Consider the following 101,013-nt stretch of genomic DNA (forward strand, 5'->3'; position numbering starts at 1 on the left):
TGACCAGGACTTAAAGATTAGTTGAGGAACCTGTATGCAGGTCAGGAGGCAACAGTTAGAACTGGACATGGAACAACAGACTGGTTCCAAATAGGAAAAGGAGTACGTCAAGGCTGTATATTGTCACCCTGCTTATTTAACTTATATGCAGAGTACATCATGAGAAACGCTGGGCTGGAAGAAGCACAAGCTGGAGTCAAGATTGCTGGGAGAAATATCAATAACCTCAGATATGCAGATGACACCACCCTTATGGCAGAGAATGAAGAGGAACTAAAAAGCTTCTTGATGAAAGTGAAAGAGGAGAGTGAAAAAGTTGGCTTAAAGCTTAACATTCAGAAAACTAAGATCATGGCATCTGGTCCCATCACTTCATGGGAAATAGATGGGGAAACAGTGGAAGCAGTGTCAGACTTTATTTTTTTGGGCTCCATAATCACTGCAGATGGTGATTGCAGCCATGAAATTAAAAGACGCTTACTCCTTGGAAGGAAAGTTATGACCAAACTAGACAACATATTAAAAAGCAGAGACATTACTTTGCCAACAAAGGTCTGTCTAGTCAAAGCTATGGTTTTTCCAGTGGTCATGTATGGATGTGAGAGTTGGACTGTGAAGAAAGCTGAGTGCCGAAAAATTGATGCTTTTGAACTGTGGTGTTGGAGAAGACTCTTGAGAGTCCCTTGGACTGCAAGGAGATCCAACCAGTCCATCCTAAAGGAGATGAGTCCTGGGTGTTCATTGGAAGGACTGATGCTGAAGCTGAAACTCCAGTACTTTGGCCCCCTCATGTGAAGAGTTGGCTCATTGGAAAAGACCCTGATGCTGGGAGGGATTGGGGGCAGGAGGAGAAGGGGACGACAGAGGATGAGATGGCTGGATGGCATCACTGACTCAATGGGCATGAGTTTGAGTCAACTCCGGGAGTTGGTGATGGACAGGGAGGCCTGGCGTGCTGCAATTCATGGGGTCGCAAAGAGTTGGACACGACTGAGCAACTGAACTGAACTGAAAGATTAGTTGGGAAAGGGAAAAGGTGACGTCCCAAATACAAATGATAACTCAGGATCTGGTTTAGGAAGCTGATGGTGAGTGGGTCCTTCACGGAGATAAGGAATACAACTGGAGAGGACATTTGGGAGACTGGGTGTGTGGGAGATCAGTTCAGTTGAGGGCAGCTGATAAAAAGAACAACTTCACAGTGATTTCTTTGTGGAATTTGGAATATAAGGTAGGGAGCATCAGAAACAATAATTTGAAACTCTTCTCAAAAGTTTTTGGAGTCCATTAATTCTTTATTCTGGTTGTGAACGTGAGAGATAGACTTGAGGCTTCCCTAAGTGTTACTGAAAAGTGTTCAGAATTAAGGTAGGGAAAACAACCCAAATAAGGCCCAACTATCTCTACTCAAAAAACCTGTCCTAAGAGAAGTCCCCTAGACTTCTCTCCCCCAGCGTACCCTTGGAACTGAGCCCGTGGCCAAGGTGACCCAAATGACCAGTTTACCTCCCTTGTTACTACCTACCTCAAAGGCTGGCGCCCTTCTCTGAGGACTGTCTTTAAATCTGTGAATAAAAGAAAGCTATAATATAGTCAGTGACCCTTGACTGCAATTAAGAAAGATGGGTTCTTTATTTGAGTGAAATCTATTGATTTTTCAGCAAGGGGTCTTCTAAAGCATGTGGACTGGACTTAGTCCATGTTGAGACCAAACTGTATCTGAAATGAATGACGGAACATTCTGTACTCTGAATTTCCTCTTAAGTTGGCTTCCCAGGGAACCCAACCTGTGAAAATTTCCCCTATGTGAAATGAAGATAACATCTGCCTCTTCGGGTTTTGATAAGGTATAAATTGGGCTTTTCAGGTGGCTTAGTAGGTAAAGAATCCACCCGCAATGCAGAAGACCCAGGAAACCACAGGTTCAGTCCCTGGATCAGGAAGATATCCTGGAGGCGGGTGTGGCAACTCAGTCCAGTATTCTTGTCTGGAGAATCCCATGAATGGAGGAGCCTGGTGGGCTACAGTTCATGGGGTCGCAAAGAGTCAGACATGACTGAAGATACTGAGCACATTGCACACACAAGGTATGAATTACTTAACATATAAAAAAGTGCTTAAAATACTTCCTGGTAAAGAGTAAGTACTCGTAAATCTATGGCTGATTCATATCAATGTATGACAAAACCCACTGAAATGTTGTGAAGTAATTAGCCTCCAACTAATAAAAAAATTAAAAAAAAAAAAAGAGTAAGTACTCAATAAATGTCTATAATTGTATAATTGGGGAGGTGAATTACAGTAGAGTGAGTAGGGGCTGGAGGAATAGTGTTGGAAATGGGAAATTTTTGCTTTTTGTATACTGTGGTATTTGTGAACTTATTACACTGAATATGAATTTTTCATCATTATCTTATTTATTTTTAATTTAGATTTTTTATTTTTGACTATGCTGGGTCTTCATTGCTGCACACAGGGTTTTTCGAGTTGCCGTAGCAGGGGCTACTCTAGTTGTGGTGGGCAGGCTTTTCATTGCAGTAGCTTCTCTTGTTGCAGAGCACGGGCTCTAGGGTGCGCAGGCTTCAGTAGTTGTGGCACATGGGCTTAGTTGCCTCTTGGCATGTGGAATCTTCCCGGACCAGGGGTCAAACCCTTATTCCCTGCATTGGCAGGCAGATTCTTAATCACTGGACCACCAGGGAAGTCCTTATAATTTTAAAATGTTTTTGGGGAAATAGAATATTTTTTAAATTATAAAAAAGTAAATTTAAGGGCAGTGCATAAAGGAAAAAAAACCTATGTAAAATTATACTATCCCAAGATATTCATCCTCTCTATCAAAACAAACAAGATTGTTTGCATGTGTATATATTTGTTCAAACTGTATTTATCAAGCACCTACTATACGCCTTAGTTCAGACACTGAGCTAGACACTGAATAAGATGAATAAGTCACCAAGACAAGATCCCTGCTCTCAAGAGCTTATGTTTATTCACACATACACATTGCAAAACACATGCACATTTAAAGTGCTATGAGGATTCCATTTCAAGTAGACCACCCCAAAGGCCAAAAGAGGTATTTTTAACATCTATTGTTTTTGAGAAAATGCAAAATGACAAAAATTACTATGGATTCCTAATCCCCAAAGGGTGGTATTAGTAAGTGGGGCCTTTGGGAGGTGATTAGGTTATAAGGGTGGAACCCTCATGAATAAGATTAAGTGCCCTATCAAAGAGACACCAGAGAGCTTTCTCACCACTTCTGCCAGGTGAGGACACTACAGAAAGACAGCAGTCTGCACCTGAAGAGGGTCCTCACCAGAACCCAACCATGCTGGCAGCCTTATCTTAGACTCCCAGCTTCCAGAACTGTGGGAAATAGAGTCCTGCTGTTTAAAAAAAAAAAAATACTATGAATTCATTAAACATTTTAAACGAACCTGTATCCTGTTCCTTACAACTGTATCTAAAAATATATTAAGAGTCATATAAGTAGGTATGTGAACTTTGAGAGGACTGGGAAATCATTACTGTGTAATTTGCCATGCTGTTGTAGAGTCTTTTTGGTGACCTGACTATCTCTTAATGAGTTCAGGGTCTTAAAACTGACCCAGATCTAAAAGTGGGCAAATGATGGTCACTGTCCATTGGGGCAACTGCCCTCAGCCCCTGGTCACCCAAACTTAATTTCTTCTGATTAAAAATTGAGGAGTACACTTGTTGTTTGACTATCTAGTTTGTCTTTGGGGATGCTATATTCCATTAACCATTTCCATGATTCTCTGAGGGTCAGGATTCTGAAGCTGTCATTCTGACCTTTCCACTCTTCATAATAATTGCATCTGCCTGGCTTCTCACAATTAAGTGATATTACCTGACCTCTTGTTTCAAGACCCTATCGTTCCCCTTACGGAACCCAGTTTTCCAACAGCTGCTCCTACTGTCAGTCCTAGCCTATAAAGGAAAACCACAACTGAACTTTTAGTGATGCTGGTGCACCCCTTACCATCACATTCCTTATAGTTTTGATGAATTCACAGGTCTCCTCTTGGTCTTCCCACAGAACATGATCATTCTGTGGAATTTCTGACCTTAAGTACATCCACCTCATGCTGACTTCTCTAAATTTTTAAATTTCTTCCTACACTATATGTCTTGGCAACTCTGGCATTTTTTACCTCATGTGGGCTATAAAGTTTTCCATGCTTCTAAGAGCCATCCTTATAACAAATTTTTAACATTTCCTGGGGTCCTTGGCAGAGTGATAAATTCTGTGACTTACAGTGCTCCCAAATCAATAACCTCCCCCTAATCCAACTGTGCACTCAGGAGTTCATGATCTGAGCCACAGTCAGTTCCTAGTCTTGTTTTGGCTGACTGTATAGAGATTTTCCATTTTCTGCTGCAAAGAATATAATCAGTCTGATTTCAGTATTGACCATCTGGTGATGTCCATGTGTAGAGTCGTTTGCTGTGTTGTTGGAAGAGGGTGTTTGCTATGACCAGTGTGTTCTCTTGGCAAAAATCTGTTAGCTTTTTCCCTGCTTCATTTTGTGCTCCCAAGGCCAAACTTCCTGTTATTCCGGGTATCTTTTGACTTCCTACTTTTGCATTCCAGTCCCCTATGATGAAAAGGACATCTTTTTTTGGTTTTAGTTCTAGAAGGTCTTGTATGTCATCATGCTGCTGCTGCTGCTGCTGCTAAGTCGCTTCAGTTGTGTCCAACTCTGTGTGACCCCATAGATGGTAGCCCACCAGGCTCCGCTGTCCCTGGGTTTCTCCAGGCAAGAATACTGGAGTGTGGTGCCATTGCCTTCTCCAGTGTATGTCATCATAGAACCCTTCAATTTCAGTTTCTTCAGCATTACTGATTGGGACATAGACTTGGATTACTGTGATATTGATTGGTTTGCCTTGGAAATGAACAGATCATTCTGTCATTTTTGAGATTGCACCTAAGTACTGCATTTCTGACTCTTTTATTATAGTTTGCTGATTCCCAAAATGTTGATGTTCACTCTTGCCATCTCCTGTTTGACCACTTCCAATTTTCCTTGGTTCATAGACCTAACATTCCAGGTTCCTATGCAATATTGTTCTTTACATCATCAGACTTTACTTCCATCACCAGTCACATCCACAACTGGGTGTTGTTTTCACTTTGGCTCCGTCTCTTCATTCTTTCTGGTGTTATTTCTCCACTGATTTCCAGTAGCATATTGGGCACCTACCGATCTGGGGAGTTCATCTTTCAGTGTCGTATATTTTTGCCTTTTCATACTGTTCATGGGGTTCTCAAGACAAGAATACCAAAGTGGTTTGCCTTTCCCTTCTCCAGTGGACCGCATTTTGCCAGAACTCTTCACCATGACCCATCCATCTTGGGTGGCCCTACATGGCCTGGCTCATAGTTTCATTGAGTTAGACAAGGCTGTGATCTGTGTGATCAGATTGATTAGTTTTCTGTGGTTGTGGTTTTCATTCTATCTGCCCTTTGATGGATAATAAGAACTGGTGGAAGCTTCCTGATGGGAGGGACTGGCTGTGGGGGAATCTGAGTTTTACTCTGTTGGGCGGGGCCATGCTCAGTAAATCTTTAATCCAATTTTCTTTTGATAGGTGGGACTGTGTTCCCTCCCTGTACTTTGGCCTGAGGCCAAACTATGGTAGGTAATGGCTGTAATGACCTCTTTCTTTTTTTCTTTTTTTATTTGTAATGACCTCCTTCAAAAGGACTTATGCCAGGACTGTTGAATTCAGTGCCCCTGACCCCACGGCAGGCCACTGTTGACACATGCCTCCACTGGAAACCCCGGGACACTCACAGGCAAGTCTGACTCAGTTTCTTGTGTGGTCACTGCTCCTTCTCCTGGGTCCTAGTGTGCACAAGGTTTTATTTGTGCCCTCCAAGAGTCTGTTTCCCCAGTCCTGTGGAAGTTTTATAATGAAATCCCACTGGTCTTCAAAGTCAAATTCCTGGGGCGGGGGGTTCTCAGTCCCTTTGCTAGATTCTTAGGAAATCTGTTTTGGGCCCTAGAACTCTCTTAAAAGTGTGAGAATTTCTGTGGTATAATTGTTCTGCAGTTTGTGGGTCCTCTGCTCTGCACCTTTATGGTGGAGCTAATGGTGACCTCCTCCAAGAGGGCTTATGCCACATGCTGGGTGTCCCAGGTCTGCTTTGTTGAAAAATTCAGACTTAAATTGAAGAAAGTAGGGAAAACCACTAGACTATTTAGGTATGACCTAAATCAAATCCCTTGGGATTATATACTGGAAGTGACAAATAGATTCAAGGGATTGGTTCTAAGAGAGTGCCTGAAGCACTATGGAAGGAAGTTCATAACATTGTACAGGAGGTGGTGATCAAGACCATCCCTAAGAAAAAGAAATGCAAAAAGGCAAAATGGTTGTTTGAGGATGACTTACAAATACCTGAGAAAAGAAGAGAAGCAGAAATCAAAAGAAAAAGGGAAAGATATACCCATCTTAATTCAGAGTTCCGAAGAATAGCACTGAGAGATAAGAAAGGCTTCCTCACTGATCAGTACAAAGAAATAGAGGAAAACAATAGAATGGGAAAGACTAGAGAGCTCTTCAAGAAAGTTAGAAAAAAAAAAAAAAAAAAAGAAAGTTAGAGATACTAAGGGAACATTTCATGCAAAGATGGGCACAATAAAGGACAGAAATGGCATGGACCTAACAGAAGCAGAAGATATTAAGAAGAGGTGGCAAGAATACACAGAAGAACTATACAAAAAAGATCTTCATGACCCAGATAAGCACAATGATGTGATCACTCACCTAGTCAGACATTCTGGAGTGTGAAGTCAAGTGGGCCTTAGGAAGTATCACTGCAAGCACAGATAGTGGAGGTGATGGAATTCCAGTTGAGCTATTTCAAATCCTAAAAGATAATGTTGTGAAAGTGCTGCACTCAATATGCCAGCTAATTTGGAAAACTTGGCAGTGGCCACAGGACTGGAAAGGGTCAGTTTTCATTCCAATCCCAAAGAAAGGCAATGCCAAAGAATGTTCAAATTACTGCACAATTGCACTCATCTCACACGCTAGTAAAGTAATGCTCAAAAATTTTCCAAGCCGGACTTCAACAATATGTGAACCGTGAACTTCCATGTTCAAGCTGGATCTATAAAAGGCAGAGGAACCAGAGATGAAGTCGCCAATGTCCATTGGATCATAGAAAAAGCAAGAGAGTTCCAGAAAAACACCTACTTCTGCTTTATTGACTATGCCAAAGCCTTTGACTGTTTGGATCACAAAAACTGTGGAAAATTCTTAAAGAGACAGGAATACCAGACCACCTTACTTGCCACCTGAGAAATCTGTATGTAGGTCAAGAAGCAACAGTTAGAACTGGACATGGAACAACAGACTGGTTCCAAATCGGGAAAGGAGTAGGTCAAGGCTGTATTTTGTCACCCTGCTTATTTAACTTATATGCAGAGTACATCATGAGAAATATCAGGCTGGATGAAGCACAAGCTGGAATCAAGATTGCTGGGAGAAATATCAATAATCTCAGATATGCAGATGATACCACCCTTATGGCAGAAAGTGTCTTCAACTAAGTGAGCAACTAAAGTGTCTCAATGAAAGTGAAAGAGGAGAGTGAAAAATCTGGCTTAAAACTCGACATTCAAAAAACCAAGATTGTGGCATCCAGTCCATCACTTCATGGCAGATAGATGAGGAATCAATGGAAACAGTGACAGACTTTATTTTTTTGGGCTCCAAAATCACTGAAGATGGTGACTGCAGCCATGAAATTAAAAGGACACTTGCTCCTTGAAAGAAAAGCTGTGACAAACCTAGACATTACTTTGTCGACAAAGGTCTGTCTCATCAAAACTATGGCTTTTCCAGTCATCATGTATGGATGTGAGAGTTAGACTATGAAGAATGCTTTGGGCCGAAGAGTTGATGCTTTTGAACTGTGGTGTTGGAGAAGACTCTTGAGAGTCCCTTGGACTGCAAGGATATCAAACCAGTCAATCCTAAAGGAAATCAGACCTGAATACTCATTGGAAGGACTGATGCTGAAATTGAAACTCCGATACTTTGGCCACCTGATGCAAAGAACTGACTCATTGGAAAAGACCCTGATGCTGGGAAGGATTGAAGGCAGGAGGAGAAGGGGATGACAGAGGATGAGATGGTTGGATGGCATCACCGACTCAATGGACATGAGTTTCAGCAAGCTCCAGGAGTTGGTGATGGACAGGGAAGCCTGGTGTGCTGCAGTCCATGGGGTCGCAAAGAGTCAGACACGACTGAGTGACTGAACTAAACTGGATCCAATATTACAATCTGGTGCCCTGATCAAGCATCCTTGGCTCCAGTCCCTTGCTTCTCTCCCAGTTCCTGCCATTACATGCTTGACTAGTTCTTGCAGCTCCTTTGGAGTATAGTCCCTTCTTTATCAGACCCAATATGTCCTGTACTGGATTATGTATGGTGTTTCAACCGTATTTATCAGCCTAGTATCCAGGAGGGAGATAGAGGCAGATTTTGAGGAGGGTACATGCAGTGTCGCATGATACTGGCTTCTGCACTGTCTATGAGCAAGAGGTGAGGGATAGTGGACCATTTCTGTAGGTTCAGGGGGGTCAGAAGAATCTGGCAATTCAAGATCTTCAGGAGCATCAATCAGATACCCTCATTCCATGTGTTGTGATCCCATTATTTCCTAACCAGGACCCTTAGCTCACCTGCATTGCTTGGAAGTTTAACCTTACTGAAGCTTAAACTAGTCTGATGATAATCCTGGGCCTCACCTTTCCCTGCTGACCCACTGCAGGTATTTAAGCCCTTGTTATGTGCTGTTAAGGAAGCCCTCTGGATTTCATAGACTTCCCTGGTGTCTCTGTGGTAAAGAATACACCTGCAATGAGGAGATGCAGGTTCAATCCCTGGGCTGGGAAGAGCCCCTGGAGAAGGAAATGGCAACCCACTCCAGTATTCTTGCCTGGGAAATTCGATGGACAGAGAAGCCTGGTGTGCTATAGTCCATGGGGTCACAAAAGAATCAGGCAGGATTTAGTGACTAAGCAACAACTGGATTTCACATTTTGCTTTCAGTATCAGAACCCAATTTCAATATCCTTGTAGTTATTATGCCTCCAGTATATATTTTTTGAAATATCATTGATTTACAATGTTGTGTTAGTGTTTGATATACAGTAAAGTTATTGAGGTTTTCTTTCCATTATGGTTTATTTATTACAAGATGTTGAATATAGTTCCCTGTGATATACATTTGTGTCTGCAGAATGTAAACTCCTAATTTATCCTTCCCCCATCCCCTTTCCTCTTTGATAACCATAAATTTGTTTCCTGTGTCTGTGAGTCTGTTTCTGTTTTGTAAATAAGCTCAATTGTATCATATTTTAGATTGCACATATAAGTGATATCATATGGTATTTGTCTTTCTCTTTCTGACTTACTCCACTTAGTGTGATAATCTCTAGGTCCATCCATGTTGCTGTGGCATTATGTCATTCTTTTTCATGGCCGAGTAGTATTCCATTCTGTGTATGTGTGTGTGTATATATATGTATACATATATATGTGTATATATATACATATATATGTGTATATACACATACATCTTCTTTATCCATTTATCTGTCAATGGATGTTGCTTCTGTGTCTTGGCTATTGTAAATAGTGCTGCTATGAACACTGGGAGTGCATGTATCTTTTTTCTTTTTTCAAATGTTTATTTTATTTTTGGTTGCACCGTGAGGCATGTAGGATCTTAGTTCCCAGATCTGGGAGCACAGAGTCTTAACCACTGGACCACCAGGGAAGTCTTATCTTTTTAAAAATTTTTACTGAAATATAGTTGGTTTATAATGTTGTATTACTTTCAGATGTATAGCAAAGTGATTCATTTATATGTATATATAAATATATATTCTTTTTTCACATTCTCTTCCATTATAGGTTATTACAAGATATTGAGTATAGTTTCCTATGCTATGCAGTAGGTCCTTGTTGATTATCTATTTTATATATAGTACTGTGTATGTTTTAATCCCAAATTCCTAATTTATTCCTCCTCTCCTTTCCCCTTTGGTAACCCTAAGTTTGTTTTCTATATCTCTGAGTCTATTTCTACTTTGTAAGTAAGTTCCTTTATGTCATTTTTTTTATTCCACATATAAGCAATATCATATGGTATGTGTCTTTCTCTTTCTGACTTACCTTGCTGAGTATGATAATCTCTGGATCAATCCATGTTGCTGCAAATGGCATTCTTTCCTTCTTTTTTATGACTGAGTAATATTCCATTGTATACATAAACCACATTTTCATTATCTACTCATCTCTTGTTGGACATTTAGGTTGTTTCCATGTCTTGGATACTGTGAATAGTGCTGCTATGAACAGAAGGATGCATGTATCTTTTCAAATTAGAGTTTTGTCTGGAGGTATGCTTAGGAGTAGGATTGCTAGAGTACGTGGCAATATTTTTAGTTTGTTGAGAAACCTCCATGCTGTTCTCTATAGTGATTGCACCAACTTACATTCTCACTAACAGTGTAGAAGGGTACCCTTTTCTCCATACCCTCTCTAGCATTTGTTATTTGTTATTTTATTTCATTATTATTATTTTGGTTGCACCATGAGGCTTGTGGGATCTTAGTTCCCTGACCAGGGATCAAACCTGGGGCCTGGCAGTGAGAGCGCCAAGTCCCAACCACTGGATCGCCAGGGAATTCCCTGGTATTTGTAGACTTTTGAATGATGGCCATTTTGAATGGTGGGTCTTTCTGGGTGTCTCATTGATAAAGAATCTGCCTGCTAATACTGGAGACACAGGTTCAGTCTACATTGGGAAGATCCCCTGGAGGAGGAAATGACAACCCATTCTAATATTACTGCCTGGAGAATTCCATGGACAGAGAAACCTGGCAGAATACAGTCCATGGGGTCACGAAAGAGTCAGACACTACTGAGTGAGTGAGCATGTATGCACACAGGATTCTAACTGGTGTGAGGCGATAGCTTGATTTGCATTTCTGTAACGATTAGCAGTGGTGAGCATCTTTTCATGTGCCTATTGGCCATCTATATGTCTTCTTTGGAAAAATGTCTGTTGAGATCTTCTGCCCATTTTTTTATTGGGTCATTCGGTTTTTGTTATCAAGTTTATATGAGCTGTTTATATATTTTGGAAATTAAGCCCTTGTCAGTTGCATAATTTGCCAATATTTTCTCCCAGTCTGTGGGTTGTTTTTCACTTTGTCCGTGTTTCCTTTGCTCTGCAATAGATTGTAAATTTGGGTCCTGTTTGTTTATTTTTGTTTGTTTGTTTCTGTTGCCTTGGGAGGCTGATCTAAGAAGACTGGTTAGATTTATTTCAGAGAATGTTTTGCCTATGTTCTCTTCTGGGAGTCTTATGGTTTCATGTCTTATAGTTAAGTCTTTAAGCCGTTTTGAGTTAATTTTTGCATATGGTATGAGGGAGTGTTATAACTTCACTGATTTGCATGTGGCTGTCCAGCTTCCCCAACACTACTTGCTGAAGAAACTCTTTTCTCTATTGTTGATTCTTGCCTCCTTTGTCAGAGATTAAATGACTATAGGTGTAACTAAGCTTTACGTGCTATACATGTTGAATGCTTATTAATGGGAAGCCTGGGCTTCCTTGTATTTTAATTGTTCCTTTCTGGTGAGTGAGAAATGGTCTTAGGATGCTGAAAATCAGCAAGGCCTCTCTCTGGCCTTGCTCAGTATAGCTGCATGGTTCATAACTTTTTCCTACCTCAGCATACATAACAGATGCTGTCTATAGTTGATACATACATACCCTGAAGTGTCCTCTGTACTCAAAAAAGCACTCAAGAAAAGCATGTCAAGATGCCAGGCAGTGAAAAAGATGTGACCATTGGGGTAACTTTTGTCTTTAAAATTATTTTTAGAAGGGGCTTCCCTGGTGGTTCAGTGGTTGGGACCCCGAGCTTCCACTGCAGGGGGTGTGGGTTCAATGCCTTTCGGCACAGCCAGAAAAGAAAAGTTATTTTTAAAGTTGATTTATTTGTCAACTTTGACTTTTAGTATAATTAACTACTTGTTACTTGAGACCCCTATGACAATGGATATAACACACAATGGAACCACTAATATAAGTAAATCCTATAACTTAAAATATTTATCAAAAGTAAAACCTGTGGCTTATTTAGTAGCACAGGATTCCAAGATTTACACATTCACCCGACACACTTTCAATTGAGGGACTTCCTGGGCATTTCAGTAGTTAGGACTGTGGGATTTCACTGCCAAAAGCTGGGGTTCAATCCCTTGTCAGGGAACTAAGACCCACAAGCCACCAAAAACAACATCAACAATGAAAACATTCAATTGAGCACATGAATCAGGTACTGAGGAAACAAAGGTGAACAAGACTCCATCCCTGCTCCAATCTAGTATAGCAGTTCTTGAGTTAACTGAGAATCAGCTAGGAGCTTATTAAAATGCAGAGTCTGATTCAGTAGGCGAGACCAAGGAATTTGCATTTTTAACACATCCATGGGTGATTTCCTCAAGAGTATGGGATGGTCTCATTTTGAAAAACACTGGTCTCAACACAGAGAAGTCCTAAAATTACATCAGAGATTCAAGATCAGGGACTCTTTTCTATCCCTGATATTTCCTAAAATAAGTAGCACATGCATATTATCATGTACTAAAGTTAAGAGTGACCCTCAGACAGTGACTCAGAAAGACTGAAATGGAGAAGAATGAAGACTTCTTTAAACAATTTGTCTGTCAATATGTAGGAGTTTTCAGAAGATTTCAAATCATCACCCCCCTGACTTGATACATATTGAGTGCCTACTCTGTCCCAGGTACTGGTGGGCATTCCCTTCTGTCTAAATCTCCTCTTAAGGGGACTACCCTAGCGATCCAGTGGCTAAGACTCCACCTTCCACTGCAGGAGGCACAGGTTTGAACCCTGGTCAGGGAACCAAGACCCCACATGTCATGGGGTGTAGCCAAAAAGTAAAAAACAAAAAACATAAAAAACCAACCCCACCCCCCCACCACCAAAAAACAAACAAATGAAAAACCCTCCTCCGATGCTCTACATGCTGCTACTTCTATTTCTCTGAACCATTATTCTATTGATTATTGCCCTTTTCTGTGTCTTCAAGCTCTCTTTTTCTGCTGGGTCCTTCCTTTTGACACATCTTTTTGTCTGAAAAGTAAAAAGTCTTTGACCTTGTGTCTCCTCTCTAATTTCTTCCTCACAACCTCATCAGTTAGGATGCTTTGGCTGCAAGTGACAGAAAACTCAACACACATTGGCCCTAGGCTTGACTCTGAATTTAATCCATGGAAATCGTCACCATTCAGCCAAGCAGAACTCTTCAGATATGTGTGATCTCTTTCATAATTCTGTGCTTTGGGACATGCATACTGCATCACTGGATTGCCTTTTCCCCTTTCATGTGTTAAATGCTTTATCCTTTAGTCTCATCTCAGTTTCCTCTAGGAGCTACTCCCTGACCCAGGTGAGCAGATAAGATACAGAGTAGTAGATAATGAGCTTGTAGCCTGGAGAAAGGCAACAGACATAGTTTGAATCCCAGATCCACCTCTTTACCAGCTATGACAAGCCTGTGACTAGCGAGTTACTTAACATCTGTTAGATTCAGTTTCCTTACCTGTGAAATAGGCTTGATATTAGTACCTACTTCATAGGTACTTCATAGGTTGCGAAGATTAAAAGAAAATGCCGCACAAGTGTTATGTTCAATGCCTGGCCCATCACACCTTTGGGCCACCCTGCACCTTGTATCTCCCTCTGTTATAATTCATTCCTCTCACACTGTGCTGGCATTTTTTATTTGGTGCCATGTCCTGCACTGGACTGTGGACTTGTTGAGCACTGTCCCAGAGTTCAACAATAATAGCTAGCTACTTTTTTGTGAAGACAAAAATTCCAAAAATTATGCTAACACTTTGCATATATTATCCCACTTAATGTTAACTGAAAACTACAGAAAGGCCATGCTGCCTGCTAAGGTTGGCCAGGACTGGACAATGTTTCTGTCTCTCTTTTCTCTTCATCGCAGGGGACTGCAGGGATCGCCTGGTTCAGGTCCCTTGCTCAGTGGCTTTAATGTCCTCTGGTCTCAGGCTTCCAAATGATGCTTCTAGTATTCAATTCATTTTGAGCAACAGGGCATTTCTTTGTAGTGGCCTGCTCTTGATCTGTCTCATTTTGTTCCTTTCATTGTTTTATCATTTCAGGACATTTGGCTATCCAGTATCCACAGATGGACATACTGTCTCCATTTCTAATTTGGATGGGTTTCAGTTTTGTTATGAAGGATACAGTTAAGCTGTGGTGAAGCCTATTACCTGGGAACTCCTGGGAGGCCAAGGGAGAAGAAGATACAAAACTAACTGGATTAACCTAAATCCAGGGTCTTTTCCCCCACCCTTTGTCTTTATTTCCCCCACATACTGCTCCCACCCTCCTCTGCCTTCCTTTCCAAACCCTTCCTTCTTTTTTAAAAAATATTTTTTCGGCCATGCCACACAGCATATGAGATCTTAGTTCCCCGACCAGGGATGGAACCTTTGCTCCCTGCATTGAAGGCTCAGAGTCTTTAAATACTGGATGGCCAGGGAAGTCCCTCATGCCCTTCCTTCTTGATTTAAACAATTTCCCTCCTTTCAGCTTCCCTTTTTCCACTGCTAATAAATACACATAGGTTTTCCTTTTTTTTTTTTTTTTTAATTTTTGCTGCATCACACAGCCTGTAATATCTCAGTTCCCCAACCAGAGATCAAACCCAAGCCACAGCAGTGAGAGCACCAAATTCTAACCACTAGACCACCAGGAAACTCCTGGGATTTCTCATACTTAAGAAAAGTCAAACAACTAATATATGAGAAAACACAAATCAAAACCATAATGAGATCTGCAGTAACGTGGATGGATCTAGAGATTACCATACTAAGTGAACCAAGTCAGAAATAGAAAGACAAATACCATATGATATTATTTATATGTAGAATCTAAACTATTACACAGATTTCCCTGGTGGTGCAGTGGTGAATACTCTGTGCTTCCAATGCAGGGGGTGTGGGTTCAATCTCTGGACAGTGAACTAAGATCCTGCATGCTGTACAGGGTGGCCAAAACCCCCCCCACAATATGACAAAAATGAACTTATTTACAAATAGAAATAGATTCACAGACATAGAAAACAAATTTATGGTTACCAAAACGGAAAGGAGGTAAGGGAAGGATAAATATGAGTTTGGGATTAGCAGATACAAACTACTATGTATAAAGTATATAAACAATATTATCCTACTGCATAACACAGGAAACTATATTCAATACCCTATAATAAACCATAACAGAAAACAAATACAAGAAGAATATATATGTATTTTTGCTGTATGTCAGAAACTAACAACGTAAATCAACTATACCTCCATGAAAACAAAATATAACTCAATAAGATATCAGTTCACACACAAAAAAAGATATCAGTTCACATGCATTGGGATGGGTGTTTTTAAAAAATAACACAGAAAATAACAAATGTTGATAAAGATGTGGAGAAATTGGAACTCTTGTGAGTTGCTTGTGGGAATGTAAAATGGTGCAGCCACTATAGAAGATACAATGGTGATTCCTCAAACTGTTAACATAGAAGTACCATGTGACCTAGCCAGTCCACTTTTGGGTTTTAATCCAAATAAGTGAAAGCAGAGACTTGAACAGATATTTGAATATCCATGTTAATAGTAGCATTTATGAATCATAGTCAAAAGGTGAAAATAACCCTAAGTATCCATAAATAATGAGTGGATAAACAAAATGTGATACATACATACAATGGACTATTTTTTAAAAAATTTTTATTGAAGCATAGTTGATTTGTAATGATTCAGGTGTACAGTGAATTGATCTTTTACATAAACAATGGGCTAGTCAACCTTAAAAGGGAGGAAATTCTAACATGCTACAACATAGATAAATCTTGAAATTTTCATGAAAAGTGAAATCAGTAGTACACAGAAGGGCAAATATTGTATGAGTCTTCATAAATGAAGTATCTAGATTAGTCAAATTTATAAAGACAGAAAGTATTGAACAGAATGGTGGTTGCCTGGGGATTCGAGAGAGTGATGAATAGGAAGTTAGTGCTTAGTGGGTACAGAGTTTCAGTTTGGAAAGATGGAAAAGTTTTGGAAATGGATGGTGGTGAGGGTTATACAACAATGTGAATGCACTCAGTGCCACTGAACTGTATACTTTAAAAATGATTAAAATGATCCATTTTATGTTGTATGTGTTTTTATCACAATAAAAAAGCAAGCAAACAAACATTAGTGTAACCTGATTACTAATCTCCTTTTGACTAGTATGATTTTATGACTGATCACTCCTCCCAGTTCCAATCAGTTCTATCTCTGGAGCTTTTCTGGGCCTCAGTTCCCTCATCTGTTTAATGATCATGGCAGCTGCCTTGTGGCTTGTTTTGAATATTAGATGGGTTAGCACCTGAGCAACACTTAGAAAAGTGACCAGCACAAAGTACATGCTCAATAAATGTTAATTGATATCATCTCTCTTCTAATAAAATATTCAATGTTCTGTCTAAACTTGCAATTTAAAAAATCCCCCTATTTGCTCCTTACTGCTCTAAAATCAAGATTCTTACTATGAATACAATAGATAGGGCTTTTCTGGTGGTCCAGTAGTTAAGAATCCACTTTCCAATGCAGGGGACACTGTTCGATCCCTGCTTCAGGAAGATCCCACATGCCTGTGGCAACTAAGCCTGTGTGCCACAAGTACTTAGCTCACATGTACCAACTACTGAAGCTCCTGCTCCCTAGAGCCTATGCTCCATAAGAAGAGAAGCTACTGCAATGAAAAGCCTGCCCACCCCATCTAGAGAGGAACCCCTGTTTGGTGCAACTAGAGAAAGCCTAAGTGCAGCAATAAAGACCCAGGGAAGCCAATAAATAAATAAATAAATATTTTAAATAGATGATCAGCAAGACCTACTGCAGGGCAGAGGGAAACTCTACTCAATATTCTGTAATAGCCCATAAGGGAAAAGAATCTGAAAAAGAATGGATAAATGTATATATATAAATGAATCACTTTGCTGTACATGGGAAACTAGCACAACTTTGTAAATAAACTATAATATAAATTTTTTTAAAAATGAAAGAAAAAAGATTCTGTGCAACCTGCTTATACTGGTCTCATAGAAACTATGACCAACATCAATGTATGGCCACATTTAACCTTTTTTAAAAAATTCATTTTATGTTTATTTGTTTGGCTATGCTTGGTCTTAGTTGCAGCACATGGGATCTTTCGTTGTGGCCTACGGGAGCTAGATTCCGACCAGGGATTGAACCTGGATTCCCTGTACTGAGAGCACGGAATCCCAGCCACTGGATCACCAGGGAAGTCCCTAGCCTTTTTGATATTATGATCTTTGGACATTATTGCGCTGTCTTCTTATTCATTCATTAGTTGCATGAGGGGATATCTAAAAAGAATGCAGCAGGGTATACACTCTCATGACACAACCGAAGCAACTTAGCATGCATGCATGCATAGACTCCCATGGAGGCCTTTCTCAGGCCAGAGCCTTTGTTGTTTTTTTTTCAGAGCCCTTTTTAACAGACCTTTAGAAATTTTTCTTCTTGCCCTGGGAACTGGTGTTCTACCCCCAAAGCCCTCCTCACTCAGCCTTTTCAAGACTCAGGGTTCTGCTCCTTGGATGGAATACATTCTCATGTTCCAGTAGGTAACTGAATTCTAATGAGGGAAATTGGCTATTCTAATTTCTTTTTTTTTTTCTTTTTTTTTTTTTTATGGAACGCTTCACGAATTTGCGTGTCATCCTTGCGCAGGGGCCATGCTAATCTTCTCTGTATCGTTCCAATTTTTTTTAGTATATGTGCTGCCGAAGCGAGCACGGCTATTCTAATTTCAAGTCCTGCACACTGGGTGACCCTTATCATAACAGGTGATCCTCAGCGTACTTGTGCTGCTTGGAAACAGTTCCCTCCAGGTCTCTTACACAGGCCTGTGCACCCAGAAAGTCACCTCTCACATCGTTAGGAGGCAGGTGACACTTAAACAGGTGGCTTTATTTAAAAATGAAAGAAATAATCCTGTGTGGGAATATATAGCAGATTGTTTCATGAGGTTACAGTAAAGTAGTAGAAGTGGATGAGACCTCAAAGGGGGATAAAAGCTTTAAAACCTAAATCTTGAGGAAGCCCACATTTAGGGGATGAGGGAGAAAAAGTGCAGAATAATGCTGTATTGGTTGAAACCATCTGAGTCAGTATTACCTGACTCTTCCGATGATTTTAATCTGTGGCAAAATCTATACTTAGTTATTTTCCATTTCATGCTTGTTAACCTCTGGCTTTCACATGCTGACAGATTCAGGAATGATTCAGAGTTCTTACACCATTATCTAGGACTACACGGTCCACTATGGTAGCCACTAGCCACGTGCGACTATCTAAACTTAATTCAAAGAAATAAAACTAAAAATTAAATCCCTCATTTCAAGTATTTAATAGCCACATCTGGTTAGGCTCTACCATATTGGAGAGTGCTGATAGAGGACATTTCCAACATTGCAGAAAGTTCACTGAGTTTAGGAAGTCTCTGCCTATTTGTCTGTTTTTCCTGTTGGATATACCGGGATATGTATGTGTGTTTAAAAAAATTTTATTGGGGTTTAATTGATTTACATTTTTCATTAGTTTCAGGTATACAGCAAAGTGAATCTGTTATACAAAAACATATGTCTACTTTTTTTTTAGATTCTTTTCCCGTTATAGGCCATTATAGAGTATTGAGTAGAGTTCCCCATGCTATACAGTAGGTCCTTATTAGTTATCTGGATGTGTTATTTTTACTAAGAAGGAAATGTGACCCAAAGCTGGTCAAGCTATACACTTAGAGATAGTGGTAAAAAATGGAATAGATTATTTAGGATTAGAATCACCTTGGGTGATAAACTCTAAATAGCAGTTAAATAGGTGGGGGTAGGGGAAGCTTATTTTTCAGTTCAAGTACAGGCAGTCCGAGGCTGTTTTGGCTACTCTGATTCACAAAGTCCTCGAGGTCCCAGGCTGCTTCTGCTTCTGACTTCTGACTTCTGCCCTCACCCTCACGGTCCAGGGTGGGGTTCTGTCATGACAAGTTCTAAGCAGTAATATGAAAGCAAAGGGGAAGGAGGGAGAAGATACCTGTCTCACTTGTCAACTGTTTTTTAAGGAAAGCTCTCAGCTGCTGTAACAACATTTTTACTTCCACTGGTAGCAGCAGAGGAGACTGGGAAATGTAAACTTTAATGAAATAGAGGAAGAACAAATATCAGGAAACAATGAGTAGTTTCCCCCTTAGGGCTCACCGCCAGAAAAGAGGACTAGTTAGGAAATGCCAGTCAGAAACGAAAGCTATTAAGTCTGTCCAAGTCTTACACCCTGGCAAGTGAAAAAAATCTGTTTTCTCCTCAGGTTGAGAAGATATATAATATTATGGCCTGACAGAGCTGGTATTTCTCAAATCCAAATCAGGGAGAGACTGTGACAGAGCCACTTGAATTGTGAGTGCAATTGTAAAGGAGGATAAAATCACCTCAGTCTGAAGGGATTGTTGCTGCTTATATATTGGTGGAGGGTGGATTGGGGTTTACCTACCTGGAGTCAACTAAGACAAGAAACACAGTAAGAATTTGCCTTTCAACATAGGGGACAAAGGTTCTATCCCCACTTGGGGAACTAAGATCCCACTTGCCATGGGGCAACTAAGCCTGTGTGCTGCAACTAAAGAGCCTGTGCTCCACAACAAGAGAAGCTCAAGTGCCACAACTAGAGAAAGCCCGTGGGTTGCAGTGAAGACCCAGCACAGCCAAAAACAAAATTAAAAAATTTTGAAAAGACAAGAGCTACTGAAAAAGAACGTGTCTGTGTTCATATATTTATTAAAGTGGCATCATAAAAACATCTGGTCTTAGCACAGCAGATATAAATATCTCCAAAAGAAGATTAGACAATACATGTTTATTGAACAATCTGCTTGGACACTGCCTGTTCGTTCTAATTACGTGACCCTCCTCATGGCCTGGAAGTGGGCTTTTCCACTAGAAGGGAATCACTTGGATAGGTGATCTTGGGTTTCAAATCACGCCCATTTTCTGTTGTCAATTAACAGTCTGGTTTGTCATTTCTCCTTCCATGAAGTTGCTTGTCATGAAACAGATAAAATCAAGTTCCTGTATTAGTAAAGCCAAGAATGAACCCTGGATCTGTAGTAACACCATGACCTCAAACTCCCACAAGATAATCTTTTCTGAAATCATTATGTCCTGGATCCTCCTTAAACTCTGAAGGGACTGCTCAAGAGGTGAAATTGCTGAATCATATTTGCCATTTGCTCTATTACAATATCCTTCTGCCTGTGTCATTATAACCCTTCTTAAAGGTTTTCATGAAATTTGTCTTTTGTGGAGAAGGAAATGGCAACCCACTCCAGTATTCTTGCCTGGAGAATTCCACGGACAGAGGAGCCTGGTGGGTATAGTCCATAGGGTCACAAGAGTTGGACACAACTGAGCGACTATCACTCATCACTCATATGTATTACATTCATATAAAATTTCATATTGATAGTTCCCATCGCCTACGCTTGCTTTGCTCTATACTATGTTTGTGCCTTGGAAATAAATGCATTTTTCTTTTTAAAAAGTTAAAAAAAAAAAAAAAAGAAATTTGTCTTTTGGCCTCTTAAGGCAGTGCAACTTAATCTAAATTTGTGCAGGTTACTGTAAAATATATATATTTTAAAGTATGTGACAAAAGTCATTACCTTCCAGGGTTTTATCCTCTGTTGAAAAGTCTTGTATATATAAAACAATGAAAAAGCAGTTTAGTCATGTTTGTAATCTAGTTTTCACTTGAACACAAGTAAGTGCCAGTGTTACAGCAAAAAGAATAAATATTAAAGGGTGTCAGAAGGAAAACAGTCATTATGAGATGGAGGCATTAGGGCAAATTTTTAAGGAGAAAATGGAATTTAAGGTGTGTTTTTTTTTAAGGTGTGTTCTTAGTAGGTAGATTCTATGTATCAGTTAAGACCTATTGGTTGCAAGAAACCCAACTCAGATAAATTTAGGTAAAAGAGTTTATACTTGGAAGTCAAGGAAAATCCATGCAGCCCAGCCTCAGCAACTAGAACTATCAATATAAATGCTGACTGGATCTTCTTTTATCCTTCCATTTCTGTCTCTCTTAGCACCTTGATATTTTCTATTTCCATAAACCAGTTTTCTTCACAATACTAGAAGGTCACTCAGGAGCTCCTGCACCAACATCACCTGGGTTAGAAGGTCTCTTTTCCAACGTTAGTTCAGAAAGTCCCTAGGACTAACTGATTGACCCAGTACTGGCCAGCTTTCTACCACTAGACCAGTCAGCTGAACTCAGGGGGTTGGGGGGAGGTGGAATGGGGAAGTTGTGTGAATACTTGTGACCAAATGAATGGGATGTGGAAGAGAGGAATATCAAGCTGAGAAAGTATGAACTCTCTTATGAGGAGAAATGAGTGTGGTTTAGGTAGATACCACCTGGGATGGTGTTGGGCCACATCCCACAGGCCTAACCTCCAAACAGATGAAAGAGCCTGGAAATAGGGACAGAGACATCAAGGATTTATTGGATAGGAGATCTGAAGCAAAAGGTCCTGGAACAACACCCTGCCGAGGGCTGCAGACAGAACATAGCAATCTTCCATAGTTGGTGGCGGGGAGAAAAAGGCTACCATTTATAAAACGGGGAGTTGATGTCAGGTGCCCTCCTCAGTTCTGAGGGACTAATTAATCCTATACTTTAAAGACTGGATAGTCAAGTCAGTGAATCAAGGACTTGTGGCCCATAGGGCTGTACAGAAAGCAAAACAGCCATCTTGAATATCCTGACCATACAGATAAGAAATTGAGGATAAGTATAAGTATAGATGGAGTAGGAGATTATGGAGGGTTTAGGATTGATGAGTGGCGTGTTTGGAGGCCAAAGGAATTTTGTGTTTATCTCTGGGTGATTTTTAAATGAAATTAGACAAACCATTGTGTTCAGGGTAAGGCAATCAGCAGATTGAATGTAAATTTCATAGGGCAATAACTATTGGGGTTTCACTTTATTTGGAAAACAAGAGTGAAAGATCAAAAGAGAGCAACAAAATAAAGAGGTTTTAAGGTCAGTGAGAGGAGGTTTCAAGGAGAGAAGCCAAGGATAGCCAAGAATTTTCAGCTTAGAAGGATGTGGGCATTTACAGAAACAGGATGAGAGGAGGAGTTAAAATGGGTAAGTGTGATATTTTCTGTTTTAGACAAATCACATTTGAGATGCTGGTGGTATATCCTACAGCTGAAACTTGTCAAGAAATTGGAACTATATGTTGGCGTTCAGGGGAAGAAATTATCTGATTGTCTGTAGATAGCTCATATCTAAGCTAGAAAAGAGGAAGGAGAGAAAGAAAAAAAGAAGAAGAAAAAAGAGGAAGGCCGAAGGCTAGGTTTTGGAGACAACCTGCATTTAAGGTTGTGGGAGGAGAAAGAAGAGTCAGTAAAGTAGGCAGCTAGAAAAGGTTCAAGAAGGTTGGCGAACCAGAAGCAGGTAAGTGTAGAGGCTAGAGAAGTCAAAGCAGAATTTAAAGAAGGAAGAGGTGATTGTGTGAGAAAAGAGATGGAGGAAACTTCGAAAAGGCAGTTGTACTTGGCGAGGTCTTGGACCCCGGAGTTATGTGTTTAAGCGCCATACTTTTCATTCAAATTCAGGCAGGCTGAGTGCTTAATTCCTGCTAGCGTTTTGCTAGGTGCTGCGAACAGGAAAGACCATCTTCTGGACCCAGAGCTCACAGCGTGGCAGAGGAAGTGAGAACTGAATGAATAATTATAATTAAGATACAGTGTTGGAAGTGCACAGGATACAATCGGAAACTCTGCGGAGTGGGCGACCCCATGGGGCCAGATTGGGAAAGGGTGGGTAGGATGGTTTGCTGTCCAAGTTTGCGGTGGGTCTCCAAAGATTCCGCGGGGGCAATTCACAGAACCAATCCTCGGAGGCCGTGGATCTTTCTTCGGCGGCTGTGGGGATGGAGCGCGAGTGAACCCGGGATCCTTAGTGCGAAGGATGTTGGCAATACTTGGGTCCTATTTAAAAGATACGGGATGGAGTTTGCAGCCTGAAGGTGGGACGCCGGAAGGAGAGGTGAATAGCTTCCCTAAATTCTCCCCACTTTCTCACACAGGGCAGAAAAAATCTGGCGGTTGGGGATCGGGGTGGGGAAGCCTTTGGGAATCTAGCCGACCAAAACCCTCAGTTCATAGAGCTCTGAGATTCTTATTACTCTTCCCTCCCATCTGCACCCAACCGGAACTCTCGAGTCACAAGGCCTGGTTTTACTCCGGACTGGAAAAACAGATGGCCCCGCATAGGAAAAGTGGAGTACCCGGTCTGGAAAAGCGGGGAGTCGAGCGGAAGTCACTCTGAGGCGCCGTCAGTGGAGGCAAGTGAGCGCCTTCCTGGAGTTGGCGTGTCGGGACCTTGTGAGGGTGACACGGTCCTAGTAGGTGAAGGGTAAGGCTGTCGCACGGTCCCGATCGCTCCCCGACTTAAACACTGGGACTCTGGGGTTAGTTTTGCCACTTACTCGTTGTATGACCTCGGGTGATTTAATTTTGGAACCTCCATGTGTTTATCTCTGTAATTGGAATAATAATAGTACCTTTCTCATCGTTGTGAAAATATCAATGCACTCAGAACGGTTTCTGACACATCGTAAGCTCTGGATATACAAACTTCACTAATACTGCTCTCTTTTAGCCGCTTAGGTTACATTGCCAGGAAAACTCAGCAACTTCGGCTGGAGATCATCCAGTTAATGATTTTGACTTTATGTTTATCGGTAATAGAATGAAACAAAACACTTACGATTAAAGTTATATTATTAGAGAAGTAGTAACACTATTGATGAGTTGGAAAATAGTGAATAATATTACTTATAGTCCCACTGTCCTACATACTACTTTAAGTCTTTTTCTTCTTTTTTACCCCGAGATCTTTTTTGTCCATACATTTTTATGCTTGTAATGTTAATGTGTATGCATTTTTTGTATATACTCCTCATTTGCCACTCACTAGTGTTACCTAAGCATGGTATTCATGAGAATTCGTGTTTATGATTGTACAGATTCCATTTTAAAGGCTTATCATTTATTTCCCAAATTTCTGTATATGTAGAGGTAAAAAATCATTTAAAGTAGTCAGGGAAATTTAGATACTACCTATGATTCCAGGACGTGAGATCAACTGTTGTTATTTCTGCTGGTTCCCTTCTATTTTTTGTCCATGTGAAAACATACCATTTACAAGTTGTTCATTTATTTTAGCAGACATTTGAGCATCAGTTATGTTCAAGCCATAGTCCAAGATTAAAGTCTGGCTACTTAGGTAGACAGATAAAAGCAAGATTATAATAGTATGTAAGGGCTGTGAGATGTATGTACAGGTTTTCATGAGAATACGGAGGAAGAGCAATGTCAGTGCCCTCCATTCAGAAGCCACCGGGAACATGTTTATAGCTGAGCAAGTTGGGCTTACTGTAGTGGAAGAGAATATATGCCCTGGAAAGCCATGGGGCATCTCATTTAAAGGGTGTTAGAAGGGATTTCCTGTTGGACTTAGGTTTCTGTTACATGATTTGGGGGAAAATAGTTGATAGATGGAAGTAATTCTCTGATTAGGAAAGAAGCTTATGTATCTAGAGTGAGGCTAATGCTATGACTGGTCAGGTATGGCAGTCACTTGTATTAGCTAGGATAATAGAATATTTGGTCACTTTTGGCATTTTTTAGTGATGTGTTTTTTGTGTATCAGACATGATTGTAGTTAGGAGCTGAGGGTATTGCCCATGAAAGTGAGAAGTGAGACCAAGGAATTGGGTGCATTTTGAAGGGCCTTGTGTACCATTTTAGGAGTTTTAATTTCTGGACAGAATTGCTGAATAAGGGGAGTGCCGTCATATTTAGAAAAATCCCCTTCGTTGCCAGTCAAGGGTTGGATTGGGAGAGAAGGAGGAGGTCAGAGTCAGAGAGATGAGTTAGGACTTTACTAAATCCTAAAGGCCGTTCTCTGCACCAGCAATCACCTGGGGACTTGTTAGAAATACAGAATATCAGGCCCCATCCTGTGCCCACTAAATCAGGATCTGCATTTTAACAAAATTCCCATATGATTCAAGGCACTTTAAAGTTTGAGAAGCCTCTCCCCTCTTTTTTAAAAAAAGATTTATCTGTTTTTTGGCTGTGGTGGGTCTTCGTTGCTGTGTGTGGGCTTTCTCTAGTTGTGGCGAGCCAGGGCTACTCTTTGTTGTGGTGTGTGGGCTTCTCATTGTGGTGGCTTCTCTTGTTGCAGAGTATGAGCTCCAGGCAAGGGGGCTTCAGTAGTTGCAGTACGTGGGCTCAGTAGTTGTGGCGTAGGGGCTTAGCTGCCTTGCTGCATGTGGGATCTTCCCGGACCAGGTATAGAACTGGTGTCCTTTGCATTGCAAGGCAAATTCTTAACCACTGGAACACCAGGGAAGCCCAAGAAACCCTTTGTTAGGGGAATTAAAATAGTTCTGGGAAGAATCACTAAAACCGTGAACCAAGACACTAGTGGCGGTGTTGGTGGATAAATATGGAGATATCATTTGTTTGACAAATACTAGAACCCTCCCGAATGTCTGGCACCATCCTGGGAGTTGAAAGTACCATAGTGAAGATGGTCTGTCCCTTTAAGACACTTCCAGTCTGGCAGGGAGACTGACAAGGGAACAGGCAATAAATGGTAGCAGGGAAAGCTTAAGCCTAGTATGCAGTGAGACCACATCAAAAGGCCTTGGAGGAGTTGAGTAATTAAGGGTTCTTTGAGGAGGTAATGGGTGTCTGAGCTGAGTCTCAAAGGATAAATTAGTCAGCAGAAATCAGTAGAGGGCATTTCTGGCCTCGGAGCAGCAGTCTGCTAAGACGTGATGCCCGGACAGGGAGTTCTGGGGGGGGGGGGGGGGTTCTGGAGGGGGGCAGTTTCTGGAACACAGGTGTTCTCTGTGATTAGAGCAGAGCAGGGTGTGATTGGAGGGAAGATTGGAGAGATGAGCGGAGGCTAGATCTGGAGGAGTCTCACAGACCCTGTGGAGAAAGTTGAGTTTTATTCTGAAGACCATGAGAGCCTCTGAAGAGTTTTAATGCGAGAAGATAAAGAATCAGTTTTGTGTTTTAGGCCCTCTATAGATGCTGAGAGTAGTGGGGCAGATTGGAGGTAGGGGTGCCCGTCTGGAATGCAGTGACTTAGGAGAGATGAGGTCATGAGCCACCTGATGTGGGGAGTGAGGGAGGAGGGGCAGTCTAGAAAGATGACCAGTCCTGTGTAGTAGATAGAGTGGTCTGGGTGCCATTTTGATGTACTCTTAAGCAACTGAGGCAGGTGAACTGAATTGTTGGATCTGGGGCATTTTTGAAGCTTTTAAAGTTCTCAGCATTCCATATTGTTTCTTAGTACTGTATTCTTACTAGTGGGTGATTTTTTGTTTTTGTTTCTTCTCTCTTCTCTCTGGTGAGAGAAAGATGGCGAAATTAGCATTGCATATTTTATTTCATTTTCAGGGTAGCTGGAATAAGTAGGAGAGGGGATTGTTAGCCTTCCTGGTTCTTGCAGCACTCCTGCCAGCAACCGTTAAATGTTTTTGCAAGAGCAAAGTTGTTACTTCAGTAGAGACATAGAAGTTATATTACTAATGTTTTACATACAGAGAGCCAGCAGTGTCAAATGGGAACATTTAAGGCCGGGGTTCTTGTGCTTGCTTCCATACTGATTAGCATTGTAATCTTGGGCAGGTTACTTCCCCTTGTTGGTGTCTTATTTCCTTCTGAAAGGAAATATCTACCTGGCTGTTTTACAGGAGGCTTATGTGGATTAAATGAGATAATATTTGTCAGGGTGGTTTGAAAATATTAAGAATGGCATTTAAATGTAATGGTATTATTGCTACTATGGTTTAGGTTCTATCTTTGAGGACCTCAAATAGTGACTGATAGTTAAAAACTTGTTACTCAAAATATGGGCCTTGGACTAGTAGCTTACTAGACGTGAAGAATCTTGGGGATCTTGTCAGACTTAACTGGATCAGAGAACCCTTTTATAGCCATCAATCCATCTGATCCAACAGAGGAATCCCTTAAGGTAGGTAGGGGAGGTTTTATCCCAGCCTTTCCCCCAAGGAAATGAAGGTCTCAAGAGATCAACTGTTTTTGCTTTGAGGGTAAACAGTTCTAGCTGTACAGTCTTCTGATTCCACATACAGACTGTAATCTGTTCTTTTTATAGAAGAAGTGCTAAAATGTCAGTTAGCCTCAATCCTGGAGTGAATTAGATGAATATTTTATTTTAGGAACCAATTATTTCTTTTAAAATGTGAGGCTGCGCCATGACAGGCAGCCTAGATTAGGAGTAGGCCTGGTTTTCCACGGTAACATGATTATCAGGCCATCTGGAGCCAGCCAATCAACATGCGCCCAGCAAGAAAAAGGGAACCTATCAGGGAAAGCTGAAAAAGCCCGCGAAGGTTTGGGCCAATAAGATTACTTTGCAAACAGGTAACCAATCCGCTTAAGCCAGCCACCAACTGCTTATGTGCACCCTATAAATTTGGGTAACCGTTTGGGCCCAGGGCTCTTGGACCCTGCACCACTCACTGCGTTGGTTGCGGCAAGAGCCCTGACTCGAGTCAACAATAAACTTCCCTTTCTTTGCGTGTTGCATTGTCTTGGAAGCCTTCTCTCTTCCCGCTCGGGGATTCAGACATCGGGCATAACAAAATGTAGCATAAAAATTTGCTTTAAAGTTGATACTACCTTTTGAAGCACATTCTTGAATTATTTTGGGGCTGATCATCAACTCCATGAAGGAGGTTGTGTTTCTGTTCATCTTGGTGTATTTTCACAAAGCAGTGGGATGTATTATGTACAGTGTAAACTTTTTTCTCCTCATAGTAAATATTTATAGAATTAGAAAATAATGAATTTCACAGTACATGATCCATGTTGAATTTGAAATTATGATGTGTTTGTTGGTACGCTAGTAACTCTTCACTGTCTCTTTTATTATAGGTGGAATTGGGCTATTTGCTGAAGCTTCTTTACCTGGTAGCCCAGGGAAAAATTTACATTTTGATTTTTTTTTTGTCATGGCTTTGGTTCATAAATTGTTGAATGGCACTTATATTCTCAGAAAATGCCCAAAGCCAAGAGTTGTCTTCTGTCCATTTTGGGGTACTCACTTTGCAGACTATTGTTCCAGTAGTTTTCAGAAACCAGTGGCTGCTCCTGGCAAAGCCTCTTCTCAGAGGAAGACTAAAGGGAATTTGGAAGAACATCACCAGAGAGAAGTTGCTTTGGAAATAACTTCTCCTGAGGACAAGCCTGAAATTAGTTTTGATAAAGCAATTAAAGAAGAAATGAAGGGCCATTTTAGGCATTTGAAGGATGATATTGTGAATTATTGGATAGGGCCTGAAGGCCGCCCTCTGCATGAGGTCTTGATGGAACAAGCCAAGGTTGTCTGGCAATTCCGTAGCAAAGAAGATTTGGATAAGTGGACAGTAACTTCTGATAAAGCGATTGGTGGCAGAAGTGAAGTGTTCCTGAAAATGGGCAGGAATAACCAAAGTGCACTGCTGTATGGAACTCTGAGCTCTGAGGCGCCCCAGGATGGGGAAAGTGGCCGAAGTGGGTACTGTGCAATGGTATCCAAGATTCTAAGGGTATGTGAAATTCAGGAGCTGCAATTTTCTGGTGAACTGAGGTGGACTTCATTGTAGCATGAGCTGTAGCAGACAGCTTTTATTTCTATAAATGAAAACATCTGGCATCTCATCTTGTGTATGGTTAAATAACTACTGGGCACAAGTGTAAAGTTTCATAAACACAAGGGGAAAGTGGTTCCTGAAGAGAGGCTACATGTTTCTGGACATCATTATCGGCCAGGATGAGGCATACTTATGTTTGAGGAGCCCTGAGGAGGATAGACATTTAAATAATAATCTAGGGAGATTTGTATCTCCTCTGACATAGCCCACAGACCCTCTCATGGCTTGGTGTGCCTTAGAGTGGGAAGTAGGGCCAGCCTGTGGATTTTTTTTTCAAGTAAACTATTTCTGTGACAGTTTCTTAGTCTTTCCTTATTTTTCTTGAGGATTTGAGAAATACTGGTCAGGTATTTTGTAGAATGATCTTTAATTAGGGATATTCTGATTTTTTTTCCTCCTGGTTACACTGAGTTTCTAGGTTTTAGGAAGAATAGCATAAAGTTGAAGTACACTTCCCATCATATCAGGGGTATATGCTAGTAACCTGACTCATCACTGATGTGTTAATGTTGGTCACCTGGTCAGGGTAGTGTTTGCTAGATTACTCCATTGTCAAGTATTTACCACCCCGCCTCCTTTTCATATTCTGTTCTTTGGAAACAAGTCACTGAGTGTACCCTGCATTCAAGGCGTGGGGTAGGGTATGGGATTAAGTTCTATATCCTGGAAGGGGTTGTATTTTCATAAATTATTTGAGATTTCAATTCTTCACAAAGGGAGATTTTTTTTTCCTCCCACATTTACTTATTTATTCAGTCATTTAGAATGGACTTACACTTTGGGTTATGATCCAATACCATGTTATTTATTTTGTTGTTCAAATTGTTCCAGCTTTGGTTTCAGATTATACCTATCCCTTTGACTTGCCATCATCCTTTTGTTTTTTGAGCACTTTTTGGCACTACAAGATACCATAGCTCATTTTGTGTTTTTCTCTGTTCCAACCCTAGAATTAGCCGTTTCTCAAAGAAGCCCTCATTTTTGTTTTGTTTTTTTTTTAAATGGTATTAGAAACCAAGATCTGTATTGACACTATATTTAGGACCTCTCAGTGGACACAACTAGGAAATACATGTATGCATATCAACTTGTGGAAACATGTCTGTAATTATTTATATATAGTAAGCTAAGTATGAGTTCATACTGATGCTTTGACTCTAATCCAGTACCACATGATTTACTCTTGCCTCCTCCCTCTTTTGTGTTGATAACTTCAGTCTGTAATGGTGTGAAACCTGTCTCCCACCATTTACCATACATTTACTTATTAATTTAACCCTACATGAAAAGCCATTTCAAAATTTATAACCCAGATCCCTGTGAGAATCATCTTTACCAACTGGCATACAATGCTTATGTATAGTATTCTTTGTCTAGCCTTCTGGTTTCCAGTCAGAACTCCATTTTCCAAAGCTGCTTAGGTCAGCTCCTTTGTCTTGCCACCAGTCTGTTGCTTTTTGCAAATTTGCTGATCAGCTGTTTCAGGGCTGCTCTGGACAGACTCCCGTGCCTGGTAGTGGCCACAACCATTGTGTGTTTGCTTGGTTATGGTGCTTTAAGGGGAAAAGCAAATGGTGGGAATAGTATTAGGCCCCCTCTCTCAAGATAATCATGAAAAAGAAAGGAAAGTGTTCTTTCAGCAGTAACAAACTTGCACAGATTTTATTTCAGGCCTTGAAAATCCACAGAATGGATTTGGTCAGTCCACAGTAGAAAATAATTCTGTGATAACCTGTGGAATAATGAAAATAGTTGATAACATTGATAAGTGTACCCTGCCAGTTCTTGTGCTAATTACTTGGTATACATTATCCCTTTTATTCCCCACATCAATCTTGTAAGGTATAACCATCTCACTTTTACAGATGAGGAAACAGGCTTGGGGAGATTCTGTAGTTTGTCCAGAATTGTATGACTAGTAAGTAAGAGTTCATATCTGAGCACTTGTATTCTTGAAATCAGATGAGCTCTGAAGTAACAGACACCTTTGGAAACTAATACTACATTCTGCTTTCAAAGAGAGACCATTTAGGCAGTGTTTAAGAACATAGATTTTGGAATTAAACAGCACTGGACCTACCAGTTAGGAGTTAAGTGCTCAGTTTCTTCATATATAAGATGGAAAACAATGATATTACCTATCTCATAGGGCTATTGTGAAGATTAAATTATGCATGCCTAGTGGTTAATGTATATTTTCAATGGATGGTAGCTGTTAAAATAATATTGGTTTTAAAAATTGAGGTCTAGAATTCCCTGGTAGTCCAGTGATAAGGACTCTGTGCTTCTACTGCAGGGGGCACAGGTTTGATCCCTAGTCAGTGAACTAAGATCCCTTATGCTACGTGGCCAAAAACAAAAACACAACTTGAGGTGTTTCATAGTTTTCTGATTTAAGGGAAGGCAGTTTCAGTAAAATGGCCCACTCAGAAGCCATTGCTCTCTAGGCCCAGGGAAAGAAAATACATGGAGTAGTTCATTTCTGTTCAGTGACACAAGTGTCTATCTCATGTAAACATTGTCCTGTGCAAATCATGCCTTGAACATTAACTTAGAAACATTTAACTAGGTCAGTATTTTGTGCTAAAATAAGAATCACCAGATTTATCTGCCTTCTTAAAGTGTAGAAAGCAGAAAAAGGCAGAAAAATGGCTTATTGATCCCTTTGATGCTGTAAAAGGTGATGGTGACTCACATTTTGCTAATAGTGGGAAATGAGGTGAAATTACCGTTCTTTTCTGTACCTTAGGGCCCTTTTGAGATGAAGAGATCTTATGATTGGTCCCACTTCAACACTCTGTATCTCCGTGTCCGTGGAGATGGTCGACCTTGGATGGTGAATATCAGGGAGGACACGGATATAATCCAGAGGAAGGATCAGATGTACAGTTACTTCATGTTCACCCGTGGGGGGCCCTACTGGCAGGAGGTCAAGGTAACAACAGCACCAGTCTTTTCTTGTATGAAAATGAGGTCTTTTGGTCATGTTACATTGTAGTTTTCTTATTAATTCCTCTTGGACTGTGGGAAGGGAAAGAAGGAAGAGGACCTAAAGGCAATATTTATATAATTGATTTTTTCTTTCATTAATATAAATGTTAGCTTACTAATCAGTGAATACTTTTTTAAAAAACATTTATTTATTTTTGATTGCGCTGGGTCTTTGTTGCTGTGTGGGCTTTCCCTAGCTGCGGTGAGCAAGGACTACTTTTCATTGTAGTGCATGGGCTTCTCATTGCGGTGGCTTCTCTTGTTGTGGAACATATGCCTTAGAGTGTGCGGGTTCAGTACTTGCAGCTCTTGGGTTTAGTAGTTGTGATGCATGGGCTTAGTTGTTCCACAGCATGTGGAATCTTCCCAGACCAGGGATCGAACCCGCGTCTCCTGCATTGGCAGATGATTCCTATCTACCATACCACCAGGCAAGTCCTCCCTCCAGTAAATACTTTTGATAAGGGTATGGCCAGGTCCATGCAGAGTCATAAGTATATCTCTGCCCTGTGCACAAGTACTGTAGGTGATTCTTTTTAAGTTTCTGCCATATCATCTCTTCCAGGCAGCTGTACCTAGCTAGTGTCCCTAGTTGAGTAGAAAGCCTCCCTTAAGAGGAATAAATACTTCATACTTTATGTTACCAACATTTTTATTCGATTTGTTTCTTGGTACTATAATGCAGTCGTATTTTGTAGGGAGAAGAAACTTTTAGAAGGTAAAAAATGTTAACCCGAAGGAAAATAAATGGAGATTCAGGGAATGAGGGCAAAACCAAGTGTGCATTCCTTTCTTCTGTCTATTGAAGGTTTTTAATCTATAAATTTAAAAAAAAAGTCTCCATGTTGCTCATACTTAAGAGTCATCCTGGATTCCTTTCACCCCAACCCACATCTAGTCTATTAATGAATTCTTTCACGTCTCCTCCCAAAATACCTGTCTATCTATTTCTAGCTATCTCTTCGACTCTTACCCTAGCTCAGGCCTTGGGATTACTGCAAGAGCTTCTTTTGTCCTCTTACCTCCTAAAGTCCACTGTGCACACAACAGCCAGAGTGATCTTTCTAAAGCATAGTTCAGATTACATCACTCACATGCTTAAAACCCTCCAGCGATCTCTCCTTATTAGAATACAGTCCAAACTCTTTAACATGACCATGGGGCCTGTAGTAGCAGACCCCGTCTTCGTCTTCGTCTTCAGTCTCTCCTCCTTCTCCTGCTGTCTTCCATATGGCCTCTTTTGTGTGTGTCAAACTCAGATTTACTTCTGTCAAAACCTTTGTGTTTCATGCTGTATCCTATGGGCATGCTTTTCATGTGCTTTCTCTTTCTTATCATTCACTTCTCAGCTCAAAAGTCACCTCAGAGAGGCCCTTCCTGATCCCTCTAGCTCGAGTTGCATCCTCTCACACAATACTAATACCCTGTTTAATTTTTTCTTAGCGCTTACCATTAAGTACAAGTATGTGTTCATTCAGCTGTCTGTTTATTGTCACTGTCTGCTCTGCTCCTCTGGAACATAAATTCTGTAAATTCTGAGAGCAGGGACTTTGTATTGTTCTTAGCTGTTTCCCTTGTACCTAGAGCAGTGCAGTGCCTAGCATATAATAGGCATTAGATACATATCTGAGCTTCACAGGTGGCTCAGTGGTAAAGAATCCACCTGCCAATGCAGGAGACGCAGGAGACGGGTTTGATCCTGGGTTGCGAGGATCCCCTGGAGGAGGAAGTGGCAATCTACTCCAGTATTCCTGCCTGGGAAAACCCATGGACAGAGGAGCCTGGTGGGCTACAGTCCATGGGATCAAAAAGAGTTGGAGGCTGACTGAGCAACTGAGTACGCATACACATAGATATGTATAATATAGATATGTAACCAAAAATTACTACATATGTAACACTTGTATGCAAGTAATGCATATAACAAGTTATTAAATAAAACAAGTATTTCATTATAGAAATTCTAGAAAATGCAGAAAAGGAAAATAATCTTGTGTTACCATTACCCAGAAATAAAATACTATTTTTATTTTAGTATGTACCTTCAGACTTTTCTATTTACACTTTTTTTTACAAAAATAATATTGTGCCAATGCTATTTTATAACATACATTTTTCACTGAACTGAATTTTATGAACAACTTTCTGTTGAAATATATTTCTACATCAGTTTTAATATCTGCATAAATATAAATAGACACAATTTATTTAATCCATCCTCTATTGTTGTGCATTTAGATTGTGTTCAGCGTTTTTCACTGTTACATCAAACTCTGAGGTAACATCCTGAGTTATTTTCTTAGATGTTTTCCTGGAAATAAAATACCTAGAAAAAAATGATACATACATTTTTAAGAGCTTTGATGCACATTGTCAAATTATTCTCTAGTATCATTACCATTTAATCATTAGCAATTACTTATTACTTTCTTTCCTGAAGTTACATGTTCTGATCTTTGGCTGGAAATAATAGTTGTTTGTAACACCTTTCTTTAAATTATTAAGGGAAGTATTGGGGAAGAGATTTTTTAAAATTAAATGTCATTAATTGCTGTTTACTTCTTCATGTATAATTCTCCCTCAGTAAATAGAAGTGAGATGCTCAAATATTTACACTGATTATAGAAAGAAAACAGAGGAAAGTAATGGAAAAATTATGCATGCTAGTGTCATTTGTAGACAGAAAACAATTCTTTATCCTTTTCTTTTTTTTAAGCAAATCGTACAGATTTAATTCTTCTTGCCTTCATTTTTTTCCAGGCTAAAAAATTCCCTTGGTGTGGACAGTGATCTTATCAAATTATGTGACAAAAAGACAAAAGATTGGGGGAGGGGGGTGGGTGACACATACTCCTTGAATACATTTTGAATAATGAGGTAGTTGAAGTGCCAAACCAGGATGCAAAAATGAGAAACTGGGGTGGGGATGGGGGTGTCCCTTCCAGGTTTGTTTAACAGAAATGGAGGGAGCAGGTGAAATGAGATGTGACTGCACTTGAATTTGCTTTCTGAATAATATGATCTTAGGCAATGGTGGTTTATTAAATGAACTTTGAATTGTTTGTTTGCTTCCCTCATAGCTCAGTTGGTAAAGAATCCGCCTGCAATGCAGGAGACCCCGGTTTGATTCCTGGGTCAGGAAGATCTGCTGGAGAAGGTATAGGCTACCCACTCCAGTATTCTTGGGCTTCCCTTGTGGCTCAGCTGGTAAAGAATCCATCTGCAAAGTGGGAGACCTGGGTTCAATCCCTGGGTTGGGAAGATCTCCTGGAGAAGGGAAAAGCTACCCACTCCAGCATTTTGGCCTGGAGAATTCCATGGACTGTAATAGTCCATGGGGTCACAAAGAGTTGGACATGACTGAGCGACCTTCACTTTCACTTTATGTCAACAAGTGTTTCAGGTGATAAATAATCTGAACGTTTTGTTTTTTTAATTCACTTCTTTTGGTTGAAAAATCAAAATAATATAGATATATGTACAAAGAATTCTCACTCCCATTCAGTTTCCTTTTACCCTTCCCCCCCACCCTCTATAGGTAACCATGTTTATTAGTTTCTTGCATAGGTTTACAGTTTTTTTAAATAAGCAAATATATATGCACATATACTTCATTTTTTTTTTTTTTACTAAAAATAGTAGTATGCTTTATGCACCTTCTGTACACGTTTATATTTTTAAAATTTAGATCCTGGAAAGATTCCATATCACTATATATAATTATTCTTCATTTTTTGTTATTTTGTTTGGTATTTTCTGTTATGTGGGTACCCAATAGTTGATTGAAATAGTCCTTTATTGATAGACACTAGGGTTGTTCCCAGTTGCTACAGTAAATTTATTAGTTTTTTGGAGGCATTTCAAAAATTTCTTTTTAGGGAAACTCTCTGGCAGTGCAGTGGTTAGGACTTAGCTTTCACTACCAGGGTTCAGTCCCTGGTCAGAGAGCTAAGATCCGACAAGCTGCACGGCATGGCCAAAAAAAATTTTGTTTTTTATAATACAGATGATGTTTACACTGTAGATTTTGTCTATATCTTCCTTCTTACTAATAATATATTGCAGACGTCTTCCCACAGCATCAGGTATAGATCTGTTAATACTGCATTTTTGATATTAGCTGTATAGTATTTAGTTATATGATTGCACCATAATTTATTCAACTATTTCTCTCTTTTTCCTTTTTCTGCCGTCGTTATTAGAAAAAGCAGCATCTTTATGTGTTTGTCAGAGTTTATCTGTAATATAAATTTCTAAAAGTGAAATTGGCAGGTCAGATTATAGCATTTCAAATTTTGTGAGGTATTGCTGTTAGTTTCCTATTGCTGTATTAAAAATACCACAGACTTCGCAGCTTCAAACAACATATTTGTTAACTCACGTTGTGTAAGTCACAGATTAGACAGCCTATGGCTGGGTTCAGTGCTCAGGGTCTTCTAAGGATGATATCACAAGGTGTCAGCTGGGCTGTATTCTTTTTGGAGGCTCTGGGGAAGAATCCACTTCCAAGCTCATTCTGATTATTGGCCTGATTGAGTTCCTGTGGTTGTGATGATATCCTTGTTTCTCTACTGGTTGTCAGCCGGAAGCCACTCTCAGGTCCTGTAAGCAGCCCACACTCTTTGCCATTGAGCTCCTCCGTCTTCAAAGCCAGCAGTGGAGAATCCCCCTCACTTCCCCCTTTGAGTCCCTCTGATGCTTCTAACCTCCTTCACCAGGCATTTTTATGAGCTCAAGTGATTGTCACACCCACAGAGGATCATCTTCCCTATGTTAAGGTCAGCTGATTTGGGACCCGACTTCTGTGGAGTCCCTTCACAGCAGCACTGAGATTAGTGTCTGAATGTCTGGAAGAAGGTGTATGTGCACTGAAAGGTGGAAATCTTGGGGGTCATCTTAGAATCTTGCGTGCCACAACTCTCAGCTATTCTCTAAGAGTTGGACTAATTTGCCGTCCTCCTAACAGTATACAGATGTGTCTGTTTCTCCCATCTCCATTTTTCTTTTGGGTTGTGTGATCTTTTTCTTAGTTATCTGTAAAAGTTTTGTGTTTAGGATACCTTTTTTTTTTTTTTGCCATCAGAAAGTTGTAATTGTACTCCTTTATTTTTTCCTTTGGGACTTCTGGCTTGCAAAGGTTTACAGTTGTTCTCTTGCAATACTTAGATTATTTCATTAAAGTTTTTTTCCATCTGTGATCCAAACGACTAAGCCACTTGTTATATAATGTTAGATAATTTTAGGATTAAATTTAAACATTATTATTTTATCATTGCAGTTCTATACAGATGCTTCAGTTGCTTACATTTCAGCTTTGAAGTCAGTGGTTTTTTCTTTCAGATTCCTTTCTCCAAATTTTTCTTCTCTAATCAAGGAAGAATCCGGGATGCCCAGTACCAGCTTCCGCTCGACAAGGTAACATTTTCCTGTATTTTCACTCAGAACTGTATTGCACATGTGCTTAGTTGTGTCTGACTCTTTGGGACCCCATGGTCTGTAGCCCACCAGGCTCCTCTGTCCATGGGATTTCCCAGGCAAGAATGCTGGAGAGGGTTGCCATTCCCTTCTCCAGGGGATCTTCCCAATGCAGGGTTGAAACCTGAGTCTGTTGTGTCACCTGCATTGGCAGGTGAATTCCTCACCACTAGCGCCACCTGGGAAGACCATATATATTCAGTTCAGTTCAGTCGCTCAGTCCTGTCTGACTCTTTGCGACCCTATGAACTGCAGCATGCCAGGCTTCCCTGTCCATCACCAGTTCCTGGAGCTTGCTCAAATTCATGTCTGTTGAGTTGGTGATGCCATCCAACCATCTCATCCTCTGTCGTCCCCTTCTCCTCCTGCCTTCAATCTTTCTCAGCATCAGGGAAAGACTGTATATTACCTTTAGTGAAATAGAACTGTGAGGATTAGTTCAGTTCATCTTTGAAGGCTGGCATATGAAAGATGAAAATTCCTATTTAAGTATACTTCTGTTATACCTAGACAGATGCTGACTCAGAACTGTCCTGTGAACCAAACCCCTTGCTTGGAGGAATTTAAGTGTGGTCATCTTTTTAGCATGCCTACATTTTACTTTAGCTTTAAAATAGAGTTCAGGGGCGCTTCAAGGAACCTTCATTAGACATCCATTTTTACTTATTAGTTTTAAGCGGCACTGTTTTAAAGAGAGAAGTAGAATATGGAAAGAAAAGCAGTCATGTACTTCTTTTTATAATTTGCCACAGCACTTGAGTACTATGGTATAACATGTTAAGGGCTGATAGTATGTACACGAAGCTATAGTAATTATGGAATTTTAAAACTCCAGGGACAACATCAGCATATGAGATTTTGATCAATTTCTCTGTTTTAAATTTAGATCTCATCTATTGGATTCACCCTGGCTGATAAAGTGGATGGTCCATTCTTCTTGGAAATAGATTTTATTGGAGTATTTACAGATCCGGCCCACACAGAAGAATTTGCCTATGAAAATTCTCCAGAGCTTAATCCAAGACTTTTTTAAATAGTGATCATGTGGTATTTCTCTATTGCTGAGGGTAGAATCCACAGTGACACAAAAATAAAGTATTTTTTTAAATGGTATCCAAACAGTGGCTGGTATGTTTTCCCTAAGACATAGCTAAATGCTCCTGTTGAGAGGAACCAGGATTTAAGTGATACCTTAACTTAAAGAATGCAACTAATGATGCAGAGGTACTGTGTAAACAACTGTTTTGGGTTAGAATGACTCCTGTTAGGAAGTTCCTATACTAGTAGGTGGTTCCCAAAACAGGGAGGCTCTGAAATGACGGTTGATGGCCTTCTACCATTCTACTCCCTATGCGTTTCTTTTGTTTTCTAATCTAGTTATCCGGAGAGGAGACTGCTGAAGAAGACATTAAGATAAAGATGCTATAGAAGTCACTGGGAAAAAAATACCTGTTTTATTCTGCCTGGGCTGCTGTAATAAATTACCATAGACTAGGTGGCTTAAACGAAACACATGTGTATTTCTTCCAGTTCTGGAGGCAGGGAAGTCCAGTATCAAGGTACCTGCCTACCTGGTGTCTGGTGAGTGCTTCTTGGCTTGTAGACAGCTGCTTTCTTAACTATCCTTACATGGAGAGAGCAAGTCCTAGTCTTTTCTCTTCATATAATAGCATTAATCCTATCATGAGGGCTCCACCCATGTGACCTGATTACCTCCCAAAGGTCTCCAAGTGCACCTCCAAGTACCAAGTCACATTGGGAATTCGGACTTTCAACATATGAATTGGGAGGGAGTGGTGGACACAAACATGGAGTCCATAACATCTACATTGCTGGTGCTCCAAAGATGCATGATCCTTGGCTGCTTCCCCCGTCATTTTAAGTATTAGAGATTGCGTGTGCCAGAAACAAGACCCTGACTAAATTTAAACTGATCAGTTCTTGTCCTGTTAGAGGAGATAGGAAACTATATGATATAGCCAGAGTATCCTAAGAGAGCCAAGTTTCAGATAAGAATACACAAGGCTATCTATGGCTGATTCATATCAATGTATGACAAAACCCACTGAAATGTTGTGAAGTAATTAGCCTCCAACTAATAAAAAAAATTAAAAAAAATAAATAAATAAATAAATAATGAAATAACGGCCATTTGCAATAACCAAAAAAAAAAAAAAAAGAATACACAAGGCTGACAGCTTTTCCATCATGTTGGCCTAAAATATTTTCATGTAATTGTCTTTATCAGCTTTATTGAGATGTAATTTACATAACAAAGTTCATCTGTTTTAAGTATATAAATTCAATGATTTTGGGGGGGGTGGCATACTGTACAGCTTGCAGGATCTTAGTTCCCCAAACAGGGATTGAAGCTGGGGCCGCAGCAGTGAAAGCACGATGTCTTCACCACTGGACCTCCAGAATTGTGCAGTCTTTATGCAGCTAATTTTAGGAAATTTCTGTCAGCTTCCTTGGTGGGGGGCCGCAGCAGTGAAAGCACGATGTCTTCACCACTGGACCTCCAGAATTGTGCAGTCTTTATGCAGCTAATTTTAGGAAATTTCTGTCAGCTTCCTTGGTGGCTCAGATGGTAAAGAATCTGCCTGCAACGCAGGAGACCTGGGTTCAATCCCTGAGTCACGAAGATCCCCTGGAGATGGAAATGGCAACCCGCTCCAGTATTCTTGCTTGGGAAATCCCATGGACAGAGGAGCCTGGCAGGCTATACTTCATGGGGTCTCAAGAGTCAGACATGACTTAGTGACTAAAACACCTAAAACTAAAACTCTTTATTCCCATCTCAGCCCCATAATCACGGATCTACTTTCTGTGTAAGTTTGTGTCTGACTTCTTTTCACTTTGCATAATGTCTTTGATGTTCATCCACGTTGCAGTGTTTATCAGGATTTCATTTTTTAGTGCTTTTTTTTAATCCATCCATTGATAGACAGTTGGATTTTTCTCTACTTTTTGGCTACTGTGAATAAAAGTGCTATAAATATTTGCACGTTTTGGTGTTGACATATGTTTTCATTTCTTAGGAGAATTTCTGAGTCATCTGATAGATGTATATTTAAATTTTTAAAGAAACTACAAAGCTGTTTTCCAAAATAGTTGTATCATTTTCCCTTCACAGTAGCAGGGTAGTTGACAGACATTTCTTGACTGATCTGGTCTCTGCCTCTTGATAGCAAAATTTGAGTTTATCGAGCACCCAGGAGTATGCCATATTCTGTGCCATGTTCTCTGGGCTCATATGTGTATAAAAATAATAGAATCTGACAGGTGCTGTGAAAATACACAATAAAGACATAATTATTTCTTCTAGGAGTAGAAGGTCAAGAAAGGATGCACAAAGAGTACAAGTCAACTCTTATTAGTCTTGGCCGGTCAAGCGAATTTTGGAAACCAATTCATTTACAAAGAATGAATCTTATCACCATGGGAAAAAATTTTATTCATGAAAATCTCAAGCCGTACAAAACGCAGACACTCCACTCAGGTGCAACAAACATGAATATGATACTAAGCAACTCTAGTCTTTTCCATAAATCGAGTAAGATATCAGTTTGACAGAGCACAGTAATCCTTAAAGCCACAATCCTCAACTTTCAGTATGGTATTTCTAAATAAGCCAGGCTAGAATGAGCTATAGTTTTGTTTTTAAGAATACAGAGATATGTAATTGACAATTACATGAAGTACACAAAAGCTTAAATGAAACATTTCACATAGGTAAAATACTGATGTCTTACCAACCCAAATGGCCTACGGTTTCAGTAAGATTACTGGATTCTCTAGAGGATGAAGAGGTGGCCTTTCACAGCTTACCCTATCTATAACTTGTTATTGTTCAATTTCTACTAAAGTATGTGTTATAATTGGCTACCATCAGGAAAATGCTATTGCCTAGAAGAGGACTGAAGTTCTGTTACTAGAGCCAGCAGAGGGCACTTGACTTAAAAAATCTAGGTCAAGAATCTATGATGGGTCTTTTGTAGAAAACTGAGCTAGTTGTACAGGGGCTTAGGTAAAAGGTATTTCAGAAGAGTTTGTGAGTTTTAAAGGTAATGTCTTTTCAGGGATATAACATGTGAAGAAGCCACAGGCACTACATATATGTATATGAACAAAGTTAGTAGAAAAAGGTCTTTTGACTAAAGTAAGAGGACAGTATAAAAGTATTTACAAAAAAGGGTTCAGAGGAAAGAAATATTTACAGGATGTTAAATTATGAACGTTCAGCTATAATGAGGCCCCTTCGAACTCCCAGGACCTTTTCTTTCTTCTCCTTTCGCTCCTGCTCATGTTTCTTTCGTTGCTCCGCCCTACAAAAGGACAGGTTGTATGTTAGGCTCTGGTGAAGCTCCAAACAGACCACTTTTAAAGCACATGTGGTTAGCATAATGTCCAAACGTAAAATGACATCCAGTGTAAAATACACTTTTACAGGACACTGCGCTCTGACCAGTGGTCTGTGCGATGGAAACCATACCTGTAAGTCACTTATGTTAAAAGGCTAGAAATTTTTTCTTCCTTATGTTAAGGCAGCATTCTAAAACCAAGCATGAAAGAATCAGAAGACACCTTGGAGAGTGAACCCAACCCCTGTAGATTTTTTTAGTTTGTTCTAAGTGAGAAAGTTCTATCTGTGGAAGTCAGAATTCAAGCTCAAAATCACATTGTCTCACGAAAGTGAACCAGGATCTATTGACTTAAGTCAACTATGATTTTTGAGGGAAGGAATTAAGGGGAAAAAAAGGCCCAGAATCATGTTAATGATTTTAATAGCAAATAATAAGGTCTTGGTGGTAGCTGTCTAGTCAAATGATAGGTAAATATGTGTCCGGAGGGTATCTCATAGGGAATCGACCAAACCAGGACCAGCTGCAGCCCAAGACAGCCTCTGGCATTAACTTGGTTTTCATGAAGAAAGAAGCCTCTAAAGATCGTACTGGGGTTTCCCTCTGTGTAGGGCCTTGAAGCCTAGTAAGCCTGGTTTCCCTGGGTGTGAGAATTTACATCTGTGTGCATACTTTAGGTGCCCTGGGCACATGACTGATATTTGGAGGGACATCCAGATGCACTGTTTGGGTAGATAGGTCATGTAAGAGCAGTGCTTTGAATCAGGGTCTTCTGAATCACCTGCAGAGCTTCAGAAACAATGCAGATGTTTGGGTGCCATCTCACGCCTACTGAATTAGAACCCACTGTGGTATTGCCTAGGCACATGTACTTTAAGTGCTGTATATGATTCCACTTCTACCTTCTGTTTAAACCCCATTATTTCTGTGACTCTATCCCAAAGACTCCGCTTTTATATAGAGTTTTCCAAATTAAAAGAATTATAGAACTGAATAGTTATGTTCTTACCTGGTCTGGAGACGAGGCTGTTTATAAGTTTTCTTGTGGAAGCTAACTCTGCTGACATGCTCATGTAGAGAATTGTTTTCTTTAGACTGTCCCCATGGTTTCAGTTTTCCTAGTTTAGGACAGAGACAAACAAATGTAAGAAGATTCTTGTATTTATAATTTTAATTTTCTCTTATCCGTGGCTATCTGCTTGCTATCAACATTTATACTTTGCTTTTAGACATTTGCTAGTATAATTCTATTAATTTTAGTTTAATATTCCACAGATAACATTACTTTCTTTTCCTCTAAAAACAAGTGTCTTCTACTTTAAAAAGATTTTCTTTTGGCCACACTGCATGGCTTGTAGGATCCTAGGTTCCTCAACTGGGACTGAACTCAGGCCCCTGCAGTGGAAGCACAGGGTTCTAACCACTGGACCGCCAGGGAATTCCCTCTCTGACTTTTTAATCCTTGGAAAGTCACAAAAAAATCTTAATACAAAAAAAAAAAAAACAACCCTCGTAATACTGAATCCAATTATATGGCACATCAAAGAAGCCATAACAACTAGGTAGTTTAATCCCAAGATTGCATAGGTATGTTTAATACTAAAGTAGTATTTCATCTATGCAGTTTATTATTATTGATACCTATTGACATGTATTTGGAACAGAACAAGTAGGACTATTTTATTGGCTTTAGAATTGTGACCAAATTTCCAGATGTTTATGTATTACTTTTCATGCATAGTTTGACCTGTTTCTGAGTACTAGTGATTGTCATTTGCAGTGTTTCCCATTTTATAAAAAGGACTATCACACCTGCTGCATCATTTGACCCTCTTAGTAGCCACCGAAGTAGTACTTATTTATTTTCCCTTTCATAAAGGAATTAAGTGACTTGTCTAGGATATAAAATAGCAAGCACAAGTGAAGCTCTAAACCAGGTTTTCTACCATCAGTAGAAGTTAGGACGATCAGTCATTCCCATGACAAATACTTTTTGAGAACCTGGTATGTGCAAGGGACTTTTCTAGGTGCTAAGGACATCGCAGTGAACCAAGAAGTCAAAAATTCTTGCTGTCTTCCAATGGTAGAGGTACATAATTGTCAAGTAAGGTAACATCAGGCAGCGCTATGAAGAAATATAAGACAAAGTAAGGAATGGAACTATGAGCCATGCTGTGTAGGGCCACCTGAGACGGACAGGTCATGGTGGAGAGTTCTGACAAAACGTGGTCCACTGGAGAAGGGAACGGCAAACCACTTCAGTATTCTTGCCTTGAGAACCCCATGAACAGTATGAAAAGGCAAAAAGATAGGACACTGAAAGATGAACCCCCCAGGTAGGTAGGTGCCCAATGTGCTATTGGAGATCAGTGGAGAAATAACTCCAGAAAGAATGAAGAGACAGAGCCAAAGCAAAAACAACACTCAGTTGTGGATGTGACTGGTGATGGAAGTAAAGTCTGATACTGTAAAGAACAATATTGCATAGGAACCTGGAATGTTAGGTCCATGAATCAAGGCAAATTGAAAGTGATCAAACAAGAGATGGCAAGAGTGAATATCAACATTTTAGGAATCAGTGAACTATAGTGGACGGAAATGGGTGAATTTAATTCAGATGACCATTATATCTACTACTGTGGGCAAGAATCCCTTAGAAGAAATGGAGTAGCCCTCATAGTCAACAGAAGAGTCTGAAATGCAGTACTTGGATGCAATCTCAAAAACGACAGAATGATCTCTGTTCGTTTCCAAGGCAAGCCATTCAATATCACAGTAATCCAAGTCTATGCTCCAACCAGTTATGCTGAAGAAGCTGAAACTGAACAGTTCTATGAAGACCTACAAGACCTTCTAGAACTAACACCCAAAAAAGATGTCCTTTTCATTATAGGGGACTAGAATGCAAAAGTAGGAAGTCAAGAGATACCTGGAGTAACAGGCAAATTTGGTCTTGGAGCACAAAATGAAGCAGGGCAAAGGTTAACAGTTTTGCCAAGAGAACACACTGGTCATAGCAATCACCCTCTTCCAACAACACAAGAGAAGACTCTACACTTGGACATCACCAGATGGTCAGTACTGAAATCAGATTGATTATATTCTTTGCAGCAGAAGATGGAGAAGCTCTATAGAGTCAGCAAAAAAACAAGACCGGGAGCTGACGGTTGCTCTGATAATGAACTCCTTATTGCCAAATTCAGACTGAAATTGAAGAAAGTAGGGAAAACCACTAGACCATTCAGGTATGACCTAAATCAAATCTCTTATGATTGTACAAATGGACGTGACAAATACATTCAAGAGATTAGATCTGTAGAGTGCCTGAAGAACTATGGACAGAGGTTCGTGATATTGTACAGGAAGCAGTGATCAGGACCACCCCTAAGAAAACGAAATGCAAAAAGGCAAAATCGCTGTCTGAGGAGGCCTTACAAATAGCTGAGAAAAGAAGAGAAGTGAAAGGCAAAGGAGAAAAGGAAAGATATACCCATCTGAATGCAGAGTTCCAAAGAATAGCAAGGAGAGATAAGAGCCTTCCTCTCTGATCAATACAAAGAAATACAGGAAAACAATAGAATGCAAAAGACTAGAAATCTCTTCAAGGAAATTAGAGGTCCCAAGGGAACATTTCATGCAAAGATGGGCACAATAAAGGACAGAAATGGTATGGATCTAACAAAAGCAGAAATATTAAGAAGAGGTGGCAAGAATACACAGAAGAACTATACAAAAAAGATCTTCACAACCCAGATGATCACAATGTTGTGATCACTCACCTAGAGCCAGACATCCTGGAATGTGAAGTCAAGTGGGCCTTAGGAAGCATCACCATGAACAAAGCTAGTGGAGGTGATGGAATTCCAGTTGAGCTATTTCAAATCCTAAAAGATGATGTTGTGAAAGTGCTGCACTCAATATGCCAGCTAATTTGGATAACTCAGCAGTGGCCACAGGACTGGAAAGGGTCAGTTTTCATTCAAATCCCAAAGAATGGCAATGCCAAAGAATGTTCAAACTACCACACAATTGCACTTGTCTCACATGCTAGCAAAATAATGCTCAAAATTCTCCAAGCCAGGCTTTAACAGTACATGAACCATGAACTTCCAAATGTTCAAGCTAGATTTAGAAAAGGCAGAGGAACCAGAGATCAAATTGCCAACACCCATTGGAAAATTCCAGAAAACCATCTGCTTCTGCTTTATTGATTACGCCTTTGACCGTGTAGATCACAAAAAACTGGAAAATTCTTTAAGAGATGGGAATACTAGACCACCTTACCTGCCTCCCAAGAAATCTGTATGCAGGTCAAGAAGCAATAGTTAAAACCAGACATGGAAAAACAGAGTGGTTCCAAATTGGGAAAGGAGTATGTCAAGGCTGTATATTGTCACCCTGCTTATTTAACTTATATGCAGAGTACATCATGTGAAATGCTAGGCTGGATGAAGCACAAGCTGGAATCAAGATTACCAGGAGAAACATCAATAACCTCAGACATGTAGATGACACCACCCTCATGGCAGAAAGTGAAGAGGAACTAAAGAGTCTCTTGATGAAAGTGAAAGAGGAGAGTGAAGAAGCTGGCTTAAAACTCAACATTCAGAAAACTAAGATCATGGCATCCGGTCCCATCACTTCATGGCAAATAGATGAATTAACAATGGAAACAGTGACAGACTTCATTTTCTTGGGCTCCAAAATCACTGCAGATGGTGATTGCAGCCATGAAATTAAAAGATGTTTGCTCCTTGGAAATTAAAAGATGTTTGCTCCTTGGAAGAAAAGCTATGACCTATTTAGCAATATTAAAAAGCAGAGACATTACTTTGCTGACAAAGGTCCATCTAGTCAAAGCTATGATTTTTCCGATAGTCGTGTATGGGTGCTAGAGTTGGACTATAAAGAAAGCTGAGCAGTGAAGAATTGATGCTTTTGAACTGTTGTGTTGGAGAAGACTCTTGAGAGTCCCTTGGACTGCAAGGAGATCCAACCAGTCCATCCTAAAGGAAAACAGTCCTGAATATTCATTGGAAGAATTGAAGCTGAAGCTCCAATACTTTGGCCACCTGATGCGAAGAATTGACTCACTAGAAAAGACCCTGATGCTGGGAAAGATTGAAGGCAGGAGGAGAAGGGGATGACAGCGGATGAGATGGTTGGATGGCATCACCTACTTGATGGACATGAGTTTGAGCAAGCTCCGGGAGTTGTTGATGGACAGGGAAGCCTGGTGTGCTGCATCCATGGCGTCATAGAGTCAGACATGACTGAGTGATTGAACTGCATTGAAGGAGTAAAGAGTGTGAGTGTGTGTTTGTGTGTGTGGTGGCTGGCGGGGGGTGGACAGAGAAGACCTTCCTAGATTGGTGACAGTCAAGTGGATGCCCCATTAAAAAAAGGGAGCAACCTGTGCAAAAGATCAATGGGAATAGTGTTCTTGGTGGAGCAGAGGGATAACAAATTCAAAGACCTAAAGGAGGGAATGAGATGAGTGTGTCTGAGGAGCTAAAACACCAGTGTGATTGGCACAGAGTCAGAGAAGGGAGGAGACAACGAAATGAGGGTGGAAGAGAGATGGGAAACCTTAGGAGGTTCAGAGCAAGGCACCGATGTGCTCTGATTCATTTTTAAGGTTGTAGTGGGGCCAAGAGGCTATTCAAGAAATTCAATAGGATGATGTGACTAGGACCAAAGGCAGTAGCCATAAAGGTGTGAAAAGTGGTCAAATTACAGATCAGTTTCAAATATGGAGTTGAAAGGCCTGCATATGGCGTCAAGAAGAGTGGACAGCCAAAGATCACGCCCAGATGTCTGCCCTGACACTTAGTAGAGAAGTGCCATTGCCACAGATGGGAAAACTTGGGGAGGAAAAATACAGTGAGAGAAGTTTTTTTAAATCATGGTTCAGTTTGACTCTTACCTCTAAATGAGACTTAGTTTTTATTATATTTGTTGCATTAAGATTAGTAATTAAAAAAAAATTAGTAGTAATTTAAACACTTATATAAACATGATTTTATAGGAAGTTTGTTTTAAAATAATTCCAGAAGCACTGACATATAGATTACATTAATTGCTGATGTTTTAAGTGGATGTGAAGATACTTTAATATATGCCCAAGAGAGACATCTGGCCAATAAATGTCCCAGGTGGTTTGACCAGTGGTTCTCAGCCTGGGACCCTTTAAAAACTATAAAGAAAACATTCATGTACCCATAGAAATATTCAAGTTTCTTGATTTTGGCTGAAGTTTTATTAATGCTTTTTAGCAACACTGATTAGAAACTGTCTTTGGTTAACAAAAATATAAGTGAATTATTTAGTATTTGTTCAATGGACAGTTTTTAATTTATGGGTCACGTGGACACGGGGCAGAGGCAGGAATTCTAGGCCAAGTATAGCTTCCACTGAGTCACTAGGATTTTTCACATCTTCAGATGCATAACTGTTTAATCTTAACTCTTGTACCTGAAAACATTCCCACATACCTTTGTGTGGCTCATAGTTGAGAGGACGAGACAAACTTGCTTTGAGATCGAACACTGGTTTTTTATGGGAGAGTGGAGTCTGCGCTGCCTCAGTTGTCAACTTGAACGGGGTAATAACTAAAATAACAAAATCCAAGGGTTTAATTAGAATAAAAGACCTGCTAAAGTTTTTATTTTATTAAAGTATCACTGCTCAATCTTAAATAGAATTTAATATGAACAGACTGAAACAGAAGTTGGGTTAAAAAGGAGAAACGGGGAGAAAAGAGTTACTAAGAGAACTCTTTGTCTCCCTGTCAGCAGCTCCCCAGAGTCTAAATATTGTGACATTTCCTAGGATCAACAGGAGTTTAGAATTCTGTTTTAAGAATTAATTGGGTGGGAAGGATAAATCAGGACTTTGGGATTAACATAAACATGCTACTACATATAAAATAGATAACCTAAAAAAGGTCCTATTATATAGCACAGGGAACTATATTCAGTATTTTGTAATAACCTATAAGGGAAAGGAATCTGAAAAAGATTATATGTTTATATGTATAACTGATTCACTTTGCTGTATACCTGAAAATAACATAACACTGTGAATCAACTATTTTTCAAACAAAAAAAATTAACTGGGTAAATTTATAAGCTGTTTCCCTGATATTATTTACCCCCTTTTTTTGGCAGCACTGCATAGCATGCTGGATCTTAGTTCCCTAACCAAGGATAGAACCTGCATTCTCTGCAGTGGAAGTTTGGCGTCCCAACCATTGGACCACCAGGGAATTCCTTACCCTTTAAAAAGATTATATATTATTAATAGTGACATTTTCATTAACACAGACAGAGATAAAGCCTGCAAGGAACATAATCACATAGAGATGAAAAGATCCATGGCTCTGGTTTTCACTAATGAAGGCGGTTACAGAAAGTGAATGTGAAGAATGTGAATTTTTGTAATATAAAGTTAAAAATATATCAGAATGGTATAATTTGGTAAGCCACACTTTTGCTACAGTTGGGCAGCATATATCTGACACATTTTATAATCCTTTCCCCTCACAGGTTGCATTCAGGCCATTGTCAAATGTTGGTACTTGCCTGAATATGTGAGCAAGTAACCAGGATCTAGGAACATGCAGTGAAACAACACAGAAAAGCACAAAGCCCCTGTGCTGAAGCCATTCCATTGTGTTGCTATCAAGTGTTGGTGAGGAGGGGAACAGCGGGGCGGTCACACACTGCTGATGAGGGGACACATTGGTACAATTCAACCAGTAATGTAAGTGTCTGCATACCTTACCGACAGCAGCCCCCCAGTCCTAGTTTTGAGAAACTCTTATGCATGGATAGGAGATGTGTTCCACAATGGTCATAGTTACACTGTGTAAAATAATAAAAATTGCTCATGGGGGACACAGGCTTGATCCCTGGTCGGGGAACTGAGATGCCACATGCTGCAGGGCACCTAAGCCAGCTCACTGCATCTACTGTCCGCCATGGCTACGGACCATGTGCTCTGGAGCCCATGTGCCACAACTAGAGAGCCCACGTGCTACAATTAAGACCCAACACAGCCAAAAATAAATAAGTAAATATTAAAAAGATAAAAGTCAGAAATACCCATGGGTCCATGAGTAAAATGGATAAGTTGAAATATATCCATACCATTGAAAAACACAGTGAAAATGAATGAACTTTAGCTCATTTATCAATATGGCTCTTGAAACATACAGAGTGAATGAAGCAAATCATTAGAAACAAATCAGTTTGATTTCATCTACATAAAATTCATATTTGATAACTAGGGAAAGAAAACTATCCCATCCCAGCTGGACACACTCCTGAGTAACCTAGAGGAGAAAACTCAGGATATGGCATAGAGGTAGCTTCTTCCTCATGTCCTTATCTGTGCGTATTTGTGGGTCCTTGCTCAGTATTAGGCAGGTGGCTGCTGCTCAGTGGCTCATGTCCCATGTAAAATAACAAGAGTCCTATCTTAAGGAAGTTTATTCTTCATTTTTTTAGCCCTGCTTTCTGCCCAAACTTTCTTCCCCTTTTACAGGATGATTTAGAATGTTATATGGAATGTTTGCTTGCTGGTATAGAAAAGATTAAGGGTAAATGGGAATGAGAGAGGTCATATAGAGGAAGAATCATACATTTTCTGTTCCTACCTCTGCACTCTCTCTTGAAATATAGTTATCAGTTTCACTATTTGATCTTTAATTTAGGTGTGAAAGGCATGAAAAAATCCAGTCTCCACACTGATTATTACCAATGACAACAATATTCTCCTCTAGTCTGAACTCCTGCTGGATTACTCTGGTCTCAGGGAACCAAGGCTCCTCTTGCCTGACATTCAGCAGAACTCTCAAGGGAATTTTGATACACTCAGTTCTAATACAGGCCTTAACCTGTTGGTGACACTGTCTTAAACCCTCAACTGCTATTGCAGTGTTCTTTTGAAAACCACCTGGTCTTTGCAGGCGATGATTAAGTAGACAGGGTGTAGAAGATTGTCTATATGGCTCATTCTGGCTTATACACCCTGCTACCAGTCAATAGCATGGCATTTATTCCATAAACTCTGGGTCCTGTTAGTTTCAGGGTCTGGCAGAACCACTCAGAGGCTATAATGAGTGCTGTGATCCTCCTCCTAATCTCTGAGGAGGGGCCAAATGTTCTCCAGGGAGGATCACCATCTTGGGGCTTGTCTTGGACAGGATGGAGACCTTGGGCAAAGGTATCAGGTTTTTGTCTGTGTCTCTGGAATTTCCCTCACAAGTATAAATGCTTTAGAGAAATTTTTGCTTTTGATTCTATAGATATGGAAAGGCTTTAAGGAAATAATCCTATTAGGATGTTACATGGCTTAAAAATGCAGCAGAAGTGTGGGGAGGGGGGTTTGTCTCTTTACCAGCAACAGATTCACCCCTTGTGGTCTTTAACTTGTGTGTCCCAAGCAGAGCCTGGCCTTTTGGGGTATTCCCAGACGTGGTCACATGTGGAGACTTTCTGGCTGGAGTCTTGGTCAGTGAGCGCTTATGCTCATTATCTTTAGTAGCAGCTGAAAACCTAAAAAGGACCGTGGAGAATAAGACATGAGTACTTGGGCTGAGCTTATAAACACCACCACCTACCCATCACCAGGCACTGAAAGGGCCTCAATATAACTTGTTACACACATGAACGTCTTTCACAGAATGTGAATGTTTTTAAACAATGATGGTACAGCAAATCATTTATCAACTTCTGTTACTTGTAAAATATGGTCTTGTACTCTCTACTCTCCCTGCCTTGGCCAATGACAGCATAAAGCAGAATTCAAAGGAGACACCTAAGGGGCTCAAGTTTCAGATGTACTTGAAGAAGCTCCCTTTCTTCTCCTGATGAGGGCAAGTCAGAGGGATTGGGAGACCACTAAGACTCTATAACAGAATTAAGAAAATAGATGTGTAGGAATGGTTCTGCTACCATGTCCAGGCTGTTCTGTACCCTGCAGGAAGCAAGGACTAGCCCCTGACCATGGTGTTCTTAAATATTAATAAATACAATCAGAACTGCCAAGTATAAGTACCTCATATTCCAAGCCAACTCAATAAATAAAATTCCAAACTCAAGGGCATTTTTCAGCTTTTGAAAACTATGTCTGATATTGCACATGTTGCGGAAGTATTACCACGCACCATTTCTATTAAATGTAGCAATGCCCTTAATAAAGAAAAAAGGAGCCTGAAGATCTTCCTCTGTGGGGACGATCACAGTTAGGGGCTACCTTGACGCCAGGAAAGGCACAAGCAAAGAAAACAGGGATTAACAGGGCATGAGACGGCTATGCGACTGCACTACCTACTGGGCTACGTTCACACTGTAGGATGAGTCAGTTCTGAGACATTTTCAGCTTCAACTTTAAGTCAATGGAAAAATTTCTATAGACATCTTTGCAGACATACATTAAATTAATAAAGTAAAATATCCATATTATCTTTTCTATCTTATGAATGAAGTGTTAGGAAAGTTGGATAAAACAAGAAAACACAAATATAAAGGAAAAAAACATTAACTTAAATGTTTGCTGATCTTTCTATTCCAATCCTTTCTCCTTTTTCATCCACTCTAAAACATTTGATGTAGTCCAGCTGAAATGTATTAAAAGCAATAAAGCCTTAGAGACCTCACCCTGGATTCCAGTTTGGAGCTCTTCTTTACCTGACATTCATCTTAGCTGCCGAGGGAGCAGGGTGCTTGGCTGACCCCTTCACACACAAGGCGCTCCGGCCTTCGTGGGGCCGGCCTTGCAAGCGCTGCTGGCTGCTAGGGGTACAAGCCACGGAGAGTCTTCCTCGGGCAGGAACTGGAGTTGCCGGCACTCCCTTAGTGACAGGCTGCCTCTGGAGAACCCGAAATGCAGCACATTAAAGCCTGGCCTCTTAGACAGTATTGTCTCCTGGGCAAAGTGCAGGAGAGTGCCCCATTTATCCCATTTCATCCTCACTTTTAACCCTATCATCCTTCCTTGTCTACTACCTCACCCCATCCTATCTGCCTGGCAGGCTGGGCTGTGCTGCTAAGATAGCTCTGATTTAATAGAAACTTCTAGTTGTGCTGTATTACAGAAAGCCCTTCGCAGCTCCCATGTCCCAGGTATTTTCTCACTAGAGAGAGCAGGTGGCTAAACAGTCCCCCACATGGCCAGAGACGGGGGATAAATGGTTCTCTTGGAAAGATGGTTTCTTTGACAGCATGATATGCAGTTTATTAAATATAAACTCAAAGAAGAACCTACTGTGTAAAAAGCTAATGAAAGTTACAAATAATTACTCCCCAACCCAACCCTAGATCCCCAATAGCTTTTTAAAGTTCTTTTTAAAAACCTAAAGAAAAAGAAGAGAGGAAGGGGAATGCTCTCTATGAAACAGCAGGGAAGGGTTTCACTTATGTAATCTTTTTTAGATACAGTCAGAGCACAAAGAGTGATGGAATGTTTTACTATCATTAGTCTTAGTTCTGCTGCAGGCAGAAGAAATCTAACTTCACTAACTGACAACAGAAATAGGACTACTGGAATTGACAATGTAGAGCCAAAAGAAACATTCTGATTATAGCCTATGAAATAATACAAGGAAGCAGAGAATTACATTAAGTTCTCATTTCAACATACAAGCAGAAGAGATTCATGTTGTGAGACGAATTTAAAAATAAAATATTTAGTAAATATGTATCTTTACCATAAGCTAAGAACTCAGGTTAGTTGTATATTAAGTATACTGTTATATGTAATCACACCATTTATGTTTTCTTCTTTCTCCTAAAATTCCCACTTTCTATACTGTCTCCTCACAATTCACTTCGTGCCAGGACCATCAACTCTGCATCTTTGCCTGAGCAACTTAAAATGTTTAAGTGATTCTACTCACACTGAGTACCAATCTTTCTGGCTTTTCAGGTAGAATATTATGCTGACTCTAGTAGCTCTATTTTGTTTGCAATGTATCTAATAAATTTCTCCCTTTCTTTTAGCAAAAAAATCCTGTTCTAACGAAGCGAGGAGCTCAATCATAACATACATGAAAGTACAAATGTGGGTTAAAGATTAACATAGGGAAAATAATAAAAGCAGTAAAAATAAAAGCATATTTTTATGATCTTCGGACAGGAAGGGCAACACAAAACCCTCAGTTTTAAAAGGAAAAGTTGTAAAGTTTAGTAAAACAATAAAACCTTCCACAAGGTAAGATACCATTAATACAGTTAAAAAGATAAACTGTGGGAAAGTATTTAGAACACATAATATATAATATTCGTCATTCATATAGATAAGTGGCTCATAAATTGGCAAAAATTAAGAAAAAGCAAATTCACAGAAAACCCGCCAATTATATCATACAAAGATTTGTAACATGAACATGTAACATCTGATGATCAGAGAAATGCAAATTCAATTGGTTTTTTTTTTCATATATTCTCAAAGATTAAAAATTTGATCATTCTCACTGTTAGCAAAGTAAACAAGCATCTTGGGACACAAAGTTTGGGATCCCATTATAGAGGAGCCATCAGGCAACTAATCATGGAGACAGTCATTGGTCACAGCCAAGATGATTCTCTCTAGACCTCTGCTCACTTCTTACTGTCCATCACTCTCCAAAGGACCAACCCCCAAACATATCAACTGCTAAGAAAACCATATTAGCTATGGTGAAATAACTATCATTGTTTTTTATTTAGTCTCCAAATAGATCATACCAAATAGCCCATCTCATCAGCTAATTCCTGACTAAACAGTGACACTGGGGTGGGATTTGTAGAACTAAACTCATTCAGATGGGACTGTCAGCTAAGTAACAAGATAAGCTACTCGTTTATTCAATACATCTTCAAGGCTACACTCAAGTTTATTGTTAAAGCAGTTGTTCTGCCCTTAACTTTTACCTAGAAAATTAATTCATCCATATCATGTGTACAGAAAGCTTGACTTTTAATAAAGTTTTTAAGTAGACTCAGCTTCATGGTAAGGAAAATGAGTGGCTTTCTTTCCAGGCGTATTTGCAGCTAGCTCATGCCTGTGCAGAGAAAGAAGCTATCTACTTTCTGTAAAGCATCAGCAGGCCACTCCCCTTCTCCCTCTCTCCCAGGATGGGCCTCTTGCCCCAGTATTCAGTAATGAATGCTGTAATACTTGGTGATGAATGCTGTGAAACTTAGCCCTTGTTAAAATTTAAAAGTCTTCTTATGGACATACTGAGTATCTCTTCTCTGGATTGTCCACCCATGTTGTTACATCAGTATGAAGGGATAGAGATGTTTAATGTCTTGACTTGGGGATGCTGCTGCTTGCTAGAAGGTTGATAACACTGTCTTCAACTGTGGTAACAGTGGTTTTATAAACACTGTTCAAGTGAACATTTATTATCCAAGATTAAGTCTCTAAGAACCACATGTATTTTTTTGTTTGTTTTTTTTAATTATCTAGAGCTTATTATCCAGTGCATTTCCCCACTGCCATGGGTATCAGAAAGCTTGAAACTCAACTCAATAATTGATATAGCAGACACTATACATGCTAACAGTGCTCATTTTCTGCCCTTTTAAAAACAGCTTTATACTGGTTTTGTGCTGTAATACCACAAACTGGCTCAAATTCTTTGAGAAATAGGCAGGTTATTATGTATTATTAAATTAAAAAATGTTTCCCATCCAAATGTGAGGCACCCCTTTAACAACACATACCATGTAAGACAGTAACATCAACTTCCTATGATTTGATTAACTCACTACTCTTCTGCTAACTCAACCTCAGGGTTGACTTCACCTTCTCTTACTCAAAGGAGTTCAAGTCCAGCACTACCTGGTCTGAGGGCCCCCAGTCCAGGGAGCTCAGTTATGACAGTAAGCCTTCAAGCTAGCCACTGTTAGTCACCCCTTTTCCCTTTGAGTTACAGACAGGAAAAGAAGGTGGTTTCAGCCATAAATCAGTTTTTCCCCATCAAAAGTGATAGGCACAATGTCTGATTGTGGAAAACAGAGTAACTTATTGCTATTTTGGAATTCTTCCTTTCTTTAGTTTTGTTTTTTTTTTTTACTGTTTACTTGAAATATTTTTCTATTTTAAAAATTTTAAGAAGTTATATTTTCTTAATGTTTTTTCTTTCTTTTTAACTATTTTTTATAGTGAAGATTCACTGCTTTATCTGGAGGGTTTTGAAAATTCTCAAAAACAAATTTAAAATAATAAAGATACATTAAACTCAAATCTATTCCAGTAATAGAATAATAGAAAGCTAGTTGTATTAACCATGCTATGTAATACACAGTATCAACATTAAAATCAAACAGTACCACTAAGAACATAATTTTATCAGCATACCTTCAGTTCATTAAATGAATTGTGCTCTTCAAAATATTTCTTTTTTCTCTCAACATATTGATCAATGGACTCCATTTCCTTAAAACGAGCCTCGTGAAGCTTCTTAAAGTCTAGAGTATTTTCCCAAATACGAAAATTAATAACAAGACAAAATCCATTTATTCACCTTCCTTATGTTTTTCTGTTAACATTTATTCTCATCTCAGTATTCCTAATATTCAACTTCAAACATCATTTTTGCTAAAATTTTAATTTCAAAACATTTAGTTTTTGGAAACTCAGGAGAAAAGCATATTCATCTTATAAACTATCAAACACTGACAATCTCTCCATTTCACTGCCTACTGACATCTTGGTTTAGTCCAGAGGATAAGAAAAGATTAACAGATTTGTCCTCCACCTCACCAATTAATTAATGGCCTTTACTTAAATTTGACATTTTATAATGCTAAGAAGAGAGGGAATGGCAACCCACTCCAGTATTCTTGTCTGGAGAACCCCAGGGACAGAGGAGCCTGGTGGGCTACAGTCCATGGGGTCGAAAAGAGTTGGACATGACTGAGTGACTAAGCACAATGCTAAGAAAGTTCTATGCCAAGGGTTGGCAAATTTTGTCTGTAAAGGGGCAGACAATAAATATTTTATGCTTGACAGCCACACACAATGTGGTCTCTGAGTTATGTTCTTTCTTTTATACAATGCTTTACAACTGTAAAAGACATTCTTAGCTCAAGGGCTGTAAGACAGGCCAAGATGGGCAATAGTTTACCTCTGCTCTGTGCTATTCTAATTAATTATATTCTCACTAAGCATAATAAGTAACAGAATTTCTAATACATGCTGAGCAGCATTTTAAGTATTCTAAATATACCAACAATCAACATTCTATGTGCCAGGCAACAGGGTAACTTACTTGGAGTAGTGCTTGCAGTTTTTTTGTTTTTTCCAGGTTTGGGAAACCCATCTGTGTAGAGAGACTTCTTTCTTTTTGAAGGTACCCTTGGATCTTCATTATCTGAATCCAAAGATACAGAATAAATGAAAGATTTCTAAAAATTATTCCCATGAAGAAATGTAACAGAAACTAACACTGTAAAGCAATTATACTTCAATTTAAAAAAATGTAAGTTAACACGAAGCATTTTCATGTGCTAATCTCTGCCAAGGTTGTGGGAGAAATAGTATGTAAGGAGCACAAAGAGTTATAGCATCACCACAATTAGCAGACAGAAATTTTGTGCTTCCTGTATAGCTTTATAAGCCTATCAGAAATTTAAAAACACTTTTCCAGAACTTTTGCAATGAACATGTCTAGTTGTTTTAACGAGAACGATAAAAATCACACAATCCCACCAGCCTAAGAAATACTATTATCATTCTGGCATATTTTCTCAGGTCCTTTACTTCTATGCTTGTTTTGCTTTTGTTCTTTAAATCTAGTTAAGATCATGATGTGTATAACTGTTGCTATTTCCCTCTACTTATCTTCCACATTCTAACATCATTTTTAGCTTGAGGCAATCTACTAAATACTGTGTAAGTGATTTTTCAAGAAATGCTACTTATGAAGTCTTACATCCTTAACGTTTCCCAATGCATCAAAAAAACAAGACAAAAGAATGAATAGATAGAGCTGGAGGGGCTGCAGTGGCTTTTGCTTGGACTTTAGCCATGAAATAGGATATGTAAAGAATCAGAGCCACTCTTCACAGCATGATTATAAATGAAAATATAGTAACTACAACAAAGGAACAACCTAGCAGACACCTCCATAACCAAGTGATGCATGTTAACAAGACTAGTCATAGGACAAACCAATGCCTGAGCCCTCTGGGGTGCTGACTATGAAGGACACTATGTCCTAGTTGGTGGGATTCCTGCCAATAGGGCATGATCTGACTCTAATCATCAACAACATTAGACAAACTAAGTCAGAGGACCCAAGAAACTGTCTGTATTTTAAAAATGTCAACGCACTGGGAGACAAAGGAAGGCTGAGGAACTGTTCCAAATTAAAGTAGTTTAAAGAGGCATGAAAAAAAATAAATAAATAAAATAAAAAAAATAAAGAGGCATGGCAATGAAATGCCAAGGATGAGTCTGCCTTTGTTTTAAGGGACATTGCTGGGATGAAATCTAAATAAGGTCTGTCTAAATAAGGTTAGTTATCAAGTTTCATACTTTCTAGCCTCAGGATCCCTCTGTACTCTCAAAAATTAAGGACCCCAAAGAATTTTTGTTCATGTATCAATATGTACCATCCAAGACTTAAAACTAAGACATTTAAAGATATTTGATTCACTAAAAATAGACCCAAGTATACCTTAACATAATTAAAAATGACTAAAGTTTCTAAATAAAAAAAATGAGTTGAGTGGTTATTTTCTCTTTTCTTTTACAATTTCTTTAATAATAAAAGGCAGCTGGATTCTCTCATCTGCTTCTGCATACACTATGTTGTGATATATTGTTCTGGCTGAAGTAATATATGAAAACAAATTTTGCCATATACAGCTATGTGGTTGAAAGTGAAGACTATTTAATGGCCTTTTAAGATAACTGTGGATATTCTTCTTTGATACTATACCAAACCTTGACAAGTGGTTGTTAGAGGTTAACTATCATGTGGAATATGAACTGCACTCTGTACATTTGTGAGAAAGTCCTTATATTTTAAGAAACACACAGAAATATTTAGGGGTAAAAAGGCACATATCTGAAACTTACTCTCAAGCAGTTTATGAAAAAATGTATATAACACATATAAGTATGTATATATGTATATAAGTAGAAGAATAAAGCAAATGTGGCAAAATATTAATATTTGGGAAATCTAGGTGAAAGATATATAGGAACTCTTGTTACTGTTCTTACAACTTCATGTCTAGAATTATGTCTAAATAAAATTTAAAAAATTCCTCTCACCAGAAACTACATGATCCGACTTTTCTCCTTTAAACAGCCTGCACTTCAGTGGGCAAACCTGACTTACTGGATCTACCCTCATTTTTCCCATGCCTTCAAAACTGGGTCCTAGAGGTAAGTCTTCTTGACAACATGATTGGTGGAATACCAGACATTTGTAATTCTATACCCACCTCTGACTCTGTCATATTTCTTTACAGTCCCCTCATCTCAAGATTTCAAAGTGGGTTTATGAGGCATATGCATCAGAACTACCTGGGGATGCTTATTAAATCTGCAGAATTTCAAGCTCACCTCAGACCTACTGAATCAGAACCTCTACTCCTTTAATTTTCTAAATTTAGTAACACATTCAAAATGCTGGGGAAGATGGGAAGGCTCAGCATTAGAAATTCTGCATTAGACTGCCTGGTGGGCAGGAGTGGATCATTTCTCTCTCCATCCCCTCAGGCAAACATCAGGTCCCAGACAGACTGCTGGGATGAAGCTAACACTGAGACACTGCTGCAACTGGCAGGCTTCCTGAGGGATGAAATCAGAAAGCACCAAGTCCTAGTAGGTAAAAGGGAACTGAAGATTTCTGGCCGTTTTCTTTTTTTGGTGGCCACACCATGAACCATGCAGGATCTTAATTCCCTGACCAGGGACAGAACCCACGCCCCACTCAGTGGAATCAAGGAGTCCTAATCACTGAACTGCCAGGGGTGTCTTCTGGCTTTATTGAAACAAACATTTAGTTGAGAAAGTTTAGAGAAGTTTTTAGGTTACAGACTAAGTAAAATACACATTTATCATAATAAAACACTCACACTCCTGGGAAGGTAGACCATGAAGATCCCTTTTAATTGTCCTACTTGAGGGAGCTAACAGGCCTTTGAACCTGTCTCTGGAGCAGGCCAGAAGGAGCTAATCGGCAGAATGTGGGCTCCCCTCACCCCACCTAGAGATTAACTGCCTGAAACTTTCCAGCTATCACTCTTACTCTGGTTTCTACCAGTTGTTAAAGGTGACCTGATGGCCTGCTATACTTGGTTCTAACTTTTGCTCTCACTGCAAAACCCTCGGAAATTCTATATAATTGTATATTGGGTGGAAAGGTTTTCCCAAAAGAGATATGCTGAAGTCTTAATCTCTAGTAACTGTGAAATGACCTTATTTGCAAAGGGTCTTTGTAGATGTAATCAACTTAAGCTGAGGTCACTGGGATAGACCTGGGCTTCCCAGGTGGTGCAGTGGTAAAGAATCTGCCTGCCAATGCAGGAGATGCAAGAGACGCAGGGTTCGATCCCTGGGTCAGGAAGATCCCGTGGAGAAGGAAATGGTAACCTGCTCCAATATTCTTGCCTGGAGAATCCCATGGACAGAGGAGCCTGGTGGGCTACAGTCCATGGGATTGCAAAGAGTCGGACATGACTGAGCGCACAGACACACACAAGCCAATATAACTGGTGTCCTTTTAAGACAATATAAAGAAAACGACACACAGAGAGAATACCACATGACGAAGAGGCAGAGCTTTAGCTGCAAGCCAAGGTCTATAACCATCACCAGAGGTACAAAGCTGCCAGGAAGGATTCTCCCCAGTGTGGAAGAGAATGGCCCTACTGACACCTTAATTTTAGACTCTAGCCTCCAGAACTGTGAGAGGATAAATTTCTAAGTTGCCCGGTTTGTGGCACTTTGTTATGGCAGTCCTAGTGAACTAAAGCACAGTCACCCTAGCAATTTTGGATTTTTAAAAAATGACTTGCATACCATCCAGTCCACGTTTTCCCGAGGACACTGCATTCCCATCTCCTTGATTCTCTTTCGGTGGAGAAGTAATTTCTACAGCAGTTCTGAGAACCTGGCTTTCATGCTTTTCTTGATTCTGGGATTCAGTAGGGCCACATATTTTTATCTCTGAATGATTCTGCTACAAATTTTAGAAAGAAATAAATGATTTAAATGACAAGTAATCACATTTGAAAACTGCCATGAGTAAATCTGAAAAGGTCTCATCACAAGAAAAATCTAACCATGTGAGGAGATGGATGTTAACTAGACACTGTATATACTGTGAAATGATCACCCCAAATATTGAATCATTACATTGTACACCCAAAACTGACAGTGTGTTATGTGTCGATTATACCTCAATTAAAAAAAAATATCATTAGGGACTTCTCTGTTAGTCCAGTGGTTAAGAATCCGCCTTCCAGTCCAGGGGACATGGGTTCGATCCCTGGTGGGGGAACGAAGATCCCATATGCTGCAGGGAAACTAAGCCAGTGAACTGCAACTGAAGAGCCTGCAAGTCACAAAAAAGATCCAGCAGAGCCAAAAGAAAAAAATTATATCATTAAAAAAAATATCCAAAAAATAAAAAATAATTATATCATTAAAAACACCATTATAGTCAGACATTAAAAAAAGGAAAGAAAAAAGTAATCACTGTCTTCCAAAGATAGGTACCAAATTGAGGGGGAAAAGGAGTTAAAGGAAGAAAAGGAAGAGACTAAGCTTCTTTTGAATGGCAGATCAGGTTCTTTGCCTCACCATGTGTTGTGAGCATGTGCATTTGGGCACAGGAGAGACTAGGGACAACTGGAAGGCATATATGGCAGAGGAAGCTCTCCGAGGGAGGAGAAACAGTGAAAGACCTGGACAGGCCAACAAGTAAGGTCTTACACAAAGCTAGAACACAAAAGTTAGGACCATCTTATAAAAGTTACATTTGAATGAAAGGATAATAGAACCAGAATCCTATCAAAGCCGGTGGGGAAAGTGCCTGGAATCTCATGACGACACTGCTCAAAGACCAAGCTGATCACCAGGCCCAGGACAAGTTAGGAAGGAGGAAAAAAAAAATTGTATTTGATACCGGTATCTCTTTCCCTCTTATTTACTATACACCTTACTTAAGTAAACACTTAATGAATATTCCTATTTATTTAACAAACATTTAATTTGAACTTAATACTTCTATTTTGGCTGCACCCCACAGCTAGTGGGATCTTAGTTCCCCAACCAGGGATTGAACCTGGGCCCTCAGCAGTGAAAGCATGGAGTCCTAGCCATTGGACCACCAGAGAAGTCCCTGTGCTTAGTACTTAATAAGTACTTCCCGAGTGCCAGTCCCTGAGGTGTGATGATAAAGCCAGACTTGGGTCTGAGCTCAGAGCAGTGTTTACCATCACCTGACCTCATAAGCGAATAAGAGAAAGCTCCCTAATAATATACCAGATTGGGCACAGGTGGTAGCTTCTTTTCAGTTTGCACATTTCCATTTGCCTGCGAGTCAGGGCTCCTGTGGACAGTCTTACGCCTTCCTCTGGTTTTGGTGACATGGTCATCCGGCTCCCTCTCAGCATGTTCCTGGCTGCTGGTCTGTATCTCAGTCTCATCACAAGAGAAAGCAGAAGTCTGAATTTCATCCTGGAAAAAAGACATTAATCTGCCATGTCCCATGTATACAGTTACAATGCTCAGGAAGAATCAGAATTTAAACTGAATAAAAAACATATCACATATGCAAGAGATAATTTTAAAACTCTCCAGCATGAAATTATAGGCACAGTCAAGAATTACAAAGTATTCAAAAAGAAATAATCACACTTAACCCAAGCTAAAAAACTAGGCTAGCAAAGCATTCAAAGGTATATTAGTGTATGTAAACAAGCAAATTATTATTACTAGTTTTTTGGCCGCACTGCTCAGCTTGCAGGATCTCAGTTCCCCACCCAGGGATCGAACCCAGGCCCATGGCAGTGAAAGTGTCAAGTCCCAAACACTGGACCACCAGGGAATGCCCACAAATTATTAAAAGTGCACAAATTAATTTACGCTATAACTAATAAAAACAACGGCTAATATCATTGACCCCTTTAGGTATCAAGCCTTGTCAAAACTCTTTGGTGTGGGTCTGCAGCAGCCATGACAATCACTCTCAGGAGCAGTGGTTCATAGACTACCACAGGTCACTCTCATAGTCTCCACTGCATTTGATTCTCGTAACACTAAATTCAGCAGAGAAGATGTTATTTCCATTTCAAAGAACAGGAAACGAAGAATCAATAATATGAGTTTTCCAAGGTTACATACACACAAAAGACAGAGCTCCTACTTGGTTTTTCTGACTTCAAATCCAGTTCCCTCCCCATTCATACAATTTGGCATACATTTAGCAACTAGTAATTAACCTTTGCATTTATTTGAAAGATCTTGCTTAACAGACTACAGAGGCAGTTTTGCCATTTATAAGAATAATAAAAGGATTTACAACTACTTTGGTAACAAATACCATGTCTTAAGTCATCACCAACTGTGTTTCTCACTCATTAACTGATTGTTTTGCTATTTAATAGGTGATGAAAATGTTACTTACCTGATTTTCATTTTCTTTTCTTGCTTCATTTTTAAGGTGAGCTTTTAAGGCCCTTAAGAGCTTGTCTGCCTGCAGAAAAGTGAAAGACCTTATCAGTAGAGTCAAAAATCAAATAAGCAAGAAAGATTCATTGGACATCTCCTGTTCTTGTATTCATCAAAGTGTCCTCTAGACAGGCTGGAGTAGGATGACCAAGATAGACTTGGTTCCTGTCCCCACAGACTTCATAGCACAATGGGGAAGTCAGAGAGGAAAGTGGCAATTACAGTGCAGTGGGGTAAATGCCAGCATAAGGAAGCTTAGATGTCGTGTGAGAACACAGGTAGGTGCTGCACTAGGGTTGACTTCAGTAGGTAAACGTACATTCCAGTTCTCAGATAAAGGCATGAGGTCACTAGATGCTGAGGCAGAAGAACAAATAGGAGAGTGGGAAGTAGGGAATTGCATGGGAAGGCAAGAATGAGTGCAGTCTGAAGAACTAAAGTTCAGTGTGGGCTGAGCAGGGAGCTGTTTAGATGGGCTGTGAGAGAGACTATTGGGAAAGTGGGCCTGATCCTACCAGGCCTTGTAAGACTCTTTAAGAGGATGACCTTTAAAGGCAGTCTACAGAGTTTGTTGCAGGGCAGTTGGTTCTGTATTTTTTGGGATGATGACTCTGTCTGTACAATGCGCATGATACATTTGATGAGGGCAGGATGAAAGACAGGGAACCTGCAAGGAGGCTGTCGTAGGAAAACCAGAAGACAACTGTGGCCTGAGTTAGAACAGGGCTGAGGCTACATGGATGAATTAATAACCTTCCTAGTACGTAAAATCAATGTGAATGTGGGGGCTGAGGAAAAGGGCAATTTTATTACACCCAGGTTTCTGGCTTGGGTACCTGGTGAAGCACATGTGTGTGTGGTGGTAGTGGGGGGAGGTATGTGGGCAGTCCCTAAAATGTGTGCATGTGTTAGTCGCTCAGTCGTGTCTCTTTGTGACCCCATGGACTGCAGCCCGCCAGGGTTCCTCTGTTCATGGAATTCTGCAGGCAAGAATAGTGGAGTGGGTAACCATTCCCTTCTCCAGGGGACATTCCTGACGTCAGGGATCCAATCCAGGTCTTCTCCATTACAGGCAGCTTCTTTACAGTCTGAGCCACCAGCACCACCTGGCAAGCTCAGACCCAAAGATGGAGAACTCCAAATACAGAGTCTTAGGAGGATGGTTATAGGTCTCTGGGGAAAGGGAACTTCTAGTTCCTCCTTCCACCAAGGGAACCTTTCTTCCAGGTCTTTCCTGAAAGAGGAATACCAATCTGATGGGTTATGTTTTCCTGTGCTTTAGAAGCTCAAGCACATGGCTGGGCTCCCTCTTTCTACCAGCCATGCAGATTTCCTTCTCAAGGGGGGCCCAGCTACCAGTCTCTGTTCTCTGCTTGTACCGTTTACAACTGGCCACGTGTCCAGGCAAAAGAATGGGTTTCCCTGGTGGCTCAGTGGATGAGATGCAGGAGACATTCGATCCCGGGGCTGAGAAGATCCCCGGAGAAGGAAATGGCAGTCCACTCCAGTATTCTTGCCTGGGAAATCCCATGGACAGAGGATCTGGCAGGCTACAGTCCAGGGGTTCACAAAGAGTCGGACACGACTTAACAACTGAACAATAACAACAACCAGGCAAGAAAGGCAGATATCCCAGTTTAGTTTGAGCTTCTGGGCACAGGATAGGCTGTGCTTAGGCTGTGAGTTTTACCCGAAGGCTCTGCATCAAGGTATCAAGCACCATGTCAGCTAGTAGTAATAAAGGAACATACTCTTTTCTATTTGTTGTTGTTTCTTGAAACTCTCTTGGGAAGTGGGTAAATTGGTAGGAGAGAATTAGGCACTCTTGGTTCTTCTGACTTATTTTCCCCTCAATCACTTTACTGAGGTATGACTGATATTGTTGATATTTAATGTATACAAATTGATATGTTTGTGTGATAAGTTGCTCGGTCGTGTCCAACTCTTTGTGACCCATGGCCTATAGCCAGCCAGGTTCCTCTGTCCATGGGATTCTCCAGGCAAGAATATTAGAGTGGGCTGCCATGCCCTCCTCCAGATCTTCCCAAGCCAGGGTTCAAACCCGCATCTCTTACATCTGCATTGGCAGATGGGTTCTTTACCACTTGTGAACCTATCTTCACTACCATACCATTATCATCTCCAGGTTTCCTACTGTTCTGTTTGAATTCTGTGGGTTTTGGTTTTTTTGGAGGTAAGAGCATTTAACATAAGACCTATTCTCTTGGGACTTCCCTTGCAGTTCAGTGGTTAAGATTCCACGCTACACTGCAAGGGGCACAGGTTCAATTCCTGGTCAGGGAAGTAAGATCCTCATGTCATGTGGTTCTGCAGGAAAAAAAAAACAAAAAACTATCCTCTTAGCAAATTTTAAAGTATTGTTAAATCTGTCTGCTGCACAGATTTCTAGAACACCTTAAAATGCTGTGAAAGGGCTTCCCTGGTGGTCCAGTGGTTAAGAATCTGCCTTGCAATGCAGGGGACTCAGGTTCAATCCCTTGTCCAGGAACTGAGATCCCACATGCCACAGGGCAATTACTGAGCCTTCAGGCCACAACTAGAGAGTCCATGTGCAGTAACGGAAGATCCCACATGACACAATGAAGATTCTGATAGAGCTAATAAAGAAAGAAATTAAAAAAAAAAATGCTGAGAACACCTCAAACATGAAACAACGATGAAATGAGGTGCCTGCGGCAGAGGCAGGTGCTCTAGCAGCTGGAAGCCACAACTGCTGAGTCTCGGTGCTTCAACTACTGAAGCCTGTGTGCCCTAGAGCTCATGCTCCACAATGAGAAGCCACTGCAATGGGAAGTTCACGCATTGCCACTAGAGAGTAGCCCCTGCTCACCACAACTAGAGAAAGTTGCTGAGCAGCAATGAAGACCCCAGCACAGACACAAGTAAAAATAAATAAAAATTAACATAAAATGTGACTGTGCACATTATGGAAATGAGCCAGCAGACTAAGAGAAACTGATGTAGCAGAGAGGAATAATTGCAGGAGTTGTAGCCCCAGAGAGGGCAATGGGATCTCTAGCACAAACGGCCAGGCTTCCCTTAGGCACAGCCTTTTACTATAACATATAACAGGTGGGTCTGGGGATGGAAAGATGAGGTAATTCTCAGCTTGACTGCATCTGTTTTTCCATGACCTAAGAGGAGAAGTCATCAAGTGTTGGAAGGGAGCCAATTTGAGATAAGAAGATTGGAAATAATTACCCTTAATAATGGGAAAATTAATGACTACCAAAGACATGTAGGAGAATCAAATAAATCATAAGTTAAATTCATGGTCACATTTAAATTAAGCACAGTGAACAAAGTTAGATGATCTTCTCCAGCGAGGGTCAGCTGGTTAGTACAAGTAAGGATTAAGCGTATAGCTGGGTTTAACCAGTTGTGGAGTTTTGCCAGGAGAAGGAAGGAAGCTGCAATAAAGTGGAAAGAGCAGAAGTCTTTATAATCTAAGCTTGTAATAATAGTGAGAAAAGGACCAGTGGCTGTACAATAAATCTTAGTAACTGTCCCTTCCTTTTCCCTTACTATTAAAAGTAGTATCTCACTATTACACACAGAATGTATATACAACAGGGTGGTACTGTATAGCACAGGAAAGCATATTCAATATCCTGTGGTAAACTATAATGAAGAAAAAAAATATATATACGTACAACTGAGTCACTTTGCTGTAGAGCAGAAATTAACACAACATTGTAAATCAACTCTACTTGAATAAAATAAATTTATAAAAAGAAAAGAACACTGTTGACTGTGTGGAAGTTAGATTTTAAAAGGAGAAACTGGCTGCATTTGGTTATGAGAAAAACATAGGTGAGACTTTCAGAAAAAGTGAAAAATTGAACCTGAGTCCCCACTTTCGAACTTGCAATAGCTCTTCAGAGATCCAAAAAGTTATGGGGCCTTAATGTTAGCCAGAGCTCCAAACTCAAGTAGGAAACCTCCATAATAACTCTTGTCAAAAGAACTACTCTCTGGTGCATTACTCTAGCACTGCCAAGGAGTGATTGTAAATCGTAGTTCTGAATAACAATCCAACATATCCCAAATAAAACGTACTGCACTTAGTGCTATAAAGACTTCCAAGGTGGACAGATGAGATCTCTGTTCAAGGCACTTAACATTCAGTAGAGAAGAGAACGTAGAGATACAAATAACTAGAGTGCATGGTGGAAGCCTGCAAGAGTTCAGAAAAAGTACTTGAAATTACACTGCCTTAAAGGTGTGGAGGGTCCCTGGGATTACTGAGGCGGTGGACCTGTGGCCAAGGGAAGGAAGAGGAGGCGAAAAGAAAAGGTGCCAGGTCAGTGATGACATTTCAGTTGGACTGTGAAGAGTAATTGGAAATTATTCATGCAGATAAAGGAGAGAGAAAGGGATCTGAGGTCAAAGGATCAGAATTAGCAAAGGCAGAAAGATGGACAAAGGTGCCAAGTGTTCACGCAGCAGTCTGGATGCTGCCGCCTTGGATAAAAGATTCCAGCCAGACTGCAAAAAAAATTAAGGGACTTAAACTAAGGAATTAAGACTTTGTTCATGAAGTATTGGGAAGCCATTATTCATACTATAGCTCAAAAACATCTCCAGAGATAGTTCTTTATCCTTTAGCCCCAACTGGTACCTGGGTACTGATTATTTTAATTAATTTAACCACTTAAAATATCTGTGAGGACTGATCTAAACATTCACTCAGTTTAAATACTACAGCTTGCAGAATAAATCTCCAGAGTATACTTCAATATTATGTGGGAAAACTCCACTAAATATACAGAACAATATATACATCCAATCCCGAATTGAACATTTTGCCCCAAACGTTTGGCAGTATCAGAGTCAAAGACCTCATCGGTTTTGAATAGAAAACTACCACAACAATGACCAATAGACGAACGATCCTACTGAATCAGAGCTGAGTTATAAAAACTTATCCACGGGAGAGGTCCCTAAAAATCATCCTTTCTTCCAGGCCTTCCATTCAAGTAGCAGGAAATTTTGGGACCTCTTAATTTACAGAACTGTTAGCTGTTTGGAGTTTTTCGCGACTGCCTATTAATTGGCGTTTAGATGCAGCATTCCTTTAGTTTTCTAAAGGGCCTGCGTTTCCTAACCGATGGCCTGATAAATATCACAGTACTCCCAATAAAACCAAAGCAAACAATTTTGGAGGCGGGGATCTTTCTGAATCCCTCAACAAAGGTGAAAACTTTCAGACACCCTTTCGGCTTTGCACAGTTACTTGGACCCTTGGGTGAACCAAAATCTACAGCCCCAGGGCCGGGACAGCCGTCTCAGCCCTCGAAATTCCCGCTCGGTCCCCTCCCACAGCGTCTCAAAGAAGCCACATATCCTAACCCCCCGTCACCGGCCCCGTACCCTCAGGTTAGCCCGGAGGCCCAGACTCTTGGCCAAGTTCTGCAGGTCACTGTACTTGAAGGAGTTCAGCTCCTCCAGGGAGGGAACGATCATGGCGAACTGCAATCCAGGCAACCACGCAGAGGTCCCGTACTAAACCCGCTAAAGCGCCGCTCAACGCTCTGGCGCCACTCAAAGCGTTGACCAAACCGATATTTATAGCGAGTTTAAACTACGTAAGCTGCACTTCCATTGGTTAAAAATGCGTTAAAGGCGGGGTCTTCTGGTGCTGACCAATAGCATGGTTGACTTCCCTTCCACCTGACCCACGATCTCCTCCACACCTCCCCAACACCTAGGCGCCAAACGGCGTGTCCAGGCAACAAAGTGCGCGGCAGAGCCCCCGGTTCACGTTGTCCAATGAGGACGCAGGAACCGAACTTGGGGCGGGGCCTGAATAGTCTGAAACTGTGGCGCCGGCTGCGGGAAGATGGCTGCTCGGCCGCGGAGGCCTATCTATGGAATTGCAAAGCAGCCACGGGGTGACTTCTGTGATAGGGCTAAGAAGGCGATTGATGAACCTTCTTTTACGACTTCCATGGAGTGGGACACGCAGGTGGTGAAAGGGTCTTCGCCGGTCGGCCCCGCAGGGCTGGGGCTGGAGGAGCGGCCGTCCCGCCCGCGGCTGCCGCGATGGCTGCAGCCCGAGCGGTGCGCCGTGTTCCAGTGCGCGCAGTGCCACGCCGTGCTCGCTGACTCTGTGCACCTCGCCTGGGACCTGTCGCGGTCCCTCGGGGCCGTGGTCTTCTCCAGTGAGTGAGCGCGGCGCCTTCTCACTGGGTGACAGAGCCGGCTGGGAGGAAAGCGGGATGAAAATTTGGAAGGAAATTAACTCCTTTGCCAGGAGCGGGGGGCGAATAACTTTTTATGATATTCGTGGCCATGATGAGCCTTTCTGGCTGGCAGAGGCTTTCCCTTTCAGTGCTTCACAGATAGCCATTCTGACCTGTGTTTGCCTTCTAGGAGTCACAAATAATGTAGTTTTGGAGGCTCCGTTCCTAGTTGGCATTGAAGGCTCGCTCAAAGGCAGGTACGTACTGAAAATTCAAGAACTGTCTCTAGTTACTCCCTGACTTATTGAGGTTGAAGAGCGTGGAACCGACTTAGACGAGAAGTTTTTTCCTATCTTCCACTGGGAGAAAAGTCTGTACCGTTCATACAGTGTATTTGAAGGATGCTCCGTTTACCTGATTGTCTCGTACAAGCTTGATGTTTTAATTAAACGGAAAAGATATTTGTGTAAAGGTTTTAAGATCTTCTGAGGGCCACATTTCCCTCGTGGGTTGTGCAAGTGAAGTGAATTTAAGAAAATTATGTCTAGGAGGGGAAAAAAGGAGAAAATGATCTTTAAGTGTATAGTGAAAAGCATTTTTTATAAACTATAATCATTTGACATAACTAGGACTTATACACTTGCATTAAACCTGGAATTTGTAATAAACTACAGCAGGACTAATTCTGCTGTAACCTAGGAACCTGGAGAAAAACAGGTTGAAAGTTATGTCCCTACAAAGTAATAATAAAAAAAAAAAAAAAAAAGAAAGTTATGTCCTTGAATACTGCCTGGTGAACTTTGTATCATGTCTGTACTGTGATTTAGAAGTGACAACAAAGTACTCAGTGAATTCAGTACAGTTCAGTTCAGTTCAGTTGCTCAGTCGTGTCCGACCCTTTGCGACCCCATGAATCGCAGCACGCCAGGCCTCCCTGTCCATCACCAACTCCCGGAGTTTACTCAAACTCATGCCCATCGAGTCGGTCATGCCATCCAGTCATCTCATCCTCTGTCGTCCCCTTCTCCTCCTGCCCCCAGTCCCTCCTGGCATCAGGGCCTTCTCCAATGAGTCAACTCTTTGCGTGAGGTGGACAAAGTATTAGAGCTTCAGCATCAGTCGGTCCTTCCAATGAACACCCAGGACTGATCTCCTTTAGGATGGACTGGTTGGATCTCCTTGCAGTCCAAGGGACTCTCAAGAGGCTTCTCCAACACCACAGTTCAAAAGCATCAACTCTTTGGCGCTCAGCTTTCTTCATAGTCTAACTCTCACATCCATACCTGACCACTGGAAAAACCATAGCCTTGACTAGACGGACCTTTGTTGGCAAAGTAATGTCTCTGCTTTTTAATATGCTGTCTAGGTTGATCATAACTTTCCTTCCAAGGCGTAAGTGTCTTTTAATTTCATGGCTGCAATCACCATCTGCAGTGATTTTGGAGCCCAAAAAAATAAAGTCTGACACTGTTTCCACTGTCTCCCCATCTATTTCCCATGAAGTGATGGGACCAGATGCCATGATCTTAGTTTTCTGAATGTTGAGCTTTAAGCCAACTTTTTTTTTTTTTGCTTAGTAAGTAAATTATAAATATTTATTTTGTTGTAACTATAAGACAGTGAATGTGGTCAAATCATAGCAAAGAAAGTGTAAAACTTAAAATAGTTTTGTTGGAGTCATGGAATTTTAGTTGTATTTTTTTTTGCTTTTTAAATTTTCTTGAAAATTATTTACTGGGTTTCTATAAAATTCACTTTCCACCGTTTTGAAAAAACTTCTCCCAATCACGGAAAACTTTTAAAAAAAAAAGGGGGAGGAGAAAAAATATTTTCTCATGTTCCCAGCACATAGGAACTATTACTTTTGACTTTTCAGTGTACAGATGACTAATTTTTCTGTGTACAAGATTTGGTATGTATGTCTTCAATGCATATATAAAATCTATGAACATCATCACTATAAGTGTCTTTCTTAAGTATCTTGAGTCAGGGATCAGTCCAGATTCATTGGAGTCGAAGCTAACACAACTGAGGAGTGCCTCTTTTGGAGGAAAAATGAAAAATTGCCAAGATAAAATTAGGTGTTACCCCATGCACTGTAGCCTGCCAGGCTCCTCCCTTCATGGGATTTCTCAGGCAAGAATACTGGAGTGGGTTGCCATTTCCTTCTCCATAAGCCAACTTTTTTACTCTCCTCTTTCACTTTCATCAAGAGGTGTTTTGTCTTATATACTAGCAAATAAGGTAAATTAGTTACTCAAATGGTTTAAATAGAACTAAAACCACATTTCCTGATTCCTTATCTTTTAGAGGATAAAGGATGACTTGCTAGGATCATACAATTTCTTTTTCATTTTGTCTGGGTAATTTTTTTGTTGTTGTTACATCTGCAAAAAAATCCTGATTTGCATTCTATTAATAAATTGCTTAATAAGCCCTAGTCAACTTGACTGTTTTACTTCAACTGAAAATTGACTTGATGGTGGCTAATTTATATGGTTATGTATAGTTTTATATGTTTAAATGTTAATCTGATTAGTTAGCTCTTTTTCTGCTTTTCAGATATAAATTACTTTAGTGAAGTGACAGTTGTGTATCCATGATTGCTTTTGTAGCCAGAATTCACAAAGTTATCTGTCATCTAGGGTGTAATTAACCTTTCTTGAATGTGACATTTCTTCAGTTTCATTCCTATTATAGTCTAGCTTTTAGAAATGAGTCCAGAGACGTTATTTTGTATTTGTTCTCTGATTTTTTTTTTGTTACTCATATCCTGTTTTTTTTTCCTCCAGCACTTACAACCTTTTATTCTGTAGTTCCTGTGAGATTCCCATTGGTTTCCACCTATATTCTACCCATGCTGCCCTGGCTGCCTTGAGAGGCCACTTCTGCCTTTCCAGTGACAAAATGGTGTGGTAAGTAGACTTACATTTTCTTCAGCAAATAAATTTTGAAACGTTTTCCAGAAAAGGCAGAATGTTTGTATTAGAGAAGATGCTAAAGCCAGGTGCTATACTGCTCTTACAAAAAAAAGATGGCCATGGGACCAAAATATAGTCTCATAATATATGACTATTGTAAATGTCTCATAATACCACCACATGTTGATAATCATACTGTGAAGATACTCTTTCATTCCAGGACCTTTTGGAAGGAAGTTTTTGCAAAATAATGATGTGATAAACACTTTTCAAGTTCGTACCCAGCCTCTGTTTGCCTCCCACAGTGCATGACGTGGTGGGCATATCTGTATCCTGTGTGATACTACTCCCAGGTGATGGGATAAGGAACAGACCTGACCTAAGTAAAAAATAATTATCACGTGGCCTTATAAAGTCAGAAAAAGTTCCCTGTTGGTTGTTCCTTCTTATGAATTACTTTAGATATTTCTTATATTTCTAATTATAAATTCTACTTTTTGTTAAGCTTTTCTGTTATTTCTACAAATTGAAACATCCATCAAAGTTTTTTCATTATCATCAGAAACAAAAACAGCCATTGATGACCAGGTGCTATGCTTCCTTCAATGTGTTTTTAAGAAAATGGGATTGGAGATGTGGAGGAGCTGAGATTTGAGTCCATGTCTTAACTCCAAAGCCTGTTTTTCCATTCATAAAACAGAACTTTCCTTCTCTTTTTAATGCGCTTTGATAAACCCCTTTATCATGAGGTTCTTCAGTGCAGATTTTTAACAGGAAATATGTTCTTGAGATGGATTGGGATTTCTTTCATTATCTAGATCATTCTTAAATAATTTTATTTATTTAGAATTAGGTTTAAAGATATGAGGAAAAGTATCTCTAAATGTATGCTATTAATAACCTCAAATCTTTTTTAGAAACAGTTATAAGGAATTACTTTAGCACAGTTGTAATTGAGTTTTTGCTTAGGGAAGTAAGCTTTTAGTAACAAAAAATTTTAATATAAATTTGAAAAAACTATTGATTTTAAGTAATGTCTTAAGTCTTTAAAATGCGGAACTGGACTCAAAGGTCAATACATTCTTTTTGATTAAGTAGAAATCAGGAAGACTAGATAGATGTATAACTAAGTCACTTTGCTGCACCCCAATACAACATTGTTAATCAACTATAGTCCAATATAACATAAAAATAATAAAAAATTAAAAAAAAAGAAATTAGGAAAGTATAGTAGCCTGAGTCTGGGACTATGATACATCTATGTCTGTGGGTATTGGAATGAATTTGGTTGCTAGTAACAGAAAACCTAAGAGTGGCTTTAAGAACAGGGTGGGACAGTCGGCTACTCCAGGATTGTCCTAGCAGCTCAGCCGTGACAGAGCTGTGGGTTAGCATCGCTGGTTCTCATGGCCTTTTTCTCTTGTATGCTGCAGGTGTTAAGCGTCACATCCATAAATAGTAGCATCCAGAACTGGAAGGAAAAGGATATGGAAAGTGTGGGAATGCAGGGAATAGGTCCCTTAAGCTGGGAAAGCAGCTATGTGACAGTAGGGAATAAGATTTTCAGAGTTAGCCTCGAACAGGTATGATTCATCTCTTAGGACTGGGCACACTGCTGCCCTAAGCAAAATCTGGGTTCTGTTAGCAAGAGAGCGTTGAGGAATGGCTGTTGGGTAGGCAACCAAGTGTTTGTCACAATGTGATTACTTTCCTTCTAACTGTGCTACACAGTCTACTGGTGGTGTGTGAGGCCTACACTCATTACAGTTATTCATGTGACCCTGGTTTTCTGGCTTTAGTTTGTCCTGGGGTAATTTTGACTAGTGGATTCCGGGCTGGAAAGGGGTGAGATGAGGCATAGGGTCTCTCTGATGACTTGGTAATTGAGAATGCTTTTCCTGCAAAATACATTATGAATCTAGAAATGGGTATCAGGAAGAAGGCAATCTTTGCTTGACAGGTATTGCAAGTTTGTTTCTTTGATCACCATAACTGTGGTATGGTACTAATGTTTTCTCTTTATGCTTTCTATCTAGCTACCTCTTAAAAACAAAAGCCATCATAAATGCATCTGAGATGGATATCCACATCGTCCCTCTAGCAGAAAAGGTTGCAGAGGTAAATTTTCATCATGGTTGTGTGTTTTCTTTAATATAGACAGTTCCTGATAATCTGTACCCATGAACTTAGGGATAGTGAAATGGTGGATACTCTAATAATTCTTTATACTTGTTTGGCATTCCTTACTGAATCTGTGATAGAAAGCAAAATAGTGAAGCCGTATTGTCAGGTTTGGTTCAGGAGGAGGTGGAGAGCTGCTGAGCTCCACATTCCTATTCTTCCTTTCTGTGCTGGGTATGGACTGTCATCCTTCATAAATCCGACCTCCTTGCAAGCACCTTACACTTAGATATCTCAGAGGAAAGAGTGTTGAAAAGCATTATTATTAATAACAATAAGCTTTAAATAAGTGTTCTTATTTAAATGGGTTTTACTAGTGTTTGATGGCTTTGAGTTGAAGAAAGCAGGTTTGTTTTGGTAGCTTGCTGACTCATTCTAAATAGAAATTTGGCTATTACTTTACTACCCTCAGAACAACCTTAGAATTTACTATTGGTTTTGTTTTTAGCACTCTTAATAGTTTATTCCTTGGTAATTATACATTTAGTAACCAGGGCATTTATTTTTCAGAGTTTAAGTACTTTCTAGGATAGAACAGTGTTTTATTTTTCTTTTTTGTACAGTTAACTAAGCTTATGAAACCATGTTCTAAGCCAGGAATTGGCAAACTTTTTCTGTAAAGGATCAGATGACAAATATCTTAAGCTCAACCATGATGTCTCTGCTTTTCAGTTCTGCTATTATAGTACAAAAGCAGCCATAGACAATATATAAAATATGGATATAGTTTTCTTGGAATAAAACTTTATTAAAACAGATGGGCAGCAGGTCACCCCACAGTCCATAGTTTGACAAACCTTGTTCTGAGCAACTAAGTTGGTGAGCAAGATCAGTAAATACTGTGATTAGAAATAATTTGTATGGGAGATAACTTCTGAAATGTCCTGAGTAACTCCATGGACCCCCCTGCCCAACAAAACTGCCATAATTGAAGAAAATGACAAAGAAAATAGCTACCTTAAGTCTGTGGAAATTTTCTTCAAGGAATAAAGCAAATGAAGAGATATTCAAGCAAGTCTACGAAACCTTGGTAAGAGCAGTGAAAGCCTGTGGCATTAGAGCCACGCCACGACCTGCTCCCTCTCTCCCTCCCCTGCATCTCCAGCTCAGAGGGAGGGAGACTTCATCTGGGCAGATATAGCCAAGAACATGGGGGTCCTTTTCCCCTAGCTCTCAGCTTCGGGCTGTGGTGTCTTCCCAGGAGGGGCAGGCTAAATATCAGCCTTTCTCATTAGAAGCTCTATTCTAGGCAAGAACGGGCATTTGTAGTCTGCAAGTTTTGCCAAAGCCACAGTAGGGTAGAAGTGCTAACCTACTGAGTCCTTTGCCCCAGCATGCTTGTAAGGCAGACACTTCATGCTGACAGAGGCAAGCAGAAAAGACCAGAAGCTACCTCTGTCCAGGACCCTGCTGGTAAAGCAGAGGTATTATTCTGAGAGACACTATCTCCACCCCAGCTTGACAGCCCATAAAAAAGGCAGATTATTTAAAAAAAAAAAAGGTAGCTGTGAATCTCTTCCAGAGATTTAACTTTATTTGGAAGAGTATGGGCATATTCAAATCTAAGGATGCTGCCCAAAACAATGGAGATTTTGTTGGTGAGCAACTAAGAAGACTGGTAGTCTATGTGAACAAAAAGCTAAACCTTAGACAAGTTAGAAATTTATGAGAGACTCAGGGAAACAGACAGCTAAGAAGAGCCCTCTGGGGTTAGAACAAAAGAAGACTGGCCTTAAAGACTACCCATACAAATGAGTTTGATTTTAATTGGATTAGCTATGGAGCAATTTATGTCCCAGGGCACTGTCAAAATAGATGAGTCTTGTCCGGCTCCACTGTAGCCCGCCAGGCTCCACTGTCCATGAGATTCTCCAGGCAAGAATACTGGAGTGGGTTGCCATTCCCTTCTCCAGGGGATCTTCCCAACCAAGGGATCAAACCCACATCTGCATCGCAAGCGGATTCTTTACCCACTGAGCCATCTGGATGGAGGTAGGCAGGTGTTTAATAACCCAAGCTGCTACAATATATTATCTGAAATGTTTGTTTTTCGGGACTTCCCTGTGGTGTAATGGTTAAGAATCTGCCTGCCAATGCAGGGGTCATGGGTTAGATCCCTGGTTTGGGAAGATCCCACATGCTGCAAGGCAGCTAAGCCCATGTGCCACAGCTACTGAAGCCCAAGCACTCTAGAACCTCTGCACAACTACTGAAGTCTGCATGCCCTAGAGCTGGAGCTCTGCAACAAGAGACCAGCAGTGAGAAGCCCGTGCACCACAACTGGCACTGCAGCTAGAGAAAGCTTCCCTGCGGCAACAAAGACCCAACACAGCCAAAAATAAAAATGTCTGGTTGTCAATAAAAGATTAGGAGCTGTGCAAAAACAAGTTAAGACCCATACACAGGATAAAATACAGGCATCAAAAACTGTTTGAAAAGGCCCAGGTGTTGAGACTTCGCAAACGAAAGCTTGAAAGCAGCAGTTAAAAATATGTTGTTGTTTTTAGTTGCTAAGTTGTGTCCCACTCTTTTGTGACCCCATGGATTCTAGCCTACCAGGTTCCTCTGTCCATGAGATTTCCCCAGCAAGAATACTGGAGTGGCTCACCATTTCTTTCTCCAGGGGATCGTATTGGCAGGTGGATTCTTTGCCACTGAGCCAAGGAAGCCCTAAAAATATGTGCAAAAGGCTAAAGGAAACCATGCTTAAAGAAGTAAAGGAAGGTATGGGGCTTCCCTGGTGTCTCAGTGGTGAAGAATCTGCCTGCCAGTGCAGGAGACGCAGGTTCAGTCCCTGGCCTGGGAAGATTTCACATGCTGTGGAGCAACTTAGCCTGTGCGCCACAACTACTGAGCCTATGCGTGCCGCAACTGCTGAAGCCTGTGCACCCTAGAGCCCATGCTCTGCAATAAAAGAAGCCACCGCAGCGAGAAACATGTGTGCCACAACTAGAGAGTAGCCCCTGCTCTCGGCAACTAGAGGAAAGCCTGTGCAGCGAGAAGACCCTGCACAGCCAAAAATAAATAAATGATTTTTTTTTTTTTAAAGACTTAAAAAGAAAAAAAAAAAAAATAAAGACTTAAAAAGAAGTAAAGGAAGGTCTGATGAGTGTCTCATTAAATAGAGAATGTTCCTAAAGAGAAAGAAAAAAGAAAACCTAAACGGAAATCCTGGAATTGTAAAGTGCAATAAATAAATGAAAATTTCAGTAGAGTGGCTCAACAACACATTTGAGCTGATTGGAGAATCAGCAAACTTGTAGACAGATTGATGAGATCTGCAGTCTGAAGAGGAGAGAAAGAAAGAAGGAAGGAAAATAAAGTAGCTTAAGAGATTTGTTGGATACCATAAGCATGCCTAAATATGCTTCGGTAATGGGAGTACAAAAGGGAGAGGAAAAAGAAAAAATGTTCAAGGAAATAATGGTTAAAAACTACCTGAATTTGATGACAAACAATTTACATGTCTAAGACCTCGATAAACCTCATTTATCAGGTAAGATAGATGCAGAGAACTATACCCAATATGGCAATGGCAACCCACTCCAGCATTCTTGCCTGGAAAATCCCAGGGATGGGGGAGCTTGGTGGGCTGCCATCTATGAGGTCGCACAGAGTCGGACATGACTGAAGCGACTTAGTAGTAGTAGTATACCCAATACACAGCAAAAATGTTGAACATTAAAGACTGAAAAAAAAAATCTTGAAAGTAACAAAAATGATTCATTATGTCCAAGGGCACCCAAATAAGATTAATGGGCTCTACAGTGACCTGCTTAAGCAAAACTTCCCGATGTATTTTTAGTATTCTTTTATCTGAAATCATAAAAAGTAGATTTGTGCTATGTCAGAAATAAGTTGGGTGTTTTCTTTTTCTTTTAACTAAGACTTATCCATGGTAACTTCATGCAACTGGGTAACACCATTAAGTTTGGTTTTAGATATGGCTATTCTGAGCTGGGGGAAAAAAGAGGAAAAGACTTCTGTCTCCACAAGCTTTCTGATCATACTTTATTCTTGTCTTCCCAAGTTTCGGAGTTAACACTTACCTGGTGATAAGGGCTAGGAAGGAAGGATACTAGAAGTAGCAATGCTCAGCATCAGTGACTGGTCTTTTTTCACAGGAAAGTTTGTATCTGTCACCTTACTGTGCTCTAGGTTTGTTGTATAAAGTCCTTTCATAATAGAACAAATGTACTTATGAAATGTGTTGTAATATTACCAGCTCCCAATCACTAGTTTTAATCTAAAGTGGCTTCTAGAATCAGATTGAAAGTTAAATTTAAGATGCCCTGATATCTATATTTCTCTTCCCAGCTGAAAGAGAAGATAATGTTAACACATACCCGCTTAAATTCACTCATGAAAATTCTGAAGGAAGTGCGTCCTGACCAGTCCAAGCTAACAAACTAATTCAGAATCAGAGGTTGAGTATCAGAGGCAGGCCTTATTGCTGTCTTCAACAACAGGTGCTGTTTGATCACTTCTCAAGAAACATCAAGAATGGATAGGAAATGTGGTTATTATGTTTACCTCTAGACTGATTTTCCAAGTGATTTGTGAAGCTGTTTCTAGAAGATGAGAAACAGGAGACTTCTGTCCAGGTTTCATAGCTATTTGTCTTAATTTATTTTGGCTTCTTATCAATTTCATAATATTTATTTTTGAAAACATTCTGATTGCAAATTTAAGAATTAAGAGCCAATGTCCCATGAATGCTCTGATCTAAAGATGCATGACTGGCCTGAAAATAGAGTTGTAGTTATGTTAATTAACTATTATTCCTACATGGAGCAATTGTCATATGAATACTGAGAAATCATTTTTCTGTTACATGAAATACAAGTACATACATATTTCTGTAGGTAATGTTCAACAAGTTAACTCTGTAATATATATTTATCTTGACCTTTTCAGTTTACAACTGAAAAGGAATAGTAATAACAGGATAGTAATGAAAGGAATGATAAAAACACCAAATATTCACCAAATGCTATTTTCTCATTATTTTGCTTTATGTAGCACTTTGATTCAGTAGCTTATCATGTTATTCATTTAGTAGCTATAAAATATTACGCTAGCTGCTAGAAATAAGCAAAAACCACTATTCTGTATCTTCGGAGCTTATAATCTAGTTAGAGATGGACATTCAAATAACCACATGAAGGCATTTAAAATTACAACTGTAGTAAGGGTTTTGAGGAAAAGGAACTTAAGAGAAATAAACACATATAGCAGGTAACTGACCTGGTTTGGGGGTCAGGGAAGGTCTTTCTGTTGAAGTGTTTCAGCAGTGGTCTGAAAGATTAGTAGGAGTTAATAAGCTTATAGAGGGAACAGCTTATATGAAGGCCCTGTGAGGCCCTTAAAAAGACATGTAGGAGTTGTAATAGTGTCCAGAAACCAGAGGCTGCAAAGCCTTATTGGCCTCCTGAAGGATATTTGTTTTTATCCCAACAACAAGGAAAAGCTCTTGGAAGAATTTTAAAGGAGGAAGCCTGTGACAGGATCAAATTTTCTTTTTCAGAATCTCATTACGGTTGTCCTGTGAAGAACCTAGAGGGAGGCAAGCAGACCTAGAGGGGCTGGTGCTAGTACAGTCAAGAGATGATACAGCCAAGGGGTGGTGTGCAGACAGGGTAACATGGTTCAGACATGGCAAGTAGATTTAATAGCAAGTTCTTTCCCTTTTTGACTACATAAAGGGTATTTTCCTTTAAAAATATTTGAGAGGGAAAATTCCAACTTGCTTTATGCTTTATAGTTTGCAAAATTTGGTTAAGTAAGGAGGAAGCCTCTGGCAACAAACAGTACCAGAAAAGCTCTATTCCTGAAGAATGAGACCCAGTAATAGTCTCTATTGAATCATCCTGGGGTTTGTACTGTGTATGGGTATGTCTGCCTCAACATATTTAATCTAAATTAAGCTCGTCTTATGTAGCTGTTTTCCCTAACTTTGGATTTGCTGTTTTGGTAAACTTTCAATGGAAAATTAAATGCTTGAACTTGACATCTAATTAAGGTGGCTGACTTTAAATTTTTTTCCCAAATGCAAATCACATGTTTACTCTAGAATCAAAGTCAGATATAGTAGATGTGTGTCAAAGTAAAGTACACTCTCCCTTATATTTTTGAGAGGCACAGTAGAGCAATCTGGAAGCCAGATGATTTGGGTTCAAATTGTGGCTTGGGTACTTATTAGCCATGAACTTGAAGAATTAAACTCTTCTTTTAAAATAGGGGTTAAAAGCTAACTAGGGCTACAGTGAGGATTAAATGAGTTACTGAATACATCTAATGTAATTAAGAGTAGTGCTTAATAGTAAATGCTTAATAAATGCTAATTATTATAACTTTAATTCATGTGGACAGACATAATAGGCAGTAATATTTTTCACATTATTCTGCAACCTGCTTCTTGTATAGCACATGTCACAGTTTTCTATACCAGGCCTCACCAATTACTTAACACTTACATATGATTCAGTCATATTAATGCATCAGAATTTAACCATCCCTATACTGGACCCTTGTACATGTCTTTGCCTATCTGTCCAGGTTTTTCTGTAGGAACAATTCCTAAAGTGAACAGAGTCAAAGGGCATGTTCATTTACAATTTTGGTATATGCCTTTTATAAATGTTGTATTAATTGATAGTCACAAATGACTGACCTTTAAACAAGCCTTAGTGGTATAAGAGCTCCTATGGGAAGTCTAACATCAATGACTGGCTAATATTAATAGACTCTGTAAAGATATCATTTAGCATTGTATATATGTTGAATAAAGTATTTTCAAAATTCCATGTACTTAATACTTCCCTGGTGGTCCAGCGGTTATGACTCTTGCTTCCACTGTGGGGAACATGGGTTCAACCCCCGGTTGGGGAACTAAGATCCCACATGCCACATGGTGCACCCAAAAAGTAAAAAAAAAAAAAAAAAAAATCCATGTACTTATAAGAACTAAAAAATTGCATATTGAAAGTTCCCAAGTTGTACACTTTGAAGCTCAATTAATGGCAAAAACCATCTCAATTTTGTTAACTCCACCATCTAGCACAGTACCTGGGAATAGAATGTACCACTGTGTTAAATGAAGTCTCATAAATCAAAGGAAGGAACTACTACATTAGTTGTCACATCACAAAACCCACATAGCTTGTTCTTCATTTGTTAACAGCCAAGGAAGCTTGTAACATCTACTTTCTTAAATTTGAAATAACTTTCTTCTCCTGAACTTAGGAGCTATCTTAGTGTTAAAACCTCTATTTAACTTTTTAAAGTTAAATATAAAAGCATCTTAAATGTTTTATATATTTCAGATAGGATGGATTATCTGCAATAATTTTATCATTACTGGACTTTGCTCACTTTTTCCTTACCAGAAACTACACATTTGCTCCTAGACCTAGCATAAAGTTTGCCCTAAATTTAGGTTAAAAAGGGGGATGGCATAAGGGCATACTTTAAATGTGGTGCCTCTTTATTGATACGGTTACCTGTTTTTTCCTTGAACTACACCAGAAACTGCTACAAGTTGATGTTAAGAAACCCAGGTCCTCTGTTTTCTTTGCCATCTGGAGCCTGCCTCAGCACAGGTCTGTGAATAGACCCCTTCTTCAGTCTCCATAATGTACTGCGTCATTACAATTACCCATTCCAAATAATAACAGAGTGAAACTTGAGTGCATTCTCAGCTCATGCTGCTTTATTGCCAAAATATATATGTACACAGGTGCAGAGCTTCTAACTCACAGCAGTTCCTTCTTACAGCAAAGAATAAAATTTCATCTACAGTCCCAAAGATGCATAGATTAGAAAGCAAGCGGCCTTTTGTAAAACTCCAAACAGTCAATGAAAGTCTTGTAACATTATCTTATATACCATGGGAGGGAGAAGATGCTGAACAGTAAGTAAAAACAAGCTACTGAAGTAAGTCTATGTGAAGGTTATTCTAATATGAATCTTTTAAAATTACCAGTGATACATGGTCTTAAGGGTCAAAACATTACTGTTGCTTAAGGACTGATGATAATTTATTGCCAGAATACTTATCCCTGGGAGAGAAACATTTTAATCTTTGGTGTGGCATAGCATCACCAAAGGAGACAAAATCTTTTGAAAATTCTAACCTTAACATATCTATTCTGACTTGAAGGTTTAGAAGTATGAGTTCCTAAAGAAATCTGTGATGTTTGGATTTCTAATATTAACATTTTAATATGCCCTAGAGGAACAATGGAAACAGATTAGAGAAACTCTGTCCTTCAATCTTTACTAGTTTGTTTGGCAGACCTGTTACTGGTAAGTATCAAAGAGAAACTTTACATATGGGATATGACATTTCACTTCCTGAACTGAGTAAAATGACTATTAGTAATTCAATTTTTAACTACTGGAAAGTTATCCAAAGGTATTTGGAATCAAATCCCACAGCAAAGATTAAAATCAGGTTGAAATAATTTTGGAAAAAATATTTTTCAATCACAGAACATGAAACTGGATGGTGCCTAGTGAAAACCAGTCTAATCCTGAATTCTCTTCTACTTAGGCCTCTTTCAGATACAATGAATCCTATTTGTACATTTGTCATGATCACATGTTCTTACAGGGGTTATTTCAAAATCAGAAATCATCTCAAAAAATTGTAGGCTATCACAATAAACTGGTCTATTTTCTACATCAAGAAAATAAGTGACAAGATTTTTCTTCAGAATGGGAAAAATTGCTCCTTTTTACCTGGCATAAAAAAAACTTTAGGCAACCAATTATGAAGTCTAACCAAAATATTAAGGATAAAACTCTGGCTATAAAACTTTTCTTTGAAAATTTGAATTACAGGAACAACAGAGAAACCAAACCACAGATGTGTGTATATTTTAAGGACTATTTCCATAAAATGTAAAGGGCTCCTTTGCTGGAAGGAACTCTTATGGCTGGGTTAACAGCAGTACCATCCAAAGAGCTGCCCAGTTACCTGAAAATCCTGGAATGTCTGAAATATGTGCATTATTGTTTCTATTCACTTTCAAGATTCTAGTCTTAAAGAGATCCAAACTTAAGCCACATAAACTATTTTTTTTATAATGAAGAGTATTTTAATTCTTGTCCTTAGGAACTATAAACACTAGCATGATTTGGAAATGAGACTGGTTATCAGACAAATCCCATTCCTGATTACATCTTCCACACTGGCACTCCATACACTTTCTGAAACTCTGCACCTGAATAGAACCACAGCAGCTTGTTTGTTTATTCAACATGCTTAGTTTGTGCCTTTTGTTTTTAAACATGCTTGGGGACTAATGGAAGCAGGCGAGAGGTTAGAGGGTGAGCACTGTTATGCTCTATTCCTGACAGTCTGAATGTCTTGTGGTTGCCCCTGTTTATCTTCTAGCTCCCATTTTCAATGGAAGAAAGAGTCTTAGAAAATGAAAACTAATGATCCAAACAATAATTCAAGATAGTGGTTTAAGTCTATTGCTTCATTACTAATAAATGGATATATATAATTACTAGTAACCACATTAACACTATACATTTTCAACCATGCATTAGGATTATACTCTTAAGAGTTATGGGCCTGCCACTATTGCTCATACTTTCATCCAGACCCAGTTTTAATAAACATGCAGAGTAAACTCTTTGACTAAGAGGAATTAGGGAAAATTACAAGGATACATGCAGTTTCAACTGAAAATATAGGTTAATAAAGTGATTGCTTAGAAATGCAGGCAGCTGCTCCACATCTATCACAATGCTGCTTCAGAATAGAGTTACAAAAGTCACAGACAAAAAGGTTAAAATTAGGACCACTATTCAGTTATAAAAGGCTTAATTGCAAATTCTGGTCCTTTCGGGTAGAGAATAATGTAAAAATTTGGGAAAAGAGTACTGACAGATGTCCTCTGGAGCAGTTAAATTTTCTTGGCCATTTACTGACAGTGATGGCATAGAAGAGCATAGGTGGTACAGATGATGAAAATGCTCTTAGGCAGAATGGTTTCTGATTCACATTAATGAGCATACCTGCACAGCTCCCTGGGGAAAAGGAGTTTATGAACAGCAGAGCTAATACAATGTAAACTCAAAAATCAATGCCCTGAAGTTTAGCATAGCCCTCTGCTTTTGAAAACTGTTGGCCAAGGAATCCTTCCTAACATGGTATAATTAACAGCCAAGCAATGTTCTGAATAAACTAGAAGCAATTTGCTTGTACCAGCAGCACCATGAGAATGTAAACTCCTGGAGGCCAAGGGTCTCTTCATATTTTGCATATCACAGGTACATAAAGAGTCAACATGGGATCACAATATTGAAAAATAATCAACCATAATTTGAGACCACAAAAACTTAAGAGCACATTTGAGCATTTAGAACTATTAATGTGGCTGTTGAGGGTAATATTTTAATTGTTCTAATTAACTAAACTGTCGACATCACTGTAATATGCAGTGGTGTCCTCATGATCGTGCAGATGTCTGAATATTGCTTGGTTATTCCAATGCCTCTAACACCAACTGAAGGCATAGGACATATAAAGAGGAGCTACAATCATTTAAGATAGCCTTTTCTCTATCCTTTGGAGTTGCCATTTAAGAATTTAGTATTCAAGAGGCACTATTTCTTAGACCCACTCTATTTACCTTTCAGCTTCTTCCCCTGGGAAACAAGGGAACACACTCTTTTTGGGTATCTTCAAGGTACTAAATGGCCAAGGTGAACATGAGGTAAAAGTAGTCGCCTTTGTTACACCGTTACATCCAGATGTGAGAGCTGTGTTATTCTTCAGATCAAGAAACTAGTTTGCTAGGTTCCTGTTAAAATAAGGTGTCAACAGACCACAGGCCTTGGCACATCTACATTAGATGATGTACTGTCTTTGGCCATTCCTTTCAATCCTTTTGCTTAACACCTTTAAATCCTAACTCCCCTACACTAATAGGCATGAGGAAAAGCCAGTTATCCAAGCTCTTGGTTTGTTTTTTAAACCATAAATATATACACACAACAAACTTTTCTCTCTTTAAAAAAATATACCCAGGAAACTACTGGAGAAAGATGAGGTGACAAAGCAGGTTAAGCATCAGGTAAGGTAAATTTAATGAGGCTTTAACCCTCTGCTCTGGCAACCAAGTAAAGTATTTAAACTTTGACTTACACAAAAGTTGCTATTTCTCACATAATGATATATTCATGCACATTCATAGTTTTTTTTTTAAAAGTACATTTATACATTCTATCTAGAACATCTTTTTCCTTTCATGGAATTCTGTTGATCGCAGAGTCTCAAACTCAAGTAGTAGTCTATTGTACAACCTTGCTAATGCAACTTATTATACATGCAAAACTGTTATTGCTACTGAAATTCTACCTCATGAAAATTATCAGCTTGTTTTATGGCTTTTTTTTTTTTTTTTTTGCAATAGGAAATATTCTTTCCTATATATTCTGCTTTTTGCATTCATTACCTTTTCAGAGGTATTTTTAAAAACGTTTCAATGCTTTTCAGAAGTGGATTCTCCCAGGCACTCAACTACTTGAAACAAGAGTACAACCACTTTAAGTACAATCTAAGAATCTAAACCTGGGTCCCTGGAGATCTGCTGCCCAAGAGTCTATTTGTTTAAGCCTGCTTCTGCACGTGTCACACCACATTAAAAATGTTTTGCATTTCATATCATACTAACTGTAGAATCTGTGTCTATCCTGAACTCTCCTGAGATCTAAAAACCACCCCAGAAAACTGCCATTTCCAAGTTCTCAAGAAAGCTTTTAGAGGTAGGAATTTCTTTTCTACAGAAAGCTATGCTTTCAGAACAAAACAAACTTTTATTTCTACGAGGAAAGCAGAAAAAAGTGAAAGCTGCCTGAGGCAATTACTATAACCAAGCAGAGAGTTAATACATGGCAGCCTAGATAAGGCTCCATTTAGCTACACTTCCAATTCTCATGAAAAGGTCTGGAATCCCATCAATAAACAATTCAGCAGATTTGGAAACAGGAAAAACCCATGAGAAATTCATCTAGGACACTCTGAACTACTGATCAGTGTTGTTCTGTTAACATGTAGCATACTGCAGATGGAAGCATAAATGGCCTGCAGATTAGAAAAAGTCACTTAAGCAATAAACACAGAATCTTGGTAACATGCAAAATATAATCTGATGCAAAAGGAGTGGGAAAACAATAAACCTACCAGACATACAATGTGAAAACAGTGTAAGAACAATCTCACTTCAAACTTGAGAGCAAAGCCAAATCATGAAATAGGGCCTCATTTTGATGTAAGGTTTCATAAAGACACAAAGGCAACTGCTTTCCAGCTACCCAATGGAAAGCTTAAATATCCTTAAAGACAGTATCTCATGTTGTAACCCCACATTTCTATTCCTAAATGAGTACTTTCGGCTTTAATCTCTTTTCCCCAGGGAGAATATCACAGATTCAGATATTTATGGAAAAACAAAAGGTCTAGATTTCCCAATCTTTTTACACTATTAATTATTTTCTGTAATTCATCCTGAAGTTTAAAGTATCACTAGGCTCATGCACTAACCCCTAACATGGCACTACATATGCTACCAAGCACTAATGCTTACAAAACTATACACGTCTCAGAATGGAAGACATTGGTGATTTTGTTGTTCTTAAACAACTTGTAACATTTGTCCACAAGTATTTAGAAAAAAAATATACATATATATATTTCTATTGCACATATCCCGTTTTTGTTCAACTTTTTAAAAGAAAAAAATGCCAGCTAACACGCATGAGCAAAGTAAAGGAAGTAGGCACAGCTACAGACTGAGGCACAGTCCCGCCTAAAATTACATCTTTTGCCGTCATGAAGTGGAACAAAATACATCAGGGAAAAGAATGTAGATGCAATAAGTAAACACTGGGCAAGTACAACTGGCATATATTCATTTTGTTAAATGCCATCTGATGAAAATCATGGAAGATGCAGAAACAATTTGAAAGAAAGCATTAAGCAGTGGTCTCCTAAGCTGTGAAATGAAAATATGTAAAGCAACTTGAGAAGATGAGTCTGATACACACACACATATTTAAACAAGTGGGAAAGAGACAGTTTCACTGGTGCTGCTGGTACACGTCTCTTCTATACCCTGCCAAACGATTCTTGCCAAAAAAGAAAAAAAATGGGGAAGATGGGTTTAACAGACAAATGTGATATTTTCAACATGCCAATGGGACTCATATAGGCAGGTTCCATTGCTAAAAGCATTCCTACACTGTTTTTAACAATTCCAAAATACTGAGAGAAAACATCAGGAAATGGCTGAGAAGTTACTAAGAGAAAAATTTAAGTTACCTTTATCTAAGCTACTTTGACTATGCTTTACCACTAATTGTTCACAATTAAAGGAAATTATATTGTATCTATATTAATTATTTTGCCAAAATGTTTTATGTCAATGCAAACTAGCTGACCAATTTAACTAATGATTAAGAATGCTTAATTATTTTCCACTTTTGGCTATTTTGATCACTCTCAAATTCTGATAAATATTTCCCAAGATTTCAGCAGCACAGCACGTATGGCCCTGGGCAAACATTCCCTATATCACAGAGATGATCTAACATGATTTGATCTTAATTTCATCAAAGCAGCTTTAAATTCTTTCTCTACTCACAAAGACTTATTATAAAAGGTTTCCTTCTTATGCAAAGACCTGGCAATTCATACAATGGTTCTCTGTTGATTTGGAAGCAAGGACAGCTTTACCCTATAGACTTCATCAGGTAATATATGTTTTAACAGAAAGGAAGTGCATTACTTTTCTTATTGGAATTATTTTTCCTGTTTGAGGGGGTTTTTTTTCCCCCTTTTTTCAGACTCTGAATTTTTCTAAATCTACACTGAACCAATCACGTTTGGGTACATTTCTTCTGAGGTCCATTCTCTGATAAGAAAGTTCAGTTCCAACTGGAGAAAGTTACCTGAGTCCAAGCCTTTTCAGTCAAACATTACACCTATTGCCTAGAAAAACAAATCAAATACCCAAGAACGCATCTTGGGTCAAAGGAAGAAAATTATTTATGCTTTTACAAAAAACAGCTGTAAGAATGTGAAATGCCATAAACTCAGACGGAGCTGCATAAAGCATTTTCACTTCTTTTTCCTAAGAGAAAGGAGTAATACGGAAACTGTCCTCCTTTTTTCCTCCACTCCTCTATGTCCATAGCTGAGGCAGGCCATACTGTAGGGTCCATCACATCCTCTGAAGAGAAAATCCACTTATGCCACTTTTCTTTCAGCCTTAGCAGCATGTAAAACCGAGTCTCAAGCGCTATATAAGACTCCACAAAAAAGAATGAAACACTTTGTAATAGAGTAGGTCTCTCATGCTACAGAGGTGAAGAGGGTTCCATCACTGGAGTCAAAACTGTTGTTTCCTTTTACCAATCTTTCACTAAACCCAAGCATGCATTCATAAGGTTAGCATCTGCACAATGTGGTCATTCCTTAGATGAATGAAAAAACATTTAAAAATACCAAATATCCAAAGATTTCCGAGAATGAAGTCAACCACAGCTTCCTTCTCCAGGAGAGAAATTCCTCTTATCATCCCAAACTGTGGACTTACATATGTAAAAATAGCTATTTATAGGTTTGTGATGGTTTATTCACATATGAAAGTAACCTTGTGATATCTTGTCTTTTTACTTCTTTATCACATCAAAGGTTTTATTGCAAAATGGTACCTTTGTTCTTACCTAGTAAATCCATGTCAAAGGATAAGCCAGGATTTAGATACATATGTAAGCCATCTCTTTAAGCATCTCTTTCACTTCAAATTAGAACATATATCTGGAATTTACTGTTGCCAAGTCTCAACTGTGCTTATCATGATAATGGTTAAAACTGGAAGACGTTAAAAAAACCCAAAACCCTGATGTCCTACTATTTATATTCAGTCTTCTTGTTTGGAACAAAAGGTAAATAATTCACAAACATCACCATCAAAGCATCTGTTTCAAACCAGACATCAGCCTTCAGCTTTTGAAATAATTTCTTTGTGATTAAGCAAATAACAGCTGAAGATACATGTCAGCTGCTTCTTTCTTCCAAAAGAACCTGGCAGGATGACTGCACCCCAGGAGCTTCTCTGTGTTGAATCTGAGTGGTGGAACAAAAAGAAAAGCAGCCTTTTCCAATCCAAATCATGGAGGTAAAGTGTAGAGAAGAGATATCCACATTTCAATAGGGAAGGTGACCGGATAAAAGAAGTAGGACTACCCCACTCCAGGAGACAATGTAGAAATACCTGGAAATACAAAATAAATTAAAAACCAGAAGGATTAAGATAGATACTTCTACAAGACCTTACTTTTTCAAAGTAATATTTAAAAACACAGGAAAAAAAAAAACTGCTTGGATTGCATATTGTTTAAAAGAAAATATCTAACCACACCACCAAATTCAGTATTATCAGAAAAGCAGAAGCAATAGCCAGAAAAAATATGTACATATATACAAAAAGATTTATATAAAAACTAGTATTATATAAAATGAGATATACATGTCAATTTCATGTTAAACATCAGTAATATATTCCAAGTTTTTAACAGCCATGAAATGATTCTATGTAAAACATCTGTGTTTAAAAGTGGTACTGTATTTCAATGGTAATGTTTAAATACTTAATAGGCAAAACCATGTGTATCATCTTACTCAGAATTATCTTCAACTACCTAAGACTAAGAGTGAACAATAAAAAGTTTGTAAACTATAACCACAGGTAAAACAGTATGTACTGTACCATGATCACCCAATGCAAGCATGTAAAAGCATCAGCAGTTCATTACTATTGAACATAACAATTGCAAATATTTGCAGAAGTAAATCAGACAAAAAAGGAAAAATACTGTATAAAGTCCACTTACATGAGGTACCTAGATGAGGCAAATTCAGAGAGAAAGCAAGTGGAATAGAGGTTACTAGGAACTAGGGGGATTGGGGGAGTGGGGAGTTATTGACCAGGGTATTGAGTTTGGGATGGTGAGTAAATTCTGGAAAAAGACAGTGGTAATGGTTGCACAACAATGTGAATATACTTAATGCCATTGAATTGCACATTTAAATACAGTTAAGATGATAAATTTTATCTATGTGTGAGTGTGCTAGTCATGCTTGACTCTTTGTGACCCCATGGACTGCAGCCCACCAGGGTCCATGGGATTCTCCAGGCAAGAGTACTAGAGTGGGTTGCCATTTCCTACTCCAGGGGATGTTGCGATCCAGGGGTTGAACCCATGTCTCTTGCATCTCCTGCATTGGCAGGTGGATTCTTTATTACTAGCACCATCTGAGAAGTCAAAATTTTATGTACATGTGTATATAAAATAATAAGTTACAAATGCATATCAAAAGCTTAAATAAATTACTTAAGCTTACAAAAATGGCCAATGGTGACTAGCTAACCAGTCTTCCCAGCCCTCCATTTTTAGTATGCAACACAGATTAAACAACAACAAAAACCTCAATTCCAAACTGAACTAGACAAGACTGCTGACAGTTCTGATTTAAAACCTACAAAAGGCAAATGTAAATTAATTCAGAATCAAACAGAAGGAAAAGAACGACAGAACTTGCCTTTGGTATAACTGCAGCAGAGGAAATGAGAGGAAGACCTGAGAAGATCCACAGACAGGCCTTTAGAATGATGTGGAGAACAGAGCTATTTCATTACAGAAACTTAATCTGGCAAGTTCAAGGTTTGTACCAGCCACTGGACTCTTCTGTAGTTCAATTCTAATTGGTAGTAATGTTGAAGGGGGAAACTAGTTCTTTCTACAAATAAATACGCTGAAAGAATTCTATGTAAATCAAGCAAGTACTAAAGAAGCTTTTTTTTTTTAATGTGCCTTTTCCTTAATGCTATTGCAGCTACATGGATGAACCTAGAGATGTCATATTAGGTGAAGTAAGAGAAAGACAAGTATCATATGATATCACTTACATGTGGAATCTAAAAAAATGATTTAAGAATGTGTTTATAAAACAGAAACTGACTCACATAGAAAACAAACTTATGGCAACCTCCATAAGTTTGTCATATGTCCTAAAATGAAAACTCCACCAGGAAGGAACCTGTTTTGTTCACTGAAACCCCAAGCACCTAGAATAGTGTGACCCATAGGAACCACTTAGTAAAATTTTGTTGAAGAAATGAATGAATACCAGGACTCTTAAATACACTTAGCCAACATAAGCTAAAATTTAAATAGACAGGTTCTAGAGTTAGAAGAAACTACAACTATACACTGTGATCTATAAAACTTACACATACATTCGGTAAAGCTGGTGCCTTACTAGGCATTTCTGGGTCCCTAAACTCACTTGTTTACGGTTGCTGATGATACAGGAAAAAAGTAATTTACTTTTAATTTATAAAAATAATTTTTTTATATTAAAAAATTTGACTTGAGAGGATGAAAAGATAAAACAGGAATTTTCAATGTAGCTCTTGTGCCAGCTGGATCTGAGTCGAATGACTTTATGTAGTAGCTTCTAAGGTGGTCCCCCCCTTATTGCTGCCCCTGGTATTCAACCCCTGTAATAATCTGTTCGAAAAATGAATCAAAGTTGATGTAACCACTGTATAATAAAAAATTTTGACAGCCCCTTGTCCCTAGAGGGAGACCACCAATCTCTGGAGTTTACGGTAAATGAACCAGTGGAAATTAAACAACATACTCTAACACAACCAATGGGTCAAAGAAGAAATCACAAGGGAACTTTGAGAATAAGTATCTTGAGGCAAGAACTTCCCTGGTGGTCCAGTGATTAAGAATCCACCTTCCAGTGCAGGGGACATGGGTTCAATCCCTGGTCAGGGAACTAAGATGTCACATGGAAACTAAGCCTGTGCACTGAAGACATAGTGCAGTCAAAAAAAGAAAAATCTGAGACAAAAGAAAACAAACACAATATACCAAAACTTACAGGATGCAGCAAAAGCAGTGCTGAGAAATTTATAGTTGTAAATGCTTAAATTAAAGAAGGGTATCAAATCTACAACCTGACTTTATACATTAAGGAACTAGAAAAAGAGTAAAACTAAACCTGAAGCAGCAAGAAGAGAAAAATAAATATTACAGCTCAGATAAATGGACAACAGAAAAACAACATGCAAAACCAATGAAACCAAAAATTGGTTCTGACAGGGTCATCGGAATCCCTGAATCTACAGCCAAGTGGTCAGAAGTAGAAGTGTCCTGAGGATCCTTCAAAATACAGCTGACATCTAAAGTAAGGGCAGTTTTCTTGGGGGTCATGCCCTTTGACTTGTGGGGGTGGGGGGTCTGCATTAATTCCAGATGGTTAGTGTCAAAACTGCATTGCAGTATACTAGTTAGTGTTCAAACAATGAGCAAAAGAATGAGGAAGTGAGTGAGTAACCTTTGAGGCAAGGTCAGAGGTGGGATTGAGGCTTCTGCCTTGTTCTGGGGTAAGCCAGCTGCTGTATCATAAGGACACTCAAGCAGCCCTGGAAGAGGCTGATAGTGGAAGGAACTGAGGTTTTCCACCACCAGCATGAATTTGCTATCCATGTGAATGAGCCACCATAGAATCAGACCAGATGACTACCATCCCAGCTAGTATCTTGACTATATAACCTTATGAGACGTCAAGCCAGAAACCATCCAAGCTGCTCCCTAACTGCTGACCCACATAAACTGTGAAAGATAATGAATGTTTACTGTTATTTTAATCCACCAAATTTTGGGTAATTAGTTATGCATCAATAAATAGCTCATACACTTAGCTTCCTCTAAGGACATGAAGAATGATATACCATAGGAGTTAAGTACTTTCTTATTTTGCTATGTAAATTCAGAATACAGTTCAGAAACAAAGTGGGTATCACTGTCATTTAAATTAAGTTTTAAAGTGTCTTATTTGAAACAAATGCAGGGTTTGTTGGACAGTTTCTGCCCCCAAATATGGATAGACTATACTAATATAGATCTGCTTAAGTAGATTTATTTCCTCCCTGTAAATGAAAGTACACTATACACCTTGTTCTGCACCCTGCTTTTTCCTTTAAAGTATACTAGAGATCATTCTGTATCAGAATTTAAAGGTACTTTGTAAATACAAAAGCACTTACTTTGTACAAGTACAAAAGCACTGATAAGTGCTTATCAGTTCCCTATAGATTTATAGGTTGCTATCAATGTGTTATACAAATGTAAAATTTCTATTACTCAGGTCCAATATGGAGTCCCTTGTGCTAACCCCACATCACCGAACCAAGATTTAATACTTAACCTAACTGCAGTTTCAACCTCCTGCAGAAATGTAACCTTTAACCAGTCAGTCTGGAACTGCCTGGTCAGCAGAACCCTTCTGTTCCTCTTAGGAGGATGACCTTCCCTGAAATAATGCACTTTTTGCTAGTTTCTGCCCCATTCCCACCTTTCCTCTTCTACAGCTCAGTGGAGGTCCTTTCTATCTGCTAGATGAGAGGCTGCCTGACTCATGAATCATTTAATGAAGCCAATGTGATCTTTACTCTGCTGACATAATTAAAAAAGACACACACAGCCCTATGTTAACAGCAGCATTATTCACAATAGTCAAGACGTGGAAACAACCTAAATGTCCAACAACAGATGAATGAGTAAGATGTGGCACATATATACAATGGGATACTACTCAGCCATAAAAAGAACGAAATAATGCCATTTGCAGCAACATGGATGCAACTAGAGATTACTATCCTATGTGATGTCAGAAAGAGAAATACTGTATGATATCACTGATGTGTGAAATCTAAAATATGACACAGATGAACCTATTATGAAGCAGAAATAGACTCATAAACAGAGAACAGATTTGTGGTTGCCAAGGGGGAGTTGAGGTGGGAGAGGGATGGAGTGGGAATTTGGGGTTAGTAGATGCAAACTATCATATACAGAATGGATGGACAACAAGGTCCTACTGTATTAACATAAGGAACTATATTCAAAGTCCTGGGATAAACCATAATGGAAAAAGTATACAAAAAAGAATGTTTATCTGTGTATATATATGTATAATTGAGTCACTTTACTGTATAGGAGACATTAAGACAACATTGTAAATCAACTATACTTCAATTAAAATTAGTTAACTCAGCTGAATTTTTATTCAACAGTTTGCATGGACTTAATTATAAGTTATAAATCCAAGCAACAAAGCCTTTACTCTAAAGGTATAAGATAAAAACGCTTACCAACTAAAGGGCACTTATTCTGTTTCCTCTGTTTTTATTCCTTTTCGTAATATTAAAATATACATAGTTGGAACTTTTCATGTACCTTTTTTCACTTTTTGATTGTAAAATACACGTAACATACAATTTATCATCTTAACCCTTTTAAGTGTACAGTTCAATGGCATTAAGTACATTCACATTATTGTGCAACCATCACCACCATCCATCTCTATAACTCTTCGTATCACAAAACTGAAACTCTGTACTGATTAAATAATAAATCTTAATTTCCACTCCCTGAAGCCCCTGACAACCACCCTTCTACTGTCAGGCTCTATGAGTTTGACTATACTTAAGCACCTTATACAATTGGGATACAAGATTTTAATCCTTAAAGCAGTTGAACATTGAATGTTTTCATATATTACAATCAAGGTACGTAGACATTATGGGTTGAACTATGTCATATGTCATCCCCAAGTTCATATGTTGTCTTACAAGTACCTCAAAATGTGACCTTATGTGGAAACAGGGTCACTGCATAAGTAATTAATTAAGATGAAGTCCTACTGAAGCCAAATGGGCCCCTAATCTGATTAGTGTCCTTATAAAAGGGAGAATTTAGGACACAGACACACACAGGGAGAATGCCCTGTGAAGAATGAAGTTATGCTGCCACAAGCTGAAGAACTACGAAAAACTAGAAGAAAGGCCTGGAACAAATCGTTCCCAAGTGCCTTCAGGAAGAGTATGGTCCTGCCAACACCTTGATTTTAGATGTCTGATCTCCAAGTCACCCACTTAGTAGTACTTTGTTATAGCCCAGGAAACTAATACAGTAGCTGTGAACCCTAATTTGCACATAAGTTTACTGTCTACTGTGAAAGCACTATCACTTAATGCTCTTTGAGCAACATAATGTACTTTACTTTTGTGGTAAATTCAGAATAGATTCATACCAAAAGATAATAAAGGTATACTGAAAAGGCTTTATAATTCAAATTTAAGTGAATATACTCTAAAATTTGCCCAGTAACATTTATATTTTATCAATTCCTCTCCTACAGTCTACTTAAATCTTTCCTCCTTATCCAATAAAAATTATTGGTTTGGGCAAATGATCAAATTTTTATTTTCTTTTATATCTAATACATTGCTTTTATTGAAAATAAATGATTTAGCTTAAATATACATATATAGTCACTTGTGATATTCATTCTCAGTTGAAGCTAATGATTTCTTGTTCCACTCCCGTCTAGCTATTTCTGGGCTACTTTAACAGTATTTGAAAGCATTAGCTACTTTTACTCACTTGCCAAATCCCGAGTTCAGCATTTTGTTTTCTTTTTGAGATGAATATAAAAGCACCTAAATGGCAAGGAAACTGTTCTTCCTGCAGTAAGGGGAAGAAAAAAAAAATTACAGTAAGGATATAGCCCTTATTTGTGCTATATGCATCCATGTGCATAATTATTCAAATGAACCAAATAAGTCTTAAAAACATTATAAAAACTATTTGGAGGGAACAATCAGAAAAGAAGTTACTCTCTGTCTGCACTGGTATTAATTTTATAAAGATGTCAAAACTCCTGAGACAGTGGTTCTCAAGTTTTTAAACAAAGTTCCCCTTGAGAATCTGATGATGCTGTGGGCCCTCTCCTCCCACAGAAGACCTCTGCTTTAGTAAAGATGACCACTCCCCTGTTTGTAAGGTAGGAAGGAAGAATGTTATGCCCCATATTTTCTTTACTTTCCTAAATGAAAGGAAAAAACTACTTCAGACGAAAGCAACAGAAAGGTTTTAGTTCTTCACCCGGTATTTTCAGCTCTGCTAAATCCAGGGCCAGCAAAAAAGTGTACCAGTCACCTTCATTTGTAAAGGACACGTCATTTGAACCGGGCCTAACGTGTCAGTTTCCAAACAGACTTCACCAACTCAGAAACCTAATAAGAGGAACCCTTCCCACAATTTAACTGAAAGACCGAATGTGAGGGGTCATAACAACCCAAATTACAAAAAGACGCATCCCATAAAGTTAAACAAAAACAGAATAGAAATGCCTGAGTATTACACTTTGTAACCTCTCCCCATTAAACAAGTTACTTTCTAATGATAATTCCCCAAACTCTTCCTCATTCTCTCTATAAAAATATATATATATAAATTAAATTGTACACTGACTCTTTCAGCTCTGGAAAACTACGGTGAATTCCATCTAGTCAGCCGAGACTAACGCGCCATTAGGCAACTATCAGGTCATACAAGGACAAAGCTGCTTTCTCAGACCTTAAAAAAGTTTGAGAGGTGGTAGTGGGAATAAATGGATATAACAGAGTTAAGCAAGAGTACACACACGATACACAGACTCAAATTAAAATCCCCGGGCGGGGTGGCGTGGGAGGGTGGGGAACCTGACCTGTTCTATCAAATCTCAAGGTCAACGGGACGGGGACACAAAACACTCAGAACTCGGACCGGCCTCGATTGAGACCCGAGACTCAGGCAAAACAGTGTGCACGAAGTTGTGAGACGAAGAACAGAAACAAACCAATAAAACTAAGATATTCTTCAAAGATAAACTGATGGCCGACACAGAGAATGCCAGATATACACCAGCGTGGGTGCAACCTTTGGGGAACGAATCGAAAGCACAAACACAGCCAAAGCCAAGGCACTAAGGTCAGTGGCGGAACGGGTTTGAGAAGAGGTGCAACACACCTTCAAAAAGCGGGGGCGGCCGCCCTAGGGCAGCTCGGAAGGAAACCAGCGCCCAGCCAAGGCCCGCGCCAGTGCGGGCAGGCTCTGTGCACTCTGTTCCTGGGATGGTTTGGGCCGCGCCATATCCTGCTAGTTTCCCCGTCCCCAGCCTTCCCAGCTTACCTCGCACAGGCCAGCAGAAGCACTCCAGTGCCCGGGGGCCGGCCCGCCCCCTGGCCCAAAGGCCAGATAGCCTCAACGAGCCTCACTCCGCCATCTTCGCTCCTTCTCAAGTCCGCCAACCCTGCGGCGGCCGTTTCCAGGCGCCCCGCCTCTTCCGCCAATGCTGAGTACAGATTGGATAATAACTTGCGCAGGCGCGCTCTTCTTCCGTTGTAGATTGGTTGGAATGTGTGTCAATCAATAGCTCTAGCCCCACTCTTTCGGCTTGTTTTTGCCGGTGATTGGGTCTCAGGTTTGAGGTAATAGGGAAAAATACTTTCTTAATTCGTTTCTTAAGAGTGTAAAATTATTTCCGCGTTTAAGCAGCGGAACTTCGTCGTTAGGTAGTCTATGGCTAGGCCGCGTGACTATTTTAAGCCATCGTTAGGTTTACTAGTAGTTTCATTTTCTGGGCCCAGGAACTTTTAAACCCTGTTGTTCAGTCGCTCGGTACTATCCGACTCTGCGACCGCATGGACTACAGCACACCAGGCGTCCTTGTGCTTCACCTACTCTGGAGCTTACTCAAACTCATGTCCATTGAGTCAGTGATGCCATTCAGCCATCTCATCCTCTGCCGCCCCCTCCTTATCCTGCCCTCAATCTTTCCCAGCATCGGAGTCTTTACCAAGGAGTCGGCTCTTTTCATCAGGTGGCCAAAGCATTAGAGCTTCAGCTTCAGCATCAGTCCTTCCAATGCATATTCAGGGTTGATTTCCTTTCGGATTGACTGGCTTGATCTCCCTGCTTCCAAGGGACTCTCAAGAGTCTTCTCCAGCACCACAGTTAGAACGCATCAGTTTTTCAGTCCTCAGCCTTTTTTGTTGTCCAGCTCTCACATCCGAACATGACTACTGGAAAAACCATAAGTGGGCAGTATAGGTCCTCAGACACCATTAAGGCTGTCGTCTGAGCTGCTTCCTAGAAGTACAGATTCCCTACCGCTGCAGCTGAGATCCAGTTTCCTAAGTCTTCAGATAAGGCCAAGAAATCTCACTTTTACAGAAGTGGTGACTCAGACAGTAAAGAACCTGCCTGCAATGCAGGAGATCAGGGTTCGATCCCTGGGTGGGGAAGATTTCCTGGAGAAGGGAATGGCAACCCACTCCAGTATTTTTGCGTGGAGAATTCCATGGACAGAGGAGCCTGGCAGGCTACGATCTATGGGGTCGCAAAGAGTCTGACACAACTAGGAGAATTAACACTTTCACATGATAAAGAGCATTTATGGGAAAACCTACAGTTAATATTACACTTAATGGTGAGACGATACTTTGGCTTTAAGATCAGAAACAAGGTAAGGAAACATCTCCCACCACCTCTACTCTATATTGTACTGGAGGGGGCAGACGGTGCAAAAAGACAAATAACTTTGTCCTTAGATGACATGATCCTTTGTAGAAAGTCATAAGGAATACACACACATAGCAAAAACAAAACTACTAGAATATGTTGAGCAGGTTGTAGGATACAAGAACAGTATACAAAAATCAACTTTATACTAATAACAAAAATGAAACTAAGAAAACTGCATTCAAAATAGCATCCCAAAGGATAAAATGCTTAGGAAAAATTTAATAAAACAAGTCCAAGCTTTTTACACTTTAGACTACAAAACATGACGAGAGGAAGGAAGATCTAAATAAAGAGAGACTTTCCATGAAAATGGATTGTTAGACTCAATATTGTTCAGATAGCAATTCTCAAATTGATTAGAGTCAACACAATCCCTAAGAACAGGTATTTTTCTTCCTGGGGTACAGGGAACTAACAAAGAACAAAAAACTATAAAAGTGTCAACTGGGATGATGCAGACTGTCTCTCATTTATTTGTTCCTCCTGACAATCATCCCCCTTCATGTATAAAATTCTGAAGATATTCTTTTGTGTATTCCTAAAAACAAAAACAAACACGAATACAAAAAATTTTTGCAAAATAGTGTTATAACTACTTGGAGAACCTAGTTAAGTCTATGAATTAGCCGGCAAGTATTCTGTCAATAAATCATCTAGGCAAACCTCTGTTGTTTTAGAAATTCTGTAAGATCCCTGACAGAAATGATCATTCAAGATTTTCTAGGAACTTCCTTGGTGGCCCAATGGTTAAGGATCTGCCTTGCAATGCAGGGTACATGGGTTCAATACCTGGATGCTCCATTGGGGAACTAAGATCCCACATGCCTCATGGCAAAAAAGCAAAACAAATAGAAACTATACTGCCATCTCAATAAAGACTAACAATGATCCACATTAAAAAAAAAAACTTAAAATCCCCATCAAGACAATCAGTTCTCGTAGCGTTTTAAACACAAAACTTGGCAACATGATTCTATAATTAAGTTGAAAACACAGATGACCATGAAACACACTCTAAAAAGAACACTGATGGTAAAGGAGAGTAATTAGATTGCTTGTGGCATTCTCTTTATCAAAGCTTGAAGTATATGCCCAAAGTTTGCTCTAATAATCCCACTTCTAGAAAATGTTTTCAAAGAAAAAAAGAATTATAGGTAGGAAGGCACTCATTGTATTACTATTTTAAAACATCAAACTGGAAAGCAAGCAAACAAGGTAATGGCTGAGTAAATATACATCAAGTTGGTAAAATATTATGCAACCATTAATATAAACAGGGAAGAACAGTTCATATAGGGAAATACCACAAGGTTAATTTCTAAAAGCTGATATCTCATGTTATGTTTCATTTATGTTAAAAATATGTAATGGATGCATAGACCAAGGGAGATAAAAATTGATTAAGGGGATTCTCTTCAAACTGCAAGTAATGTTGTAATGTTCTTAAAATTTTTTTTTTACAGTATCAGTTGTTTTATTTTAGACATAGACTGTATACCTATGGCATGGTCAGTAATATTAAAGTTCCTCCAAAACTGATGTTATGGTTACTCCACTATTTTTCACTTTCTCCAGATTGTAAAATTACTCAAAGTGAAGCAAAGCTAAAACAGTGCAAGTTATTTTGAATGGACTTTTGAGGCAGAGGGATGGGAAAAGAAGGTGGTATC

At 39.5% G+C, this 101,013-nt stretch overlaps 3 protein-coding genes, 1 long non-coding RNA gene and 1 other non-coding gene across 8 annotated transcripts; 2 read left to right on the forward strand and 3 right to left on the reverse strand.

Annotated features, from left to right (window-relative positions):
* Positions 1 to 17,889: 17,889 nt before the first annotated feature.
* LOC122705985 lies at positions 17,890 to 18,000 on the reverse strand. Its single transcript, XR_006344253.1, has one exon. It is a non-coding gene; the product is annotated as a U6 spliceosomal RNA (small nuclear RNA).
* A 5,489-nt stretch (positions 18,001 to 23,489) lies between these two features.
* NDUFAF1 (NADH:ubiquinone oxidoreductase complex assembly factor 1) lies at positions 23,490 to 38,593 on the forward strand. Of its 3 annotated transcripts, none has more exons than XM_043919185.1 (5): positions 23,490 to 23,611; positions 28,251 to 28,903; positions 31,758 to 31,943; positions 37,340 to 37,414; positions 38,361 to 38,593. In XM_043919185.1, exons 2-5 carry the CDS (start codon positions 28,328 to 28,330, stop codon positions 38,505 to 38,507), a joined length of 984 nt encoding a protein of 327 aa, XP_043775120.1. In that variant the 5' UTR covers positions 23,490 to 23,611; positions 28,251 to 28,327; the 3' UTR covers positions 38,508 to 38,593. The 3 variants fall into 3 exon arrangements, with proteins under 3 accessions (XP_043775120.1, XP_043775118.1, XP_043775119.1); XM_043919183.1 differs by having other exon boundaries at positions 23,544 to 23,682; XM_043919184.1 differs by having other exon boundaries at positions 23,571 to 23,737.
* Positions 38,594 to 40,901: 2,308 nt separating this feature from the next.
* On the reverse strand, positions 40,902 to 69,105 carry NUSAP1 (nucleolar and spindle associated protein 1). The gene is made up of 11 exons (XM_043919182.1): positions 68,920 to 69,105; positions 63,482 to 63,550; positions 62,338 to 62,532; positions 60,871 to 61,030; positions 57,104 to 57,205; positions 56,191 to 56,300; positions 52,533 to 52,714; positions 51,241 to 51,398; positions 48,333 to 48,449; positions 42,848 to 42,956; positions 40,902 to 41,802 (listed from the first exon to the last, which is right to left on the reverse strand). Exons 1-11 carry the CDS (start codon positions 69,010 to 69,012, stop codon positions 41,706 to 41,708), a joined length of 1,392 nt encoding a protein of 463 aa, XP_043775117.1. The 5' UTR covers positions 69,013 to 69,105; the 3' UTR covers positions 40,902 to 41,705.
* A 225-nt stretch (positions 69,106 to 69,330) lies between these two features.
* OIP5 (Opa interacting protein 5) lies at positions 69,331 to 81,639 on the forward strand. The gene is made up of 5 exons (XM_043919186.1): positions 69,331 to 69,710; positions 69,922 to 69,988; positions 72,524 to 72,646; positions 74,689 to 74,770; positions 79,151 to 81,639. Exons 1-5 carry the CDS (start codon positions 69,389 to 69,391, stop codon positions 79,244 to 79,246), a joined length of 690 nt encoding a protein of 229 aa, XP_043775121.1. The 5' UTR covers positions 69,331 to 69,388; the 3' UTR covers positions 79,247 to 81,639.
* Positions 81,640 to 82,522: 883 nt separating this feature from the next.
* LOC122704459 lies at positions 82,523 to 98,094 on the reverse strand. 2 transcript variants are annotated; one of them, XR_006343860.1, is made up of 3 exons: positions 97,949 to 98,094; positions 96,380 to 96,460; positions 82,523 to 90,129 (listed from the first exon to the last, which is right to left on the reverse strand). It is a non-coding gene; the product is annotated as an uncharacterized LOC122704459 (long non-coding RNA). The 2 variants fall into 2 exon arrangements; XR_006343861.1 differs by lacking the exon at positions 97,949 to 98,094 and adding an exon at positions 97,787 to 97,805.
* Positions 98,095 to 101,013: the final 2,919 nt, after the last annotated feature.

The sequence above is a fragment of the Cervus elaphus genome, chromosome 12, assembly GCF_910594005.1.
Source record: "Cervus elaphus chromosome 12, mCerEla1.1, whole genome shotgun sequence".
NCBI classification, from domain to species: Eukaryota; Metazoa; Chordata; class Mammalia; order Artiodactyla; family Cervidae; genus Cervus; species Cervus elaphus.

Bases quoted from the DNA above. Each gene is read 5' to 3' on its own strand.
- NDUFAF1 (XM_043919185.1), top strand. From the start codon at position 28,328: ATGGCTTTGGTTCATAAATTGTTGAATGGCACTTATATTCTCAGAAAA. The intron at 31,944-37,339 runs GTAACAACAGCA...TTTTTCTTTCAG, and splicing joins CCTACTGGCAGGAGGTCAAG to ATTCCTTTCTCCAAATTTTT. The intron at 37,415-38,360 runs GTAACATTTTCC...TTTTAAATTTAG, and splicing joins ACCAGCTTCCGCTCGACAAG to ATCTCATCTATTGGATTCAC.
- NUSAP1 (XM_043919182.1), bottom strand. From the start codon at position 69,012: ATGATCGTTCCCTCCCTGGAGGAGCTGAACTCCTTCAAGTACAGTGAC. The intron at 52,715-56,190 runs GTATGCTGATAA...CGGGTTCTCCAG, and splicing joins ATTCATTTAATGAACTGAAG to AGGCAGCCTGTCACTAAGGG. The intron at 42,957-48,332 runs GTATGTGGGAAT...GTCCTAAACTAG, and splicing joins CAACTATGAGCCACACAAAG to GAAAACTGAAACCATGGGGA.
- OIP5 (XM_043919186.1), top strand. From the start codon at position 69,389: ATGGCTGCTCGGCCGCGGAGGCCTATCTATGGAATTGCAAAGCAGCCA. The intron at 69,711-69,921 runs GTGAGTGAGCGC...TTTGCCTTCTAG, and splicing joins CGGGGCCGTGGTCTTCTCCA to GAGTCACAAATAATGTAGTT. The intron at 69,989-72,523 runs GTACGTACTGAA...TTTTTCCTCCAG, and splicing joins GAAGGCTCGCTCAAAGGCAG to CACTTACAACCTTTTATTCT.